The following is a 138,034-nucleotide window of genomic DNA, read 5'->3' as shown; positions in this document are numbered from 1 at the left end:
GGGAAAGAAAATCCAGATCGAGTATACACTCGTCACAAATTTCCGCGACAAAACATGGCAAATTAATACAAAATTCACCCAAAGAAATCGTTGCAGAAACACGAGAAATTATTGGAACTTTTTCTCCCGTAGGATATTTCAAATTACACGAAATAATACGCTCCTGATCGAAAGAAGCAGCCATCTTAGCGCTCACGACCGACACATCCGAGCCCGTGTCAATTCTAAAAACACACAACTTTCCATTAAAATACCCGCTAACGCAACAACGATCACGCGCAACCGCGTTCGCGCCGCCGAGCTTCCGGACAAAAACAGTTTCGTCGCGCGCAAAAACAGGGGTCCGAGCTCCGCCTGTCGAGCTGGCCCCAGTCAACCCGACAAAATTTAATTTCCCGACTTCCCCGCCGCAGGACATTCTGCGCGGAAATGCCCGGTCGCCTCGCACTGCCTTCACTCTTTATTTTTACGTTCTCCTTCCTTAAACGATCCCTTAAAATTTTTCTTTTCTTTTTCCTTTAGTCCAGAAACTTCCTTCCGTTCCGCGCGGAAATTTCCGTTAAACTTTTCCGGAAAACAGCTTTGATTGATAAATTTAAGCGTTTTCGCCCGTTCAATCGCGACTCTTAAAGATGTTATCCCCTCCACTTGAAGGGTACGTTTCACGAATCCGTCTGACAACGCGGCAATAAACTGCGAGCAAGCGATTTTGTCGCGCACTTCATGTGTACATTCAGAATACGCTTTCCGGGAAATTTCCGCTCTAAATCCGCGCTCAACGTCGCGTAATCCTCACCCGGACTCTGCTTCCGATTCGTGAATTGAGTATAAAAATTTTGTGCGAGCTCGCTCTCCCCAAAACGGAGCTCCAATTGCGATTTAAGCTCCACGAAAGAAAGAGAGCCCTCACTCGCGGGGCAGGAGTCCAGCAACGAACGCGCTTTCTCCCGTAAGCAGGAAGCTAAAACCACCGCCTTCTCCGACTCACTCCAACGAATCGCGTTCGCGATGAGCGAAAATTGTGTCAAAAATTCGCGTAATGGGGACGTTCCATCAAAAGTGTCCGGTTTTAATTTAATACAGACAGGCGCCCGCATGTCCCCCCACGCCTCCATACTCGCAGCGCTCTCACGCAACGCGCCCCCCACTTTCCCGGCCGAACGAATATTATCGGAGAGACTTAGCTGGTTCTCCGTCGCTCGGGAAGACTGCAGCCGTCGAAGTGCCTCTACGAACTCCCGCTGCTGCTGCGCCTGCTCCTCTCGCATCCGCCGGAGTTCCTCTAAAAGAAGCAGGAATTCTGGCGCCGCTGCTCCTGAAGGAGACACGGGAGTCTCGACGCGTCTCTCTCCCGTCTCTCGCTCCAAATCCCGTGCGTCCGCTCTGTCTCCTTCCGCAGCGGCAGAAGCGTGGGATCGGGTCACCACAGGGGAACGAGGGATGGACATCTTCGAATTCTCTGTTCTCTCGTTCTTCACTCCGCGCACTTTCTGTCTCTTAAACTCGCGCGCGCTTCACAGGATCCGACGAACGGATCCCGGACGAGCCCCCAAAAATTTAACGTGCGCGCCGCGGAAATGAAAGACACATTTGAACTTAAAAACCAAGCAGCTTTATTAACGCGTCCGACAAAGCTCAAGACCGAGATTAGACTCGGTGTTGACAAACGTTGCCAAAAGCGTGACAATTGACAACGCTCTCGGTAAAATCAATGTATCGATCGGCTTCGGAACAGCTGAGTCGCAGTCGCGGAGTATACCGGGCGACGCTCGTAACAATATTTTATCTATACCTGCCTATTTTAAAAAGTTCTTTTAATGTTCAAAACAGATTCAATTTTGGTCTGTTTTTTTTTAATGGACGTTTTTTGAACGTCCAAGGCGGTAACATGGAACGTTATTAACATATCTTTAAAATGTTTACAGCTCTAATCCGGATGTTTTAAATACATCCACAACGTCCAGTGTATACGTTTTTAGTACGTTTTTAAAACGTCATTGTGCTGTCTGGGGCTGTATAAGTAAAGTGCTAAAATATTTGTTATTGAAAAATATTTTAGTCACAGCATAATTTGTTTTTTATTGACGTTGCATGCTATTCTGTTGAACTCTATCGTATTGCAATCCTGTACTATATGCCAATACTGACCCAATACGGAAAGAATTTTAATAACATACGACTGCCAACTATTGGCCAGACGTTAGAATGTCAGACTATTCTTTATAGGTTATGTTAGTTAGGCAGCCAGTCACTTGCTAGTATTGGCTCAGCATTGGCTGACAAAACCTTGGCTGACAATTGATTGTCGTAGCATTGGCCAAGCATTGGTTGTATTGTAACCTCTATGTAGATTATGTCAGGTCGGCAGCCAGTCAGTATTGATCCAGTACTGTGCGCAAGAATGTCGGGCAATGTATGGGTGTCAACCATCGGCCAAGTATTGGTTTTCGTTGTAAGGAGAAAGTCAGTCTCTTGCTAGTGATGGTCCAGCACTGGCTGGCAGAATCATGGCCGACAATTGGTTGCCCAATCTTGGCCAAACGTTGATTTTATTGTTACATCCGGCAACCTTATATGGGTTAAAACTCGCCATAACTTTTTTGGACTATGTTTTACACAACTTTGGACGATAGATTCTGAAAGAGCATAAAATTTTATGTAAGAAATGATACTTTTAAACTTTTTATAGACCTATAACGTTGCAAATAAAGTCGCTGAAAATTATGTTGAAAATGCGTGTGCTTGGGCGTTAATGGGTTAACATGAGATGGATCCAAAAGAAAAAACGCAATCTAGGCGGGATCCGAACAGGAGCGGGACAGTTTAAGTAATCTAGAACAAAACGGAAACAGGAATAAATCGGTATTCACGACTTACGAATCAATCGAAATTTCTTAATCTAGAGATATCCGTCGGACACGAAATTATGAGTCGGGCTCCAAATCAAAATTCCACGGCGGGAATTAACTTTTGGTAAACGCGATTTACGCGTTTCGGTTTGGTCGCAACGGTTTGGGAAAGACGCGTCGCGATCTGGTAACAACGGTACGGAATATACATGTCGCGGTCTGGTCTGTATAGAAAAATATTGGTTCTGGTCTAGTCGCAATAAGGCGAATAATACGCGTCACCGACGGTCACAACGGTTCAGGAAACATCTCGATGGATGCTTTACAATTACGGTCGAGCGGTCGGAAACATACGCGGTCGACGCAATACTGTAGAGGATAAGTACGCCCATCCTAGTGGTTGTCCGCATTAGCGGACCTAGGTCGGGTACCCCCAACGGAGATGAGGCACGTCCCGTCTCCCGGTGACCAAAGCCTTTGTCGAAAACGCACGTCGTAATATTCCGTTACGGGAGAACACCCCTTTGGCGTGAGGATGCCGAAGACGCTTGGTGGAGAGAAAGAGTATATCCTCATCTCCAAAAGATCAGAGTGCCGAGCACGCCTGGTGAAGCAGAATAGGAGCCGGAGTCTGGACGAGAAAAGGTGCCGTCATAGGATCCCAGATAGCACACGGACGTCCTTAGAACGTCCAGAATGAACTTCGTGGATATCCTGAGGACGTCCTGATTTTATCCCGGGACGTCCTCAGGACATCCTGAGGAATAGCAAACGAGCGCCACTTTTTAGTCCTCAGGACATCCTAAGGACAGTCCACCGGACGTCCTGAGAATACCATAGGATTTCCTCAGGACATCCTCAAAAATAGCAAACAATGACCACTTTTTGTCAGATTTTTTAGATTTTTTAAAGAATTTTTGATAAATTATCGATTTTTTATAAGAATTGAAACGTTTCTCAGAAAAATTTAAAAAATAAAAAATTCCAATTAATTTAAAACATTTTTAAATATTTCTAAGTATTTTAAAAGTTTTTGAGAATAGAAAACAACTTTAACAAAAAATTAAAATTTCAAATTATTTCTACGATAATTTTGTAAGAGGAAGAAGACTATACATGTTTCAGCCAAGCGACAGTCGTACCTGTTAAAGCATGTTTAATCTCTGTACCCGAGAAAACGGTCACCCATCCAAGTGTCAACCATCGCCGACGTTGCTTGACTTCGAAGACCATACTCATCATAAACCTTCGTGATGATCCATGAGTACTTCTTGTTTATGCATATTTGTTATAGATCATTACAATAGATGTTGTCAGAACGATGAAACATATATAGTTGACTTATATTTTTATAAATAAATATTAAGATTTACAGTTTTTTAAAATCATTTTTCCATATGCGCGCGAAATAGCATATGGAATAACTTATTTAAAAAACTGTTTTTGCTCCGTTCGTATAAAATAAAATAAAAAAATTATTTAATGTCATATTTTATAATTTTTTAGTATTGTTAATATGCCACATTGTTTCAATAAGTGTAGACATTCAATCTGACTTTGAAGTCAACATTTTTACACATTTTATTTTGCAATACGTTCTAGAAATACGTACGATATTCAAAGATTTCTCACTTGCTATATTAATTTATCCGTCTTTTTCAAAAATTAATATACGTCCAGGATGTCCCTGAATACTGTTTTAGGATGTCCTGAGGATTGTCTTAGGACGTCCTAAGGACTGTCTTAGGATGTCCTGAGGATTGTTTTAGAATGTCCTAAGGACTGTCGTAGGATGTCCTGAGGACTTTCAGGATATCATATTCTTAGAACATTCTGTACTATCTAAAATGTCTGGTATTTATACAGTTATCATATTTAAGTTTATCTTCAGACATGTTGTAGCTAATGAAACTTTTTATACAATATTTTAAGAATAACGTTTTCAGCTAGAATACATATATCCTCAAGACATTCCAAGGATGTCCTCAAGACATGAGTAAAATTTTAATTTATATTAATACTATTACAGAATCTAACATTCTAAACTTACTTTAGAAGTCTGTTCAAAATCGTGCGAGAGTTCCGCCGACGTTGAACTTTCGTGTGTTTGCGAAACAATAGACACCAATGTGTCGATGCTCGAGCACGCGGGGATCATGCGTACGACAGGCGTCCACGGCAATAAGCAGTGATCGATTGCATGCCAATAGGACGTTTGTCGGTCGAATGATCCTCCGCGGATTCGTTCGGGCCCGTCGTTTTCGGGTTCCCGAGAGGCGCGAGCGACTCGGAGAGCACACAGTTAACTCACGTCCGTCTCCCACTGACGATCGCCTTCCGTTACGAGTCTCTCTTCAACTTTATCGCGAACCTTGCCCCGGGGACAAGCGCGGGAAACTACCGCGATCGCGCACTTGCGCCAAATAAATATCTACGCACTTGCCGGATTAAAGTTTGCGCGCAACGAGACTCTGTCTCAAACATTTTTTGGTCCTTCGAGCCGGATTAAAGTTTGCGCGCAACGAGACTCTGTCTCAAACAAAGTCAAATTTATACATAAAATATTTATATAAAATATTTACAATAATACAACTATTATATCCTGACAAGATCCCAGGACATATTCAGGATAATCCTAAGGACGTCTTATCCTATCTGGGTTAATGACAAAATCATTGCTGTCAACGAAAAAAAATAATTTAACATGCGTTAAATTACATGAAATAATGAGATTTCTAAAACAAAAATTAAAAACGAGAATAAAAGATAAGTTTCTGGATCTACTGTACATTTTGCACTAAAACATATGTTCAGAATCGTCGCTAAAACTTTCATCATTTCCAAGTTTCGTGCGGCATAGGTCTTGTACAAATCGATGGATTATAAATATTTAATTTGAGTTTAATTTCTTACAAAATCAATACAAAGTGGATACATAAAGATGCCAGAATAAGACGGAAGAATGACAGATAAGCGGGAAGAAAAGCATTATCAATCCTGTCCTCCCTTCTCCATAGGTCATCTATTAACCTTCCTTCTTATTTCCTTTATACATTGATGATATGCAAATGATTGTAATTACGTTAGGCTTGATTAAAGTTTGTCGCTAATAAAACTTAAAAAAAATCCATACCTAAATTTATTATACATATTTACTTACCATCGCCTTCCTCTTTTTCTCGTTTTAATTCTTTCTTGTTAGGCTGAATTACCACATCAGAATTATCTTTTATTTCATATTCAATCGGCTGGCATATAGTCTGAATAATCATTTACATTGATAAATATTCCGTTACTTCTTACGAAAAGAAACTACAGCCAATAAAATTACAGTTGTGTAGTTATTATAGTACTCTCTGTAGTTATCACAGAAAGAATCACAGTAATCTGTAATTATTACACTCTGTTGTTACTACAGTGTGCGAAAGGGAGAGGTTCAATGCCGCACAATACAATTGGACACGTTGCAATTGCCCACCGTGCTATTAGACACGAAACATTGCGCACCGTTTAATTGGACACCGTTCGATTGGACGAGTGAGTCCCAGATGCGCACAGTAATAAACGGACACAGCAAGCTGAGTAAAACGGACACAGTAACAAACGGACACAGACCAAACGGACACAGTAATAAACGGACACAGTGCGAAACGGACACAGTACGAAACGAACACAGTAACAAACGAACACAGACCAAATGCGCACAGAGCGAAACGGACACAGTGCGAAACGGACACAGACTAAATGCGTACAGAGCGAAACGGACACAGTGCGAAACGGACACAGACCAAATGCGCACACTGCACATGCGCACGGACCAAATGCATACACGGAAAGTCGCAAACCCATGTGATGCAGTGAATGCTTTGCACGCATACACACACACACACACACACACACACGGGGGGAGTGCAAGGGGGGCCTTCGGCCCCCCTCCCGCACCCACCCCGTCCAAGTCGCTAACCTATGTGGACTTTACTCTGCTTGCAATGTATGTTGCGCCTTGCGGTTCAACAAAATATTTTTGCCGTACCTTGCGGTGCGACAAAAGATTTTTTGGGATTCGTTGCTGCCCAAGGAGTTAGAACTCGCGGAAAGAGGCGGTTTTGTAGGCAGGGTCCTCAAATCACTCACTCACTGATTTTAATTTAAACTGATATAAGATTTATTTCTGTTGTTGTACACTGGTTGCGGTCGGCAAAGGTGCCGCGTCGTGTTACAATAGATTAGATACGACGCGCGACTCGGAGTTAACGCGTCGTCTCGTTGCTCGCTTGAGGCTTGCTAGCGGCTAAGTCCCGAACTCTTAATGCACTTGTACGGGCCGTACGTATCGGCTTGATTTCTAATTACTGATCCCGCTGGCCGCTGTTCGGCAGCGGCTTAAATAATGTCGCGGGTTTAATCGTTAGTGGGGGCATCGGGCCCTCCGCATGATCATATATGGTCATTCTCGCGCGCATCCGGCGCGCGGGAAATATTTGCGAGTTTAGCAACAATTGCCAAAATGCAGGTATGCATTTCCGGTGGCATGATTGTTGCTAAGCTGGCTTCGCTACTTCTTTAAGGTGGCTGGTGCGTTGCCCAGTGCGATGACCGGCCGGCAGCGCACGAGGCATGTGTCACCTGACACCTTGTGATAGCGAGCCTTCCTCGGCGAGCTATCTTATAATTTTAATATTTTATTTCCTTTATTCTATAATATAAATTTATTGGTTGTGAGTGTTTTGCTCACAACATCCCTCCCCCTTTGAAAAAACAAAAACGGAGGTACGAGGTTTTTGTATATTTAATTAAAAACGCGTGCTACTGCTACGCTTTAGAATAGATCTGGGAATTGTATATTCCGAATCTATGTCTAGTGTGACTCGCTTCTCATGGCTGTTTCTTTTTTTCTTTTTTATTACGACAATAGTTATTATTATTGCTAGTATTATTACAATCACTGTTCCGCTGGTAGCCGTTGGATAGATAAAGTGTGGTGACTGAAAAATTGTGTTCGGTTGTTCATTCAATTTTTTGTCCATTTCGATAATTTGTTTGTTTAATTCCTCTAACTTTGAGGAATGTAGGACAATGTTTTGTAATTTTATCGGTTGCACTGCATTTATGTTTAGCTTTGTTTCGTTCTTTAGTATAGAAATATTGTACTGTGGTAAAAATGTTTCTATTTCTGTACTGTGTGATAACTTAGGAGACTTTATTATCGTGTCTTCCGTCATTAATTTGCAGTTGTTCTTCAATGTTATTTTGCCCGTTTTTTCAATCACTTCCTTTATCTGTCCGTGGTCTTTACAGTAAAATGTTACAGTTTGTTTTTCCTGTACGGAATATAGCCATGAGTGCGAGTCGCCTAAGGCTATCCAAAAACTATGGTTAGACGCTATGATTTTAATGTTACAATTTTCGTGATACCTATCGGTTTCTAAAAACGTTTTGACTTCACACACGGAGTGTGGATTAATCCTGTTCGCAGGATAATTTCGCTCGCATAGGTAATCTTTATTTATCTCCATACAATTTTGTAAATCGTTGCGCGGTAAGGTTATATACGTGTGCTGATCCCCGTCTATCGCTATGGTCGAATACCTGATGTCTATTACAGAGAATGTGTTATTATGTTCTGGCACAGGTAGTGCTATCACATTTAAAATTTCGTATTTTGACGTCGATATTAATGGAAAACGCAAAATTGTGTATATATTTACGCTGTCGCAGTATGCGCTTACAAGTGCGAATTGTTCGATAGTTGACCATTCTTCCTGGTTCGCTCTAAATGGAAAGTAGAGTCCTTCCGGGAGTTGAGAGTTCGCATCTTTAAGCAGTTGTATAATATGGTCTATAGGCGTTAGTCTGGGGTGCATTATACCCCTTTTTAATAGGGTGACGTAATCTAAGACGTCCTCCGCATCGCGAGTTAACTCTGACAGTACGGTGCTGATAATTATAAAATTTGACTGTATGTTGTTTGCGCGTTCGCTCTCTAGTAGTTCTAGCTTGAGATTTTTGGTTGCGTTCGCGAGGAGGTACTCGTTATGTTGTACTGTTTTTTCTGTCTCGTCGATGTGTGCTATAGTTGCCTGTATTATTTTTAATTGGTTTTTTACTGCGTGCTGTGATGACTGTTGTGCGTCATGTAGTATTGCGAGTTGTTCGTCAATTGTCTTTTTGTCGTCGGCGTCCATTGTACCGAATAGCGATTTGGCTATTGAGCTTACTCCGTCGATCAGTCCTCGTTTTTGTACTGTCGGCGTCTTATATGTGTCAGTTATTCGCAGGATCAGTCGATTTGTCCTCTGGTATTCTTTTGTGATGACAGCGTTAAAACTGTCGCATATAGCCTTATTCATTACCGCGACGATTCTACATAAGTTGTCAGTTTTTTGTACATATTTTTCAATTTGCGTCAGTCTTTTTGATAAAGACGCGGTGTTTATCTTAATTATTAATTTCCATTGCGATTCTATTGGTCGGAGTCTACCTATCTTCTCATAGTAGATCCCCGGATGATGAGTGAATTTTTCCACTTGATACAGCGTGTCACTTCCTTGAGCTGCTGTTGCCAGGTAGATACATATGAGAAGTCCCCTGCAAGGTGGTTTATTATTACTGCCTTGCATCTTATTAATCAGCAATATTTTATCTCGTCGACGTGCTCTTCTTTAATTGTGCGTGAGAAAAGGTGTAATGTTTATCTATCTCAGCTAATGTTGCCTTTGGGTCGACTGTCTTGGACTGTTCTAAGATCAGTCTTGTCCGAGCTGTCGTGCAGGATATTTTTTTCTTTTTTACGGTTCGCGAAAGAGAAAAGAAAAGAAATAAAATATGCAATTGTTAGTGCCGCCCCCGTCGCCTAATCCGGGGGTCATCGCGTTAGATGATGCGTCTCCGGACGAGGGCGAAATCGTTGGGATCTTTGAGGATCAGGTGGAGGACGCGGCGGAGTATGAGGACTCCGAGGAGGAACAGAGCGATGTGTCCTCCAGTGAGGATGAGGACGATGTCTCCGATTCCGGTAGTGCTCCGTACGCTTTTCTCCTGTCTCCCGGTATGATAGACCGGTTGCTGGAGGATGTCGATGTGTCGGAGTCTGAGGGAGAATGGGAGCGTGACTTTGGTGCTCTTGATCGTTCTCCTGAGCGTATCGACTATCTCGGGGAGGAGGGGGTTGGTGAGGAGTCGGAGGAGTGATAGTGTGAACTTCCTCCCTCCTTTAGTTATTAGTTTTGTAGTTTAGTGTTTGTTTTAAGTATAGTATAGTGCTAGTTCCTCCCCCTCTTTAGTTAGTTCCCCCCCCTTTTTTTGTGTGGGTGCCATTTCATTGCGTGCCGGATGGATTACTCAGGCGGTTTTCAACCTGGTGAGTGTATTTTTATTTATTTATTATTATTTCTACTTCCTGCGTTAGCATGTGTGTATGAATGTGTGTATCTATTATTTTATACTCTCTCTCTCTTGTTTTTATTTTCGCGTTATCCCTCAATAAACGGTTTAATGCGATTTACGTGTACGCGAACTGTCCGTCTTCCCCTTTTTACCGTATAATTAACATGCGAATGTCTTTCGGTAACTGTATAGGGTCCGGTCCATTGCGCGTCTAACTTTTTAGAACGCCCTCGGCGAAGCGTTTCGTCGAAGAGTAGAATTTTATCGCCAATTTTATAATTAGTTTCCTTTACGGATCGATCGTAATAATCTTTCGACTTTTGCTTTTCATCCCTTATATTATCTTTGGCGATACTATTAGTGGCACGTAATTTCTCCCGTAACTCGAGCGCATAGTCATCGTAGCTGTACGTCTTTTTAGGCGGCTTGGCTAGCGCTGTTGGTAATTCGGGGGGATGCCCGTAAATTAATTCGAAGGGAGTATACCCTGTTGCGGTGTGGGGGGTGGTATTAAAGGTGTAGTTAGCATACGGAATCCACTCGTCCCAGTCCGTCTGATCCTTATTAATGAAATGCCTTAGATACTCGGCTAAGGTTCGATGCGATCGTTCTAATACGCCGTTGCTTTCGGGGTGATAGGCCGTTGTCTGTATCTTCTTAATTTTGAGCAGTTTGCAAGTATTCTTAAATACTTCGCTCATAAAATTAGTTCCCTGATCTGTTAAGATGCATTCCGGAATTCCATATTCTAGAACGATTTTCGTTACGAATGCCTTACTTACGGTATTCGCTTCTTGGTTAGGAAGGGGCATAGCCTTACTAAATTTTGTTAGGTGGTCCTGAAATGTCAGCAGGTACCGATTTTCGTTATTTGTTATGGTTAACGGTCCGACGATATCCAGCGCGCACTTTTCAAAGGGTCGGCTTGGTGTATCGGTGATAACTAGCGGTGCTTTAATTCTGCGAGAGAGTTTATTCTTCTGGCAGAGCTCGCATTTCTTTATGTATCTCTCTACGTCGGCTGTTAATCCATGCCAGTTGTGTTTTAGGCGTATTCTTCTTATCGTTCGCTCAATTCCCTGATGTCCTCCTGTCGGGGCATCATGGTATTCATATAGAATTTGTTTCTTTTCTTCTTCAGTATACTCCTGTATACTTTCATTATTTTTTATCGGCGTGCTTAGTTGTGTGTGTACACTGTCTTCTTCGAGCGCGAGGATCTTATCCGAGTCTTCCGTAACGTGAGCCTCCCGCTTCACGTTTCGACTCAGCGCGTCGGCGTTCGCGTTCGCTCGACCGGCCTTGTGTATGATCTCGTAGTCATACTCTTCTAATTTTAATCGCCATCGAATCAGTCGCGATCCGGGGTCATTTACGCTAAATAACCATGTAAGTGGCTTATGGTCTGTCACTATTTTAAATTTTACGCCGTACACTGTGACGTGACAGCCGCAGGCTGCTGTCCGTCACAAGGCCCTGAGGCCCCTTACGCAATAACATCAAGGGCCCTGCGTCCTCCCGCTCGGGAGCGGACGCAAAAGCGTATTCCCTGTACTTTTGTGTGTGTGGCGTCCCACGTGCTGTCCCTATAATTACGTGTTAAGATTTTTGCGAGCGTTATACCGCGGGTGCGGCGGAGATCGGTGGCTGTGAAGATCTCCTTGTAGTTGTCGGACGTCTCGTCTCCACGGAAAATCTTCCCGGGGATTGCAGGGGAACGGACAACGAGGGAGTCAAGGAAGACCCTTTCTAAGCGGGGGTCCGCAGGTAATGCCGCCCTTATCTTGCCTACCGTTTGTGCCATGTAAGAATTCCGATACTGCCGCTGAATCACGCTTTCAGGATCCAGCGACGGCGCGCGAGGCCGACATCCCGACGGGGCGACTGCAGACCCGATACCGCGGGAAGTGCGGCGAAGGAATCACGACAACTCAAGATCCGCCGACGCCCCGGAGGAAATGACGCCCCGATGGCGGAGGATACGCCGGGCGAAGAGAAAAGAGTCGGCCGCGCAAGGAAGCGCCAGGATTCCCGTGCCCGGGGCCCATAAACATCGACCGCCGTGCGTGGATCGATCAGCCGGCGACAGCGTGGGCACCGCGCTCTGCGCGAAAATCGATTTTCGCGAAATCCGCCAATAAGGGCCGGGAACGCCGGAGGCAAGGTGGGGCGCGCCGCCGAGCGGCCCCCGCGAGATCCAGGATTCCTCACTCGTGCTGCGGACGTAGCGATTAACTGTGCGTGTGTGTCCCGAGTTCCCGAGCCGAGTGTAAGGAAGGGCGCAGGGACGAGAGTCATCCCGACCCGGAGGAGGCCAGCCAGGGAGAGGCGAAGTGGTGAGACGAGCGTCAATCACACTGTAAAGCCGCCGATTTCGCGGGTTGGGCGAGCCGCGAGGAAATCGCGCACTTGTCGCAAAATCTCGGCGTGTCTATGAGAATCCCGAGCTCGCGGATCCAACGGAGCATCGTCGTCTCGCCCGATCGCGCCCGTCCGCGTGATTTCGCTACGTGCCGTGTGTTTCATAATCGTTTCGCGTTGCGTGTGCGTCCCGATCCGCAGCCGAGTCAATTGTTGTTGCGTCCGGTCGTCGTGTCGCGGGTTATTCCCGCGCTGTATCTTGTCGCGTCGTAGAAGACTTTGTTCGTCAATGTTGTATAATTTGGTCGATCGCACTGTGACTGCGAGCCCTTCGGGGAGTATATTCGGATAATTATCGACGCGTTCGTCGTATCCCGCCGTACTGGCGAATTATTAGTAATCCTCGCGCTTATCTTCGCGAGAATCGTTCGAACACGGGAGAACACGAGTCCGTCGCATGTCGCGCGGGCTCGGAGTTGCGATCCGTCCCGTTCGCCCTTGGCGAGGTCACCCTGACGGAAGTCGGCGTCCTCCAACGACGCCGAGTCAAGCGTAAGACAAGTCGGAGAGTTCCCGCGTACGCATCATAGCCCGCTCGTTCAACATACCGTTCTCGAAAAATTTGATATCCAGCGGACACCCGCTGATAGCGCGCGCGAGCCACCACCGCTCCGCAGAGTCGTCCATTTCTGTATTTATTACGATCAAATACAATTGTTATTTTTATTTGTTACATCTGTGTCGTACAAGTAATTCTCTCGCCTTCCCGATTCCATCCGCCCGCACCGAACCTCCCCCTCTGCCATTTGAGGGCTGAGCAGCTGGATCTCGGAGCCGCTAACGCCCCGGTCGTCTAGCGTGCGCCCGTCTTTCCCGAGATTCAAGGATAGTAGCATTGTTGCGAGTTGGTGCACACAGAGTGGTACGCTTAACGTACCTGGCGCCCAACTTAGCGTTGCGTCGGGAAATCTCGCGAAGATAGTCGCCCCGACACCCGGGCGGCTCAGGGCCGCGACCAGGGACGGAGGCGAAGTTGGCCGTCGCTCGTGAGCGGCGGTTACAACACATATGGGCGGAAATGCTTGACAGCCCATACGATTGCTAGCAGCTCCTTTTCGGTAGTGCTATAGTTTTGCTCCGCGCGATTTAACACTCGGCTTGCGTAAGCAATAGGACGGTCGCTACCTACCGGTCCCTGTGACAGGACTGCTCCGATAGCATAGTCGGAAGCATCCGTGGTCACGTTGAATTCCTGGGTGAAATCCGGATATTGTAGCACGGGTGCCGTCATCAATTTTTTCTTCAATGTATCGAACGATATCTGCTGTTCGGTAGTCCAGACAAACTTTTCAGTTTTCTTCGTTAGCTTTGTCATTGGCTTAGCAATTTTAGAAAAGTCGCTGATAAATTTTCGATAATAACCTGCAAGTCCGATGAAGGATTGAATATCCTTGACCTTGCGTGGTTCTGGAAAATCTTTGATTGCCTGTAATTTTCCGGGATCGGGTGCTATCCCGTCCTCAGAAATAATATGGCCGAGGTAATTCACCTCTTTTCGAAGGAACTCGCACTTATCGGGTTGTAGCTTCAGATTAGCTTCCCGTAGGCGTAGTAGCACTTCTTCTAAGCGCTTGTTATGTTCCTTTAGACTTGAGCCGTATATGACAATGTCATCTAAATACACGAGGCATCTAAGTCCTTGCATTCCAGTAAGCACAGAATTCATTAGCCTCTGGAATGTGGCTGGCGCATTTTTAAGTCCGAACGGCATCCGATTGTACTCGTAGTGTCCATACGGTGTCGAGAATGCGGTTTTCGGCTTATCATCTCAGCCATGGGTATCTGATGGTACCCCGACGCTAAATCTAGCGTCGTGAAATATTTGGCATTTCCTAACTGGTCTAATATTTCATCAATATTCGGCAGTGGAAATGAGTCGCCAATAGTTAAATCATTCAACTTTCGAAAGTCAATTACTATTCGAAGTCGTGATTTTCCAGTCGAGTCAGCTTTCTTCGGCACAACTAACAAAGGTGCGTTCCACTGGCTCGTACTAGTGCGGATAATGCTATTTTTCAGCATTTCCTTTATTTGTGTACTCACTTCCTCCTTATGTTTGGCGGGGAGGCGATACGGTCGCACGTTCACAGGCGCGGCGTCGGCTCGCGTGCTGATCTCGTGTTTCACCGTCGAGATACACGTCAGAGGTTCTCCGTTTAAATGAAATATATCCTGATATTCGTTGCATATCCGATTGAGTGCCTTTCGTTCCTCAGGATTGAGATGCTGTGTGCGTAATAGTAGTCATATGCGTTCTCCGCGGGAAAGCTTTGTCTCGCAGTCCTTTTCGGAGTTCACGACATAGACTTGTTGCATGACATTTTCTTCGATATCTTCCACGGTAACGATCGGTGTGGTGATTTCCACTGGTTTATCCGTGGTGTTAATTATGCTTATGGGGCACATAAAATTTTTTGGCTCTACCATGCATCTGCCAATATAGATGCCGGGCGAAGTTTCTTTGGCTCGGATTACTCCGGTTTTATTTCGGTTCGTTACTGCACGAACGATGGTTTCGCTACGCGGTTTTAAAATAATTTTATTATATGGTTTAAGTCGCAGGGTGACATCTTCTATAGTCACTGTCTTATTTTTATAGTCGCATGTTACATGCTGTTTGCGCAGGAAATCGAGACCGATTATCCCTTCGTATTCCATAGGGAAATCGTCTCTCACCACGTATATGGCGTGTTTAATTTCTCGCTCGCCTATCTTGATAGTGGCTTGCATCTTTCCTATAGTATGCACTCGGTGGCCAGTTATTCCTACCAATGATACTTCTTCGGGATAAATTCTTGTTTTTCCCTTTAGGTTTTTTACCTTTATTAATGATATCGTTGCGCCTGAATCGAACAACATGTCGATTTTACAAGCGCGTGTTTCTCTGATTGGGAGCGTAATTAGGTCAAGACCGTCGCATCGTGTGCCGTCTCGTCTTACGTGTGTCACTTGATACGCTCGAGCGCGCGTACTCTGTGTGCGGCTCGTCGCTCCTTCTTCCTCGCTACTGTGCTCGGAGTCAGAGTTTCTTTTCTGCGTTATCGCTTTCTTTCTCGCTCCCGTTATCTCGGCGCTTTGCATCTTTCCTTGCGCGTTCGGTACCTTTGCTTTAGGCCGTCCGTGTAGATTCCAACACTCGTTACGAGTGTGTCCGCGTTTTTTGCAATAGTTGCAATGCTTGTCGATTGCATTTATACGTTTGTCTGGTTGCGGCAGGGCGTATCTATTACTGCTCCTGTTATTCCGGCAATCCTTACTGTAATGGCCATACTTGCCGCAATTTCGGCAACGGGCATTGGACTTGTCGTAGTGCCTCGGCGAGTCGGGTGTCCGTCTCGTGTTACTCACAGCGGGACCCTTGATTCTTTCCTCTGCGCTTGCGGCTGCTATCGCGTCCTGTAGCGTAACGTATCCGCGCGATCGGACTACTGCCTTTGTATCTTCGCGTAGCCCTATTTGATAGTTTTCCAATGCTTGCTGCTGCAGCATTTCTAAAATGATGCGCTTATGTTCGGCCGTGTATTGGTGTCGGCCTTCGATCATCGACTCGTACAAGTCTATCGTGAGCTTATCTGTACGCAGTCCGTAGGCTCGAGCGCTTTCTCCTGGCTTTTGCTTCAGGGTATTGAAATCGAGCTGCAAATGTGTTGTGCTTCGCTTACTCGCATAACACGATTCTAATTCCGTTCTTAATTGCACGAAATCGCTTATCCGGCGTGTCTGAAAGTCTAACATGGCGCGTCCCTTCAGTTTAGTACACAATATCGCGCCTAGTAAGGATACTTCATCCGACGGATCGATGTTCTCGATCGCGTAGGTCATGGCACTCAAGAATTCCTGTAATTTACTCGCGTTGCCGTCGAACTCGGGTATCATTCCGCGGGCTTCTTTTAGTGACAATATTCCGCGACCTCTCTGTCGGCGCACGTCGTCGTCCGGGTACTCGAACGCGGTTTCTCGGCTATATCGCGTTTGTCGAGGCGCGTGCGTACCTAGTGTTCGCGAATTTGTTTCTCGCACTTCGTTGACTTCAGTGGTCAGTCTCCGGACCTCGTGCATCATTGCACGTAAGGCTTCCCGTATTTCCTGCACATCGTCTCTTTGCGTGACAGTGCGGGCAAGTCGTGGCGCATTAGCACTTAGTTCTTGGTGCAGGTTCTGTAGTTCCTGTTCTGCACCGGTGATGAATTGTTGAGTCTCTGCTTGTTCGTCGTTATGCATCGCGTCCGTTCGAAAAAAGTCAGCTGGGTCGAAAATGTCGGACTCGTATGACGTAAGTGAGAACTCGCCTCGTGACGAAACGCGACTAGGGGTGCGACTCTCGTACGGTCGTGTCCGTCGTTCTACACGGTGTTGCCGTGTCGCGTTGAATTCGTTTTGAAACAAACTCGCGTCGAGGTTCGCGAATGGGAATTCTCGTTCGCGGACGACGTTTTCCGGTAACTCGCTATCGTACGGATCTAGTTCTCTACGGACTCTATCGCGTGCTTCTATGACGGCTTGTTCGCAGTATTCGATAGCTCGAGTGGCTTGCTCGCTATGCAACCACGAGTCGTTTGCTATAGCAGCGTCATTGTCTTTCGACATTCACGCCTATTCTACGCTTACGATAATCGTTATGTGATTACCGGGGGATCAGCACGTTTTTACTATTAGTAGGGCTTATCGCTTTGCCCTTAGTATTTCGCTTTATACAATATTATTTCGACTTACAGTAACGCTGCGCTTCGCTTCATGTTGTCAGCTGTGTATTGCGGTAGGTCGGTACTCCGGTGTCGCTGATTACGCTGCGTCGAGTGTTGAGCCGTGGCTGAGTTCTGCTCGGCGGGCTCGTCCAGTCAGCTGGTCCTCGAGGTCGTTCAGCTGCTCTCGGCTCGTGACGTCGGTCCCTTGGCCTTGTAGGTAGTTCCTCGTTGGAGTTGTTTGCCTTCCTTCCTGGCAGTTAATCCCACCGCTGCCACCAATTTTGTTGCGCCTTGCGGTTCAACAAAATATTTTTGCCGTACCTTGCGGTGCGACAAAAGATTTTTTGGGATTCGTTGCTGCCCAAGGAGTTAGAACTCGCGGAAAGAGGCGGTTTTGTAGGCAGGGTCCTCAAATCACTCACTCACTGATTTTAATTTAAACTGATATAAGATTTATTTCTGTTGTTGTACACTGGTTGCGGTCGGCAAAGGTGCCGCGTCGTGTTACAATAGATTAGATACGACGCGCGACTCGGAGTTAACGCGTCGTCTCGTTGCTCGCTTGAGGCTTGCTAGCGGCTAAGTCCCGAACTCTTAATGCACTTGTACGGGTCGTACGTATCGGCTTGATTTCTAATTACTGATCCCGCTGGCCGCTGTTCGGCAGCGGCTTAAATAATGTCGCGGGTTTAATCGTTAGTGGGGGCATCGGACCCTCCGCATGACCATATATGGTCATTCCCGCGCGCATCCGGCGCGCGGGAAATATTTGCGAGTTTAGCAACAATTGCCAAAATGCAGGTATGCATTTCCGGTGGCATGATTGTTGCTAAGCTGGCTTCGCTACTTCTTTAAGGTGGCTGGTGCGTTGCCCAGTGCGATGACCGGCCGGCAGCGCACGAGGCATGTGTCACCTGACACCTTGTGATAGCGAGCCTTCCTCGGCGAGCTATCTTATAATTTTAATATTTTATTTCCTTTATTCTATAATATAAATTTATTGGTGAGTGTTTCGCTCACAACATGTACATGGATTGCATTTGGTCCGTGCGCACGTGCAGTGTGCGCATGTGCAGTGTGCGCATTTGGTCCGTGTGCATTTGGTCCGTGCGCACTTGGTCTGTGTCCGTTTCGCTCTGTGCGCATTTGGTCTGTGTCCGTTTGTTACTGTGTCCATTTGTTACTGTGTCCGTTTATTACTGTGTCCGTTTGGTCTGTGTCCATTTGTTACTGTGTCCGTTTCACTCAGCCTGTTGTGTCCGTTTACTGTGCGCATCTGGGACGCTTCCGATTGGACACCGTTTGATTGAACACCGTTCGATTGAACACAGTTCGATTGGACACAATTCGATTGCGCACCGTTCGATTGCGCACCGTTTAGTTGCACACCGTTCAATTGCACACTGTTCAATTGCACACCATTCAATCAAACGCATATTAAATATTCATACATTATGGCTGCGTTTGCAATGTATACATAGGTTAGCGATTTGGACGGGATGGGTGCGGGAGGGGAACCAAAGGCCGCGTGCGTGCGTGCGTGCGTGCGTGCGTGCGTGCGTGCGTGCGTGCGTGCGTGCGTGCGTGCGTGCGTGCGTGCGTGCGTGCGTGCGTGCGTGCGTGCGTGCGTGCGTGTGGGTGTGTGTGTGTGTGTGTGTGTGTGTGTGTGTGTGTGTGTGTGTGTGTGTGTGTGTGTGTGTGTGTGTGTGTGTGTGAAGCATTCACTGCACCACATTGCGACTTAAATGCAATTGAACGGTGCGCAATTGAATGGTGTGCAATTGGACGGTGCGCAATTGAACGGTGCGCAATCGAACGGTGTGCAATTGAACGGTGCGCAATCGAACGGTGCGCAATCGAACGGTGTCCAATCGAACTGTGTCCAAACGAACTGTGTCCAAACGAACTGTGCGCAATTGAACGGTGTGCAATGTTTCGTGTCTAATAGCACGGTGGGCAATTGCAACGTGTCCAATTGTACTGTGCGCAAATAAAGGCCTCTCTGCGTGAAATCCCTGTAATACGGAATACACGTCTAGCCCATAAAGTGTGTAATCCACTACACGTGTAATCCACTACATGTGTAATATACTACACGTGTAATCTACTAAATGTGTAATACACTACTACACGCGCGTAGTGCATTAACGTGTAATGCCACCAGCGATCCATAAAATTTGAGATAGCAAGTCTTATCATATAAATTATTTCCATAAATATTGTTTAAAATTTATTAGATTTTTTGTCTCACTTTTTAATCACATTGAATGTACCGGCCATGAACAATATACAAATTTCATGCACGTAATTTTTAAATAAAAGATTTTTTCCATTATTTTACATTATATATTTTTTTCTGTGTAATTATACTTTACAGATTATTTTCCTGTAATCCCGCTGTGATATTACATGCTTTTATCTTGTAATCTTGGCAATTTATTAAAGACAATATATTACAGACTAGATATTGCAGGCAAGATATTACAAGTTATTTTCCTGTAATCTGAGCGTTTAGTGCGAAAATATTATAAAACATTACAATACTTCAGTCTGTAATATCGTATAATACTTTTATGTAGTTCCTGTAATATAATATTCTGTAATCCGCTGTAGTTTCTTTCCGGAAGGGACAGACCATACGCGAGTAGCTATCATCCTACAAGAATTGTTAACCTCAAAAATATGTATAAATTTTTACATATTTTTATGGAATTATAAAATTTAATTCATGTTTCATGTATAACTGCATAAGTAAATTACCATTATAAAAAAAAGTACACTCGAGAAAATTTTACAGTTGCTACCTGTCTGATTCAGTTGGAACACATGTCAACTCTTCTCTTCAGGAGAGTTGAAGTGTGCTTGTTTTAATTTCAACATACTCGTAAATGGAAAGCAAAGTGTTGTCAATTTGAGATGAGTTTATCATTTGTGACGCTCAGTGTCGCTAAGAGAACAGTGTTCCTTTTTAAAATAGTCGAAGTGTGTCTGTTTCACTTTTAACACACTTGTAAATGGAAAGTGAAGTGTGTCTATTTGAGAGAAGTGTGTCGCCTAAAAGGAAAGCTCCTATAGTAAACTATATTTATATAAATACAAATTTATAGTTTTTTATTGATTTTTATATATGTGAAATAATATGTGGAACATGGAACATATGAAAATATTTGTTTTTGCTCTACTCAAAGAAAAATAAAAATAGATATTACTTATAGTTTTTGAGACGAGGGAGCAGAAAAAGCTAGTTAAAATTATGTCACATGATAAGAACATATAAAAAATTGAGTGTAAATAAGAAAACGCGTAGCGTCGCAGTTCCCTTAAAAAAAGTACATACAAAGGCTGAGTTCCGATTTTACTGCCAGTACTGAAAATCTATAATTGCCGTTACGTATACTAATACAGATTTTTAATACTGGCAGTAATATCGAAACGTAGTCAAAGTTATGATAATCGCAGTTCGGCGATGTAGACAAATTTTTTTGACAGAATGTAGACGTTAATTTTTTTAACAAATCTTAGATATAATCTGGACAAATTGTTACCTTGAAATGTTAAATATTGAAATTCAACTAATTTTCAAAAGTTTTAAATAAAAAGTAGACACCGATTTTCTGGATAAATATTAAACTATATCTGGATGGATACTGTCCAAATATATTAAATAATCCTCGACGCAATATTTTTGCGAAAACTTCTGACAAAGTCTAGACGAACTACTAGACGTTTTGTACTAATTCCGGATTGTATCTAGACGTTTACATGTACAAAATCTGTCTAGTTATTCGAACAAAAATTTGTCCGATATGCATTTAGTACTTGTCTATATTGTCCAACTGTTGTCAAGTTGGCCCGTCAGGGTGCATATGCATATAATGCGATTAATAAATCGGTGAAATTGCCTTACGTTATACATTACGTTCCGATTTCTATATGTATAGAATACGTTATATACGTATTACAGAAATCCTGAAATAATTAACGTTAAATGGCCAGGTATTCCTGTGTACAGAATTATACTTCACCATACGAGTAAAAAAGACGTCAGTGAACCTAGCACCTACACTAAAAAAACTTTGTAAAAAAGATGTGGATGATACAAATACTGGTTATATTAATAAATATGTAATAAATGATACGGGTAATAGCAGTACACGAATAATACGGGTAATAAGATCTCTGGATAATAAGTATTCATCGGGTATTACTCGTTATTTCAAGTGAGCAGATATAATATGCGAATACTCGGATATTATTAATCCTACTTTAAAATCTCATTTGTTTTTATTAAACGCAGAAAATAATTTTTTTAGTAAAATATAATTAAAATTTTGTTGCATATTTAGTAAAATTTTATCAAATTAATGAAATGTTAAGTTCATTGAAATTTCATCAAAATTTTATTAAAAATTTTTACTAGGATGAATAGAACAAAGCTGATATATTTTTTTCAGAAAATTTCTTTATTTATGTTACACAATAATTTAGCAAATTAATTTTTTATTTTACATGGATCTCACGCACTGCAGGGTCAGATTAATAAATGCCGATCTTTGTCTATATCAGATTGTCTTGCCAATACATTGATAGTTTTACAGACCTTCGATTCTTGGACAAACGCTTTGAAGTGCTGTATCGTGAAGTCTGTGATGTCGACAGGCTTTACTGATAAAAAATTGACAATGGAAAAGTTAGGTACCATTTATTGAAATAGATTGAGCGCAAAATTTATTCAATGAGTGAATTGATTACCAACAAGAAGAGTTTGGACGTAATCCGCGATTAGCTGTTTTATTTCAGGATAATCCGCCAGATAATCCGTGTACTGAGCTATATTACAAAACTATTAAAAGAAAAATGTATGTAAAAATATATTTATAAAAATGTATATAAATAATATAAACACCTGAATAAGTCCTTTATACAGAATAAGTGTCCTATACAATAGCTCGTGAAAAAATAGAAGTGAACTTAAAAGTCCTACATTGTTTTATGATATTGATGATACTGCAAAATAATAACCAAGATATTAATTTTTCCAATTATCCCGGTAGCAAGGTGTCGTATAATTCACGTCATTTTTTGGTCATTTTGACGAAGCAGATGTCATAAAATGACGTCTAAATGTCGTAAAACTGACGTACTGTATGTAAATAGTAGCTGGTAGGATGAGGAATGTAAAGGTAGTAAATTTACTACCTTTACATTCCTCATCCCACCAGCTACTATTTACATACAGTACGTCAGTTTCTTAAGAAAGAGTGAGGAAGGCGCTAAGGGAATGGAGGAAGGAAGGGGAAGAAGGGTAAGAGTATAGAAGGAAAAGGGGGAGACATAACAAGTTTTGCGAAGAGAAGAAGGAGAAAAGGGTGGAGAGGTGGCAGAAAGGTAGGTAAGGCGAGAACGGAAGGTCAGGTCTGGAAAATAATTAATAGGGAGAGAGTAAAGAGGAAAGCGGTTAATAAATCGATAGAGATAAAAGAGTGGGATAAGTTTTAGAAGGCTTTTAGAGGGAGTAGATCAAAGAATACGGGCAGATAGGGTTAAGGTTAGAGAGGATGAAGAAGAGATTGAGGAGATAGGAAGAGAGGAATTAAAGGAGATAGTGGAGAATTTGAAGGATGGGAAGACGGGGAGGGGATGAGATCCCGAACGAGGTATGAAAATATGAAGGGGTAGAGGTAGTTAGCTGGTTGTGGGAAATTTGCAATAGGATATGGAAGGGAGAAGGATGGCCATAAGCATGGAAAGGAGGAGGTGGTGATTCCAATTAGAAAGAAAGGGGAGGAAGATAAAGTAGAAGGTTACAGGGAGGTCACGTTAACGCAATCGGCGTATAAGATATATACGGCAGTGCTAGCGAAAAGAAGAACTGGAGGAGAGGGCAATTCTTCCGCCGAGTCAAACTGGATTTAGGAAAGAAATGGGAACGATAGATAATATATACGTGCTCAATTATTTAATTAGTAGGCAAGTAGAGAAGGAAGGGGAAGACTGGTTTTAGTGTTCGTGGATATGAAAGCAACCTTCGATTCGGTGGATAGAGAGATATTGAGAAGGTCGATGAGAGAGAGAAGGATTAGTGAAGAGTTGGTGAGGAGATGTGAGGAAGTATTGAGGCAATCGGTAAGTAGGGTAAGGGTTGAGAGGTGCGAGGGAACTAAATTTTGGACGGAGAAGGGGTTGAGGCAGGGATGTTCGTTAAGTCCATGCTTATTTACAGTGTTGTTGGCGGATATGGATGAGAAGCTAAGTAAGGAGAGGAAGTTGGGAAGGAGTAGAGATAGGAAGTAGAAAAACTTATTCGTTAGCTTACGCGGACGATGTGATGTTACTGGCGAAGGAGGAAGGAATGAAAGGAATGTTAGGAAAGCTAGAAAGGTATCTAGATAAGAAAGGGCTGGAAGGATATACAGGAAAGACGAAGGTAATGAAATGTAGGAAAGGAGGAGGGAGGAAGAGGAAGATAAACTGGAGATGGAAGGGCGAGAAGGTGGAGGAAGTGAATAGTTTCAAATACCTAGAATATATGGTGACGGCGAATGGGAGGCAGGACGCGCACGTGGAGGAAAGAATTAGAAAAGGTGCAGCGATTTTAGGTCAGGTTTGGAGATTAGGAAAAAAGAGGTTTGGGAAGGATTGGGGAAGGAGAATTTGGCTATTCAATAAATTGGTATGGTCGGTCGTGAGCTATAGGGTGGAAATTTGGGGATGGAAGAGGAGAGAGGGAATAGAAAGGTTACAAGAGAGGTACTTGAGATGGGTACGGACACAGACCAAATGTGCACAGAGCGAAACGGACACAGTAACAAACGGACACAGACCAAATGCGCACAGAGCGAAACGGACACAGTGCGAAACGGACACAGACCAAATGCGCACGGACCAAATGCACACGGACCAAATGCACACACTGCACATGCGCACACTGCACGTGCGCACGGATCAAATGCAATCCATGTACATTGCAAGCAGAGTAAAGTCCACATGGGTTAGCGACTTGGACGGACTGGATGCGGGAGGGGGGCCGAAGGCCCCCCTTGCACCCCCCGTGTGTGTGTGTGTGTGTGTGTGTGTGTGTGTGTGTGTGTGTGTGCGTGCAAAGCATTCACTGCATCACATAGGTTTGCGACTTTCCGTGTATGCATTTGGTCCGTGCGCATGTGCAGTGTGCGCATTTGGTCTGTGTCCGTTTTGCTCTGTGCGCATTTGGTTTGTGTCCGTTTCGCACTGTGTCCGTTTCGCTCTGTGCGCATTTGGTCTGTGTCCGTTTGTTACTGTGTCCGTTTCGCACTGTGTCTGTTTGTTACTGTGTCCGTTTTGCACTGTGTCCGTTTATTACTGTGTCCGTTTGTTACTGTGTCCGTTTCACTCAGCTTGCTGTGTCCGTTTATTACTGTGCGCATCTGGGACTCACTCATGTGAGCATGAGGAATGCGAAAAGAAATTGGAAGAGGGAGGGGGGGGGAGAATTAGCAAGAGAATGTTGGGAAGAAATTAAGAAAAGAACAAGGGAAGGTAGAGCAAAGACAGGTTGGGGAGGAAGAGAGGCGGAGATTTTATGAGGAAAGGAACTGGGGAGTAGAGGAAGTAGAGAGAATGAGAGAGGAGTGGAGGTTAAAAGGGGAGGAAATGATAAAGAGAGAGAAGAATAGGCAGAGAAGGGAGAGATGGGAGAAGATTAGTAGCTCGCGGTTCAATAGGTGGTACGGAAGAATTAAAGGTGAGGGTATTCCGGATTACTTAAAGAGAAATTGGGAGGAGGAAAGGTAGCAAAGAGTAACAAAGTTTAGGTTAGGTAGCGGAATGAAGGGAGAGAGATATTGGGAGAATGAGGACGAGAGGCGATGTAGAATTTGTGGATGGGAAGAGGAGACATGGGAGCATATTTGGGAGGAATGCGTAGACTGGGGTGAGGAAAAGGGATGACAGGAGATGGTGGATGAGGTGTTAGGAAAGAAGGGAGAGGGAGAGAGATGGCTGGAGAAGCTAGACAACATGTGGGAGAAGAGGAAGAGTGAGGGGGGAAGAGAAGGCCGGGAGAAGAATGCAAGGAGTGAATGAGGACAAAATATGGTGATTAGAGGAATGAATGGAGGAGCGGCGGAAGCGGAAGTCCAAGAGTGAATGCGGAATGGTTTGGATGAATGGAAGTGTGGTCTCTTTCTTTCTCAGAAAATATAGGCGGAAAAAGCGATATTTATTTATTTTTTGTAAGCGGAGCGGGAGACCGCCTGTATCCCGCAAGGGAAAAGCAATAAAGATGTTATATATATCCCAGACAGCACACAATATTTATAAAATATTTACAAAATAGTTATAATATTTATTTGAATATTTTATAAATATTTTTGTGATCTTACGAGGAAATCTCACGAACCCGGAAATTCTAATTTTAATGAAACTTGGTACAAATATAGAGGGGGTGAATACATGAATTTAGAAATTTTTAGTTGGTGCTTATAAACGGTTTAAAGAGTTGAAACCACCCTTCAAAAATTGAGTTTTTGCCTTTTCTCGATATATTTCGTAAACCAAATATTAAAATATGTTTATATAAAAGTTTTACAGTATAAATACCTCTATTTAACTATGCTATTTATTTTTTCAAAAAAAAAAATTTTTTTTAAAATCCATTTAACTGCGTTCTTTATTTTTCGAAAAAAAAATTTTTTTTTTAATTAAAATAAATTTTCAATAAAATTGACTCTTATGTATATAACATTTATAAAGTATTATATCTTATACTACGTTTTATTTATATCATCTATGTGTATATTATGTATGTTATATATTATCTATGTTATAATACCATACGTTTATATTATCTGCATCCCTATATGTATTAGTTTTTATCTAACAGTTGCGCAATATTAGTCACGTTGTTTTCACACAATGTTTATTCTGTCTACGTCACATATTTCACATTCAAGCTTTATATTCGTCATGTCAGGATATGTATCATATATGAAATGGAAATCACGTATTAATAAAAGTTTGGTATCTTTATTAATAATGTTACGCGTCATTTTCACATCAGTATCAAGTCTAACGTGTGCTTGATTAATACATCAATATCATCTAACGTGTGCTTGATTTTTCTGTTAGATTGTTTTTAATTAAGCGAAGCATAATTTTACACATAAATGTTGCAAATGTTCTTAATATGTTAATTATTTTATTTCAAATTACACATATTCCACCAACGCCTATAAATAAAAAGAAATACAATTACATGATGCGATAAAGGATATTATAACAAATGCAGTGAATGACTTATCATTTGATGTACACACTGATACTGCTTTAGAATTTTAAAATTATTGGGAAGTGGATTTACCTTCATCTGTTACATAGAATATGTAACAGATGAAGAGGAAGAATTTTTAGAAAATGATGATAATTATGAACCTGATAATGAAGATAATTGTGAACCAGAAGACTAAATTTTAAAGAATAGCTATAAAAAAAAAGCCGTCAAATATTGGAAAAGTGGAAAAAAAGGCCGATACTCTCTTTCAGAAGTGTAACGTCGCTTCAGAAAGGTGAAGTCCCTACCACAATTATATCGATAGGAAAATAATCTACAAAGAGGAGGTAATCGTAGAGAAAAATTGTTATATATATCCAAATATGTTTTAAATCATTTTAAAGACGCTAATAACGAACAACGGATTATTCATGACTTAGATTTGCGACGATGGGCGTTAGAAGCGAAAAAACAAATAGATCTTCCTTCATTTAAAGCAGAAGCAACGTGGATATTAAATTTTAAAAGAAAATATGGAATTGTATCCAGGAAAATAACAAAATTTATAAACCGTTCTACAATGAGGGACAAAGAACAATTAGAAGCTGCATGTCAAGAACTTATAAATATTGTAAAATGCTTTATTGGCCTTTTTGAAATAGAAAATACATACAATGCTGAATTGCAACGAAAGTGAATTTAATTTGGAGATTCATTCAGGCAGAACGCTAACCACACTGGGGGGTTAAAACAGTTGAAACTCCAATTCAATCAACGTTAGCATTAACACATAGTTATACAATAATGCCCATAGTTTCTGTAGACGGAAAATTACAATTACCTCTCTATTTGGTTTTGAAAGAAGCTAGTGGAAATTTTGGTCCACGAGTTGAAGAAACCTTGTTCAGGCTTGCAAACATTTATATCGCTGCATCGAAATCGGGTAAATTAACTGAAGAACACTTTCAATCTTGGTTCACAAATGTATTTTTACCCATAAGTGGAAGCTTCAGTGTGCTATTATTAGATTCTTGGACCGGATATTGTCCTACAACCCTTCAAGAATTTATGCCATCTGATAAAGATGTGCGAATTTTAACTATACCAAAAAAGATCACGGGAATGATTCAACGTCTTGATGTTTATGGGTTCAGAATTTGGAAAAACTTTGTAAGAACGTTCAGTGATCGTGCCGTATTATTTAATTACAATATTAAGTTACACTTGAGAAATAACATTATTAAATAACAATTTTTAACAAATATACAACTATCTTCTCCGCGATTTCATAATCTTTTCAAGTACGCCTGGTTCAAAAGTGGATATATCAAGGAACGGTCATCACAATTCCAAAATCCAGTAGAGTTCTGTTTCTCTAAAAAAGACATACAAGATGTACCACGATGTTCCATATGTAACGCTCCGGCAATAATACGTTGTTCTTGGTGCTAGTAATACATTTATGTGCATCATTTCTTTGAGCAACATCATAATTGCAAACATTATAAGAAATAAAAATAATGTAAGTACCAATAAAAATATTTGGAAAAAGATACGAAGATAGATAATTGTCACAAATTATTTAGACAATTAGATATTTGTAACAACTACATTTATGTTACAGAAAAAGCCTTCAAATATATGTAAGGCGTAATACTTCTTATCAGCATGGTGAAAATGTCATCCATAAAATGCATGTGTATATTGTATGTATATGGGAAGAATAATTTGATCTTATGTAATGAAATATAAATACAACATATTTAATCAAATTTGTGTGTTATATTTCGTAAAAAACAGTACAGTTAAAAACTTTCAAGAAATAATTTCTCCGAATATACTAAATGCGCGCGTGATTTTTCACGCAACGTTTTTCAAATTTTTATTATAGTTGATGATGACAAACTAATCTTGTTTACGTCTAGAAAACTTCTGAACGTAGATATAGACGTTTTTTTAGACTTGAAGAGGATTAGTATTAACATACGCTCGCAAATCACAAATACATTTATTATTATATTTACATTCTTTATCATGTTTTTATTACATTTACTTATTTATGCAATTTCAATATGTAATACGCGCCGAGACGTAAACAACATAAGTAGATATAGAATGTATGGACAACGCTTTGAGTCGTGTAACAGTATGGAAATACCGTGTGTGAGTTGTGATGTACCTCATAAAACAAAGGTGCCTTACAAAATATTTTATTAATTACTACTAATAACTAATAATTAAACTTTCAATTTTTATCATTTTTACTATTAATTTACCTTTCTTTTATTCAATTTTTATAATTTTTACTATTAATTTACCATACATTAGCCGTAGCTAAAAGGAGGTATTTATGCTGTAAAACATTTGTATAAAATATTTTTTTATATTTTGTTTAGTTTATGAGATATATCGAGAAAAGGCAAAAACTCTCAATTTTTGAAGGGTGGTTTCAACCTTTTAAACCGTTTATAAGCACCAACTAAAAATTTCTAAATTCATGTATTTACCCTCTCTACATTTATGCCAAGTTTCATTAAAATCAGAATTTTTGAGTTCGCGAGGTTTTCTTGTTAGATTTGACAGATCATAAAGATTTATCATAACTATTATAAAAATATTTAGAAATATTTACAAAATATTACTTATACAAATCTTTATTTTTTATTTATCATAAATATTGTATAAAATATTTAATCTATATTTTAATAATATGTTGAATAAAAAATTTTTTCATCATGTATCTAAAATATGTATAAAATATTTATATAATATTTTGAAAAAAATAAATATTAATAAATATTTATAAATATTTATAAATATTTATCATAAATATTGTATGCTGTCTGGGATAATTCTAAAATATTGATAGTATTAATTATATAAAATATTATATTAATTACACAGGCAGACAAAAAAAAAAGTGGTTGGTCCGGCGGATTAGACTAGTCAATCCTTATGTATTTCGACCCGCTGAATCCAAATCTAAGGTCAGAATTGCAAAGTTAGCTCGCATTTTCTAACCACAAAAAAAATTCTTTTTCAATTACACAGGCACACAAAAAAAAAGTGGTTGGTCCGGCGGACTAGACTAGTCAATCCTTATGTATTTCGATCTGCTGAATCCGAATCTAAGATCAGAATTGCAAAGTTAGCTCGCATTTTCTAACCTCAAAAAAAATTTTTTTTTTAATATTGGTCCGGTGGGCCAGACTAGTCAATCCTTATGTATTTTAACCCGTTGAATCCGAATCCAAGGTCAGAATTACAAAGTTAGCTCGCATTTCCTAACCTAAAAAAAATTTTTTTGAGGTTAAAAAAAAGAGCTAATTCAGCAATTCTGACTTTGGATTTGAATTCAGCGGGTCAAAATACATAACGATAGACTAGTCTGGTCCGCCGGACCAACATTTAAAAAAAATTTTTTTTTTGAGGTTAGGAAAAAATGAGCCAATTCAGCAATTCTGACCTTGGATTTGGATTCAGCGGGTCAAAATACATAAGAATAAACTAGTCTGGTTTGCCGGACCAACATTAAAAAAAAAAAATTTTTTTTTAAGGTTAGGAAATGCAAACTAACTTTGCAATTCTGACCTTAGATTCGGATTCAGCGGGTCAAAATACATAAGGATTCACTAGTCTGGCCCACCGGACCAATATTTAAAAAAAATTTTTTTTTGAGGTTAGAAAATGCGAGCTAACTTTGCAATTCTGACTTTAGATTCGGATTCAGCGGGTCGAAATACATAAGGATTGACTAGTCTAGTCCGCCGGACCAACCACTTTTTTTTTGTGTGACTGTGTTATTAATGATGTTATTTATTAGTCAATCTTTAAATAATTATTAATAGCTTTTGGAAGTTTTTATTTATATATGTTATGTTTTGATTACGTTTATATAAATTAAGAAATAAAAACGTAAAATCAAAAATATTATATTTCTTAACCAAGAAACAGGATCAAATTATGATGTCATAATAACGTTACGGATTGACGGCGAGAAATAGAATCAAAATACTACGTCATAAAGACGTCATTTAATAACGTTAGTATACCCATGGTGAAAGTAACAAGGTGTGCTATTGCGCAGGTATTTCTATTGACCAATAAGAGAGCATGCCAAGATTCCGCCATCTTGTATTATAATTTGAATGGATATTAAACGAAGATTCGAGCAAGAAAAAGTTATTATTATAATAAAAGATTTTTGAATGTAATTATAATTATAGTGTGAATATATTAGAAGACAAAAATACAAACACATAAATACAAATATAACACTGATAAACACAGAGAAACAATATATAATATATCTTTTGAACGAAACAGAAAATATTTATCTTTGCTTTTTTCTATCACATTTATGTTATACAATAAAATATAAAATTACTTTTTATTAGTAAATTTATTCATTTTTCTTTTTTGTTTTATTTTATTATTTTTCGCCGAAATTTTTTTATTTATTATGCGAAGTCTTATATATATTTGTGTTCTAATTAAACATAATAAAACTTCGCGCAGATTATTATATTTTTATCAAATTTTTTTTCGGTTCTTTCTGCGACTGTTTGAAATATCCATGGTTCTTTCTGCAAGAAGGATCCATGGTACGCTTGGAATTCTTCATTCATTACTATTGCCGCTTTAAATAAGTCTGGAGAAGATCTTATAATCTATCCTCTAGAGATGTAGTTAATCCAGTCATTTTCTTGATTAATCAACATCTCAGTAGGATTACCTAATTTTTATGTTTATTTAAAAATAAACACGACGGCATTTTAAACGACAACCTGTCAAATTTAAACGGCAACCTGTCAATCGGTTGCTATGGAAATTATGCAAGATAGCGGAAACTTGGTGCTGCGCAGAACGTGACAAAAATTCGTTCGAGGTAATAGCACACTTTGTTACTTCCATCATGATTATACCGTCATTTAAATGTCACAATCGTACTTTATTCATAAGACGTCATTCGTATCAATATGACCAAAATTTGACGTCAAAATAACTCATGTTTGCTGCCTGGGTATATTAAATTCAAAGAAACAGTTCTCTCTGTGTACTAACAGCAATTTTGAAATATAGTCCAAATATCATAAAACTGACATCATTTCTGATGTCATTTTTGATGTCAGATTCAGTGATTATCTCCTCTAAAATCAAAACAAATAATTTTTAAAATTTTTGGCCACCATATTGAATCCGCCATTTTGAATTTAATTTTTCATAATTTTAATAATTTTGATTTAAAATTCAGATTTAATGACCTCAAAAATCCTAGAATGAATATTTTTGACTATAATCATGAACTTGCAGAATTGGGCAGTCGCGCGACTGCAAATTTTAAAATTGTCCCTGCTTATAAAAATCATATCTCACGAAGTGGTACTTAAGGGCAAATTTTTGAAACGGTTTTGAAAAGAGTAGTGTATCCTACCTAACATTTAAATCCAAATTTGTCTTGTTATCGCTTGTAGCCCGGAAGTTCTGGTCTTTTAAAAATTAGAAAATGATTAAATCATTGTTTTTTTTTACTTCAAATAGATGGTATTTTAATCCAAAATAGTTAAAATTTAATTTATTATTATTTTTTTTAAGTATTAAGTTGTGCTAAAAATTATTTGAAACAATGGTGGATAAATCTTTAATATTTAAAGAGAGAAATTACTAAAGAGAAGAGATTTTTTGATCAATTTCATATACAATTTAGCATAGTTTGAATATAAAATGCAAGAAAAAAAAACTTTGCGTGGAACAAATTGTTTCAAAATTTTTTTTATGTGTTATTAATGTTTGTTGAAGCTTTTAAAGTTTATAAATGTTACGGAATTTTACTTTGATTTTTGACATTTTTGGCCAAAAAACAGATCAAACGTCCCATAATGCCCCGGTGTGTGTGCGTGCGTGTGTGTGTGTGCAAAGCATTCTCTGCACCATATGGGTTTGCGACTGTACGCATTTGGTCCGTGCGCATTTGGTCTGTGCACATTTGGTCTATGCGCATTTGTTCTGTGTCCATTTGTTACTGTGTCCGTTTTACTCAGCCTGCTGTGTCCGTTTATTACTGTGCGCATCTGGGACTCACTCAAAGAAACGAGGTGAATCATTTCCGTGGATGCGCAGTAGTCTAAAGTAATAACCAATCCGCAGTGACCAAGAATACAAAAATCCAATATGACTGCATTCAATGCATGCGAAGTGTTCCTGAGCGTTACTATGCGATAGCCTGATCGTGTTTCTGTACGATAATCAGAGTATTCCTGTGCGATAACCCTTATTGAGCAAAACCAAAACCACAAGCAACGTTAAAAACATACTGTAAGATCTGTAAGTGATTTTATAAAAAATATGGCTGTGTTATTGTATAAGATGTATGTAGCAAAAGAGGTTAAGCGTCTATATATTTCAGAGTGTTCCTGTGCGCGATAGCCTCATAGGTAAAGCCACAGGTGACATAAAAAACATTATAAGACCTATAAGTATACGCAAATAATACGCAATTAATACAGTTTTAATTTCGCGCTTACATTCTTGATCATTTTTTATTGGCTCACTACATGTAACGTACACTGACGTCACGGCATCATACGCAATGGTTCATCTTGTTTCTTTACACTATGATAACACGGCCCACTGTATCAAATATTAGCGCGGTGCAGTGAGAGGGGCGAAGTACAAGCAATGCGCTTTTCCTTCCTCCCTTGACATAGGCAGCTAATACTTGATATAGTGAGCCGTTCTATAACTCATGCGGCTTGAGTGCTACCCCCGGCGCACTTTCATTTATATAATTTAAAAAATTCATATCTCGCTCAAGTAGTAAGCATAAGTCATTTTGATAACAAATTTTAATCATGTTTGTACAAATAACGTCATAATGACCAAAATGCGACCATGACATTTAAATGACGGTACACTGACGTTATTCAATGACGTCTTTATGACGTCCTATTTCTCGCCGTCTTTCCATGACGTTATTATCACGTGATAATTTGTTCCTGCTTCTCGGTAAATATAATAATTAGGATTTTCATTTCTTAATAATTGATTAAACGTAATTAAAACATATATAAACAAAAACTTACAAAAACTATTGATCATTATATAGAGATTGACTAGACAATTGATAATTATTAGTTGTCTAGTCAATCTCTATATAATAATCAACAGTTTTTGGAAGTTTTTGTTTAATTATAATTAATTATAATTAATACAATATAATTAATAATTAATATAATATTTTACTGGTCAACAAAATTAGCGCATACGAAAATTGTGTCAAAATTTTGCATAATTTTAAATAAGTATAACGCCGCGAAAAATCATCGCATTTTCATTTTCCGAAAAGCATTTTAAAGCTCGAACTAAAACATAACATACATATTCTTTACTTTTAGATGAATTTTGGCGATTTCAATTATCTTTTTTTTACGAAACGGCACATAATAAAGCTTGACCCGTCAAAATAAAAATTTTTATGCAACTTTGCTGCATTACACCTGCTGTGGAAAAAATCGAAAAGACTTTTTGTTAGTTGCATCTTATAGCGCGATCTTTTCTCTTTTTTTTGCGTGATTGTTTATCGCTGTGCGATTTTTTTTGACCGAGTTGAGATTTTAAGAAAAAATGGTCTTTTTTATCGCTTATTATTCGTGAATAGATCAGCGTACAGCGCTCCGCAAAAAAACAATGAAAAACTGAAAATTTGCACTTTTAAATATTAATTGATAAGTTACGAAAAGCGCTTAGGAAACAGTAATAAATCAAAGAACGTTAGTGTTTATTATTGGGGAGTAATCGTATAAAACTTTGCTTTAGCAATGTGATTGGATGTTTTTTCACTACAGTACATTGAACTAAATAAAAATCGTAAAATATGCCATTTTTTAGATAATCTTCGAACGCGATTTGTTGTGAAAAAAATCAATCTATGAAAAAATTGTTAGATTGAACGAACTTATTGTAGTGATGATGTGTGAAGGTCGAAACTAATTATGTCATTTATCTTGTCCGGATAGTAATAACTATGTAGTCGTGCTTCCGCACGCCATTCCAACAACAGTTTTCAAATCTCCGCCAAAGTAAAACTTGACGTGCCTAGTCACCACGCGCTAGGGCCCTAGCGCTGCGCGCGTTCTCCTTGCGTGCACGGCCATGCACACCTCATAAGTTCAAAGTAAAAGAGAAGGCTAATCGCTAACTCTGAGGGAGGGCAAATAAATATGGGAGGGAGTTCATCCGGACGAGACAAATGACATAATTAGGATCAAACTTCACAGGTAAGTTTGTTTAATCTAACAATTATGCCTATTGTCTCGTCCAAATGGAAATAACTATGTAGTTGTTTAAAGCTCTGCGATTAGCCGGAAATAAAAACCTTAGAGAATAAAAAAGAAGGAAACTGCATTGCTAGAATTTTCCGGATTCACAGACGGTTTGTAAAAATACACAAATACATGATTTATCCGACCCTCCGTACTGAGAGAAATATTTTAGTTAAATTAACAAGACAGAAGTTACTGTAGCAAATGATTTGCTGATGTAAAACAGCAAATAACTCTGCTGTGAGAACAAATAATTTGTTACCTTTGATTTGCTGTTGTGGCCATTGAATTCTAAGTGAACAAATGTGATTTGTATCTCAGACAATATGTTTCTTAAAATAACAAATGATGAGAAATAATTTACAATAATAACTGTTCCCTCTAAGCTTCCTTTTATTTTGGCAACAAAAAGCTTTTTCTCCGTGCACTTGCGCGGTTGATGAGATCCGGCGTGACCTCCCTGTACGCAACTTGTGAAGTTGAGACGTGACGAGTACTGTGGGCGGAAAAATTCGAGGTATCTTCCACGCTTTTCGAGGGCTCGCTTTATCCAGCAACTCGTTGAGCTGTAACCGCTTTAAGAGGTTTAATTATCGAGAAAAATAAAATGTCACATGAATTAAGGTGCAAAGTACTGATCTTCCACTGACAATACTCTATTAGCCAGAAAATATAAAGGTTTTCGTGCTTCACAAAACGTGAGAATATAAAAGAGAACATAAAAGAGAAAAGTTGAGAACGGCCTAACGTCAAGATCTCATCACATCCAAGATACAGGTTATCCGTTATAGCGATATAAGATATTCTTAGCAGGGAGAGCATTTATATATGCTGACTCGCGATGAGGGCGAGAAAGAGTATTAGCTTCCTGATAAGAACGCTCAACAAGCATGAAACGTAAGGATAAACAGAGGCGAGTTTAGAAATAGCTGGGGTTGCCGGTAACTAACTGATAATTTAGGCGATACGGCCGACTTTATAGTATAGAGGCTTGAGTAAAAAGAGATCTTAGATAGATTTTGAGGCAAACACTCCAGCATCTGAGCCACGGTAGCAGAGTAGAGCGATGTGTTGTGCTGCTTGCAAAAATTTCTCCAGCATCAAAAAAGAAAAGAAAAAAGAGGGAAATATTGTTTAATAGTGGGTTTTGACAGAGAAGCTGAAATATCCTCAAGCGATGTGAGCTTAGATTCAAAAGCTCTCCTAATAATTTCCCGGCTACCAGGGAAAGTGTCTTAAATTCTGGATATCAGTTTCTGAAAGGAAAAGGAAACAGAATCGGGCGCTTTTGAAGTCAAAAATGATTCAAAACGGCTTTGAAACCAGAAGACGTTGAAAATAACGGGAACCAAGGCTGGAAGGATTACTCGGGCGCGATCAACGTCCCCGATGCTCCCTTGCCCCCCAATTTTCGAAGAACTCGTGAAAGCAAAATAAACGGGGGAAATACGTAAGAATTGAACTCTAACCAAAAAAAGTAGATGCATTCCTGTAATTGATTTTGGGTCCGGAAGTCAGGAAACACAGTTTTTGTACTTTCGGACGGGATAAAAAAAGTGAATAAAACTATATTCAGGCCGAAGGACTCGGTTTGCTCTGACAAAGACTATTCTGTATTTGGATCCGGAGATCGAGATTCTGCATTGGCAATAGAATTCTCTAATTAGGAGATATACAAGGCAAAAATAAAATTATTTCTGTCCTTACACCGCTGCCATATTTGCTTCAAAATATCAGAGAGGTAAGAGTATCGATTCGAATTCATTAATGTAAGTTAGATTTCCTCGGCGAACAATCTTCGTAACGATAAATGAGGCCGTAACTAGACCAAATGGTCAGCTGAACTGATAAGTTGTTTGACGCCATTAAAAACATAGAAATTTTCAGTAAATCTGATTGGAAATAACAGATACGAGTCTTCTACATCGAGAATTGCTATTTGCGATCCTGGTAACATGAGGCAAGTAACAGTTAACCAATCTGATTTAAAATGTAAGAGTACAATATATGTATTCAGATCTTTCAGCTTTAAAACAAAACGTTTATCGCCTGACGTCCATAAGCAAAAAAGATAGAAATTGATCTTCCGAGAATTTAACCGCCTCAATAGTCCTTTTGGATCGAAGGTGTTCTATTTCCAGATTGCAGCAAAGCGCGTTCAGAAAAATTAACCTGTAAACAGAGCCTCGATAAGGGAACGAAGCGAATGGAATGCGGTAATCTTGTATTGCATTCAGGACCGTTGGATCTGAAGCGATATTAAGCCGCTGTTCACAAAAGGAACTCAGGTGACCTGGTGATTGTACCTTATTTAGATGCGATGCCGAGAGCGACGTCTGGACTGGAGTGATGATGGTTCTGGTGATGTGAAGTCCCGTCCTGTGAGCCGTGAATGGGAGCTCTCTGATTTTCTGACCTCCTGAGTGTAAGAGATTGAGTGCAACGTCGTTAAGTCTGCTGACTCACAGGCTGCAAAAATTTCTTCCCCAGTAGTGAGGTCGCTTTGACCACTGCCCAACTAGCCTTTCCATAGGATTGAGTTGCCTTCAGGATCAACATAATGTTTACCAACAGTTTGGTGAAGCCTCCTGAAGCACGGGCCCACAGGCCGCTCTCGCCTGCGACTGAGAACACGATTGGAATTTATCGCCTTTAATAACGGAGAGAATCAATTAAGCTCCTCGTTATGCTTGGATGGCGCTAGCCTTGCGAATTCCTCTTTAGTATCGTATTTGGGAAACTGTTGCCCATACTTTCTCAAGAAGATTGTTTCGAGATGTAGATTGAATCGCCTGCAGGATTAGCGGTTACAAGCCGGTGTTGTCTGCAACATCTGGGCTTGGCTAAAAAATTCTTTGGCGTCTTCCTAAGTATTTTGGTCCTGAGCCCTTGAGGCTGCAGTGACAGGAGGAACGGCAAAGGATACTTCCTAGTTAAGGGTCTAAAAGCGCACGAAGAGAAAAAAGGTGGAGAGGAAACAGATTGGTTATGTCCTCTCTTTGTCAGAAAGGTTTCCACGTGCGTGCACACACTGCGAGAGCGGCGGGACACGCGCTCTTCGTCGTCGAACCCGAGAGTGTTCAGTGAGCACGCCTCGGAAAATCGAAACGACCGAGCAAAGACTTCGCCGCTATTCGGAAGTGTCATTACTCCGCCGCTACTCGGAAGTGTCATTATTCCGCCGCTAGTCTTGCCAGTCGGTCGGTGACACAGCTGGGTCAACAAGAGAACATACCTGGTACAAACCCGCAGTCAGCTTGAGCGACCGTCTGCTCCTTTTCTAGATCCACAATGACAGGCAAAGAAGTCGATGCTGGTGTCTCACCCGCGGTCGCAGCCACCTTCATGGCCGTTGCTATCGGTCCACTAATTCGTCTGATAGGAGTGCGGTCGCGGTAGAGGTTATGGTCGGTGCCTCGATGAGCGCTTAACACATGCGTGTTACGTGCATGCGCGTCCGATCGCCGCTGTGAGAGCGGCGAGGCACGCGCCCGTCTGCCGTCTTCGTTATCGTCGACCCCGAGAAAGCCCCAGGGGCATTGCGGAGATCGAGACGAACAAGCGAACGCACGAACAAGCGAAAACTTTGCCGCTACTTGGAGGTGTCGTCACTCTGCCGTCGGTCTTGCAAGCCGATCGGCGACACTCTAAAAGGCTCTCACTTATTCGGGGGATCAATGTGAAGAAGAATCTCTCGCTGAGCTCTAATTAGAAATAGAGAAAAGACCAAAGAAAAGAGGAGGAGGAAGGGAAAACGGATCAGTTATGTCGTTTCTTTGCCAGAAATAATCCAAAGAAACTGGGTCCACGAAAGGACATACCTGGTACAGCACCGCGGTCAGCTTGTGCGACCGTCTGTTTCCCCTCAAGTTGCTTGGCAGATAAAGGCCCCGAGAGTGGAGGCTTTGGCTTCTCTATGCTCTCTAAATCTATCACCGGTCATGCCTTGTGCGATCCTCTAAGACTGTCTCTGGGCGAGAAGATTATATATCTCACCGAGCGTCAAAAACAGCTTTTCGCTAAAACGTTCTGACGAGGAATCCCTCGAAGGTCGGCGATCGGATAAGAAGTAGGAGCCTCGAAAACCGTGCCCTCGCCATCTTTCTCTACGTCCACGATGCGATGCCGGGGAGCCTACCAACAATCTCTCACGAAATCCTCGAGAATATCACGAAAAAACTCGACGTAAGCGTTTTTCGTCCTTCGAGCGACTCGAGGAAGGGCTCCGCTTTTTACTTTTATGCTTTGGCATGGTTCACTAAGAATATTCTCTTTCCCCAGCAAACACCAAATATAAATGCAATATAACGTGGGAGTAACATGTAATGTAACAGATGTTACACTCTATTTATATTATAGTTACGAAACTTTACTACATATATGTGATGTAACAAAGTTATGAAGCTATAATATTACTCCGTTATTTGTATGTTACAATAACCGAACAGTGACGTAACCACAATGTTGCGTGGTTACACAACAATTGTTTTATTTATGTTATATGGATATTATAAAATGTGAATCTTGTGAGACTCTAACCTCAATCGCACAACGTACATCTCGTGCTATTAGGCGCGCTTTCCGCTAGTGGATGCTATAATGACGAAAGAGAGACGTTGTTTTCTTGCAACTTGACTTTAATCAGGTAATCCTTCATGTTTTTTAAGTCAACATTTATTAAAGATTATATAAAAAGGTGTAGAAAATGTTGCTGCATTTAATTAACATATATTATTTTTCTTATGTATAATATACATCATAAATAACTTATTATAATCTTTCCTACATGTTTTGTAGGTTATGTTTAGTCAGCAACATAATAGATTTATAAGTTATAACCGCCTTTATATATTTTTTATTTTTGATACTACATGTTAATTCGATACAACACATGTATTGTGGAATTGACGTACATTGATAATTATACATTTTAGATCCATCATACAATTTCGACAAAATTGTATACGCTGCTTATTCGATGCATTTTTGCACAAAATGAACAAAAAAGTATGGCAGATAAAAGTTCTACTCCATCTTGCGAAGCAATAAATTTATCGTTAAAGTTAAAACTAACAGATATGTATATTATCAAACCTATTATTGACAAAATACATAGCGATATGTTTCCTGTTTTGATCCGCACAACTACATATTTTTATATTTAAATAATGTATTTCTTAAGTAAATTTAAAGATAATTTATTATTTGGGCTGCTAGTTTTACATACATTTCTAGTTACAAAAGTCACCTAGCATATGTGTAAATCATGCAATATATAAAGGCAGTTATAAACTTATTATAAATATAATTTATAAAGACGTATCATATTAAAACTAATTTTATATTACAGGATTCTGCCAATTATTCTTACATCATTCGGACAACTGTTCTTCTTAAAATTTAAAAGAACGTAAAGAATAACTGAAGTTTATAAAAGCTGAAGAAATTTTCACAAGGATTAGAACAGGTAAGAATAAATTATAGCCATTATATGTTTTTAGAATAAAACCCAGCAAATTAGAGATGGGACTAATCAAATGTTCCTTCTCAAGTTCCACTTTTGTGCACATTTCCAGATAATCATATGCACATCCACTGGTCATTCTTAAATTATTCTATAAATAAAAATATCTTATTTTGTCTTTCGTCTCATATATGCCTATTTTGTAGTCTTTCGTCTTATACATGCCTCAATTTACAAACAATTAAGTTAGAGAATCAAAAATATAAATAAAAATTCTGAATGTTATTATTGTGAATGTATGAAGAGAATTGTATTAATTAGAATAAATTACGTATTTAGAATATTCGGATTGGTACGAATGAACTGTCATGCGCATGTACGCATCTCGCTATTTTGCACGCCAGTGCACGCGTCTGCACGCGCAACGCCGCAACATGATGATGTGCGCGAGGTCAGTAGCGAGTCAGTTTTCAGTTTTATGCATAATTTGCAGATTTTATCGTGAAGGGAAATACGGCTGTGCTTAATTTAAAGTTTAGTCTAACACTATGGATTGTATAATCAGATAAGTCTCACAAAATTTTTATTTTTTTGTATGGAGTAGGTATTCTGAGATAAGATGAATACTTTGTGTTATGTTTTATTTTTAGTTATATTAAAAGCAAGAGAGGAAGAAACACTATTTGAGCGTAAAGTAAAAGAGTAGACGAGTAAGGAAAGAAAGATGTAAAAGAGAGATCAACCTCACAGCTTGGAATTTACAGTGTGCCGAACAGAATATGTGGACCTTGAAGGTATCAAATAACATAATTTTACTAAAAAAGTTATAGGATGAAGTGAACAATTTATTTTTTGTGTGAGAAAGTATCTATTACAATCTAACTTGTTCCGAGAAAACCTTTACAAAAGATTTAATAAAGAACAAGCAATTTGATGAGATTATCATATCATTATTATCATATTTATTATTCGAATTTTAAAGAGAAACAGTAAGAAATTTTATTAATACATTATTAAAAAATTGTTGGCTGTTACACCAAAATTCTCTTTCTTGTAAGCTGATGTATGCTATTGATAAAAAATTCACCAAAGTTCATCCCTGTTTTAGCTCAGCGAACCATTATATGTATAGAGAATTGACAGAGCAATTCATATCAAAAGGATTATCTAAAGGTGTACTTCCTAGTTCTTCAAGTATGTTATTTTATGGCATTATCTTATGGCAGGCTAGGTAAGAGAATAATGACAAATGTTATAATTTTATTTTAATATTGTATTGCAACTGTGTGGCTCTTAAAGGTATCGTACAACTATCTTTTTTAGATTACTGAAATAAATAAAAAGCGTGAAATCTGATCTGAAACAATTACAACAAAGTATACAGACTAATATCACTCAACTAACCTGCCTATGATGTGGTCGCAGGCTGTAATATAGGAAATATGTTTATGAACGTCAAGGATCATCTGTAGGTCTTAGTCATTTAGTAACTGTCATGCATTTTGTGTCAGCCAGATATACGCCTCAGAAATATACTGATAAATGCTCTTAGTTTGCTCTTAGTTACATTAAAAACTAAAAAGTAAGTATTTAAATACTCTGTTCCCGAAATAATTTATTCTAATTAATACAATTCTCTTCATACATTCACAATAATAACATTCAGAATTTTTATTTATATTTTTGATTCTCTAACTTAATTGTTTGTAAATTGAAACATGTATAAGACGAAAGACTACAAAATAGGCATATATGAGACGAAAGACAAAATAAGATATTTTTATTTATAGAATAATTTAAGAATGACCAGTGGATGTGCATATGATTATCTGGAAATGTGCACAAAAGTGGAACTTGAGAAGGAACATTTGATTAGTCCCATCTCTAATTTGCTGGGTTTTATTCTAAAAACATATAATGGCTATAATTTATTCTTACCTGTTCTAATCCTTGTGAAAATTTCTTCAGCTTTTATAAACTTCAGTTATTCTTTACGTTCTTTTAAATTTTAAGAAGAACAGTTGTCCGAATGATGTAAGAATAATTGGCAGAATCCTGTAATATAAAATTAGTTTTAATATGATACGTCTTTATAAATTATATTTATAATAAGTTTATAACTGCCTTTATATATTGCATGATTTACACATATGCTAGGTGACTTTTGTAACTAGAAATGTATGTAAAACTAGCAGCCCAAATAATAAATTATCTTTAAATTTACTTAAGAAATACATTATTTAAATATAAAAATATGTAGTTGTGCGGATCAAAACAGGAAACATATCGCTATGTATTTTGTCAATAATAGGTTTACCTGATTAAAGTCAAGTTGCAAGAAAACAACGTCTCTCTTTCGTCATTATAGCATCCACTAGCGGAAAGCGCGCCTAATAGCACGAGATGTACGTTGTGCGATTGAGGTTAGAGTCTCACAAGATTCACATTTTATAATATCCATATAACATAAATAAAACAATTGTTGTGTAACCACGCAACATTGTGGTTACGTCACTGTTCGGTTATTGTAACATACAAATAACGGAGTAATATTATAGCTTCATAACTTTGTTACATCACATATATGTAGTAAAGTTTCGTAACTATAATATAAATAGAGTGTAACATCTGTTACATTACATGTTACTCCCACGTTATATTGCATTTATATTTGGTGTTTGCTGGGTAGTAAAGTAAAATAAAGTAAAATAATGTAAAGTAAAGTGAATAAAAGTAAACGGATAGGTAATGGTAAAAGACAGTGTACAGTTTTGTAGGACATAGGCATAAGAGACGAATAAGAATAAGAATAAGAATACATAGGTGTTCGCGACTCGGCGAAGAGTTCTCTGGTTAACCCCTGAGGATGTTAAGCAGGGTGAGAGGACATTCGTGGAACAGGTGTTAAATAAAATTCACTGCGATTACGTGTCACGTGGACTCATCGTGATGTTCGAGTCGTACCTTATATTTATCACAGATCTTAATTGATACAAATTACACGCGTTTACTGTTTAATGAGCACAAGAATAAATGTCTGAATGCTAATAATGTCTTGATCACTTACACGGAGAGATTATATTAGTCTGTTTTCGGTCGTGATAATAATGCCCGTGAGCCGGTATCACGCGGCGCCGGCATGCGCATAGCGTGGTGAGCGTGAGTCTCTCAATGGTGATGTACCTGAGCGATAATTATAAGTCTCTCTTAACTCGGGACAATTATATAATTTAAGACATATGCAGAGAGATGCAGGAACTAAGTAATTTGATATTTTGTTAATATATGGTTGATATATGTATATTAACTCGCAATGACCTGTCAACACTTTAGCGACGAGAAATAAAAAAACTCGTTTTTAACTACGATAAGTCTTGGAAAATTATCCATTATACAGCAAAGTTTGAAATAAATCCGTTTCCGGAGTGTTAACAGCAGTTGGTGAATTTATTATTTAGTGTATTTAATTTGTATATAATGTTTTCTACCATTGCCAAATCTCATAATCACTCACTGTCAAGATGATATGTAAGTTGTGTTGTTTGCATGACAGCTTTGTTTATATTTCTTACAAATACAAAATTAAATACATATACCTCATTATTATTAAGGAAATGATCAATGCGTTCATCGATTACCAAATCTTGTTTACTACAATCATTTTCGTCGAAAATTTCTGATGTTGAAATTAAATTTCGTTAGTTTTTTTTAAAGTTTAGGACATTTTCTTCATTGATAGTTTTTCTAATACAGTTGGCTGCTTCATCTTTTTGTTGATCATAGGCTCTGCCTACTCTCATGATTCCTGTGACTGATCTCATGTACTTAATTAAAAATTTATCAATTCGTGTTGGTTTGTGATTTTCTAACACATTTTGTTTTACATCGCCAAAATACGTCTCCGATCTTGCACTGATGGCTTTATCTAATGAAGATGAAAAAATATGGCGCATTACATTTGTCCAAGCTGGAAATTGTGTAGACAAATCTGTGAGATTCTTCATAATATCGAGAAAATAATATGAATTCGGTGTCAGATCAAAATTTGGATTTGTATCGTCCTGTTTTACCGATACTTGATTGTTAATTCCCTCAACAAATTTAAGAAGATTTTCGCTTTGAACATCTAAAAATTGTTCATCATTAATTGTTTGACCTGCGTTTTCAAAAGATTTGTCAAATTGCTTAAAATCGTTAAAGTCATGTTTTTGAAGTTTGTTTATTAGTCACTTCCTACTTTCTACACATTGTAAATGTGACTCATCGTAATTAGTCTGACAAACTATGAAAATAGAAAGCAGCATGTTATTAAAGTCTGAAAAATTCTCTATTTTGCTCAACAGCCCTATACATCACATATAAAAATCCTTGATTCGTTTATGTTGTCCCTTGAAACACTTCCATTATGAGACAGATTTGATTAGATGTGCAATGTCAATTCTAATGTAGCAATTTGGTACATCTGATATCTCATTCTTTAATAATTTGAAACAGTTTTCCAAGTATTTTTTGTATGTCATATTATTGAACGCTAAACAGCAAGCATTTTGCAATGCTAATGAACTGTCTGTCGTCACTTCTAGAGGTATGTATGCTTCTCCTATCCAACTTATCCAACAATTCAACCAATACGATATAAAATTTGCGTCGTGTTTCTCAGACAACATTTGGCATACAGGGATAATCTGAGTTCCTATGTGTGTTGTCACAACATACAGGAATATATGCCCTCTTAATACTCTTTTTTTTCCATTATTATGCAATCAAATTATCCTTTTCACGATTGAATTTGTTGCATCAATAGATATAGGCATTTTTAATCTCACTAGATCTTTATACAAATCTATTTGTTCAGAGAGACCAAAAGAAGATATGAAATTTTTCAAAACCTACGTTTCTAATTGACATGTTAAATTCAACATTAGTTTTCAAATTTAAAACTGAATCAAAAAGACTCGTGGATAGTTTTAACTCGAGTTTTTCGTCTTTAGCTTGTTGACGAGCCTTTCGGAGAACATTTGTTATATAAATGGACAGGATCTTTATCACCATAATCCATTAATTCTTTAACGTTTTCACGTCTCCATTGTACAGCATTTTGGTGTTGTAATTGTTCTTTTATTCTTTTCTTTTCAGGACCTGCTAAACAACGTTTAGTCTTGTGAATGAAACCTCTTGTATCTAGTGTGTAAATATGAAAAATTACATTGTCGCTGTCATTTACAGGATATTTTAAACATCTACCAAGTAATTGATTTTTACACTCTTTACAATATCCTCGGATCTTTACGACGAATATACGATTTTTGAATATTTTTGAATACTTTTCCTTCTGAAAAATAATACGTGCAAGGGAGTTCACATTTATTCCAAATTTTTTTAACAAATGCATCAGTCCATCTTGGTTAAAGTCGAAAATAGAAATGACTATCTTTTCTCTTTCTTTTTGCAGTTGAATTTTCAACCATTTTTCTTTCAAAAAAGAGATTAAAATTAATTTTATTTTTACTTTTTTTAAATATTTGTTAAAAATTTCTTTTTCTGAATTAATAGTACTGCTTTCAGCAGTTGTACAGCTTTCATCAATCGTACTTTTTTCATACTGTTTATTATCATTCAAATCAAAAAATGTCTTCAAATTATCTTTTATATCATGTCTATTTTGGGAGATTTATAAATACAATGATATTAGACTTATGCGATTTTTCAAATTTCTACAAATTTCTGCCCAGACCGGATTTACTGAATTTTTAATTGTTCTCTTTGTAAAATCAAAAACCTCAAATTGTTTAACAATTTCAAATATTTTATCATGTGGCACTGCTGGTTTTCTTGGCATAATGGAAATAAAGAAATATTAAATCAAATATAAAAAGCATAATAAAGTTTTTTTACATAGATCCTACAATAATAAAAAAATGTTAAAAATTGTTAAGATATATCTTATACAAAAAACAAAATGTTTAAATTAATCCCTGGTTTTATTACAAATTACAAATTTTTTATAGTAAATATATATAACAACATAAAATGAATAGAAATATATTATGTGTAAGCTATATATGTATAATATAAAATTTTATAAAAAAGTAAAAAAATATATACAAAAGTTAAAAAAATTATATATAATTTTATATAAATTTTATACAATTTAAATATATAAAATAAGTCAAAATTTTGTACAATCATACATAACATAGGGGAAGTGCGCCGGTTGTGGGCACGCTCTAGTTGTGGGCACCCCTACGTAAATTTAGACAGCAAGCATACGCTACTGATCTGAGTACTAAAAAGCGTGTATGTTGACGGTACGCAGTTTTCGTGTTGATACCGAAACGAATACACGCATTTGCGTAATAGCTGTGAGCATAATAAAAATTATTTGCAATAAATAAACAGAAAAGTAATTTTCTACTTTTTTCGAAATGCGATAAATCGGTGTGAATTCTTTCAAAAAGGTAAGTGTTTCATTGTGTTTGCAGTGTTGTTATTGTATTTTGTGATTTCATTTCGTATTCAACCAAAATTTTTGCACCACAAAATTTGTTAGTCTTTTGGAAAAATAGCTGCCATTCCCGGTTATGAGCACCTTCATGTAACCGGTTGTGGGCACCCTTGTTTTTTTTCATTTAATGCATGTATTTGGTTGAGAAACTGCGTAATATCGTTCTTTATGTTGACGTAACGTATTTTATCAGTTTTTATGCATTTTACGCATTTTTAGCCACGTCAACCCTGGAAAAATCATTTGATAAAAAAAAAAGGATTTTAATGCGCTGTTGCAAGCCATTAAGTGTTGCTTAGCGGACAATAAACCTGTCAAAGGGACTGCTAAAGCATATGACATTCCTCGAAGCAGTCTGCAACGCTATGTGAAGACAGTGGCAGCCCAATTTGACGACATTTCATCCGTGGAAGATGGTGTTTTGTTGGAATTCGTCCGTGATTGTAGACCATCAAACATGCAATGAATGCAGTCGTCCGGTGCATTTAAAGTGCGCTGATATGCGTGCCAGCTACTTCACATGCAAGCATTGTGCTTCTGATTTTGAAAATGAAGAAGGCAATGAGTAATGTGAAAACGTGTCATCTTTTTTTGTTCTTTTTGCCAGTGAAGGCTTCTAAATTAAATAAATTTTTATTTTTCCTTTATTTGTGGTAGTTTTCCTTCATATTTTTCCATTTTTAGCGGATTTTTCAAGGGTGCCACAACCGGGTACAAATTTTTTTTTGTCCAAAAATTGTCACTTTATTAAATTTTTAATAAAATTTTTCTAGTTGAAGAAATCAATTTAATTCCTTCACTGACAGTTAGCTAAGGCTTTTAGCTTTCCACTGGTACACATATGTCTGCATAATATGCATTTAGTCAAAAGTTATGAGCTAAAAACAAAACGGTGCCCACACAACGCGCACTTCCTTTACATAATTTATATATTTCAATATAATTTTATATATGCGATTATATGTATATAAATTTTTATACCGAATCAATATAATACTAAAAATGCAGTTTTTACCAAAATTGACTTATTCGCAAAAAAGTATAATTATTTAGAGCATAAGTTCTTCAGGTTTTTCCACAATTTCATGTTAATTTCATATATGTATCCAGGCATAAATGTACAATGTTATTCCCGGATAATCCACAGACAAGCATTCCGTCTGCTGAGTGCAACCGGAAGCCGGAAGTTGTGACTGCGTTGTGAGTGCAATGGAAATCAAGTCACCTAATTTTATTGGCTACACGTTTCTAAAAGTGACAACTTGGACCAAGTTCTAGCATCATGGACACAATTAAGGCTTTAGATAATTTACAAGCTATTAATAAATAAAATATTGGACAATTTATCGATAAAATAAGAATAATACTTATATACACAGACCTAGCAAACGACTAGCAAACGTTTTAACATCAAAATATTCACGAAATTATAAGTAAAAGTTCCAAATAGCGATTGTACTTGTCCAAAATTTAATTTCAAATTTTTGCAAAAAATAATATGCAAATAAAATAAAACACATGCAAAAATTAGCAAACGACTAACAATCGAATAGCGTTTTCAGAATCATTGAAAGTGTTAATATGACAGCTGCTTTTCAACTTGGAAATTATTCTGGCACAAACAAGAATGGCGCATGCTCGTCGAGTCGCCTGAAAGTAACTAGGGCTAAAGTTACTAGATAATTTACAAATTACTAATAAATCAAATATTAAACAATGTATCGATAAAATAAGGATAATACTTATATATACGGACTTAACAAACAACTAGCAAACGTTTTAACATCGAATATTTACAAAATCATGAGTAAAAGTTCCAAATATCAATTTTTCCGAATTTCGACTTGTCCAAATTTTAATTTCGATTTTTTGTGAAAAATAATTATTAGCAAACAAAATAAAAAAACATGCAAAAACTAGCAAACGACTAACAATCAAATAGCGCTTTCCAAATTATTGAAAGTGTTAGATCGACAGCTGGCTTCTACAGGTCGGGATCTTTTTCCTTTATTTTGAGTGGTTCCTTATCGCTGTGCAATTTTTTTTACCAAGTTATTGAGATTTTAAGAAAAAATGATTTTAATTTTCCTCGCTTATTACTCGTGAATAGACGTACAGCGCTCAACAAAAAAACATTAGAAAACTAAAAATTTGCACTTTCGAAAGCTATTATTAATTATGCCTATTGTCTCGTCCGGACGAAAATAATTATGTAGTCGTGCTCCTGCACGTCATTCCGACAACAGATCTCAAAACTCTGCCGAAGCAAAACGTGGCGCGCCTAGCCGCTACGTGCTGAAGCCCTAGCGCTGCGTGCACTCTCTTTGCGTAAACAGTCATGGACACCTCATTGTGTTCTATTCGCTAATTCAGACAACAGTTCTTGTGCGCATGTTTTTTCTATGTTCTTTTTTAGTCTTTTAGATTCTAAATTATTTTCTATTTTATACAAGAAAGGGAATAAAAGAGTATATAATAGAAAAAGGGAGTAAATTTTTTACGCTATTTATTCACAGAAGCTCAAACTTGTCATACGTATTGAATTTTTTCTGGGTAATGTGGTTACGCAAACTTGCACGCTCTGGATTATACATGTATGACCCAAACTGCTTTTACAAGGTGTTTTTTTGAAGTTAAGAAAAAATGAGCTAATTCAGCAATTCTGACCTTGGATTCGGATTCAGCGGGTCAAAATACATAAGAATTGACTAGTCTGGTCCGCCGGACCAACCACTTTTGTTGTGTGTCTGTATAATCAGAGAATGACCAAAATTGACGTCAAAATGAATTGTATTTGCTACCTGAGCAGTTATTATTACAATATTGCAAATAATGTGTGACTTACCGTTCTTATCCATCCTTTCTATCTGAGCTATTGTACACCTTAGAACACTTATCTTTGTGTGTGTGTGTGTGTGTGTGTGTGTGTGTGTGTGTGTGTGTGTGTGTGTGTGTGTGTGTGTGTGTGTGTGTGTGTGTGTGTGTGTGTGTGTGTGTGTGTGTGTGTGTGTGTGTGTGTGTGTGTGTGTGTGTGTAATATATACAGGGCGAATTTTAATGGTTGTCCCAACTTTTTACCATGAGAGATGGAATTACCGACTGAAATTACATACCGATGGGATTACATATGTCGTACATGTGTGTACTACGTTTCGATATTCACTGCCAGTACTGAAAATCTATAGTTTACGTCACATACATTGTAGAATTTCAGTACTGACAGTGAATATCGAAACGCCCCTTACGGAAAAAACACTCTAATTTTGAGAGTTTACACTCAAAATTGAGTGTTAATACTCGATTTTGAGACTTTACTCCCAAATTTAGGTGTATACGCTCAAATCTTGAGTATTTACACTAAAGATTGAGTGTTTATACTCGAACATTAAGTGTGTACACCCAATGATTGAGTGTTTATACCAAAGTTTGGATTTAAATATTGAATATTTGAAAGTATACTCTCAACATTTGGATATGACACTCAATAAATGAGTGTATACTTCCAACATAAAGTGTGAACATTGAAACGTTGGGGATGTACACTCAACATCTATCGGTTGAAAGTATACACTTAATATTGAGTGTGCACTCTCAAACATTGGATTAGAAAATGTTAAATAAAAACAAAAGCAAGAAAAGCAAGTTCAACCGAGATTAAAATTAATCTGCATTGGTAGAAATGGACATAAAACGAATATCTAAAATAAACATTCAATTATAGTGTTCAGCAGGTTTTGAGTATTAATTTGAGTATTACTTTTAACTTGGATGTTTGCCATCTAATTGAGTGTTAATTTCAGTGTTATTCTTAAATTTAGGATTAACATTGAAGTTAATACTCAATTAGATGGCGAACATTCAAGTTGAGAGTAATAACACTCTAATTAAAAGTAAATTAAAGAGCAAACACTCAAGTTGAGTGTTTACCTCTTGTCCCAAATTACACTCAACTTGAGTATTTTTTTAAGTGTCATTTTTAGTGTTTTTTCCGTAAGGGGCAGCCTAAGATTGCAGTCAGTAATCCCATCTCTGCAATAATATCTCGCTCCACAAAGCAAAACGACAATTTTTACTTACAGATTCGTGTTCGACGCACAAAAATACACAATATTGTAAAGTTTCAAGCAAATTGGTGAGGTAGTCCGTCTCCTTCAGTATTACCAAAGAAACATAAAAAAAATAATGTAAAACATAAATAATTATTAATTAACTTTTTAAATATTCTACATTTTTGTGTCTCTTTCAACGTGTACTTTTCCAAGATGCGTACACGTTTATCACCTTCATGTAAATTACGTCGGTAAGTCAAGGCTTCAGCAAGACCGTGCAATTCGTTGACGGGCAGCATTGTCCATCAATAAATCGCAGGGTCTTGTAAGAACCCTGACTTATCGACCTGATTTGCCCGAAGAATGATAATAATAAACGCACACTCACTTTGAAAAGGTGCTCATCAAAAGACGTCAGTGAACCTAGCACCTTCACCACTAAAAAAAAGTTCGGAAATACCGTATAATTTTCTGTTAATTCTCTGCTAATTTTTTGCTTCTACCCGTTCGCAGAAAATTAAGACCAAAAGTGGGGATATTAAGTTTACGTGACGGTAACGCTTCTATTAGTGATCGTCTATTTATCAGCTCTTAAGAGTGAGTTCCAGATGCGCACAGTAATAAACGGACACAGCAAGCTGAGTGAAACGGACACAGTAACAAACGGACACAGACCAAACGGACACAGTAATAAACAGACACAGTGCGAAACGGACACAGTAACAAACGGACACAATGCGAAACGGACACAGACCAAATGCGCACAGAGCGAAACGGACACAGACCAAATGCGCACAGAGTGAAATGGACACAGTGCGAAACGGACACAGACCAAATGCGCACACTGCACATGCGCACAGACCAAATGCATACACGGAAAGTCGCAAACCCATGTGATGCAGTGAATGCTTTGCACGCACACACACACACACACACACACACACACACGGGGGGGTGCAAGGGGGGCCTTCGGCCCCCCTCCCGCATCCACCCCGTCCAAGTCGCTAACCTATGTGGACTTTACTCTGCTTACAATGTACATGGATTGCATTTGGTCCGTGCGCACGTGCAGTGTGCGCATTTGGTCCGTGTGCATTTGGTCCGTGCGCATTTGGTCTGTGTCCGTTTCGCACTGTGTCCGTTTCGCTCTGTGCGCATTTGGTCTGTGTCCATTTGTTACTGTGTCCGTTTCGCTCTGTGCGCATTTGGTCTGTGTCCGTTTGTTACTGTGTCCGTTTGTTACTGTGTCCGTTTATTACTGTGTCCGTTTGGTCTGTGTCCGTTTGTTACTGTGTCCGTTTCACTCAGCCTGCTGTGTCCGTTTATTACTGTGCGCATCTGGGACGCTCCCGCTCTTAAGATATCCAGGTCCCGAATATTTTGCTCAATATTTAACTTGTGCAACTCAATTGTTAATGCGCGCACGCAAAACTACCTTAAAAAAATAAATTGCTGCATCGGGTATGGTATCAAAATAATCGTTTATTTATCTGCTCTTAAAATATCTATCTCCCGAATTTTTTGCTGCAGATTTATTATTTTAAGTAGTTTACTCCTTAATGCACACATTAACAATTAAATTGCTAAAGTTAAATGTTGAACAAAAAATTCGAGACCTGGATATCTCAAGAGCAGATAAATTGATGATCATTTTGATATCATACTCGATGCAGCAATTTATTTTTTTAAAGTAGTTTACTCTTGCGTGCGTCCATTAACAATTGAGTTGCACAAGTTAAATATTAAGCAAAAAATTCGGGACCTGGACATCTTAAGAGCAAATAAGTAGACAATTATTTTGATATCATACTTGATGCTGCAATTCATTTTTTAAAGGTACTTTATTATTGTATTTTTGTGAATTTTAAGCCTTTTTAAAGATATTCTGCAAGTTGAACATTTTAAAATTGTGTATTTTACGAATATTTAATTAAAGAAGTACTTTATAAGTTGTCGTTGCATTATTAGCTTGTTATTGTTAATTATTTTCTGTTGTACCATGGTTCTGAGTACCGGTACTTTGATAACCGTTCAATATTTTTAATATCTTTTTATGGTTTTTTAAAGCAGAAAATGAGCAGAAAGTTCTGGTATATTTGTATTTTTGTTTACGTTTTTTTTATTAGTGGGGATGCTACCATTATGTGAACTTAGCACTCCCACTTTTGGTCTGAATCTCCTGCGAACGGATAAGAGCAAAAAATTCGTTACAGGGGCAGAAAATTAGTAGATAATTAGCAGAAAATTATGCGGTATTTCCAAACTTTATTAGCGGGGAATGCTAGGTTTATTGACCTCATCAAAAGAGATACATTAACAAAAACGTTGAATAATTAAAAAATGTAGTAAATAATTATTTTTTGTGTTATCTTTTTTTAATTAATAAGAATATGGATCATGTTATACATTAAATTTATGTTTATCTGTATAAATGTGTATTTTGTAACATGTGTTTCGAATTATATATTTATCTAGGTAAATATAAACGACAATATAATATGAAAAGGAGAAAACACACGAGGTAATGGGAAAAAATAAATATTTTATTTAATACAGTTAAAATTAAACTTTTATTGAAAATATTAGACATACTGGAATTACCTTTGTTAAAAACCTTTATTAATAATTTTAATGATTCTGAAAAGAATCGTTTGAAAGATATTAAGACCGATTCAATATTCTTCTTGTGCAACTACTTGCTGCAATTAATTTTATATTGAGTCACTAAGATTCTCGAAATATTAAGGCTTATGTTGTAAGTCTTCTCATACGTTTCTCGCGTGCGCAACCAGTTTTTTTATAGTTTTCTCATGGCCATAATCCCATGAATTCGCAATTAAAGTATGAAAGCGCTATTATCTTGAACTAATCGAAATGTCGACATATCTTCTACGGTGTATATTTTTCGAACTCTAGGAAGCAACACGCTCTCCAAAATATCTATGTATTTGTAAACATTTGTAACGAGCCGTCTACCGCTGCCTCCGGAGGCACGAGTAAGTGTCAGGCCGTTATCCCCTACCTTGTGTGGTACCCCTCCTCCGTTCTTCTCTGCCCCTCGCGTCGCCAAGTGGAGGGTATATAAGCCAATATAAGCCCTCCACCGACAACGGGAAGGCAGATCTCCCCGGTCTGTGCAGCGAACAGACCGTTCCTCCTGGCGGACTGAATCAGGCCTCCTAGTGCGTGTATTGAACGCCAAACCTCACCCGCGATCCTAACTTAGCACGCACTGAGTGCCTCCTCAGCCGCGCACTGAGCAACACACCGCCACGTTCCGCAGCCCGACTTCCGGCACGCGCACTGAGCGGCCAGCTCCCGACACCGTCATCAAGGACCCCGTAGTGAGGAGTCACCGGCGCCGCGTATAACCTTCGGGGAAGCGATCACCGGGGCAGTCGATGACACGAACAGCTGATCGCTGCGACAGCTAATCGAGCACGAGCTCCGCACCGCACCGTACCACGTAGCCACGCACCGTCATGACCAATTCAAGCCGCGACCGACTACTTCGGCCAGTACGAACGCCGCGCCGCAGCGCGCAGTCGCGACCGCATCCGCCACGATCGACCGACCGGCGCACACGTCGTGCGCACCGCCGCAACCATTACGAGCGCCGCATTACTGCGAAATACTCCGCGCACACGCGCACCGCGGCACACGTCGCCAGCATCAACCACTGCGTACCTCGCAAGACAAAACGACACACTTGCGTTGTAAATATTAGCGTAGAAACTGTTGTATATATTAGCTAGGGACAATCACATATTACTTTACAATAAACTATCGTTATTAATTATACATAAATCACTGTCTCGTCACTCAACCAGCCCGCCGCCCGAACCTTAAATCCCGCGGCTATCCCTTAGCCAATCATATTCAAAGTTCACGGATTACACATTCATATACGGCGATACTTCGATTAGTTCTCCAGAACAATGTGCACTTATCCATTCTCACATAGCAGAAGTGATACGTCCATTTCGCTCGTGAGGGACTACATATTTGGGATCAAAACAATGATTTTCAGGCTTTCACGTGTAATCGTCGATCATGCGCCAAACAAGATACCTTTAAAAAAAAAATTATAATCAGCATTAAGATCTAGCTACAGACCGTTTAGGCCTTCTCAACTTTATCAACATGTTTAAATATTTATCAGTCTAAGAATTTATTGAAAATACCTTTTCGTCCGTCCATATAGTTTGTTCTCAATCTTCCTGTAAAGCCGTGTTTATTTGATGCAGTGCAAAAGCGAGACTGATAAATGTTTAAACATATCGATAAAGTTGACAAGGCCTAAACGGTCTGCAACTAGATTTTGGTGCTAATTATAATTTTTTTTATAAAAAATATTTTGTTCGGCGCGCATGATCGACGCTTACACATCTGAAGGCCTGAAAATCATCGTTTTGATCCCAAATATGTAGTCCCTTATGAGCGGAGTGGATGTATCACTTCTGCTATGTGGGACTGGATAAGTGCACATTGTCCTCGAGAATTAATCAAAATATCGCCGCATATAAATGCCTACAAATGCATAAATATTTTGGAGAACGCGTTGCTTCCCAGTTTTCGAAAAATATACACCGTAGAAGATATGCTGACATTTCGATTAGTTCAAGATAATAGCGCTATTCATACTTCTCACGTAGTAAAAGAATGATTTGCTCAATATTCAAAAATTGAAGTTCTCGATTGGCTACCTAAATTTCTGGATCTCAATTTAATTGAAAATATTTGAGAAACAATTGCGAATTCGTGGGATTATGGCCATGAAAAAACTAAAAAAAACTGATTGTGCATGCGAGAAATGTACGGGAAAGCTTACGGCATAAGCCTCAATATTTTGAGAATCTTAGCGGCTCGATACAAAATCGATTGCAGCAAGTAGTTGCACGAGAGAAATATTGGACCGATTAATGAATCGGTTTTAATATCTTTTCAGAACCATCAAAATTTTTAACAAAGGTTTACTTCAATACATCTGATATTTTCAATAAAAATTTAATTTTAATTATAATAAATAAAATATTTATTTTTTTCCATTACCTTGTGTGTTTTCCTTTCCATATTATATTGTCGTTTATATTTACCTAAATAAATATCTAATTCGAAACACATGTTACAAAATACATATTTATACAGATAAACATAAATCTATTGTATTGTTACGTCCGGCGGGGTTAGGATCGCGAGAATTATTATTTTTCGTATTTTCTTTACGCTACTCTACTCTGCCGAGCGGAAACAGAGAGAGAGTCGTGAGTTGAAGGAAGATGAGTGTTAGAAATACACCTAAGTAATTTCTCAATTGGTTTATTTTGCTTATTGCTTTGGCCCTATTAGGATTATCCTGCCCGGGAGGCGAGTCCCGGGGCGGAACGGCTTGATGCGCACGATCACGGGCTTGGAGTAGTCCCGCGGTTTTTCCGACGGCGCGCGGCGGTTGCTCGGCTCTGCTGCCGGGCGGAATCGGCGCAGCAGCGTCGGATAGGTCCAGCGGCGAGGGCGATGTGTGAGATAGGGATGCCGTAGGGCCACGGGGAAGCGGCCGTTTGGGGGCTCGGGGGTCGGTCTCCCCGCCCTTAGTTAAGAAATCGAGGAGTCTCTTTAGTTGGACGCGTCATCCACCCCGGCGAGACCTTCCCATCTGTTACGGGGAATGCCATTTCTTCAGTTCTCTTAGTTTAATAAATATTTAGTGTAATAGCGCAGAATAAGAGATTGCGATTTAATTTGTCGGGCGGCGTGTTCGGTCGGTGCTTCACGCGACGATTGTTATTATCCGGAGGACGCTGGATCATTCTAAAGCGTGGATAAGTCTAGGACGGGAGACGAATACCTTGCACCATAGACGTGGATGGAGGCGCCTGGTTTGCAGCGGCACCGATGGTGTCCGCTCCGGTGCTGTTCCTTATGGCAGAACGCATATAGCGCGCAGATAGCCCCACGCCTATGCTAAATTCTTAAGACTTCGTAGGGGCGGTTGACGGGGAAGGACGTACGCTTTGCAGCACTCATCTTCCTGCACCGCTGGCATGGATGTTTCCCGCAGGATGGATAGCGACAGAGAGATGGAGAACCAAAGCGCGTGATCCGCCGTGTACTGCGAGAGAACGCTGAAACGCGCTCTCTCGCCGCGTTCCGTACGGAACTGCAACTCCACGCCGTGATTTATCACTCGCACCGTCTGGGAAGGAAAATAAAAAAAAAAAGGCTCGCACTACCGATTATATTTCACACGTAATTATGCGGCGCGGAGAACAAGACAAAATTAAAAAAAAAAACTTAACTTTAATTACACTGATTTTAATAATAAAAGAAGAGAAAAAAATTTTATGTAAAAAGAGAACTCGCACCTTCACAATTTGCTTTGCTGGTTTCACTCTTATACATTCGCACGCACTACGCTCGGTATGATCGCTCGTCGCGTTCTATAATTATAAAGAAAGAACTAATTAGTAACGTAAGGGAGAAATTTGTCACCTTAAATACGCAGGAAAAATTTCAAAGTCCAAATCTACGAAAGGTTTCTAAGTTCTGAGTCGCGGATAATTTCTAAGTCCAAATTCGCAAAATAATCCAAGTTCAAATTTACGAAAAGATTCTAAGTTCGAATTTATAAGTTCAGATCACGAAATTATTCTAAGTTCAAGTTGCGAAATAAACGAATTATTCTAAGTTCAAATTGGGAAATAAACGAAATATTCTAAGTTCAAACGAGAAGAATCGCGAAATATTATAAGTATAAAAATCAGTACAGAGCACGTCTTACGACCTTTCAGCGCGAGACAAAGTGACAAAATCTCTATTTTCGCCCGAAAATCGCGGCTTATATACCCGCAAGTGAGGACAATTAAGGGTGAAGAGCTCGGAAAGAGGAGTAATAAATCATCTAACGCCTGTCATCTAATTTGATAACTAATTAATTATCGTGTTTGATTTTATGGTCGCCAGATGAAATTTTGCCCTCTTATTCATATTTTTTATTCGCAGGGCGCGAAACTATCGCCCACTCCTTTTAATCGCCCACATTCCTTAATTAAGTTTTTCATAAAGGAGTTGAGGATAGGAGATTCCAGTACCACGGAGGTACAGCGTGCTCCTCTTCGTGTTCGAAATTCATTTACGCTATTTGCTAATTAAATAAGGGTATTCGGCCTCTACCCCGAATGGTTCAGCGCGAGTGCAAATGCACCGGCGCCAGAAAGAGCATAGGTTAAACTCTTTTCCAAGAAGCAATTAATGAATCAAATTAATTAATTAGTTTACGTGATTACTATCAATAATCCAAGGCCGAGGCGCCTCAGAGGGAAACCGACTAGGGGGAGGATCACTCCCCTTTTGGAATTTTTACAATATCTAATGCGGTTTATTCATAATCGGTGTTTTGAAATAACGCATGCGCGCCGCCAGAGCGGGCCGCACGCTCGCAACGCGTGATACACCGAGCCCGACACTGAGAGCGCGTGAATCCGTCAGCGGTCGATTACCGTGGCAACGGTTCGCGGCACAACGCATCATTGCTAATCGTGACGGTCGGCGCGAAAAATAGGCCGGACGTAACAGTATAATAACAGGATCCATATTTTATTAATTAAAAAAAAATAGCACAAAAAATAATTAGTTATTTATTACATTTTTTAATTATTCAACATCAATGCATCTTTTTTGATGTGCACTTTTCCAAAGTGCATGCGCGTTTATTATTACCCTTTACTCTTCGGGTAAATCAGGTCGGTAAGTCGGGACTTCTGCAAGACCCTGCGATACATTGACGGACAGTGGACATACATATACAGGGTGAATTTTAATGGCTGTCCTAACTTTTTACCACGAAAGATGGGATTACCGACTGCAATCTTAGTACACACATGTACGACATTTGCACATACATATGTTGTACATGTGTATACTAAGATTGCAGTCGATAATCCCATCTCTTATGGTAAAAAGTTGGGGCAACCATTAAAATTTATCCTGTATATCTTATAGATTTGCTAACATCAAACGGTATTAAATTGTTAGTCAATTTAGTTTGTAATATTACATATTTCAACAAGAAAAGGTTTTAAAACTGACAAATTTATTGGTGCGCAGTATATGTATACTGGTATATGGTGGTTGTAAATGTAAGTGAATATTTATATTACATGTCTCATTCTCGATGATAGTATCATAGTCACGGTTGGAATGAATATAATTTGCCCACGTTCGAAATGGCCACGCATAAATTTTACCACGTTCGAAATGGCCACGTCCGAAATGGCCACGTTCAGAATGACCACGTTCAAAACGGCTACGTTCGGAATGGCCGCGTTCGGAATGGCCACATGAAATATTGCACGGAGCTCAATTTGCCCACGTTCGGAATGGCCACGTTCGGAACGGCCACGTTCGGAATGGCCACGTTCGAAATGGCCACGTTTGGAATGGCCACGTTCAAAATGGCCACGTTTGTAATGGCCACGTTCGAAACGACCATGTTTGGAATTTTTTTCTTGTTTGCGTGGAAAGTTGCAAACTCATGTGGTGCAGAGAATGTTTTGCGCGTACACACACACGGGAGGTACAAGGGGGGTCTTCGGCCCCCCCTCCCGCACCCACCCCGTCTAACAAGGGAACGGACAGAACTGTCCCTCACCGATTTTAATGAGCTTCGGATATGTTGTAGAACATAAGAAAATATTAGACCCATATTTTTTTTATCTGCGTATCTCGACGTTTAGGGGTTGAAACCACCCCTCGAAAATAACGCATTTTTTCGTTTTTTGCGAATATCTTTGAAAATATAAGGTTTATGAAAAAATGTTTTATACAAAAGTTTTATGGTATTTTATACTCTTTACAATAGTATATTTATATTTTTTTTTAAATTTCAAATTTTTTAATTTATCTCACCCTACCCCTTTTTTTTCAACATTTTAAAAATTTTGTAAGGACAAAAATTAAAGAGCATTAAAAGCCGAATCCACCCATATATAATAACATATGGGTTCCATCATTCTCAATTATTAGCAAAACGAGATAGTAATCTCGCGCTATAGGTACCGCGCTAGAAGTAGTGTTGCGTTATTTCTTTAATCGCGTCACACTCAATAACTGCCTCTTCTGTATATTTTTATATTAAAACATAAACATGGATTAATCTTAATTATATAATACGCAACGTATTACACGATATAAAGCATAAATGCATATATATAACAAAAGTAGCATATATATACGTATGTGCCTACGTACATTTTCATTGTTACAAATGCGAATATAAATTAATATAAAGCAAAATATTTTTTAACATTTAAAACTGCAAATACAATATAACAAAATATATAATATCAAAAGAAAAATATAAAACATAAACTGCAATAACTATTTGCATAATTATATTATTTACACTATATGCACGTAGCACGCTCTGATAATAAAGATAATATAAGTATATAAGTATGTAATTTAATTTAATTTGAAGTTTGAAAATACATATATACGGATGTATATATACATTTTGCATACGACACGGACAAATAACTTCAATATCAGTGTTGATAGAGGGACCGGTTGTTTTCGCGCAAGCGCATCACGTGAGGCTTCAATAAAATATCCATTAGTAATAGGAAGATCTTTGATCGTACATCTTGCACACGACGTATAAATATAGTAACAGTGATAGACGGATCGGTTGTTCTCGCGCAGGCGAGAGGCTTCAATAAAGTACCTATTAGTAATAGGAAGGAGATGTTTGGTCCCCATACAATTTTGCAAAAAATCTTACCAGTATTTATCAAATAAAATACAATATTTATAAATTATTCTATTTAATACGAAAAAATATACATGCGTGTTTAATATGTGAAATGTGTTCACGTTTTTATAAATTTGCAAAAAAATTGTATGGGGATCAAATATCTCCTTCCTATTACTAATAGATGCTTTATTGAAGCCTCACGCCTGCGCGAGAACAACCAATCCGTCTATCACTGTTACTATATTTATACGTTGTCGTGTGCAAGATGTACGATCAAAGATCTCCTTCCTATTACTAATGGATATTTTATTGAAGCCTCACGTGATGTGCTTGCGCGAAAACAACCGGTCCCTCTATCAACACTGATATTAAAGTTATTTGTCCGTGTCGTATGCAAAATGTATATATACATCCGTATAAATGTATTTTCAAACTTCAAATTAAATTAAATTATATACTTATATACTTATATTATCTTTATTATCAGAGCGTGCTACGTGCATATAATGTAAATAATATAATTATGCAAATAGTTATTGCAGTTTATGTTTTATATTTTTCTTTTGATATTATATATTTCGTTATATTTGCAGTTTTAAATATTAAAAAATATTTTGCTTCATATAAATTTATATTCGCATTTGTAACAATGAAAATGTACGTAGGCACATACGTATATATATGCTACTTTTGTTATATATGTATATGCATTTATGCTTTATATCGTGTAATACGTTGCGTATTATATAATTAAGATTAATCTATTTTTATGTTTTAATATAAAAATATACGCAGAAGTGGCAGTTATTGAGTGTGACGCGACTAAAGAAATAACGCAACACTACTTCTAGCGCGGCACCTATAGCGCGAGATTAGTATCTCGTTTTGCTAATAATTGAGAATGATGGAACCCGTATGTTATTATATATGGGTGGATTCGGCTTTTAATGCTCTTTAATTTTTGTCCTTACAAAATTTTTAAAATGTTGAAAAAAAGGGGTGGGGTGAGATAAATTAAAAAATTTGAAATTTAAAAAAAAATATAAATATACTATTGTAAAAAGTATAAAATACCATAAAACTTTCGTATAGAACATTTTTTCATAAACCTTATATTTTCAAAGATATTCGCAAAAAAACGAAAAAATGCGTTATTTTCGAGGGGTGGTTTCAACCTCTAAACGTCGAGATACGCAGATAAAAAAAATATGGGTCTAATATTTTCTTATGTTCTACAACATATCCGAAGCTCATTAAAATCGGTGAAGGACAGTTCTGTCCGTTCCCTTGTAAGTTACTAACCCATGTGCATTGTACTGGAAATTTTGTAAAACATACGTAGCCGTTTCGAACGTGGCCGTTCCGAACATGGCCATTTCAGACGTGGTCGTTTCAAACGTGGGCAAATTGAACTCCGTGCAATATTTCTTGTAGCCATCCCGAACGTGGCCATTTTGAACGTGGCCGTTTCGAACGTGGCCATTCCAAACGTGGCCATTTCGAACGCTCCCCATGGTTGTCATGTCTCACATCACAACGTTTAGCGCATATTAAGTTTTGAATTCGGCGCCCTTCCGTCGTCTAGTTCCTCCTATCTAGTCCTACCTAGCCTCATATTGTTTCGTTGTTCCGAAGCATCGAGTCATTTCTCGCATAGCGCTTGAAAGTGAAGAAAAAGTTTGATTAACTGCAGAAGCAGTTAGATGACTTAACAAAAGTGATAAAGACATTGGAGAATGTGCAAAAAGAACAGATCCCAAATCTACCGACAAAAGAAATGCTAGATATCATAATCGGTAAGAAAAATCACGAATATAGTTGTTTTGCTCAGAATTCTCATCTTTCCACACGAAAGTTGAAAGGTAATACCTGTACGGTCTTACCATAGTCCATACAACTTTTAAAATCGAAAGGTAATACATGGTTGTAAACCGTGGTAAAACCACACGGTTTTTACTACGGCCCACATGACTTTGGAAAGGGTATTATTGTGATTAAGTGCAACAAAAATGATAATATCATAATTGCACAACAAGTGCTACTTAGTAATTCTTCCATTCTTTAATTTTTACATGAGAAAAATAAGGAGGATAGTCCGAATCTGAATACCAAAATGGAAGAATTATTAAAAACTTCTGAGGAAGAAACAACAAAGACTAGTGCTCTGAAGATATTGGGAATAGATCTCAATGATTTTAAATTTAAAGAAGTTAAGTATCACTCAAAGCTAAAGAACACTTGGCTAAAATGGAAAAGCAAAGGTCTTCCAGAAAAGAATAAGAAAGAAATTCTGGAATTATATAATAAAAAAGGAGATTTCTACACCGAATCCCCTAAGTTAAATCTAGAAATAGTGCCACCGCTATCAGAGATCGCAAAAAAGAGAGATCAACACTTTGTGGACACACAGAATTGCGAGAGCACAGCCATAGCCGCTTTATGTGCTGCAGTCTCCATGTTAATAGATCCCCCAGAAGACGAGGATACATTTACAGATTATATAAGCCATGCTTATCAAATTTTAACATGTTTTTCATCAACAGTCAGTGGCAAGAAAATCTTTCATCACACCGCAGTTGAATAAAAGCGTCAAACCAATGGTCGACACGATGTTTTCTGACGAATGGCTTTATGGCAATAATCTCAAAGACAAGGTCAAAGATGTTAAAGAAATCGAAAAGGCTTATGCGAATATAAAGAACCACATATAAAGACACCACAAAAATATATATAACTAAAATTCGGGAACAGTAAACTGGAAATACTTACCTGCGGGATACTGGCAGATGGGTCAACAGCAGAGGCATCGACAAATGAAATTCAAGACACGGTCATACAAGACTTCGCAGAATTCAAGCAAGGCGACACCTCAGACGACGAACCGTCATCGTCGAAGAAATAACTCGGGTAGATAGACCAGCAGCGTCTTTGTTGAAAGTTTGAAAGATCTTACTTTAGACAAGTATATTTTAAGTTATTTGAAGAAATATGAAATTTTACTTATAAAAACGCTTATTCAAAAAATTGCCCCTAAAGAGAAAAGTCTTTCTTTCTCTTAGAGGAAACAGAGAAAATACAAGTAGAAATTAATGGACTCTTAAGAAAAGGTGCTGTAAAGGAATGTAACGAATGTGATGGACAATTTATTTCTTTTTATTTTTTGTTCCAAAACCTGATGGTACTAATCGTTTTATTTTTAATCTTATAGAATTAAATAAATTTATCAAACCTTTACATTTTAGAAGATATTAGATCCGCGTTAAGTTTATTATCGCGAGGGGATTTTATGAGCTCTTTAAACCTTAAAGATACATATTTTCTAGTTCTTATCTACGAATGTCACAGAAAATTTCTAAGATTTATATTCAAAAAGAAAATTTTTCAATTCGTATGCCATCCAAGGAATAGTAATGGTGACATATTTGAATGATTTCTTAAAAGATTTATCCATAAATTTATCCATAAATCAAAAGATATATGTGAGGAAAATGTAAGAAAATCAATTAAGACATTGGAATATTTAGATTCTATTATAAACCATCAAAAGAGTTAATATTATTACATTACTTCTAACCGACCGTAATATGTTAAACATTCAACTCATTGATATGTTTATCAAAAGAGTTTTAGATTTAAAGGCCATTTCTCACTAATTTTCACGGCCATTGACGTTGCTTCCAATAGAAAGGGCTTCCAGATACATGCCGCGTACAGCGTTGCACTGACGTTTCGCAAACGTTGCAGTTCGCATCATCAGGATTAGGAGCTCCGATACTGAGCTCTCTCGGATTGTAACCGTCCTTATATACCCCTTGTCCTGGTAATAGGGATGGCGGTGAGGGGAGAGGGAGTTGTTCGTCTAGTAGTAGCACAGTTTATTGGCCTACTATTGGTCAACTGTTGGCCAACCTTAATACAATATTAGCTTACCATTTGCCAATTAATATGTGCTGTTCGGAAATGTTTTTAATTGATTAAAAAAAACCGGGAGAACAGGTGCCTGACAAAGTAACCTTGAGAAAGAGCTAGTATTGTAGCTTTTTCGTATTGCACGGAGTGTCCAGTCTCCATCTAGTGTTCGGCTAAGACTGATTGAAAAAAGTGGCCGTATTTGGTACACCGTTTATGTTCTTTGATTCGTGTACTACTACTAATACTAATCTTCCTCCCGGTTTCTCCTAAGTACACTTTTCCGCAAGAGCAGGAGATTTTGTATACACCAGGTGATTCTAAGCGTGGTCTCTGATCCTTCGGATCAGAAAGTAACTGGAAAATCTTCCTTTGTGATTTGAAGATTACTTTTATATTGTGTCTACGCAAAATTTTGCTGATGCGTTCCCACATAGAAATTGGCATCCAGTGGATGTCGTCCATTAAACCTCTATAGATCCATAGGACGTCCATGTCCATGGTGGAAGTCAGATGTCCATTGGAGATCCAGTCAACTTTCATGGCTCCATTGGATGTTTACTTCCATGGTGGAAATCAGACGGACGTCCATTAGAGATCCAGTAAACTTCCATGGCTTCATTGAATGTTTACTTCTATAATGGAAGTCAGATGGATGTTCATTAGAGATTCAGTAAACTTTCATGGTTCCATTACATGTTTACTTCCAAGATGGAAGTTAAATAAACGTCCATTAGAGATTCACTAAACTTCCATAGCTCTATGGGATATTTACTTCCATGGTGGCAGTCAGATAAATGATCCATTTTACCTCAATAATAAATTTCTGTCAAACATCTTAAAAGATGTCCATTATACATTACGCGGATAATTAATAGAGACTTGACGTAGCCTCGATGGACGACTGATAAACGTTTCATGGATCATTGCTAGAGGGTTTACGTAGCCTCGATGGACGACTGACGGACGTTTCGTGAATCATTAATAGAGGCTTCACAGAGCCTTGATGGACGACTGACAGATATTTCGTGGAATCGAGACTCCTCTACTAATAATCCACAAAACATTCATCAATCATCCACCGAGGCTCTGTAAAACCTTCACTACCCACCGCTACGTGGCGTGTGTTTTTTGTGAATAAAATGCACTTTTTAGGTGAATAAAAGGAGCTTGTTAAGAGCGCAGAAGGAAATAAGATTTCGTCATTGACATATAGTACAAAACTGATAAACTGTCTGTAAAAAAGATTGATAAAAATGAAAAGGACAAAACAAAAACTTTTATTTAAGAAAAATAATATGTTTAAAAAAATATTTATAAGAAATATAATAATATATTTAATCAAGTAATATTTAGACTTAACACTATTTTAAGTATAAAATATTCTTGAATAAAAGCACTTTTGCATTTTGTTAAGAATACATTTTTTATACGTAATGATCCACAAAACATCCGTCAGATGTCCATCGAGGCTCCATGAAGCCCCCATCAACGATCCACACAACGTCCAGTAGACATCCTTGACGACGTCCAATGGAGATCCAATAGACGTACGCAATGCGGAACTATGGATTTCCAATGGCTCTGAATTGGATATTCAGTGGACGTCCATTGGAGGTTTTGTTTCCATGTGGGTTCTGTCGTACCTTAAAGATACGGAAGAAAAGCTATATTGTTCTCTTCTTTTTCTTTTTCTTTCTCTTCATTCGGCCAGGACAAGGGGTATATAAGGATGGTTACAATCTAAGAAAGCTCAGTATCGGAGCTCCTAGCCCTGATGCAAACTACAACGTTTGCGAAACGTCAGCGCAACGCTGTACCAGGACGCGGCATGTATCCGGAAGCCCTTTCTATTGGAAGCAACATCAAAAGAGTTGTTTAACTGCTAATCAAAAATGTAAATATTTATGATTCATTATTGACTCACAAGAGAATCTCGCGCATATTTTACATTCAAGTTTTATATTCATCATGTCACGGTATGTATCATATATGAAATGGAACTTTATTAATGATGTTACGTGTGATTTTCACATCAATATCAAGTCTAACGTGTGTTTGATCAGTACATCACATCTTGCGAGATATATCGAGAAAACGCAAAAATGTCTCAACTTTGAAGAGTGGTTTCACCCCTTCAAACCGTTTATAAGCACCAACTGAAAATTTCTAAATTCATGTATTTACCCCTTCTACATTTATGCCAAGTTTCATTAAAATCAGAATTTTCGGGTTTGCGAGGTTTTCTTGTCAGTTAAATTTTTCTTAAATTTAACAAATAAAAAGAAAAACAAATAGTAGAGCTAGTAAGTGAGTTTAAAATCGGGAAGGCATATAAAATTAGAAATTTTTCTAAATTTTTAGGTGTCTTAACATCGGCCTGTCCAGCTATGGCTTATGGATTTATTCACTGCAAACGACTAGAAAAACAAAAATTTTTAGCATTGAAATTTAATAGTGGGGATTACGAAGAAAATGTTTTCATGACCAAATCTGTGTTAGAAGATTTTAAATGATGGAAGACAAATTCAGTTATTGAATCAAATTCAGAACAAAATTTTACTACCGAATTTTTTCTCTCTCTTCTTTTACAGGTTGGGGTTGCTGTTGCAATGACTCAAATGTCTTTGGATTTTGGAACAAGCAGGAAAAGAAGAGTCATATTAATTATTTTGAATTATTAGGTGTACAAATAAGTTTTCGCTGTTTTTTTTAATCAAAAATTGGGCATTTATTGTGAAAGAACGGAACCTTATGTTTTATTCGAAGTATTGTCCATCGCCTGCTTGTCTTCTTGCGTTTGGCACGAATCTTGATCCAATAATGCTTCCAATTCCGCATCTTTGTACACTTTCGGCCTTCGGCTACGTTCTTTGTCTTCAATGTTAAATTCACCGTTCTTAAACTTTTGAAACTACTGACGACAACTTCTCTCACTTAAGGCAGCTTCGCCATATGCTTCTACAAGCAATCGATGCGCCTCAACTGCAAATTTCTTCAAATTGAAGAAGTAAATCAAAAGTTTCCGCAAATGACGCTTATTTGGCTCAAAACTCGACATTTTCGCACACAAAAGAATATATTATACTGATAAAAATTCACTAATATTTCAAGGTTATGTTGTTGACAGATGTCCAACTTTACGATAATGGAGTTTTACATCTGACAATTTTAACCATAACTTACTGGTGGCGCCAACTTTTGTCAAACGGCGAAAACTTATTTGTACACCTAATATCAAAAACTTTCCGTTTAAATTCAATATAATTTTTCGTTTCTTGAATTTCATTATGGCACCAATACCGTACATTTATTGAAACGATGGATAGACTTAAACTACAAATTAATTGTTGCCTGAAAAAAAATTTAAACAAAATGTTAAAAGAATAGCTACATAAAAGATATTATATATTCTCAAAGAAACGTATTGGGCTCTTCCAGTAACTCTAGCTTACCTAAAATTGGCCTTCCAAAAATTCATAAACATACACTTAAGAATAATTGTTTCTTCCATAAATATGGCCCTATATCCTTTTGCGAATTACTTGTACAAAATCATTAAAGATAGTTTATCCAGTTACAACAGACATCCCTTACGGAAAAAACACTAAAAATAACACTTAAAAAAATACTCAAGTTGAGTATAATTTGGGACAAGGGGTAAGCACTCAATTCAGTGTAAACATTCAACTTGAGTGTTCGCTTTTTAATTTACTTTTAGACTGTTATTACTCTCAACTTGAATGTTCGCCATCTAATTGAGTGTTAATTTTAATGTTAATCCTAAATTTAAGAATAACACTGAAATTAACACTCAATTAAATGGTAAACATCCAAGTTGAAAGTAATACTCAAATTAATACTCAAAGCCAGCTGAACACTCTAGTTGAATGTTTATTTTAAATATTCGTTTTATGTCCATTTCTACCAATGCAGATTAATTTTAATCTCGGTTAAACTTGCTTTTTTTGCTTTTGTTTTTATTTAATATTTTCTAATCCAATGTTTGAGAGTGCACACTCAATATTAAATGTATACCTTTAACCGATAGATGTTGAGGGTACATCTCCAACGTTTCAGTGTTCACACTTTATGTTGGAAGTATACATTTATTGTGTGTCATATCCAAATGTTGAGAGTATACTTTTAAATATTCAATATTTAAATTCAAACTTTAATATGAACACTCAATCATTGGGTGTACATACTCAATGTTCGAGTATAAACACTCAATCTTTAGTGTAAATACTCAAGATGAGCGTATACATCTAAATTTGGGAGCAAACTCCCAAAATCGAGTATTAACACTTAATTTTGAGTGTAAACTCTTAAAATTAGAGTGTTTTTTCCGTAAGGGATGCAAAGGATAGTTTCAGTTTGTATAACGCTCTTTCTGGTAAAACGATTCCATCGACACACATATTATTAGATGCAACCTTGTTATTTACTAATATTCCTCGGGATCTTGCAATACAAACCCAGCTAGCAAAATGACGCAAACTTTGCGCAAAGTTTGCTGCAAACTCGAGCAAACCTTTGCAACAAAATTACGACAAGGTGTGTCCGCATTAAGCTTAGCTTTTGCTGGCAAGGCTTGTTGTAAATAGTATGACGCATATTTTATGCAAATAACAGGGTAAAATTTACTAGTAAAGCATAACAACAAATTTGCAGCAAGAACAAGGCAAACCTTGCTGTACACAATATGATAGCAAATTTGTGGCAAGAATAGAGTAAACCTTGCTGTACATAGCATGATAGCAAATTTGTGGCAAAAACAAGGCAAACCATGCTATGCACAATATGATAGCAAATTTGTGGCAAGAACAGGACAAATATTGTCGAAATTTAGATCAACAAAAATGATTATTAGACTGAAATATTAGACTGATTAATCCAATATCAAATGTGAATGGTGCAATCGTACTTGGTTCTCTGTTCTCAACGAGCCCCTTTTATTAATCCAGTAGGTAAATCTTTTTCACGAGAAATGCGCCATCTCGAGATAGCTAGTAAAGTCAGAAATAAAGTTTAAAACCCGATAATGCAACCCTGTTATTTGCATAAAATGTGCGTCATACTATTTGCGACAAGCCTTGCCAACAAAAACTAAGCTGTTTATGGACACACCTTGTCGCAATTTTGTTGCGAAAGCATGCTCGGCAAGTTTTATTTTGTTCTTGCTACTAATTTGCTGTTATTCTGTGGTTAACAAGATTTCCTGTTTCTACCATAAATTTATCGTCATGTCGTGTAGCAAGGTTTGCTCTGTTATTTGCTTAAATTTTGCATTTGTCGTGTCGGAACAAATCTTGTAATTTCTATACGTAATATTTATGTACAAGTCTTTCTCTGTTATTTGCAGCATCGTGTGATGAAAACTTTTGCCGTAAATTTGCTCGAAACTTTTAGAAAACAAAGCAACAGACAATTATTTGTCATAAAATTGTTGTTAAAATTGAAACAATCCTTGCTGTAAAGCTTTCACGATATGTGATTTTAATAGGCCTGGCTAGCTGGGAAGTATTGTAAACAAATGGACATATATTGGAAACAACACGTCCATTCCGTTAAACACTACTTTTGTAGATACTACTAATTTTATTTTAACGTCAACTTTTTTCACATTTAACAACAAAATTTATAAGCAAACGTTTAGAACTTCGATGGGATCTCCATTATGCCTTTTTCTCCCATCTTAGCGGATTTGGTATTGCAAGATCTTGAAGAAAATGCGTTAAAAGCGTTGAACATTAAAATTCCAATATATTATCACTATGTCGACATTTTACTAACTATACTGATGACTAAAATTGCAGAAATCAACAACATGTTTAATAGTTTAAAGAGACTTCAATTCACTTTTGAACTAAAGAATAACCGCAGTCTTAGCTTTTTAGATCTTTTGTTGAGAGTTGAAGACAACAAGATAAAAATTGATTTCATATTGATTATAAAAACAAATTTTCAAGGAGATATTTATAGTTTTTTTATCGCATCACTTTCTATGCCATAAAATAGGCATGATTTACAGGTTAGTTGACAGAGCAATCTTGTTGTTGAATCCTTCATTTCAGCAGAAGAATCTCAAAATTGTATAAATATATTACTTGAATATCCTCTAGATCTTGTTTTTAAAGAAATAAATTCAAGATTGAAAAACTTTTCAACAATCATACCTACATTTGAAAGCTAACAAAATAAGAAAAAATATTTTGTACTGCCTTATATCAAGCACATCTCTGAAACCGCAACTAACGTTATTAATAAAAATTTATTCACTGTTGGCTTTCGATGTCTTAATAAATTAAACATGTTTATCCGAGTGCAGAAAGACCAAAGAACTGATATTAATTAGAGAAATAATGTCTACAAAATCTGCTGCATTAAGTGTAATGCTTCGTATATAGGACATTGCAGACCAAAAGGCAGCCCAAAACCAGAATAAAAGAACACGCAAATAACTATAAACTTGAGTTGTGGAGAAATTCTGTAGTGCTTAAACATATTTTAAATAATAATCATAATTTTGATTAGAATAATGTCAGGATCTTAAATTCTGAATCACGCTCATACAAGACTCATTTCAGAGATGATACATATCAAAGAACAAGAAAGTTAACGGTATCAACTTGCAAAAAAATACAGTTTCTCAACAATTCATATTTTTAATTATTTGATATTCTGTCTAAAAAGTGAAAGCGAATAATATGCCTGTTCACACCTCCGTTGATTCTCGAATAGTTCAGACGTTTTAACTCAGTTCCTATAATGGTATTTTACTCTGGTTTGACAACTATAATTTTCGCAAGTATGTTTAATCATTTTATATACTTTAATTTTCTTATATTATATAATATAAATGTTTTTTATGTATTCATTCTTTCTCTTAATACAAGAAAGACAAGTCTAAAAAAAAAATCAGTTGATGACAGAAATAAAATTCAGTATGCTTAAATTGGATTATAATATTACTGAATAACAAAATAACATATATAATAATTGTATTAAAAATAAATTGATATTAAAATAGAATAGAGAAGATAATAGTAATAGAAAACAAAAAATAACTGTGATAGTAAACAAAAATATATATATCAGGTAAAATAAATTTCAAACAGAATCATTGAATAATAAGGTTTAACAGCTCCTTGTTAGCTAAATGATAATCCAAAAAAGTGAGTCCCAAATGCGCACAGTAATAAACAGACACAGCAAGCTGAGTGAAACGGACACAGTAACAAACGGACACAGTAATAAACAGACACAGTGCGAAACGGACACAGTAACAAACGGACACAGTGCGAAACGGACACAGTAACAAACGGAAACAGACCAAATGCGCACAGAGCAAAACGGACACAGTGCGAAACGGACACAGACCAAATGCGCACACTGCACATGCGCACGGACCAAATGCACACACGGAAAGTCGCAAACCCATGTGATGCAGTGAATGCTTTGCACGCACACACACACACACACAAGGGGAGTGCAAGGGGGGCCTTCGGCCCCCCTCCCGCACCCACTCCGTCCAAGTCGCTAACCTATGTAGACTTTACTTTGCTTGCAATGTACATGGATTGCATTTGGTCCGTGCGCACGTGCAGTGTGCGCATGTGCAGTGTGCACATTTGGTCCATGTGCATTTGGTCCGTGCGCATTTGGTCTGTGTCCGTTTCACACTGTGTCCGTTTCGCTCTGTGCGCATTTGGTCTGTATCCGTTTGTTACTGTGTCCGTTTCGCTCCGTGCGCATTTGGTCTGTGTTCGTTTGTTACTGTGTTCGTTTGGTCTGTGTTCGTTTGTTACTGTGTCCGTTTCACTCAGCCTGCTGTGTCCGTTTATTACTGTGCGCATCTATGGGACGCTCCCATCCAAAATCACTAGAATTATATAATTAATTGTAGCTTTACATTATATTGCAGTGTTCTATTGGAGCCACAATGCCATTTTGGGATTACTGGATACATATCAAACTATTCAATCGAATAAAGAAAATGTAAGAAGACAAAGAAACTTTTGGCATAACTTTGCATGAAGAACTACAAATATTGGGCTATAATAGTTGTGGGCTGTTAAGACGTACAAAACCTACTGACTTGTGTTCGCGGAAATCCGCATATTTTATCTTAATTTATTTCCATTTAATTTTTATTTTGTTTGTTTTTAATTTGTGACTAGTCAATTTGACTCATAACTATTTGTGACACGCCGACACGTAAGTTAACTGTTTTACTTTGACTTCACCCACTGTTCGATTCTAGTTTAATTACATTGTCGTTTTTTTTTCTTGTTTTCCGCGAATCTACTTACAGTGCTATGATATGCCTGCACACATCATCATAGCAAGGTCCATGCACGATGTCAAATATAACTAAATTTATTCTCAAAACTCCTATGTAGACTCATTTACATTCTTATATTATTTTATACGCCCACGACTATAGCCTTCTCCCTGACACTGATGTAATTGTTGTAGATCTCACTTGATAAGGACCCGAACCAAGGGTCGAAACGTCGTGTAATTATTATTATTAATTGTTTAATAAACTGGCCAGTCGAGTTGACGTAAAGAGAATTTACTTTATTTATTTATTCACTGGCGAGAGATCTTCCAACTTTTATTATGATTGTTTTCTGCTTATGCTTAGAGAACCCTTAACGTTCAAAGGGTGGTTTCTACTCTTAAACCCGCACCATTCCCACATAGAAATGAAACCTCCAATAGACGTCCATTGAACGTCTGTTATGGAGGTTTGGAACTTCCAGTGGACGTCCATTGGACGTCGTTAAGGACGCTATTGAACGTTGTGTGGATTGTTGGTGGAAGTTTCATATAGCCTCGATTGATGTTTGATGGATGTTTTGTGGATCATTACATATAAAAAAATGTATTCTTAACAAAATTCAAAAGTGCCTTTATTCAAAAATATTTTATACTTAAAATAGCATTAAATATAAGTATTTCTTGATTAAAAATATATTATTATATTTCTTATAAATATTTCTTTAAACATATTATTTTTCTTAAATAAAACTTTTTATATTTTTCTTCTCATTTTTATCAATCTTTTTTACAGATATAGTTTTACTGATATAGTTCAGTCTTGTACTATATGTCGATGACGAAATCTTACTTCTTTCTGCGCTCTGGACGAGTCCCTTTTATTCACCTAGAAAGTGCATTTTATTCAAAAGAAACACACGCCACGTAGTGGTGGGTAATAAAGGTTTCACGGAGCCTCGGTGGATAATTGACGGACGTTTTGTGGATCATTAGTAGAGAAACCTCGATTCCATGAAACGTCCGTCAGTCGTCCATCGAGACTTGGTGAATCCTCTACTAATGATCCACAAAACGTTTGTCAGTCGTCCATCGAGGCTATGTGAAGCCTCTACTAATGATCCACGTAACGTATAATAGACATCTTTTAAGATATTTGCCAGAGATCTATTATAGAGGTAAGATGGATAATCTATCTGACTGCCATTATGGAAGTAAATATCCTATAGAGCTATATGGAAATTCAGTGGATCTCTAATGGATATCAATCTAACTTCCATCATGGAAGTAAACATCCAATGGGCCCATGGAAGTTTACTGGATATCTAATAGACGTCCGTCTGATTTCCACCACATGGACGTTCCATGGATTTGTGGAGGTTTAGTGGACGTTCACTGGACATCCACTGAATGCCAATTTCTATGTGGGTTGCAGAAATAAAAAAATACGTATCGATTATTTTTCAATGTTTTGCAAGTGTATAAAGTTTTATTAAAATCAATGAGTGACACTTCCGTAAGTCTCCTTGTGAAAGTGAAGATAAGCCGTAATTCATTTTGATTGACGTCGATTTTTGAGTAATGTTATTTATAATTTTTTATAAAAGTATTATATACATTATTAATCAGTTCCTGACAAGCTTGTTTCTCTGAATTGTGACTTTCTTTTCTGTTATTTAATAATACTTTGTGAATAACCTATTCATATATCTTCCACATTGACGCCACTGGCTGTCCTTACGGATATTGCACGTGCGCAGAACAACAAACGTCTTTAAACGTCTCACTTCATTAATTAGCATTCTATGTCGCTTACTTTTATGGGAAACGGATTCTGGTAGCAATATAGTAGTATTAATAAAACATATTTAAGAAATATAGCAGTATGATCTATTTGTACTGTGTGTTTCCATCTCAATTCTCCATGCGAAGCGAAATTCATTCCAATGATGTTTACAGTCCAAAACTACGTCAATAAAATTCATCTATTCCACACGTATGTGTGTATGTGTATGAATTTTCGACTTTCCATACAAACCAAGATTAATCTCTTTTCGGCCAAAAATCATATCAATAATTGTTCTGTTTTACATGTAGATGAGTATATTTACATGTATGAGTATATCTCAAAAACTATACAAAATCGCCGGTTAGTTTATAAGCAAAGTTAATTAGTATTTTCATCTGTATAACATATATCAAGGTCAAGATCATTGGAGCTGTGTTATTTTTAATACATAATTTTTCCTTATCAAGCTTAAAAACTTTTGTATATATTTAACGTATGTATATATTTGTATGTATATATTTTATATCAAAACACACTTATTCTCTTCGAGATATTTTAATGTTTCTGTTTTTTTTCCTGCATTCTGTATACATATATAAATGATTTTATTCTATTCTTTGAGAATATTCTTTAAAAACATAATTGATGTTATATATAATTTTCATTAAATATTTTAAGTTATCTGAGCTAAGATAATTAAAGCTTTAAAATGTAAAACAGTGTCTTGAAATTACAAGTTAGCTATTTTACTAAAGTTGTCATTAATTTACATAAATTTTTGACAATGAGATATACTCAGTTTATTTTTCAAGTATCGCAATTTTTCCATCAACGAATTGTTGAGTCTTGCTTCGCCGAAATAACCGTTAATAATTATTGAAAAGTACATTTGCACTATAAATTTGTAGCCTTGAGGGTCATCGATGGACTCTATATGAATGCAAAATTTGCCTATTTGCTTGTCGTTTGCTATAGCAATTTTAAATTCATCTTTCAAGTAGATTTTCAATATTGCTCTGAAGTATAAAGCCGGTTAATTTAAATTTTCTGTGCAAATTAAACGAGAGATGGCACGTTTAATATATCGGAAGTTCTGCTTACCTTAATATTTTTCTTTTTTTGTATAATGTGTTCTGTAAATCATATTGTAGATCTTGATAAAATTTTTCTTAGAATTTGTTATATATAATTTTTCAAAATTTAATTCTTATAAACTAAATTTTATAATAAAAAACATTTTCGGATTTTTTTGTACGAATTGGAATACTTTTTAAAAAAATAATTCGAACAAATATTTAATATTTTTCAGATTTTTCAAAGCTCAAAATAATGTCTTACATACTGAAATAAGAATTTAGACACATCTTTAGACACATTAAATATATTATACAGGTATTGCAACAGCATATTACAGTATATTAAATATTATATCAATACTATACAGTATATTTAATACTATATATGTTATTGATATTTAATATATTATATTGTATTGATATAGTATTTAATATACTGTATTATCAAAACACTTTATTTTCTTTTATTTTGCAGCTTAATTTTTGGTCCTCATCTTTTAAATATTATTTGATCTTTTTATTTAAACTTAGTGAGTCTCATAAATTTTTGTTGCGTCTTTTATTTTTATTTTGTGTTCTTTAATTATACAAGATAATTATATACAAGACAAATATAAGAATTTCGCCGCTTTTATATTGCTGATGCTATGTAGTAAATATTCATTCAATTTCATATAACAGAAAAAGAACTTATCGAAACAAATGTTAAAAAATATTAAAGAGCTAACATTTTTTTTAAGAAATTTTCATGTATGTAAATTCTGATACATTTTAAGGTTTTTTATTATATAATTTCTAAAGAAATATAATTTTTTTTAAAATCTGAAAAATTATATTTTTTTAAATGATTTTAAATTTAAAATATATAAAATAATTTTAAAAAATTTAAAATTATTAGATTATTAAGAAAAATTATTATAAAAAAAGTTTTTATCAGAGTATATTTGTAAAAGATTTTTCTAGTGCAATTTGATATATGTTTATAAAAAAAAATTTAACAAAAATTTTATTCTGCCTTATATCTTTAAAGGTATTATTAAGGTATAAAAATATTAAATAAAAACGTAGATGTTATTTTCTTATTTAATTATTGATATTAATATAACATTTTTATATTTTATATAAATAATAACTTTTAATGGAAGAGTTAATTTTTTTGTTATATACGGTAATAAACAAATTTACCAATACATAATCCAGAGATATATGTGTTAAGCTGAAACTTATTAGGAATTTTTTCTTCCATATTAGTAATATTACACACAGATGTAATGTTTTTTTTAAACATTAAGAATATTTAACTGGATTTAGAAACTAATTACAATAATAATAATAAGTAATAATTAGATAACTATAGCAATCTTTATTCTGAAATCTGAATATGTCGATAAGATCGTCATCTTTTATTTGCAATCATTGACATGTGATTGGCATCAGTATCAAGATTCAAGACTCGAATATCCTGATGAAACGAGCGAATTTACGCACACACATATGCGATTTACCAAGGACTTCTGGCAGCAATCTGCCGAAATTACCTCCAAACGCAAGATTCTATAACCGTTGGAAGCGAAATCTTCAGAAGCTTGTCCTTGTTTCCATTCGATATCCTTTAACGCGTTTAATCTTCCGCAGCCAAGCAGCTATTGCTTTCGAAAAAAAAAAACATTCAAGATCATCTCATCGATGGATGATTCATCCATGTAGTATATTAAGGTATGAGGATTGAGGAAGATAGCTTTGACTCTTAATTCTGTGAGCACAAATGTAACAGAAAAAACATTATTACAGGTTCTACTGGAATGCCATAATGACTGTCATTTATTTATATATTTTTATGACAGTTCCATATATTATATGCTTCTATAGAATTGGAAAAAGCAGCGGTCCTGAATATTGGGATATTGTATATCCAATTTACGTTGTTTGTATTATTGACATGTTCCTAAATTTTATTACCGGATTTGTATCTACGGATGGACGTGAAATTTTTCTTGATATCACTCTAGTAGCACGGTAGTTGTGCCACGATAACGTACAAAGAAGGAAAGAGAGGGAGAGAGAGAGAGAGAGAGAGAGAGAGAGAGAGAGAGAGAGAGAGAGAGAGATTAAATTCATCAACTTTTATTTTTACTGAAAATTTTGCTCATAATTTTACAAATTTTTATACATTTTACATTTTATATTTTCAAATTTGTGTAAAATTAAAAAAAATATATAAGAAATGATCTAATAGAGTAATAAAATTTATATAAAATGTTTTTAAAATTATCTAAGAAGAGAAAAATTTTCACCATATGGACTATTATCTATGTTTTCTTTCTTCTAAATATACAAAGTGAGAACTGTGTACATTTAAACAGACGTTATGTGAAAGGATATTTCTTCGTTGATCTTATCAGTTCAATACCTTATACGTGGATTTATCCAACAAGTATCTTACCACCTGGTCCAAGTTCGAATTCTGCGTTACTTGTCTTTGAATTTTTGCCTGTTTTAAAATTGATTCGTATACCTACAGTACAGCAAAATGTTCAACAGATCAATACAGTAATTAACACACATTATCACATATATATTACATAAATATTAAGTAATAGCTTAAATTTTATAAATAAATATATTTGAATTATTTTTAAATAGAGTTTTGGGATTTCTCAAGTTCAACATCTAATAATATGGCTCATTATTTTGACATTATTAATTTTTCATTGGAGTAGTTGTGTAAGTTACGTCTTTCCCTACATTGTCATGCATATACAAAGGAAAACGATAAAAGTATATGTACAAGTTACTTTATATTAAAATATTGCACAATAAAGATGCACTATTTTCGTATCGTATTTATATAAAAGAATAATTTCAGAACTCAGATGTATATTGCATTTTAACAAAACTTCATGATAAATCTGACTGGAAGGTATATTTAATATTTTTGCATATTGGTGTAAGTAATTTGATTGGCTCCAATTTTGTGGAATTCAAAAACTTTGGTATTTTGGATACAATAATAAGATACATACTCCTCTTTTTGGGAAAAAGCTACATGATTTATCTTATTGGTATTAAATTATTTAGTTTTTCATTATATTAAATTCCTAATATTGTATTTTTACAGCAAAATTTTTTGTTTGTATTAAAATAATGTTAATTCTTTTAAAACATGTTTTGTGTGTGTGTGTGTGTGTGTGTGTGTGTGTGTGTGTGTGTGTGTGTGTGTGCGCGCGCGCGCGCGCGCGCGCGCGCGTGTGTAAATATAATTAAAAGTAAAAATGATGTAAAAAATGGCTTAGCAATAAAGAAGCTCTTGTGATTACAGTCACTTTTCTGAGACTCCTGGAATCATCAGCAAAGCCAAAACTCAAATGCCAACGAATTATGTATGAAGTAAAAGAATATATTCATCAAAAGAAACTTCCGCTATATTTGCAGAACAAGTTGATTTTTTATTACGAGTATCGTTACCAAGATAGTTTTTTTAAGGAGAGTATTATATCTGACACACTTTCAGGTTAGTTAAAAATAAAAAGAATTGAATAAAAGAACTAAATTATTAATTAAACAATTAACGCCCAAGCGGACGCATTTTTAACAAAATTTTCAGCGACTTTATTTGCAACGTTAAAGGTTTATAAAACATTTAGAAAGCATTATTTCTTACGTAAAATTTTACGCTCTTTCAGAATTTATCGTCAAAATTTGTGTAAAATAAAGTTCAAAAAAGTTATGGCGACTTTTAAATAAAAAAAAATCGCAAAAACTGTTCTTTCAATATTCTTTTTTACATCAAAATAGTGTAAAACTCTAACTTTTTTCGCAACTATCGGTGCACGAAATAGTTGTACTTTAAGGATATATTTTTTAGTCAAAATTGTCATTTTCATTTAAAAATTTGGGCTAAATCGTAAAAATTTATGAAATATCGTACTTTTTTTACAATAATTAATAAATTTTGAATAAATAACAGCTTATTATCATTAAAAATAACGGGATTGATATTCGCAGTTCATTTTCAATCAAACACACAATTTTTAACATGGTGATTTTAATATGGCGACCAAAAAATTGCAAAAATCGTCGATTTTTCTACATTTTTTCTAAATTTCTCCATAAATCCTTTGTCGAAAACTGTTTTATGCACAAACCATTATCAATTTATGAATTTATTTATTAGTATATATATATGTATATATCAATGGACATAAATTTATAAAGTTATAAGTAAATTTAAAATAGTAAAATGGTTGATCATTAATCCCAAGCATATATTTTTTTCTTACATGCGTTTTTCATGCACCGAAAAAAATTGTATTCTAAGAACCAAGAGGATATTCTAAAAATAAAAGGAAAAGTCTAAATTTGAGAATAGCTACTTAATTTTATGATTTTAACTTTAACTTTAGAATTTTTCTTTTATTTTTAGAGTATCTCCTTGGTTCCTAGAAGACAATTTTTTTTAGTGTGGAATTTCGTATACATGGATTTTTGAAGTCGCTGAATCCAAATCTAAAGTCAGAATTTAAACATTTTCAAAATTTAAGATGGCAGATATGGTGGACGAAATTAATTAATAATGAGCCAATTTATTTCAATTTAAGTATCTGGGGATTTTTAGGATTTTTATCGTTAATTATAAATCTGAAACCTAAATAAAAAAATTTTTAATGGCGGATCCAATTTTTGGTGGATCAAGTTTTTGAAAAGTGAGCTAATTCATTTCAATTCAAGTATCTGCGAGTTTTGAGGTCGCCGATTATAAATCTGAACTCGAAATAAAAAAATTTAGAATAATGGATCCAATAGGACGACCAAAGTTTTTGAAAAGGAGAACTAATTTGAATTTTGAAGATTTTAATAATGGCTAATTATGAATCCAAAGTAAAAAATTGTAGGTCAAACAAATCGATACTGTAATATTGCAAAGTTATTGCTTTACAATGTTATTTGTATGAAAAAAAGAAAAATAATTTTTTTCTGAATGATACACAAAAAAGTTCGCACATTTTACCAATCTACATTGAAAAAAACCAAAATACCCAAATATCTCGAAAATTCAAAAACATCTTTAATTGTAAATAAATTTGACCACTTTTTAGAAAATTTTCTCGCCATATTGGGTCTGCCATTTTTAATTTCCTAATTTTGATTTTAAATTTGTAATTAGCGATCTCAAAACTTTACAGATATCCATTGATATATACTAATAAATAAATTCATAAACTGATAATAGATCGTGCATAAAACAGTTTTTGAGAAAGGATTCGTAGAGAAGTTTAGAAAAATCGATGATTTTTGCACCTTTTTGGTCGCCATATTGAATCCACCACATAAAAAATTATATATTTAATTGAAAATGAACTGCAAATATTAATCTCATTATTTTCAATGATAAGAAGCTGTTAGTTATCCGAAATATATAAATTATAGTGGAAAAAATACAATTCGTAAATTTTTTTGAATTAGCCACCATTTTTCAAAAAAAATAATTTTGATAGATTTAAAAAATATATATCTTTAACCTTTGGAAGGCCGGAAAACCGATATATCGGCTTGAACTATATATCATTTTCTCATAGATGTAAGACGTATACAAACACTCTAACATACATAGACACATTTATACACACAGACACACTCTTATACACACAAATGTACAGATATATCCAACATACACACACACACACACACACACACACACACACACACACACACACACGCACGCACGCACACATACACATGCGTAGGCAGAAATTATATAAGAGTTTATACAGATCGATTATGCTTCGAACTGGATTGACATTTTTTACAATTCATTATAGTTCCATTTTTATGCAATAGACGTAAAAATTTTGTTTTACTCGCAAGATATTTGTGACCTCAGCTATTTATATAGGAAATGCAATGGAGTTTCTCTTACGGAAAAAACACTAAAAATAACACTAAAAAAAATACTCAAGTTGAGTATAATTTGGGACAAGGGGTAAACACTCAATTCAGTGTAAACACTCAACTTGAGTGTTCGCTCTTTAATTTACTTTTAATTAGAGTGTTATTACTTTCAACTTGAATGTTCGCCATCTAATTGAGTGTTAATTTCAATGTTAATCCTAAATTTAAGAATAACACTGAAATTAACACTCAATTAGATGGCAAACATCCAAGTTGAAAGTAATACTCAAATTAATACTCAAAGCCAGCTGAACACTCTATAGTTGAATGTTTCGGTTAAACTTGCTTTTCTTGCTTTTGTTTTTATTTAACATTTTCTAATCCAATGTTTGAGAGTGCACACTCAATATTAAGTGTATACCTTCAACCGATAGATGTTGAGTGTACATCCACAACGTTTCAATGTTCACACTTTATGTTGGAAGTATACACTCATTTATTGAATGTCATATCCAAATGTTGAGAGTATGCTTTCAAATATTCAGTATTTAAATCCAAACTTTGGTATGAACACTCAATCATTGGGTGTATAACACTCAATGTTCGAGTATAAACATTCAATCTTTAGTTTAAATACTTAAGATTTGAACGTATACACCTAAATTTAGGAGTAAACTCCCAAAATCGAGTATTAACACTCAATTTTGAGTGTAAACTCTCAAAATTAGAGTGTTTTTTCCGTAAGGGTTAGCGGAGACTTCTTCGGGGTTCCAGCTCTGTAGTTGCGATCAAGATCTGTAGATGAACGACGGGAGGGGGAGGAAGGTCGCATGAGCGCCATTTTGGAGTCATAAAGTGTATGTGTAGTGTTTGTTGTACAAGAAGAGTGAGTAGTAGTAAGGGGAAGGTGAAATTGATACATCGTATTGGCCCCGGCCATTTTGTGGCCAAAATGTATAACAATGGATGGGAAGACCTTGGTTGCGATGCATGGCTTTTATATAATTCTAATTAAAACCAAAAAATAAAAAACTATAAAAACAACAAAAAATAAAAAAAGGAGTTACATAAACTTATTATGTCCACGTCGTTAGCTCTGGGTAAATTTATTTGTAATATTTGTAATTTATTTGTATTAAAATACTTATTTAACAGTTCAATATTATATCTGTTATTTCTTGTTAATATGCTTCCTGAAAGTTGTTTTTTACAGGCGCGCAGCAGCGTCACATCGGCGCACAGCAGCCAATAATTTAATACAAAAGGGTGATATTTATAGATTGATCTTGTATTTAAGATTTTCTTAAATTTATAATTAAATAACCTTTGTAGTTAACAAAATTATATCTAAAAACAAACTTAAGACAATCTTAAAGCCATATCAGACTAAAGATTGAGATTGAGACTGAATTGGAATTTGACCATTTAAAGCAAAGTTAACGAATTGGTTTTGTTCCTAATTGGTTACGTTTCAATATAAATCTCTAGTCTGATACAAACTTAATAAAAATTCAAACTATGAATGCCAGTCAAAGAATAAACATCTATTTTTATAGATTGGCGCATATTTCTTTATATCATTATTTTTGTAGAGAAAAAACTTAACACTTTTATTTTGTAGTGTTTATTCTTAATTAGCGTAAAATATTTACATATCATTATTTTTATAGAAAAATTAATTTATGTGTGAATACAATAATTTTGTATTTTTAAATAATTGTCACTTTAATCATCAGAGTTATACTATTTCAGGAATGTATATTACTTAGCATTTGATCAAAAGTTTCTTTATATTCAAGTTTTGGATTTCTAATTTTTTTCGTTATAAAAAAATATCACTTAGATTGAATTTATCAAAAATATTTTTGGATTTTATGATTTTTTTCTTTAAAGGAAAATCACATACTTGGAGCAATTTTTTTACTTATTTAAAAAAGGTAATTTAGTTTGAATATCATGCATTTTGTAGTATTACAGATTATATACCAGTTAGGTTGAATTTGATATGATCAAAAGTATTATCTTGAATTCTGTAATTTTTTTTCTTAAAGAAAAACCACACTTGGCGCGTTTTTTTACCTTTGTTAAAAAGGTAAATTTGTTTTTAATTTTACATTGGTGTTGATGATTAAATAGATGAGGTGTAATGTAGAGTTGTGCATTGGTTAAATGTTGATAATATTGTAAGGATAAAGACCATCCCATACAACACAAAGCTCCGATTAAGCTCCCAGGGAGTTCATTTTGCTGAGCTCCCGAGGAGCTTACAAAATTCGACAAAACAAGCTCCCAGGGAGTTCATTTTGCTGAGCTTCCGAGAAACTTACAAAATTCGACAAAACAAGCTTCCAGAAAGTTCGTTTTATTGAGCTCCCGAGGAGCTTACAAAATTCGACAAAACAAGCTCCCCGGGCGTTCATTTTGCTGAGCTCCCGAGAAGTTCATAAAATTCGTCAAAACAAGCTCCCAGGGAGTTCATTTTGCTGAGCTCCCGGGGAGCTTACAAAATTCGACAAAACAAGCTCCCAAGGAGTTCATTTCGCTGAACTCCCGAGAAATTTACAAAATTCGACAAAACAAGCTCCCAGGGAGTTCATTTTGCTGAGCTCCCGGGGAGCTTACAAAATTCGACAAAACAAGCTCCCAAGGAGTTCATTTTGCTGAATGCCCGAGAAGTTTACAAAATTCGACAAAACAAGCTCCCAGGGAGTTCGTTTTGCTGAGTTTTCAAGAAGTTTACAAAATTTAACAAAACAAACTCCCAGAGATTGAACATATCGGGTAAATTAATGTACTGCATGTATAGTCATATAGCCGCGAGTAGTTCGCAAGATCGCCACTATGCGAAGGCACGGCGCTCCTCCTTCTCGTGAGAAAATTTACTCCAAAAGGCTTATAAAAAAAAACTCACGAAAGAAAGATCACTCACGGCTTACCTAGCAGTTAGTACTTCACTAGCAGCAAAGTGTAGTATATATTGTTTATGTTACACAAAGAGAGTTTGTGGGCCTTCGCAACTCAGAGAGAGCTTCCGAAAATTGAGAAAATATAAAAATAAAATTTTTTCCGGCAGCTCCTATGTCCGCTTTTGAGAACTCCCTGAGAGCTTTATTTAAGCTCGCAGGGAGTTCAGAAATCATGTTTTAAGAACTCCCTGCGAGCTTCAAAATAATTCCCGTGAAGCTTCTATATAAGCTCCCTGATAGCTTCATCTAAGCTCTCAGGGAGCTCCCAAAAGCGGACATAAGAGCTCCCGGGAAGCTTATATAGAAATTTCCCGAGAATTATTTTGAAGCTCGCAGGGAACTCTCAAAACAATTTCTGAACTCCTTGCAAGCTTAGATGAAGCTCTCAGGAAGCTTGTATAAAAGCTGCCCGGGAATTACTTTGAAGCTCAGGGAGCTCTTAAAACATGATTTATAAACTCCCTGCGAGCTCAAATGAAGCTCTCAAGCAGCTCTCAAAAGCGGACATAGCAGCTCCCAGGGAGCTCCGTGCGAATTTTTTGGAAGCTTAAATGAAGCTTATGAAAAATTTTGTGAGCTCCTCGGGAGCTCCCCGTGCTGTATGGGATCTTTTGTCACCAAGATACTAGTAATTATATATGTCACTAATAAACCAAAGAATAAAAATTAGTGTTATTAAAAACATTTATTTAAAGTTTTATTCAAGCTAATTAATAGTTAATATTGATTAACAATTACAGCAACATTTAACAGACTACAATTCTATATCACACAACAGCTTATCTATCTAATCGACACCAGTGTAAAATCTGAGTTATGTTACTCTCTGATGAATTAATTTTATATTGATGTTGATGATTAAATAGATAAAGTGTGATGTAGAGTTGTGCATTGTTTAAATATTGATAACGTTATAAGGATAAAAACGATCTTTTGTCACCAAGGTTCTGGTAATTATATACGTTACTACTAAAATAAAAAATACAAATTAATATTATTAAAAACATTTAAAGTTGTATTCAAGCTAATTAATAGTTGTTAATATTGATTGTCAATTACAGCAACATTTAACTGATCCACAATTCTATATTGCACAATATCTCATCTATCTTATCGACACCAGTGTAAAATATGAGTTATGTTTCTCTCTGATTATTTACTTTAAAATTGATGTTGATCATCAAATAGATGAGGTGTGACGTAGAGTTGTGCATCGGTTAAATATTGATAACGTTATAAGGACAGTATCAAAATATTTTAAGAATTTTCCTGAAATATCTTCAAGACGATAAACAGTCGTATTAATTTTTTTTTAATTTGGCTTTTTTATATTTATTCTAATCTTAAGTTCTCATATTTAAAATAGGCAAAAATTTATCTTAAAATATGTTGTATCTTATTAGTTACAAAATATTTCAAAATAAACTTAAAACGAATGTTCCAGAACTATTCTTTTGTAGACAATACGTAATATTAAATATTTTATTATTCGACAGGAGTAAAAGGATTGTTACGTCCGGCGGGGTTTAGGAAAGCACGGAGCGGGAAAGAAAAAAAATTAAAAAGAAATATAATTTTAATTGTGTATTTTTGGTGATATCAGCTCCATCGTCACGAGAATACAAGTGTCAGGTCTCACGGCCCTCACCGCGATGATTATGGGACCTCGAGGACCTGATTGGGGAAGGGCGCAACAAGCGGGAGACGCGGTCGTCGAACTACTCTCCGACGCTGGTGGACCCGTGGTGACGATGATCTCCTGAGGGGGCGGGGACGGCAAGGCTAGCGGGTTAGCGACAAAGAGCTCCTGAGGCATCGTGAGCGGCTCTGGCGGTGGCCTTAGTAAGGTTGGAGAGGGCGGAGGCAGAAATACGCGGGGGGTCAAATACCCCCGCAGATTCAAATTCGGCTTGGAGCCACTTTAGTTGAATGCCCGCCTTGACCTGCCCATCCTGAGCAAAAGAATGCCATTTCTATAATTGGTATTGAGTCGACGCGTGGCTCGATACGATTTAGGGAAGATGGTTCGGAAGGTTGCCTTTATTAATAAGAGTAATTCGGCCGCTGTAATCGCTTTATAATTACTAACGAGAGTGTGAGAGAGAGAGATAGAGACCACGTCCAGTCCCTCTGAGGGAACGCTAGGAAGCGCTCGTGCAGGGGTGATCGGAGTAACCGCGCCTGGGGGAGGGAACGCGAGCGTCGCGCGTTCCCCGAAACGCAAGAAATCTCTTCTCTCCTCCGGTGACGTAATCGCAAAAAAAAAAAAGGAAAGGTTATCTCAATACAGAGACACGCTCAGATGAAAAGGGAAGTGAGAGAGAGAGAGAGAGAGAGACAGACAGACAGACAGACAAAGCTTTTATTTTCGTTCTAGGGCAAGCCCTCTAAGAACGATTAGATTAGCATACAAAGGTAACAATAGCCGATATAGGAGTACAGTATCTTAGTGCTAGAGGTGAGTAATTCGAGAGGCTTACAGATACTTAGAACTAAACGAGATGAGGAGAAAAAAAGAAAAAAAAATACGAATAAGAATACAAATAAAGATAACTTAAGAATAAAAATAATATAAAAAATATGAAAAATAACAATGAGTAGTTAAAAGAGGACAGAGAAAAAGAAATTATGGTAATACTAAATAAAATAGATACAAGAAAAACGAGTGGGCTAACAATACGATAGAATACGAGTAACGAAATGCGGTGCTGAGGCACGTGCTATAGGCCGAGGAGGGAGCGCAAATCTAGGGCACAGCTGACAGTCGATCCCGAATCAGATGACGGAAAAACTCACGACGGAAGGAGGAAAGAAAATTAGAGGTGCGGATGGCCACCGGAAGGGAGTTCCAGAGAGAAGAAACGTAATAGCAGAAGGACTGTTACTAACGAGAATGTGAGAGATAGAGACCACGTCCAGTCCCTCTGAGGGAGCGCTAGGAAGCGCTCGCGTAATGGTGACCAGCGTGACTGCGCTGTCGAGGAGGGAACGCGGGCGTCGCGAGTTCCTCGATGCGCACGAGAGCTCTCCTCTCCTCCGTATGAATCTCAGAAGGATGAGGAAAGAAAAGAAAAAAAAAGATGTTCCACTCAGAAGTGAGAACGAGATACTCACTTTTTATATATATATAAAAAACAATCACTCCAGAACTAGCACCCTTACAAAAAGTATCACGCTCGCTCGCAACTAAATTTAATATAACAGAAAGAAAATGCAAAGTGATTAGGTGCGGGAATTGCCACCTCGATTCACACAAATAATCTATTTTAGGTTCAAAAGGAACTAAGTTTGAAAACGTGAATTTAATATCACTCCGAAATAATCTAAGTTCAAAGCGTGAATTTATTTTCTCTCGAAAATAGACTAAGTTCAAAATGCGAAATTATCTCAGCAACTCACGACGTACTCTCACGGAATCGAGGAAGCAGAATCCGGATTTCGCCCGAAAATCCCGCCTTATATATGTAAAAGTGAAGATGATCGGGGGTAAAGGGCTATGAACCGCAGGTCATAAATCTTCAAACAGCTGTCATCTAATTTGTTAATTAAATTTTTTCTGACCCCGGTATTGCGCTCGCTAGGTAGGTTTTTATCAGTTTATTCGAATTTTCAACTCTCGCGCGGCGAGTCTGCCGCCGGAATCTTTTAATCGCGCGCATTCCTAATTGCCTTTTTTCCACACGGATTTCGGGATATGTATTCCCGCTGTCACGATGGCGGAACGTGCGTAGCCGTGTGATCTCGATTGATTAGTGCGTTTTTGTGCACTAGGAAGGGCAAAGCGCCCTTTTTATCTTTCGCGCGGCTGGGCGGCACGAGCGCACATGGTACATCGGCAGCTTTACGTTTGCACTTGCAATTGGCTGATCGCCAATTGCAAGTGCAAAGCACTCGCAATTAATCAGTCAATTAGCGCCCTTATTTCAGCTCGGTTTAGGGTGGGTTACCGTTCGGAAGTTTACTTTCTAAGGGAGGATTTCCTCCCTCACGTGATTCCATGATTCGATAATGAGTTTTCTAATTATTAGCAAATTAACAAGTTTTTAGCCACGCTTACGCGACGCGATCACGGGCTATTGCTTTGCCTCGTGATCGCCACGCACAGCGAGGCGCGAGCGCACCGCTGCTGCGCTCGCTGTAACGGGCGGCGAAAATTTCGCCAGGACGTAACAGGATAAACAATACAATATATCAAATAATGTCCTTCAAAATATTATGAGTACTTGATAAGATACTTTAAAATTGATTTAAAACTGGAAATCGGAATACAAAAGTATCTGTTGGGCAGGATACGGAAAGGACGGTGGAAATAATCGCAGTGATGATCACGTTTTAAAATAATATCACGACGACTTTATTGCAACACGACCTGCTCGTTACATTAGAAGACGTGTGTGTGTGTGTTATGCGCGAGAGCGATCGACTTAGAGTCAAGTAGAGTGCACGGAAGGATTGAAAGTGCAGTGTATCGATATTCGCGATTGTCCGCCACACGAAGGATGTTACGTATCTCACGTGCCGCGCAAGTGCTTGAATACTCAACAGTATCTGATTATTATATTTCAAATCTATTTTACTGTATGGATAATATTTACAAACTTTTACAACAAACAAAGAAAACGTTTCAACGCAGGAAAAATCACAGAAATATCTTAAAGATATCTATATATCAGAATATCTGTTGCGTAACAATAGTTACTATCAAGATATTTTAAGTTCAATGTTTCTGAAATATCCACAAGATGATAAAAAGTCATATTAATTTTATCTCAGATATGATATTTAATTTTTAGGTTTATTCTAACTAAATGTTTAATTCTCATATTTAAAATGGGAGCATCCCAGATGCGCACAGTAATAAACGGACACAGCAGGCTGAGTGAAACGGACACAGTAACAAATGGACACAGACCAAACGGACACAGTAACAAACGGACACAGTGCGAAACGGACACAGTAATAAACGGACACAGTAATAAACGGACACAGTGACAAACGGACACAGTAATAAACGGACACAGTAATAAACGGACACAGACCAAATGCGCACACTGCACATGCGCACGGACCAAATGCCATCCATGTACATTGCAAACAGAGTAAAGTCCACATAGGTTAGCGACTTGGACGGGGTGGGTGCGGAAGGGGGGCCGAAGGCCCCCCTTACATTCCCCCGTGTGTGTGTGTGTGTGTGTGTGTGTGTGTGTGTGTGTGTGCGCGCGCGCGCGCGCGCGCGTGCAAAGCATTCACCGCATCACATGAGTTTGCAACTTTCTGTGTGTGCATTTGGTCCGTGCGCATGTGCAGTGTGCGCATTTAGTCTGTGTCCGTTTATTACTGTGTCCGTTTATTACTGTGTCCGTTTGTTACTGTGTCCGTTTGTTACTGTGTCCGTTTATTACTGTGTCCGTTTGTTACTGTGTCCGTTTGTTACTGTGTCCGTTTATTACTGTGTCCGTTTGGTCTGTGTCCGTTTATTACTGTGCGCATCTGGAACTCACTCTTTAAAATAAACTAAAGCTTTTTTTAAGATGTGTTATAATTACTACTCTGTAAAGTATAACATCTACCTCATCAACACCACTGTAAAATCTGAGCTATGTTACTACTGTTTAATTAATTTTACATTGATGTTGATTATTAAAAGAGATAATGTTGAACTGGGTGTGCATCAGTTAAACACTAATAATGTTGTAAAAATAAGGACCGTTCTTTATCACCAAGATACCAACAATTTTATACGTTACTATTAAAGCAAAGAATAAAAAGTAGAATTATTAAAAATATTTATTTAAAGTTTTATTAAAACTAATTAATAGTTGTTAATATTAACTGACAATTACAGCAACATTTAACTGATGAACAATTCTATATCACACATCTCATATATCATCGACACCAGTGTAAAGTTGAATCACAGAGTAACATAGCTCAATTAATTGTTTAATACATTTATAATATGACAATCTGAGAACATTCAATAAAAAATTTGTATGAATAATCATAACTTGGTACGAGTCATCACCTTGTCTTTTCATCTCATGATTTTGTAAGACTTCTTTTTCTTTGCTGCATTACCACACTTACATTAATAAACATAATTTAAAACAATCAGTACCAGAGCTATCGTATACAAGTTTTTTACATTACGCAAAGCATATAAAATTGTGTAAAAGCTTGAGTACCTCATATATGACTGTATTTTCCACTCTTTCCCGTCCCGGCTCTTTCTACTGTCCGCTTTTTTCGTTCTCTCTCTCTACCTTTCTCCCTCGAGATATTACCATTGACACGATTACCAATAATAATAAAGCACAATTCACAAAATTGTCTTGTAACCTCACGTTGTGCGTCATTTACAGCAAATTAATCATAATCTTACGCTGCGCGTCACTTACAGCAAACCACTCATCATATCTCTCGACATTTATCACAACTTATTGTTAGTTAAAATTAAAATTATTGTTAAAAGATACATCAAACGGTATAACAATGCACTACTTCACAATGCTTCACAGAATTGTCATTCATAATATAACCTCAATGTAACTTTACATTGCACATCACACGCAAGCTGACGCGTGGCGCGAGCAAGCCACTGGCGACCCACGTGACTTACACACGGTGCTATAGTAACGATGCGAACGCCACATAGTAGCAGATACGCGAGATGGAATTTCGTCCCTCATGCCGACATCCATAGAGGAGCGTCCCAGATGAGCAGTAATAAACGAACACAACAGGCTGAGTGAAACGGACACAGACCAAATGCGCACAGACCAAATGCGCACAGACCAAATACACACGGACCAAATGCACACGGATCAAATGCGCACGGACCAAATGCGCACAGATCAAACGGACACAATAACCAAAAAACTTACTACATGGGTTGCGACTTTTCGGGCACCTCTACCGACGGAATGGATGCGGGAGAAGGGGCGAAGCCCCCCTTGCACCCCCCGTGTGTGTGCGTGCGTGCGTGCGTGCGTGCGTGCGTGCGTGCGTGTGTGTGTGTGTGTGCGCGTGCGTGAGTGTGTGTGTGTGTGTGCGCCCGCGTGTGTGCAAAGCATTCTGTGCACCACATAAGTTTGCGACTGTGCGCATTTGGTCCGTGTGCATTTGCTCCGTGCGCATTTGGTCTGTGCGCATTTGGTCTGTGCGCATTTGGTCTCTGCACATTTGGTCTGTGTCCGTTTCACTCAGCCTGCTATGTCCGAGTGAGTCCCAGATGCGCACAGTAATAAACGGACACAGTAACAAACGGACACAGTGCGAAACGGACACAGTAACAAACGGACACAGACCAAATGCGCACAGAGCGAAACGGACACAGTGCGAAACGGACACAGACCAAATGCGCACAGAGCGAAACGGACACAGTGCAAAACGGACACAGACCAAATGCGCACACTGCACATGCGCACAGACCAAATGCATACACTGAAAGTCGCAAACCCATGTAATGCAGTGAATGCTTTGCACGCACACACACACACATACACACACGGGGGGGTGCAAGGGGGGCCTTCGGCCCCCCTCCCGCACCCACTCCGTCCAAGTCGCTAACCTATGTGGACTTTACTCTGCTTGCAATGTACATGGATTGCATTTGGCCCGTGCGCACGTGCAGTGTGCGCATGTGCAGTGTGCGCATTTGGTCCGTGTGCATTTGGTCCGTGCGCATTTGGTCTGTGTCCGTAAACAGCTTAGTTTTTGCTGGCAAGGCTTGTCGCAAATAGTATGACGCACATTTTATGCAAATAACAGGATAAAATTTTCTGTTTGCGAAGAGTTGGAAGTTGCGAAGAGTTGGAGTTTTATATTATTTCGATGCAAAAAAACTATTTTTAAAAAAGTTTTTGCAATTTTTAAGTCGCCATAACTTTTTTAAACTTTATTTTACATAAATTCTGACGATGATTTCTGAAAGAGCGTAAAATTTTACGTAAGAAATGATACTTTTAAAATTTTTTGTAGACCTTTATCATTGCAAATAAAGTCGCTGAAAATTATATTAAAAATGCATCTGTTAATTGATTAACTGAAATGTTAGAAAGATAAATAGACAATATATATTTTTTTTAGCTAATGTAAATTTTTTAATGTTCTCTTAGATCATTTGAACCAAGAAATTTTATTCCATAGCAGTCAAAGATTGTTAGATACTGTGATTCTTCATAATTTGCCTCGCAATATCCTCAGTGATTTAATAAGTAATTATTTTTCTTTTTATATTGACAACACAACAAATTGTTGCTGCTACTATCATTACTACTTTTTCACTAATATTGCTATTAATATTATTAATAATAATATTTATAGCTATTGAATTGATGTCACATAAATGTTAAAATAAATGTTGATTTCTTACAAAAAATGTTTACAATTTAGATAAGATAAATAACTTTGAAGAAATTTTTATTGGTTTTTTTATAATTTTTGCCATAAAAATCAAATTTGCGCCAATTTTCATTATTATATTCATAATTAGCGCATCAAAATCATAAAGGGATAAAGTAACAGGAGCGAGTGTAACAGGGTGAGGGGTATTGGCAGCTGACGAAAGGAGGGAGTAGGCCCGAGACCCAACAATCGGGTCCAAAAGTTTGAGTGTAGGATATATGTATATTGGATATTGTGTTTGACGTAATAGGGTATCAAAATAGGGCAACCTCTTGGTAAAATTACATTCAAAATCAGGTTTTTTACCTCACCTCTCACCCTAACACTCTCTTATGTTACTTTATTCCTCCATAGACAAAATACGTAATCGTACATAGTTTCAAAAAAATCGGAGGTCCGACATTTTGAAATTTCACCTTTTAAAAATATTATTTAATAATATTGCTGTCCGAATATTATTAAAATATTAAAAAAACATTTATTAACCCTTTGCAGCATGGTGGTCGATATCGACTACTTATCTTGAAGTCATTTTTTTAATTTTTTGAACACCAAATACTGCATTTTATTATTTTTTCTTGTAATTTAACTTTAGTAAGAGTAGTATTTGGTAGGGTGATATTTTCCTTTATTATTAATTAATTTTGTTATGTAAATAAATAAAATATAAAAAAGAGTGCTTTTTTCACAAAAAATTCATGTCAGAATAAAAGAAAAATCATGAAACCGCGAAAATCAGATATAGGGGTTTTTTAGGTCGCTGATTACAAATTTGCCATCAGATTTCAATGATTCTTTTTCAAAATAGCGAATCCAATATAACGACTCACGATTTTTAGTATTTTTTATTGGTTTTTGAGCTTCGAGTGGTAATGGATGTCGCTTCAGAAATCTGGCTAGTAGGAAAGAGGGGCCGGTTCTAACTACGGGGCTCCGAAGGAGGGTGAGGGGCGTGGGATATTTGTGGGGAGGGGGATGATGTCACGGGGGTATTTGCGGGGACGGGAATGACGTCACGGGGGTGACGTCACGGGTGGTCACGGGAGGGGTCACGTGGGGGATATTGCTTATCAGTATAAACATATCAAAGTAAACACCATGCAAAATGTAACTTGATATAAACATAGATAAAGCGCTATGACTCAAAGCATCGACGTGTTCTATTTTCTTACCGGGTTTATGCACAATTTTAAAGTTGTAAGATTGTAATCGAATAATTCAACGCGAAGTTCTTGGATTTAAATTAGCTTTTTCCACGGCCAATACAACTGCTTGGCAGTCAGTGACTATTGTGAAACGAATCCCATATAAGTAAATACGAAATCTTTCGATGATCTTGACTATAGGGAGCATTTCCAATTTATATGAATGATACCTTGCTTCCGTGTAATTATTCACGTGACTATAATATGCGACTGGTGTTAATTGACCAGAGTCTTGACGCTGCATTAATATGGCCACTGTTGCTATTGCTCTAGCGTCTGTGTGTAATTCAGTTTGCCTATTCGGATCATATAGTTGTAACATCGGGTAAGAAATGAGAGTGTCTTTGAGTTTATTGTAGGATTTTGACAATGATCGTTAAAATTAAAAATAGAATCCTTTTTTAGCAAGAATATAAAGATTTTGAAGTAACGGCAAAATTAGGGATAAATTTCCGAAAGTAATTTACCAGTCCTAGGAAATGTTGAGTTTCATTTACATTTCTTGATTCTGGGAAGTTTTTAATTGCGGCAACATGTCGGTCGCTGAATGTAATTTCTTGGTTGGAAATGACATAACCGAGATATTCTATCTCCTTTTTGAGAAACAAGCATTTTGGGTAATTGACGTCAAAGGAATAGATTTTAAATAATTTTAAACATTTATGAAGAACCTCTAAGTTTTGCTCTTTCGTCTCAGATGGTATTAATATGTCATCAATGTAGATCAAGATTTTACTCTCTCTCTAATTAATGGTTGTAGTATTAAAAGAAGTCTCTTTTGAAATTCAGCAGGTGATTATGAATAACGAAACGGCAATTTTTAAAATTCATATTGCGCGTCGGGAATGGCGAAAGAAAAATACTTACAAGTAAACGGAAGTGTCACTCTCCGATTTTAATGAAACTTTACACATTTGTAGAACTATGAAAAATATTTCACACGTATTTTTTTTTATTGGCCAAGGTTCACTCTGAGGGGTGAAAACTATCCCTTAAAGGTAAAAGCTATATTTGATATATCAGGTAGAATAAGCGGAAAGTTTTAGAAAATAAAATATTTACTGGGTGTCGCTGAAGAAAAATCTTATGTTAAAAGTGTGAAATTCAAAATGGCCGATCCAATATGGCGTCCAGATTCATCAAAATTTTTATTATTTTTCGTGAAAATGAGTAAATTAGAAATTCTTGTAGAATAGGCTTAATATTATTAAGTAATAATATAAAAACAGGCTTCATCAATTTCGGCTCCGGAGACGCAGTGGGGCTCCTTTCCCCCACTCTCAAACGCTAATACTCCCTCTACATCGGTAGAAGACACGTACGTGCTAACAATAAAGCGCTTAACGATACTTTGTGTCTCTGAGCCTAGAGGGGGAAGCATTGCGTCTCCGAAGCCGAAGTTGATGAAGCCTGTCCTAATATTATTACTTAATAATATTAAGCCTATCCTACAAGAATTTCTAATTTACTCATTTTCACGAAAAATAATAATAAAAAAAAATTTTGATAAATCTGGACGCCATATTGGATCGGACATTTTAAATTTTACACTTTTAACATAAAATTTTTCTTCAGCGACACCCAGTAAACATTTTACTTTCTAAAACATTCCACTTATTCTACCTGATATATCAAATATAGCTTTTACCTTTAAGGGGTAATTTTCACCCCTCGAAATGAACCTTGGCCGATAAAAAAAAACGTGTAAAATACTTACAAATGTGTAAAGTTTCATTAAAATCGGAGAGTGACACTTCCGTGTTTACTTGTTAGTGTGATCCGGGTGGATATCAACAGAGTGAAAGCTTTCCTTTAAGTCTAATAACGTAAATACATTCATATTGGCTAATCTCGTTAAACAGCTTTCAATCTGCGGGAAAGGATATTTTTGCTTTTCCACTCTCGAATTTAGTAGGCGTAAATCTATACAAAGCCTTATTTATCCTAAGCGTTTTCTAACAGGTACTATGCATGCATAGGCTTGCTAGATTAAAAATCAGAAAAGCCAAACACAGCTGTTAATTTAGCCGGACATTTTAGCCTAAAACCCGGACAGTATTTTTTTATTTTAAAAAACAGCATTTATTACGTTTGTTTGATATGAAGTGCTAGCACGCGCGCGCACGCACGCACGCACGCACGCACGCACACACACACGCACACACGCACGCACGCACGCACACACACACGCACACACACACACACACGTCTTCGTCTTCCGTACCCAAGAATGAAGGTATCTGTGAAGACAATAGAGTAACAGCCTGTGCTGGTGGTATTGTAGCCAGCATTGGTAGCTGCAGTCCAAATGGGAAGTTCGAAGTGGACGATGGACGTTACCCCCATACTGACATGTCTGTGGGTATGTTGACTTATTTTCGGTATTACTGGCTTTTTGTGATATATTAGAGTAGCTTGATACGTCAGTTCTAACATTCAGCAGCAAAGGATGTGCCATATTCTGTGCCATATTGTAGTTGGCTTCTTAGGAGGATTGGTGCCTGCAAATAAACTGTATTTAGTCTTTGTATAGATATACTTGATTGCGTTGTTAATTAAGCAGTAAGCAAATCCAGTTTTTGTAAAAGGGCTTGTATTTGCCTTTCAAGGTCCTTTTCGTACCGTGATTTTTGCTGAGGAGGGGAACAATCCTTCTCATTTTCCTTTGTTATTCGAATTAGGGTAGAATCCTCTTCATTGTGATCCTCTCCTTTGTCCTTCATTCATCATTGAAGATAAAATTACGGCAGCCTCCTGTCGCCTGTAATATGCTTGAAGGGCGTCGACGCAAGCGAGCTTGCTGTATTCATCTGGCAACCCATATTCCTTAAATTTATCCTTGAGTTGATGCAGGGTGAGGTTTTTTAAAAGTTCCGCTTCCATTTTCTCGCGATCTCGTTGATTCCGAGAGAGATGCGTACAAACACACACGAACACGTTGCCAAGATGGCGGACGAGCGTTAGCACTACGACTGCACGAATGATTGAAAGTAATACCCGTACTTCCGCGTATAAAATAAACACGAAAGAGGGATAACTTTCGTCGGAAAGCCCGGACACGAAAGGGATAACAAAACTGCGCGACTATCACGCGGTCAAAAACTGACTCGAATAAGGGAACCGTGTGTATCCCACTTCTGAATTCTGTAAGGGATGGCTTGGAGGGATTTGAAATAAATGTGAGGACTGTCAGAGTGGCGGGAAAGCAGGGATTTGTAAAGAGGGTACACGGTTATACTCGAGGCAGTATTTTTCGGAAGAACGTTTATTCTACGTCTTAACACTGTTTTGGCTTATTACTAAGTGCTAATGGCGCGTGGCCCCTTCTTCCTCCTCCTGTATGGCGGCGCTAAGAGCGCGTATCATAGCCAATGAGAACGAGAGATCGTCTCATCCAATACGGGATCGCATATAACGGTGGTGTGTTGAACTAGGAATACATGAACGCTTCATGTGATCTAGATGTGAACTGCAAGATATGGTCGGAGTTCTTAGCCAATATCTTACAAAAATAATATATTCACGCAGGGGTGACCGTACCGCACCGTCATTTGGGCATAGCAAACCTACGCGGACCCGAGCTCATTCAATGCGGACAAACACGTACACATAAACATATACACATACACTCATCCATAACTGACCCATCTACATATATACGACACATACACATACACACATCTACATAACATTCAGTGTGGTAAAATCAGCGAAAGTGTACGAGAGAAGGCCCAGTGTTACACGTGCCGTATATCTGAAGAAGATCTGGCACATTAAGCTCTCAAAACAAACAAAAAATAATATATTTTTCATTATAATGCAGACATACCTTGTAGAGATGTGAATATTTCAGATTGACTAAATTGATCAGTCAATCTGTATGTAATATCTCGTGATAAACGGAAATGCATAATAAAGTCTATATTATTATAATTTCGAATAATATTTTCTACATATTTCTGTACTTTTATATGATGTATTCTTTGAATTATTCCAAATATTGAATGAAAAAATCGTAATGGATTAAAATCTAAAATGTAGTAAGCTTAGAATTTTCTAGAACGTTCATTTTGCCAACAATTAATAATTACTTACAATTAGTAACATTACTGTCTTCATCTTCCTCCAAAATTAGTTCCATTAATGGTTGGATTTGAAAAATATTTCTTCATCTGAAGAATCATTTAATAATTCTAAATTATCAACTTCGCAAGCGTGAAGCGCCATTATTAGTTTTGTACTTAAAAGCACCCGTGCTGTTCTTGTCCGTACTACCCAGTTCTAGTGCAGTCCCAGTGTAGCGAAAAAAACGAACCTCTAGTATCATGAACTCGGATGTGGTAGTTGTCCGTTTTGGGTCAATACATGTAAGTAATTTACCCGGGGATGGACGACTTTGTGAGAAAATTAATCTTCACCGAAAAGATAATGAATTCTGTAAGTTCTATAACGAGGGTCAGATTTCTTAATAATTTTGAAATGAGGGAAATCAATTTCAAAGTCTATCTTCTCGAGTTTATAATTTCGATTGAATTTGTCGACTGATTTCTATTTAACGATTTTTGATTGAACCTGATTAATTTGATTAGGAGGATCAATAAGTTTATATTTATTTATTTGAATTAACCCCAAGAAGTTTATCTAATTCAATCATTAATAAAAATGGATCTTGATTTGAACTGAGAGCTTGTTTAATTTGATATTTTAATCTTTTAATTTTAACATGTTTTCCACCTCTCTTTGGCATCTGTAGTAGGAACTAATTTTAAGGTTTTTGTTGCCACACTATTGGCCGAAACAGAGTTCAGGCAAACCGTTGCTACACTAATGTCAGCGACAATACCCGAAGAATCTATCTCTACGCTCTTGGGGGCAACAGAAAATTGTATCTAGAACTCTTGCTACACTATTGGCAGCGACAGAAATTGATTAAGTCTATTTAAGTAAATATTTACAAATTTTAAAACTAATTACTTTTATTAAGATTATATTTCGAATCAACAAACCGAACTAAAATTTAGTTGCTCATAGTAAGTCCGCTAAGGACTGCGATACGAGATCGCTCGAGTTTAAAGGTCACAACAACCCCAGACCAACTGATTAACTGTCGAACTAACCCAAGTTACCATAAGCAAAGAGAGACTTAATAGACTATAGACTGACAAGCGTTTTGATTCCCTCATATTTATATCTAAATACTTATACATTTTTCCCCTACTTAATTTTATTTTCTAGTGGGGGAGGAAGGTTTTGTCTCAGGATGTAACCCTATGCTCGATCGATTCTGTCTCTGATACTGATTCCCCATCTGGTATCATCAGTAACCAGATAAGGAATCAATATTCTTCTATTGTTCATCGCATTCCAACATTCGAACTGAATTTAAAATAATTGTTGCAATTTAAGTTTAGATGTTCCCGCGTACGTTACACTAGCACTTCGCAATGATCCATGAACACTTTATGCTCATGAATACATATTTGTTATAGATCAGTTCAATAGATGTCAGAAACATGAAACGTATAGTTAAATAATATTTATAAATAAATATAAATCTACGGTTTTTTTACTGGTTTTTAGCAATGCGAAATAACATGTGGAATAACTTATAAAAATATGTTTTTGTTCTGTTCTTTTGATAAAGCTAAATTATATCCCAGACAGCACACAATATTTATAAAATATTTACAAAATATTTATAATATTTATTTAAATATTTTATAAATATTTATCCAAATATTTTATAAATATTTTTGTGGTCTTAGATTTGACAGATATCATAAAGATTTATCATAAATATTATAAAAATATTTATGAAATATTTATAAATATTTACAAAATATTACTTGTACAAATCTTTATTTTTTATTTACCATAAATATTGTATAAAATATTATCTGGAGAGGAGGTGAATAGCCAGAGAAGTGAAAGAAGGGAGTGATAAGCCCGATTCATAAGAAGGGAGACAATTACAGAGGTCGAGAATTACAGAGGAGTAACATTGATGAATACAGCGTATAAGATATATGCAATGATTCTGGAACAGAGGATAAGAGCAAAAGCAGAATGTATGAAAATGTTTCCAGAGACACAAGCGGGGGTTAGGAGAAGAAGGAGCTGCATAGACAACATTGTAGCACTAAAATGCGCAGCGGAGAAGAGACTACAGAGGAAGGGAGACAAGCTATACGTTTTCTTCGCAGATTTGAGAGCAGTCTTTGACAGGGTAAATAGAGGGAAGTTATGGCACGCTATGATAAGACGGGGAGTGAGGAGGATCTTGGTGGAGAGAGTGAAGGAAATATATTTACAAGGAGACGAAAAACACAGTCAGGAAGAAGGAAATACGAAGGAGTTTTGAAAAAAAAAGGAGTACGAGAAGAGTGTCCATTAAGCTCGCTTCTCTTCATCCTGTTCACGGCAGACTTAGAGGAATATCTGAGAATAGAACAAATAGGAGAAACAACAATTGGTAGGAAGAGATGGTTTTCGCTCGCATATGCAGATGATGTGGCAATAATAACGAAAACGAGGGAAGAGATGCATACAGCACTAAAAAGGATGGAAAACTATTTGAAGAAGAAAGACGTGGAACTTAATGTGGAAAAGTCGAAAATGCTTGTATTCAAAAGGACGAAAGGAGAAAAATGTGTGGAGATGGAGAGGAAAAGAAATTAAAGAGGTAAGAACATACAAATACTTAGGATGTACATTTCAATGCAACAATAAGGACGAACAACATGTAAAGGACGTAATACGACGAGGGATGGCAGCAATGGCACAAGTATAGAGCATAGGAAAGAGAAAATTTAGAGGAAATATTAAGAGGAGATTGATAATGTTTAACGTAAAATGGTAAAGACTATAGCACTGTATGAAATGGAGGCATGGGATTGGAGTGACTGAGTCGTAAAGAAGTAGAAAGATTACAAGAAAAGTATCTAAAATGGATAATAAAATAGGATTGAATAGGTGCACACTAGCATATATTGTGAGAGAAGAAATGAAGATTGACAAAATAAGAATAGAAATTGGTATGAGAGCAATGAAGCATGAGGAAAAAATGAGAAAAGCGGAACCAGGTTCGATAGAGAGAGATGGGGAAAGAATGGGAACAAACAAACTGGGAAAAGAAAGGAAAGAAGCACTAGAAAGAGGCGGCATAGAAAGATGGGAAGGAGAGGCGAGAAAAGAGAAGGGAGAGGAGGTAATAGAGAAATGGAAAAAGTTGATGGAAGAAAAAGAAAGGGAAGAGAGGATACAAAGAATTAAAAGGTCAAGGTACTTTAAGGACTATGACAAATGGAGGATGGACAAGCCACCTAAGTATATTAAAAAAGGAGGAAAAAAGAGAGAATGACAGAAATAGCTAGATTCAAATACGGAAATAAATTTAGAGCAAATAGATTCTGGGAGGAAGAAGAAAAAAGATTATGCAGGATGTGTAAAGAAAAACTGGAGACGGTGGAACATGTGATTAAAGAATGCAGATGGACAGCAAGAGAAGAGAGAAGAATGGAGAATTATGAAGAACAATAGGAAAGCCGTCCGTCCAAACATAAAAAAGATAATAAGAATAAAAGAAGAAAAGGGAAAGGAAGAAAGATGTAACAAGAAGTAAAGCGTAGAAGCAATGAATTTAAAAATGTATAAATATATGTAATTTAGATAGTGAGAGTTTTGTAAATAGTACCCAGGTAGCAAGCCCACGTCATTTTGACGTCCCAAAATGGTCATATCTGGTCATATGTCGTCAAAATGACCATTTTTTTACATGACCTAAAATTGACGTCATGATGACGTCATTTCGAAGTCATATTTCAGTCATGATCTGATGATTATTTTCCCAGACAGCACATCCAAAATCGGGACATAAAGACGTCATTAAGACGTATTTTAGACACACTCTAAAGCGGTGTCTATACAATGAGATTTAAGGCGTAAAGCATAAGTATATTATATAAGCATATTATATTCAACTTTAAGAGAACTTTTTTAAGAAAACATTTAGATATCTTGGAAATAATTTCAAAATGGTCAAATTAACCAATTGAACGCTTCAAAGTCTTAGTGCTAAATAGATCGCAATTTCTATCAAATTATAAAGGTTATGGAAAAAGTTAAATTTAACAATGAAATTAATAAGTAAATAAGTTAATGCTATTTATTTTTAATATGTTTTGCAAAATTTAATTGCTTTTATAAAAAATAATATAATTGCGACAGTTTATAACATATAGGTATATGTAGACAATAACAAGTACCCATATCGATGATTCAAACTGGCGTAGCAAATAGAGTACAAGGTTTGTAACCCTAAGGTCCCGGGTTCAAAACCTACCACCGGCAAGTAAGAATAAAATAAAATAATATAATTTAAATTTAATTAATTAATAAAAATTTGTCCCAAATTTAGTACGTACTGTTGATAAAAATAATAAAAAAAAATGAAATTTTTTTTTATTTTTTAATCTCTAGTTGCATTTTAAAGATATCCGATTTAAGAAATCTTTTAGATATTATATAGTTTCATGATATCTTTCTGTTCTCAAAAAACGACGCATTGGTTAACATTCTGACATTATATGTTATCTTTTAGAAGTCTCTTTATGTTATCATTTTCAGAAACAGGATATCTTTTAGAGATCTTTTTGACAACATATTGTTCACGTCATTCTATGACGTCAAAATACGGTACATTTCATGACGTCAGGAATTTGTGACATTCGACCGTCATTTTAACATCATAAGGGCGTCATTTCGTGACGTCAAGAATAGTCAGTAAATGACCATTTTGGGACGTCAAAATGACGTGAGCTTGCTACCTGGGTAAAGAATAGGAATAAGTATGAGATGAGACACATGTAGAATCGATGTAAAAACAGAAAGTCTCCCAAAACCCGAGAGGAAGGGTTAAATAAATAAAACTATAACTATACTACTATATTACTACTAAAAATATTTAGTCTATATTTTAATAATATGTTGAATAAAGATTTTTTTCTTCGTGTATATAAAATATGTGTAAAATATTTATATAATATTTTGAAAAAATAAATATTAATAAATATTTATAAATATTTATAAATATTTATCATAAATATTGTGTGCTGTCTGGGATAATTCTAAATATAGAGATTGATGGTGATTAATATAGTCTTTGGATTCAATAGTTTTTTTTATGTTTTTTATATATGTTTATATGCTGGATTATGTTCATACAAATTAATAAAAAATAAACACATAAAATCCAAATCATTATATTTGCTAACCGAGAAGCAGGATCGAATTAATACGTCATAATAACATCACGGAATAACGGCGAAAAATAGGACCAAAATATTACGTCATAAAGACGTCATTAAATAACGTCAATATGTCGTCATTTAAATGTCATGGTCGCATTTTGGTGATAGGACGTCATTCGTACCAATATGACCAAAATTTGACGTCAAAATGACTTGTCTTTGCTACTTGAATATGTACTATATTACAAAAAATACATTAAAATTGGTATACTCATCTATTGTCTTTGTATAAGTGCAGTTATAAACAATATAAAAACAATATTTCCGAACTTCAATTATGGACTTTTTTTATATAGAAAACTTAAAAAATTTTATGCAAATAACCAAACCGCCTAGCAACAATCCTACAATTATTATATTCAGCGCAGATTTTGTTCCGTTTCTTCAACGCCGATAATTTGATGATAATATTGCGCTCGGTTTCTGCTACGAATTTATCATCAAATTGCATTGCATAGACCATAGAGCCTATTAGTTTTGGTTATTAATATAAAAAATGGTAATTGACAAGAACTCCAATAATTTCTAATAATAAAACAAAAGAAAAAGCGGACCGTAAAGAGTCAGTTCTGTTATTTGTGCGGAAGATGAAACCCAAGACAACATTTGCTCAATATGATTTTCTGTAATTAAAGATACTAGAAGATATTTGTCTTGAGTTTTATCTTGCGCACAAATAACGGCGCTGAATCTTTACGGCCTGCTTTTTCTTCTGTTTTGGCTATTACTTTATTGCTTGGGTATCGATCATGTAATTTTTCCTCTAGGGCGAAAACATAAAAAGTGAAAAGTTTCATGTTACTGTCTCTTTTTATTCAACACCAATAGAAAAAGTGTAATTATGTGAAACTTTTCACTTTTCACGTTTCCGCCCTAAGAAAAAATATCGATGAAAGATTACATGATCGATGAATGTCTTATATGTAATCATTTATATTTATTTTAACGCAACGTTAAATGAATATAATACTTAGCATAACGATATTTTTAACTTTTATGTGACTACAGTTTTACTACCTAGGTAGCAAAAGTAGAAGGTACAACGGTGTGCAAGTTTGCAGTGTACAACTTTGCGGTGTACAAATTTTACGTGCCCAATTGCACGGTGTATATTTTTATCGTGTCCAAATTGTAATTTATCCAGAATTTATTTTTCCTGTGTACAAAATTACTGTGTCCAAAATTCCTGTGTCGAAATGAACCGTGTCCATTTGAAACGTGTACATTATTTTGTGTCCATTTGCACCGTGTCCATTTGCACTGTGTCCAATTGTACTGTGTCCAAGTAAAGGCCACTTATATTTTTCGTTACATTTGTGTTCTACAAAATTATTTAATTCTTGCACAATGAATTTATCAACAAATGCTTGCCAAAAACTATTCCTAATAGGATAGATATAGAATGCTTTTTGGCAAGCATTTGTTAATAAAGTCATCGTGCAAGAATTAAAATAATTTTGTAGAATACAAATATAGTGAAAAATAAATGGCGTCTTCATTTAATTCTAATTGTCAGATATTATTCGCGGTATAGTTGTACCTGTCTACTCTTGCTACTTGGGACTATTCTATTAGATGCATTTTTTATTTCTGAATATTATTCGTTTTAAAAAACTACAAGTTTTGATTTCAATGATAAGTTGATTTATCATAGATTCATTGAAGCTGATTATATATCTAAAGGACGACGTAATTTATGAAGCCGGCATTGAAAGTGATTGCATGTATTTTATAGCTAGCGGAACCGTCGCACTGATCACATTCTCCGGTAAAGAAGTGAGTGACAATATTTCATAATACCTACTAAATTAAAAAAGTAAACGGGCTGTAAAGAGTCAGCGTTGTAGTTCTTGAGTGAGAAATTCAATATATATCTCTATACGTGTCACTACAAAGAATTACAATTATACGTAAACGTTTTGGCTTTCAATTTGAGCCATGTTCAGTACAACAAGTTGTAAAAGCATTCAGTATTTTATATTGATTGCGATCCAGAGCTAAATTTAATCAACATAACCGATTCCATAGCCGGATGGAGAAGCTAAATTGTAACAATAATAGCACTTAATTAAAAAACAAGATTAGATCAACATGAAACTGAACTCAGGACCATATAACGTCTTCATTGCAAAAAAGTCAATTAGAAAAATAAAAAACGTAGAGAAAAAACGTGTATGAATCGTGTAGTAATTATATAAAATAATTAAATTAGAATAAAATTAAAACTAAAAAAACAAAAATTTGAAACTTCAAATACTTTAAAAACTTTGTACCAAAGACACAAACATTGTTTATTTGTTATTAATAAAAGATAAACACTTGACATAGTAAATCAATTTAAAGGTCGAGACTATTATCTTGTTTCTTTGTGTATAACATTTCGGATTATTAAACAATTTTTTAAGTTGTTTTCAATATTCAAAATTTTTACTTCCTAATTAAAATTATGATTATAATGGATCCAATGGTCAGTAATCACAGAATGTGAGTTGTGGTATTTTGTCTTATACATTTTTTAAGTTTCTTTATTCTTGCTTTTACTTTTCGACATGTCTGACCCACATGAAAAACATCACAACTTTTATAATTTATTTTATATACAACATTCTTTTTGATACTGTAGGTAGTGAATCTTTTTGTACTTTTATATATCTTCACAATTTGTTTAGACATCCTATATAAAAAAAGACATCTTTAATTTTGTATTTTTTATAAGAAATTAATATATTCTAAATTTCTCAGAATTAGTATGTGTATGTGACATAATGAACCATGGAAATCTTTTTTGTATTCAAAATTGTACTTTTTTTATGTTGTGATTTTTTTCTTTTATTAATTAAATACTCTAGCTTATGCTAATCGTTTCAAAAATAAATATCAAATGATAATTGTTTTACAATAAAATGTTAATAATTAATTTCAAGTTTGTTTCATGCAATTTTAAAAGTAAAAAATATCGGTTTACTCACTCATAACCCAATAATTGTGCCTCTTTTTTGTAAAAGAGAGTGCTAAAATGTAAAATTTAAAAACCTCTCAGAAAAAGTAGGTTTCTGATACCAATTAAATTTAATACAATCATTTATAACGAATATTGTTGTGTCTAAGAAATTAATTTTGTCTTTTCCAATTGATAAAATATATTATATATATTTATAAACTGTAATCTAGAATGAACAGTGTTAAATTTAGTTAAAACATAATGCATAACAGTTGAAGGTGCAGCCATTAAAATATCATGTATATAGCGTGAGTAAAATAAAACCGAAAAATTGAATGTACACTGCCCGACGACAATTCGTTTCTAGTACGGAGTAAGATCGGTATTCATAGTTGGTCTTATATTTAAGATCATCTTAAATAATATCTTAAGATGCCATGAGCCAATCACAAATCCATATTAGCATCTCAAGACAATGCTTGAGACGATCTTGCAATAAGATTCGACTATGAATACTAGCCTATGAGTAAAGATGTACGTGAGTAGAAAAGATCTTCGTGAAACAAAAATGGTCCCGTTTTTAGATCCCTATTGGGAGGATATCCGCTAAAAGGAATGGATAATAATCCATAGTTGCCATTTGCAATAATTAACCTTACCCGATCAGTCCGGCTGTATCTCAGTTCGTTTACCTGTATTTATAATATTGTGAAATGGCATGTTGGATACGTAGATGTACCACAAAAAGTGAAAAAAAGATGCTTCCAAAAAGAAAAATCTTTTTACAGCTTGCACAGGAAAAATGTTAAATAATTGACGTGACAGTGAAGTTGCTGCAAGAGGTACTTTTAATAAAACAAATCGAATCTGTGAGTTGTATTTTTAGAAAGATAACATTATCAAAAAAGATATCTTTCATATGGCAAACAATACAACTATTATGGATTATGGTGCAACGTAAGATATCAAAGTTGAAAGGAGATGCTGTTCTGTTTTTCCACAAGTGGTTGTGTACTGTAATATATTAAATACCATTAATAAGGAGAAATTAAAATAACAGAATAAAGGAACGAGCATAATAAATCAAATAAAGAATACTGTTAATTGTTCCGTTTCCGTGCCACCTTTATGTGAAGCAGAGAATCCTATTTCACACCACAAACAAAATTATCCAGCAAAATAAGTCGCATCTGTAAATTGCAGTTTTCAGAAAGATGACATTATGTCTTCCTTTCTCTCTTTCTCTCTCTCTTTACAAATGATGACCATGGATTCTTTCAGCGGATTCCCTCCTAATTAGGGATCTAAAAACGGGGTCACTTTTGTTATTCAAACGCTATAAAGATCGAATTCCTCTACACTTACTCCGTAGTTTCTAGAGAGTGGCACTCGTTTGCCCACGTCAATATTGGCCACGATTCCGATTGACCACGGGGCAGATTGGCCACGTCAATAATAGCCACGCCAATATTGCTCACACATCAATATTGGCCACGTCAATAATGGCCACGCATAATATTGCCCACGTCAATAATGGCCACTTCGATATTGGTCACGCGTTAATATTACCCACGTCAATAATCGCCACGCGTAATATTGCCCACGTCAATAATGGCCACGTCAATATTGACCACGCGTCAATATTGGCCACGTCAATATTGGCCGCATCAATATTGATCAAACGGACACAATTATTGAAGTTAAGAAACCGGCGTTTATAAGGATCTCATTTAAAGAGATAGGAGTGGAAGAAGTGGAAAGGAGAAGGGAAGAGGAAAACAGTTGATATATGGGTTGGGAAAGGGAAGAAAAGGAAAAGCAAAGGAGAGATAGATGGGAAAAGATAACGAAGTTAAGGTACAATAGATGATATAGGGAAATATTAGGTGCGCAAAAAAGTTCTGGATTTTTTTATGCAAAATTCAACCTTTACTTAAAAATAATCAAAAATATATTAATTAGTGAAATATTCTTCATTTTCATCAATGACTTTTTGCCATCTGTTGAGCAGCTTGCGAATTCTCTGATAATAGAAGCTCACTGGCTACGAAACAATAAAGTCATCAATGCATTATCGTATTTCTTCAATTGTCACGAAGGCCCGTATTCATAGTCGAGACTTATTTCCAAGACCGTCTTAAGACGCCCTCTAATTTCATAGTCAATAAATGAGCAAAGACTTGAGCATAAGCTCAAGTTGTAACTTGTTGAAGATGATCTTATTTCAGAACGCTTTAATATGTTTCATAAACGTATCTTGTTTGACATAAGCATAGACTTAAGATAATCTTATTTGTTATGTATTCATAATCATTTAAAATCGCCTTATTTGACATATATATTGCCAAATAAAATGATCTTCACCAAGTTGTGTCAGAAGGTGACTTAAGCAAAAAGTAGTTTATGTCTTAACTAATAATGGATTTGGAAGATCTTATAAATCTTGACATTCAAAATATGAAAGAAGAGGAAGAGGGGATGCAATTGCGTGCTCCTAAACGGTACATGCGTGATGCAAAAAATCCGTTTAAATTTTATAATGGAACAGAATTTAAACGGAGGTTTCGTTTCTCAAAAGACTCAATTATGTTTGGTATTTTGCCATTAATAGGAGAAGGACTTGCAAAAATTAATAATCGCGGTTTACCAATAACTCCTGTAATGCAATTGCTAGTCTGTTTACGATTTTATGCAACAGCAAGTTTTCAGGTTTGTAATAAAATTATATCATATTTTAATTCAGTTCGCAATTAAAATATTACTACAAGGTTATTTAAAATCTAATTTTGCGGAATTATATGACAATAAACTTAATAAAAAATTAGATTACGGATCCATAACTGATGAAACTTACAAATTAGAAATACATTATGAATTATAATCATAATGATTATTGTTTTTCAGATACATTAAAAGGTAACAAAATAGAAAGTAATAGGTGTAATGCAAACAGCAGGTAATATATATTTATATTACATTTATCATATAAATTAGATGTAAAATTTTAAATAAAACATTTATAAAAAAACAAAATTTATATAACAAAAAAATAAAATAAAATGAACAAAATATATATAATAAAAATAAACATAAAATAATTCTTTATCAGTTTAATATTTTTATTATTTTACAGTCAACCCAATATATCTAATAGTAAATGATATTAAAAATATAAAAAAATTAGATGGACTTAATATGTCCATTAAAGATTTATTAAAAGGAATACAACATCCTAATAAAAGAAAAACAGAAGGAAAATCATCACAAATAAATTAAATTATTTAATGCATCTTTTAAAAATTTAAAAATATAACTATAAATATATTGACTTTAAATTTTAAAATAATAAAATTTAAAGTCAAAACTTATATATGTAAAAAATGATTACAATAAAGTTAGTCACTCGTATGGTTATACTAAAATTTTATTTATAAATATTTTTAATCAACAAATGTGTGTCAATTAATATATAATAAATATATTTCTATTGCAAAAACAAAATAAAAGGATTACATTTAAAAAATTGAAGAATATACCCATACAGCACAAAGCTCCGATTAAGCTCCCAGGGAGTTCATTTTGCTGAGCTCCCGAGAAGCTTACAAAACTTGACAGAACAAGCTCCCAGGGAGTTCGTTTTATTGAGTTTCCGAGAACCTTACAAAATTCGACAAAACAAGCTCCCAGGGAGTTCATTTTGCTGAGCTCCCGGGGAGCTTATAAAATTCGACAAAACAAGCTCCCAAGAAGTTCATTTTGCTGAACTCCCGAGAAGTTTACAAAATTCGACAAAACAAGCTCCCAGGGAGTTCACTTTGCTGAGCTCCCGAGAAGTTTTCAAAATTCGTCAAAACAAGCTCCCAGGGAGTTCACTTTGCTGAGCTCCCGAGAAGTTTACAAAATTCGTCAAAACAAGCTCCCAGGGAGTTCGTTTTGTTGAGTTTCCGAGAAACTTACAAAATTTGACAAAACAAGCTCCCAGGGAGTTCGTTTTGCTGAACTCCCGGGGAGCTTACAAAATTCGACAAAACAAGCTCCCAAGGAGTTCATTTTGCTGAGCTCCCGAGAAGCTTCCAAAATTTGACAGAACAAGCTCCCAGGGAGTTTGTTTTGCTGAACTCCCGAGAAGTTTACAAAATTCGACAAAACAAGCTCCCAGGGAGTTCGTTTTGCTGAGTTTTCAAGAAGTTTACAAAATTTGACAAAACAAAAACTCCCAGAGATTGAACATATCAGGTAAATTAATGTACTGCATGTATAGTCATATAGCCGCGAGTAGTTCGCAAGATCGCCACTAGGCGAAGGCACGGCGCTCCTCCTTCTTGTGAGAACATTTACTCCAAAAGGCTTATAAAAGAAAACCATCACTCACGGCTTACCTAGCAGTTAGTACTTCACTAGCAGCAAAGTGTAATATATATTGTTTTTGTTACACGAAGAGAGTTCGTGGGCCTTCGCAACTCAGAGAGAGCTTCCAAAAATTGAAAAAATATAAAAATAAAATTTTTTCCGGCAGCTCCTATGTCCGCTTTTAAGAACTCCCTGAGAGCTTTATTTAAGCTCGCAGGAAGTTCAGAAATAATGTTTTAAGAACTCCCTGCGAGCTTCAAAATAATTCCCGTGAAGCTTCTATATAAGCTCCCTGATAGCTTCATCTAAGCTCTCAGGGAGCTCCCAAAAACGGACATAAGAGCTTCCGGGAAGCTTATATAGAAATTTCCCGAGAATTATTTTGAAGCTCGCAGGAAACTCTTAAAACAATTTCTGAAATCCTTGCAAGCTTAGAGGGTGACCTCCTTTTGGACACGTAACGATTGGACACCGCTCGATTGGACACGCACGATTGGACACGGCTCGATTGGACACCGCTCGATTGGACACCGCTCGATTGGACACGCACGATTGGACACGCACGATTGGACACGGCTCGATTGGACACCGCACAATTGGACACCACACGATTGGACACCGCACGATTGGACACCGCACGATTGGACACCGCATTATTGGACACCGCATTATTGGACACCGCACGATTGGACACAGCACGATTGGACACCGCATTATTGGACACCGCAGTCTTCTAGTGAATAACATTTATATATCATATGACAGATTATCTAAGCTTAGAAATATCTGGCAGAAAAAAGCTTCGATTTGCCAGAAAAAAAATTGAATTTTAAATATCTATATACGTATTTTTAGGAGCATCTCGTTTTGCGTGGAAAGTTTCAAACCTATGTGGTGCAGAAAATGCTCGCACGCACACACACACACACACACACGGGGGGGTGCAAGGGGGGCCTTCGGCTCCCCCTCCCGCACCCACCCCGTCCAAGTCGCTAACCCATGCAAACTGTATTAGAAATCTGCATACACACACGTAAATGTGTGTGTGTGTCCAATTGTACGGTGTCCAATAATGCGGTGTCCAATCGTGCGGTGTCCAATCGTGCAGTGTCCAATAATGCGGTGTCCAATCGTGCGGTGTCCAATCGTGCGGTGTCCAATCGTGCAGTGTCCAATCGTGCGTGTCCAATCGTGCGTGTCCAATCGAGCGGTGTCCAATCGGGATACTCCCAAGCTTAGATGAAGCTCTCAAGAATCTTGTATAAAAGCTTCCCGGGAATTACTTTGAAGCTCGCAGGCAGCTCTTAAAACATGATTTATAAACTCCCTGTGAGCTCAAATGAAGCTCTCAAGGAGCTCTCAAAAGCGGACATAGCAACTCCATGCGAATTTTTTGGAAGCTTAAATAAAGCTTACGAAAAATTTTGTGAGCTCCTCGGGAGCTCCCCGAGAGCTCCCCGTGCTGTATGGGTATATATTTCAAGATTTTCATTAAAAATTAAAGTTTCAATTATGGAATAAATTTTATGAAATTTTCAAATTAAAAATTATTAAAATTAAATACTTTGGTTATTAATAATTAATATTATTATTTATAATTAGTATTAAAATATGATTGTTATTTAAAATAAATGCTATTTAATGTTTATGTACATTTTTTAAGATAATTCAGTTGCTGTTCCAAAATGTTATATAGTAAGCATTTAATATCCACGAATTAAAAAAACTTAACCGAATATATTAATATTTTTAAAATATATTTTTGAATTATGCTAGCGATTAATTTTTGACTTCTAGATAAAAACGCAAAGAAATGCAAGGGATACTATAAATGCATAAAAATATCTATAATCATGGACTACTGTAACTTAGGAAGATGGTAATCAAACTGCGCCTTAAGAGGATGCTAAACTGCCCATCAAACTTGATTGAGGTCGATAATGCAGAGTCATTATTTATTCTTGTTCGTGAAAAAATTTGCTTTAAAATCGAGTTATATAGCTTATACTTACAAGTAAATGGTGTTTTGCAGTTTGAAATAGAAGGAATAAGACTATATTTGTCAAATTACGATTACAAGCCGTAAAAAAACATATTTATGTAATCAAAAATTTTATTCATTTATGCACTTTTATTATAAAAATATCTTTTTTTTACGGCTTGTAATCGTAATTTGACGATTACAATCTTATTCCTCAATCTATTCCGAACCCGGGAACACCATTTATTTGTACGTATAAGCTATATAACTTGTATTTTGAAGCAAATATTTTTATGAACAAATAAACTTTAAAAAATTTTTTTCATTTTTGGTCTTTATCTAATCGTCCCTGAGTTCACTTGTGTACATACTTTAAAAGTGTAAAAGGATTATCAATTCTGTAAATTCAATTCGAAATTAAATGATTAAACAGAATGTCGGTAAAACACACGGCTTTAGCATCCTCTTAAATCCAAAGGTTCGTATTGGTCGAACTAACAGAAATATTACGGAAATAGCCGATTCGAGAATAAGAATGAACTTAAGTACGTCTTCGCTAAGTCGGACTTAAATCAAATAAGACTTACTTGAGCAACATCTCCCAGGTAGCAAGGTGACGTCTAATTGACGGCATTTTTTGGTCATTTTATGACGAACCAGACGTCATAATGTCGAGATAAAATGACGTCTAAATGTCGTAAAACTGACGTACATTTGTCTCATCTTAACGACGTCATATCAAAAATACGTCATTATTTTCATATTATTGACGTCATTTTCAAGAAGCTAGTATCGTACATTTGACGGTATTTTATTGTTATTTTTATGACAAAACATAGGTTTTTAGATTACAATTAATAAAGACGACATTTTAACGTCATTTTTATGACTATCCCAGGTAGTAAAAGCCGTTATTTTGACGTTTTAGAAAATATTTCGGGTACATGTCCTATATATGCAGTACTTGCATTATGAAAATATCGAAATAACATAATTATAATGTAAAAAAAATCTACGTTGTTTCTCAACAAGCATCACGACCCACCACACCATAGTTACATTTAGAATTGCCTAACTTCCGCGGTTACCCATCCAACTCTGAACCGCCGTCGACGTTGCTTGACTTCGAAGATCGTACACTACCTAGCCCTTTGTGATGATCCATGAACACTTGATGATCATATTTGTTATATTTGTTATAGATCAGTTCAATAGATGCGAGAAACATGAAACTTGTAGTTAACTAATATTTTTATAAATAAATATAAATTTACAGTTTTTTTTCTGATTTTTACATATGCAAAATAACATGTGGAATAACTTATAGAAATATGTTTCTGCTCTGTTCTTTTGATAAAGCTAAATTATACCTCAGACAAAACGCAATATTTACAAAATATTTATAAAATATTTATAATATTTATTTAAATAATTTATAAATATTTATCCAAATATTTTATAAATATTTTTGTGGTCTTAGATTTGACAAATCATAAAGATTTATCATAAATATTATAAAAATATTTATAAATATTTACAAAATATTACTTATACAAATCTTTATCTTTTATTTACCATAAATATTATATAAAATATTTAATCTATATTTTAATATGTTGAATAAAGATTTTTTTCTTCGTATATATAAAATATGTGTAAAATATTTATATAATATTTTGAAAAAATAAATATTAATAAATATTAATAAATATTTATCATAAATATTATGTGCTGCCTGGGATGATTCTAAAATATTGATAGTATTAATTATATAAAATATTATATTAATTTTAATAATGTTGTTTATTAACCAATCTTTAAATAATGATAGTTATAGGTAGCAAGGTGTCGTCCACTAGACCTCAATAATTTGTCATTTGAGGTCAAATCGTCAATTATTACAAAAAATTATAGTTAACGTCAGTAATTAGTCACTAATAAAATCTTATTAATACGTCGTAAAATGATCAATTAACTGACGTTATTAATTAGTCAAGAATATGACGTCGGAAATACGTTGTAGAATGGATAAATGACTGACGTAATTAATAGGTCAAAAAATGACGTTACTATTACGTCTTAATTTGGTAACATGACGTCTGCGACCTTAAATGACGAATTATTGACGTCGTATTAACGTCACCTTGCTACCTGGGCTTCTTCATGAAGATCATCTTATTTCACGACTATGAAATCTACTGTTCTTAAAATGGTCTTGAATAAGACCGACTTGACCAAGATCATCTTAAGTGCTGACTTGAGACTCGACTATGAATACGGGCCGAAGTGTGTATCGGGAGCGTCCCAGATGCACACACTAATAAACAGACACAGCAGGCTGAGTGAAACGGACACAGTAACAAACGGACACAGACCAAACGGACAGAGTGCGAAACGGATATAGACCAAATGCGCATAGACCAAATGCGCACAGACCAAACGGACACAGTAACAAATGCGCACAATGCGAAACGGACACAGTAACAAATGCACACGGACCAAATGCGCACAAACCAAATGCGCACGGACTTACCACATGAGTTGCGACTAGAGTCCGACCGAAATTTCGGTTTCAGTTTCGGTTACGGCTAGTTTCGGCCAAAAATCAAGATTTCGGCTTGGTTTCGGTCGAAATTAAGGGTCTGTTCGCGTCACATGCCCCAACATACTCCTATTCACCCCAACGCACTCCAATACGTTGATTCCGATGACGCCAACCTATTAGAATGCGTTGGAGTGAGTGAGAGCATGTCGGAGCGAACAAACCATAAGAGTAAATGTCGGTGTCAGCCGAAACTGTCGACATCGACGCCAGCGCCGCCAGTGGTTGCGCCATCTCTTATCTCTTACCCGTTTTTATTCGTCAAGTGTCTAATGTGAGTGAAGTGCTTCACGAACATAACATTGCTAGTCTTCAATGCTTGCCAGTTTTCAATAAAATTGTAAGTTCTTTTATTTATTAATTTTCGTAGTATTTTAGATTCATGATTTACATTTCTTTGTCTGTTTCTGTTGCTTCTTTTGTTTTTCTGTTTATGAAATAATATTATTTTAGTATCATCTTGCTTGTGGCATATTTCTTGTCTTTTTTGAGATATATAATAAATTAAATTTCATAAAAAACAAGAAACACATGACAAGAAAAACAATTTACAATAAAATAGTGTGCAAAAAAAGAAGCAAGAGAGAAGGAATATTACAGATTACTATTGTAAGTTTATTAGATAAATTTTAATATAATTTTTATTAAATATAAACATTTCTAAATATAATTTTATTATTTTAGTTATAAGATGCCAAAGAAAAATCCTATATGGGATTACTTCGTCAAATCTGACTCAAATCTATCCAAAGCTCAGTGCAATATATGTAACAAATTATTATCTCTTGGAAGTGATAAAGCCAAAAATCAGACAGTGCATGGCCTAAAACAGCATTTATTAAAATTTCATTCAGAACAACATGGACAGTACTTGAAAAGGTTTGTTTACCTTTTTTATATTTATTATTAAGCATTTATCAATTTATATTTAATCTCAATGAACATGAGATTTAGATTTTATATATGATTATAAATCAATATCATAAATCATTATTAATTCATTTATTAAATTTTTCAAATATTTATATATTTTATTATCAAAAAGATGGCGGATGATGAAGGATGGTTGGGAGAGTGCTCTCGGTATTATAAGCCGGTATTCATAGTCGGATCTTATATTTAAGATCATCTTAAATGTTGTCTTAAGATGCCATCAGCCAATCACAGAACCATATTAGTATCTTAAGACATTGCTTGAGACGATCTTGAAATAAGATTTGACTATGAATACCGGCCATAGAGATGAGAAGGTGGATGGGAGGTGAAGAAGGAGGTGAGAGTGTAGGGAGGAGGAAGAGTAGCTGGGACATTGAAGGGAAGTACGAGACGGAAGGTGGAGAGACAGGAGAGATGGAGAAAGAAATCAGAGCAGGTGATGGTGATGAGACAGCGAGTTTGTGGAAAAGGGGTCAATGCGCAGGAGCGGACGGAAGCAGAAAAGCGGTGGATAAGTGAGAAGAGAGATAGAGAGTGGAGACTGAGAAGAAAGTGTACGGAGGAGTTGGCAGATGGCGCGGCGAGTGGCAAGAGAGAACAGGAGGATCAACAGTTTCGAGCCATCAATATACGAGAAGAGAGGCCGCGATCGGTGGAGGGATCGACATATAAAGAGGATTGGCGAAATGGAAGGAAGGACACGGCGATAGAGATAAGAGGTGGATAGTAAGAAATGTGAACGGTGGTAGCGGGTTTAGGAACGCTTGTGTTTCCAAGCGCGTGGTCCGTCAAGAAAGTGTGGCGTAGCGGAGAGAAATGAAAATGAAAGTGAGAGAGAAAGAGAAGAGTGGCTAATGAGAAAAGAAATACGAAAGATGGAAGAGATAATCAAGGAGCTAAGGGAGATAAGAAAAGGAGCTGGTGGAAATTTGGAGATGGGAGGTGAAAGGAGAGAAGAGGAAGGAGGGAGGAGCGGTCAGAAAGAGAGAAGAGGAGTAAGAAAAGCAACAGAAGGGAAATGGAGAAAGAAGAGAGGCATAAGGTAGAGGGGAAGAGCTGTCAAAAGAAGAGAAGAGGAGTAAGAAAGGCAACAGAAGGGAGATGGAGAGAGAAGAGAGGCATAAGGTAGAGTGGAAGAAAGAGAGGGACAGTGTACACACCGGGACTGTCCCGATTGCGCACATAAGCGATTGGACACGGACTCGATTGCGCATCGACCCGATTGCACACGACCCGATTGCGCACCGACCCGATTGCACACGACCCGATTGCGCACCGACCCAATTGCACACGAACCCGCTTGCACACGGATCCTATTGCCCACCGACCCATTTGCACACGGACCCGATTGCACACGATACGATTCCGCATTGCAGATAGTACATGGGTTAGCGACTTGGACGGGGTGGGTGCGGGAGGGGGGTGAAGCCCCCCTTGCCCCCCCCGTGTGTGTGTGTGTGTGTGTGTGTGTGTGTGTGTGTGTGTGTGTGCATGTGCGTGTGCGTGTGTAGATGAGATGTGGGCGCGTGAGCAGATGACTGGTACACCCTAGCACACGTAAATTAAGATTAGATATAAGATAGGCTAAGATAGTGCGTAACGTATTTTGTAAAGAATTGTAACCCTAAGGAAAGACAAAATAAATAAACTAACTGTAAGGATCTCGTTTTGCGTAGACACACACACAGAGGGGGGAGGTGCAAGAGTGAGTCCCAGATGGGCAAAGTAATAAACGGACACAGTGCGAAACGAACACATTGCGAAATAGACACATTGCGAAACGGGACTGTCCCGATTGCGCACATAAGCGATTGGACACAGTAGTATTTCCATCGGGACACAGTCCCGATTGAACACAGTTCCGATTGAACACGGATTCGATTAGACACGGTTGCACGAGCGAGTCCCAGATGCGCACAGTAATAAACGGATACAGCAAGCTGAGTGAAACGGACACAGTAACAAACGGACACAGACCAAACGACACAGTAATAAACGGACACAGTGCGAAACGGACACAGTAACAAACGAACACAGTGCGAAACGGACACAGTAACAAACGGACACAGACCAAATGCGCACAGAGCAAAACGGACACAGTGCAAAACGAACACAGACCAAATGCGCACAGAGCGAAACGGACACAGTGCGAAACGGACACAGACCAAATGCGCACACTGCACATGCGCACAGACCAAATGCATACACGGAAAGTCGCAAACCCATGTGATGCAATGAATGCTTTGCACGCGCACACACACACACACACACACACACACACACGGGGGGTGCAAGGGGGGCCTTTGGCCCCCCCTCCCGCAACCACCCCGTCCAAGTCGCTAACCTATGTGGACTTTACTCTGCTTGCAATGTACATGGATTGCATTTGGTCCGTGCGCACGTGCAGTGTGCGCATGTGCATTGTGCGCATTTGGTCCGTGTGCATTTGGTCCGTGCGCATTTGGTCTGTGTCGGTTTCGCACTGTGTCCGTTTCGCTCTGTGCGCATTTGGTCTGTGTCCGTTTGTTACTGTGTCCGTTTCGCACTGTGTCCGTTTCGCTCTGTGCGCATTTGGTCTGTGTCCGTTTGTTACTGTGTCCGTTTATTACTGTGTCCGTTTGGTCTGTGTCCGCTTGTTACTGTGTCCGTTTCACTCAGCTTGCTGTGTCCGTTTATTACTGTGCGCATCTGGGACGCTCCCGGTTGCACACCGTACCGATCGGACACAGACTCTATTGACACAACAGCGATCGGACACATAACGTTTCAATTGGACACCGAATCAATTGTACACGGACCCGATTGCACACGAACTCGATTGCTAATCGAGCCAATTGCACACGGACCCGATTGCGCACCGACCTGTTTGCACACGAACCTGATTGCACATGATACGATTCCGCAAATAGTACGTAGGTTAGCGACTTAGACGGGGTGCGTGCAAAAAGGGGGAACGAAGGTCCCCCCTTGCACCCTCCTTCCATGTGTATGTATGTGTGTATATACAAAGCATTCTCTGCACCACATGGGTTTACGACTATAAAATATTTATAAGAAGAAAAAATACTTATGATAAATGTTTTGTACATATTTTTATGTCTGAGTTTGCCAGGTATAAAAAATTATAATAAATATTTACGAAAATATTTAAAATATAAAAAATTTTGAGTTCATATACCATAAATATTTTTTAGTATATTTTAAAAATATATTTTATATTTATATTAGTAATAATAATTTTTGTATCATTTCTAAATGGTTCATGAAAAATAATTCATGAAATATAGTCTTTAAAAAATATTTAAAAAAAATTTGTAAAATACATATTTATGAAAATTTATAATAAATTTTTTGTGCTATTTAGGTTGTTTTTGCATTTTTCTGTGATGCGGAATCATATTGTGCGCAATAGAGTCCGTGTGCAATTGATTCGATGTCCAATTCAAACGTTATGTGTCAGATCACTGTTATGTCTATAGGGTGTCCGATCGGGACGGTGCGCAATTGGGACCGTGTCCATTCAAGTCCGTTTCAAATCGGGACTGTGTCCGATCAGCAGATACTACACTTCTCGCAAAAATTAAAGGAACAAAAAAATGTTCTAAATTTTTTGCCAATTTTCAACAAGCTGTATTTTAGTGAAAAATGGTCGTACAGGAAATAAAAAAACATAGCTTTTGAAGCTTGAAGACTCTAGTTTTAGAATTTTTTGGTTAAAAATTTTTCTGAGCACCGGTAGCCATGCAATTCTTGGATAAAGCACGAAGAAAAAATTTTCAAAATTTTTTACATTTTTTTTTTCGCTCTACGGGCATGAAAAAAATTTTTCGAGCTAAACCAATGCATAGGTCGCATAGCCTGTTCATTCAGCTTCAATTTGCTTTTTTCGGAAGTCAGATACGACTATTTGTCTTCGAGATATCGAATTTTGAATGCAAAAGGACCCTTTTTCACTCAACTGCCGATATCTCTGAAACTACTGGTCGCCTAGCGAGCTGACGAGCGGTTTCGTTTTCTGCAGAAAATTTCCTACAAAAATCTGTCATGGTTGATTGAAAAAAAAATTTTGTCCCACCTGAAACGGTAACGTGAAAAAAGAGCAAAAAAATGCCATTTTCCCCTTTTTTGGTAAATCGACTGTCTTCGACAATATTGGGGCAAAAGCTTAGGTTAGAAGAAAATTTTACAGTCTAATGTACCCCAAAGACCCCCCTAAATTTTTAGATCGATCGGTTCAGCGGTTTCCCCGGACCGATTGATTGAAATTTTGAAAAAATTAAGGGAACAAGACTTTGTTCCTTAAATTTGACCTAATCTTTTTAAAATTCAATAATTTCATTTTTTTTTACTTTTTACTCAATTTTGAGTTTTTTGAAGATCGAGTAACAAAAAAAAATCCAAAAAAATTTTTTCAAAAATTTCGAAAATTTCCAAAAAATTTTTTTTGAAAATTTAAAAAAAAATTTGAAAAAAAATTTCTTTTTTTTCGTTTTTAAGAAAATCAAACTTTCTGACGAAAATTTTGATTGATGATTGATTTACCGCCGGCATTAGCGTTATCCAAAGCATACCACGTGGAGGTTGCACGGTCGGATTTACGCTTCTTTTGTGCTTACACACGTGTGTTAATGATTCTTCGAAAAAAATGAGACCCCGTGGTTCGTCAGCTCCACAGTATTTTGCGACTCCAAACTCATTTTCTAAAGTGTGTGTGTGTGTGTGTGTGTGTGTGTGTGTGTGTGTGTGTGTGTGTGTGTGTAAAGTGTGTGTGTCTCGTGTTCAGTATCGAGTGTCCCCGCCTCTACTCCTAATCACAGCTTGCAATCTTTGTCGCATATTCGAAATGCAATTTCGGATCATCTGTTGAGGGATCTGACGCCAAATTCTTATCAAAGCGTTCTCTAATGCTGCCAAATTATTCAGATTCGGATAATTTTGACGCAATCGGCGGCCCAATATGTCCCAGACGTGCTCTATCGGATTCAGGTCAGGACTCATTGCAGGATGCCTCAACAATGTAATGTTTTTGAATAAAAATTTTTGAAAAAATTTTTTTGGATTTTTTTTTGTTACTCAATCTTCAAAAAACTCAAAATTGAGTAAAAAGTAAAAAAAAATGAAATTATTGAATTTTAAAAAGATTAGGTCAAATTTAAGGAACAAAGTCTTGTTCCCTTAATTTTTTCAAAATTTCAATCAATCGGTCCGGGGAAACCGCTAAACCGATCGATCTAAAAATTTAGGGGGGTCTTTGGGGTACATTAGACTGTAAAATTTTCTTCTAACCTAAGCTTTTGCCCCAATATTGTCGAAGACACAGTCGATTTACCAAAAAAGGGGAAAATGGCATTTTTTGCTCTTTTTTCACGTTACCGTTTCAGGTGGGACAAAATTTTTTTTTCAATCAACCATGACAGATTTTTGTAGGAAATTTTCTGCAGAAAACGAAACCGCTCGTCAGCTCGCTAGGCGACCAGTAGTTTCAGAGATATCGGCAGTTGAGTGAAAAAGGGTCCTTTTGCATTCAAAATTCGATATCTCGAAGACAAATAGTCGTATCTGACTTCCGAAAAAAGCAAATTGAAGCTGAATGAACAGGCTATGCGACCTATGCATTGGTTTAGCTCGAAAAATTTTTTTCATGCCCGTAGAGCGAAAAAAAAATGTAAAAAATTTTGAAAATTTTTTCTTCGTGCTTTATCCAAGAATTGCATGGCTACCGGTGCTCAGAAAAATTTTTAACCAAAAAATTCTAAAACTAGAGTTTTCAAGCTTCAAAAGCTATGTTTTTTTATTTCCTGTACGACCATTTTTCACTAAAATACAGCCTGTTGAAAATTGGCAAAAAATTTAGAAAATTTTTTTGTTCCTTTAATTTTTGCGAGAAGTGTACTTTGTCCGATCGTTTATGTGCGCAATTGGGTCTCACTCGTGGGAAACGGATACAGTGCAAAATAGACACAGTGCGAAACGGACACAGTGTGAAACCCATGTAGTGCAGAGAATGCTTTGCACATACGCACACCCCGTCCAAATCGCTAACGATGTACATCGTGTTGGAAATCTGCAAGTACATATGAACTTCACATTATCTGATTGACACTGCGTCCGTTTTGCATTGTGTTCGTTTCACTCAGCTTGTTGTGTCCGTTTATTACTGTGCACATCTGGGACGCTCCTGGGTGGGCAATATTACGCGTGGCCATTATTCACGTGGGCAATATTGACGCGTGGCCAATACTAACGTGGGCAATATTTGGCGTGTCTATTATTGACGTGGCCAATATTGACGCGTGGCCAATATTGACATGGCCATTATTGACGTAGGCAAAATTATGCGTGGCCATTATTGACGTTGACAATATTGACGCGTAATCAATATTGACGTGACCATTATCGACGTAGGCAGTATTACGCGTGACTATTATTGACGTGTCCAATATTGACGTGTGGGCAATATTGACATGGCCATTATTGACGTGAAATGACCTCCCTTTGGACACGTAACGATTGGACACGCACGATTGGACACGCAAGATTAGACACGGCACGATTGGACACCGTACTATTGGATATGGTACTATTGGACACCGCACAATTGGACACCGCACGATTGGACACCGCATTATTGAACACCGCACGATTGGACACCAAATTATTGGACGCCGCACAGTCTTCTAGTGCTTCTAGTGAAAAACATTAATATTTCATATGACAAATTATTTAACCTTAGAAACATATGGCAGAAAAAGGCGTCGCTCTACCAGAAAAAAATATGAATTTCAAACGTCTATATACGTATTTTTACGAGCATCTTGTTTTGCAAAAATTGCCTTCGGCCCACCACCCACCCCGTCCAAGTCGCTAACCCATGTAAATTACATTGGAAATCTGCAAACACTTGTAAATGTGTGTGTGTGTGTGTGTGTCCAATCGTGCGGTGTCCAATAATGCCGTATCCAATTGTGCGGTGTTCAATCGTGCGATGTCTAATCGTGTAATGTCCAATTGTGCCGTGTCCAATCGTGCGTGACAAATTGTGTGTGTCTAATCGAGCAGTTTCTAATCGTTACGTGTCAAAACGGGATACTCACATTGAGTAGCCTTTACTTGGACATAGTACAATTGGACACAGTGCAAATGGACACAAAATAATGTACACATTTCAAATGGACACGGTTCGTTTCGACACAAGAATTTTGGACACAGTAATTTTGTACACAGAAAAAATAAATTCTGAACAAATTACAATTTGGACAAGATAAAAATGTACAATTGGACACGTAAAATTTGTACACCGCAAAACTGTACACCGCAAATTTGTACACAGCAAACTTGTACACCGCAAATTTGTACACCGCAAACTTGTACACCGCAAAGTTGTACATCGCAAAGTTTGGTGTGAAAAGTCGCAAACTCATGTGGTGCAGAGAATGATTTACACACACACACACATCCCGTCGAAGTCGCTAACTTATGTTGTACATTACAAACAAAGTAAAGTTTATATGTATTAGCAGATTTCCAATACAATATACACGGTGTACAACTTTGCGGTGTACAACTTTGCAATGTACAAATTTTTTGTGTCCAATTGCACGGTGTACATTTTTATCGTGTCCAAATTGTAATTTGTCCAGCATTTATTTTTCCTGTGTACAAAATTATTGTGTCCAAAATTTTAGTGTCGAAATGAATCGTATCCTTTTGCACAGTGTCCAATTGTACTGTGTCCAAGTGAACCACTCCCCTCACATTGACGTGGCCAATCCGCCCCGTAGTCAATCGGGATCATGACCAACATTGACGTAATGAATATTGACATGGACAATCGGAACTGTGGCCAATATTAACGTGGGCAAATAGGCCGGTCCCGTTTCTATGCGAGATAAGGGAAACATAAAAAATAATCATGGTGCCATCAGCGGTAGCGTCCCAAATATGCACAGTGTAAACGAACACCAGGTTACTCCTTTAGTTAAAATTAGGGTAAATTTCTAGAATTTAATTCGATAAATTTGAGATTTACTCGCGTGTGATAAGTTAGTCCCCACACATAAAATTCGATAGTTTTGATAAGTTCCCTTCTCCACTCCTATCTCTTGCCCTTCCATCTCTTTTATCTTTCTTTCCAACTCCTCAATTCTTTGCATTAATTTTTTCCTTTCTTCCTGCCATCTTTTAATCCTTTCTATTTGCTCTTTTCTCATATCTTTTATTCTCTTTTCCAAAACTTTTAACCCTGCTTTTTAATTCCCTCGTCCCCCCTTTTTTGATCCAGCCACATATTTTCCATCATCCTTTCAGTTCCTCTATTCCTCTCATGTTTCTTTCCTCTTTCTTCTCATCTTTCATATCTTCTTCTCTCACTTTCTCTCACTTTCCTCCTACCCTTTCGGAGATCTTTGCTTTTTTTTATTCCTATGAAAAAGGCTTCCCCTTCTCCTTTTTCTTCTTGTCCAATGCCTCTCTTTTTCTTTTCATTAACTCCTCTATACTCCCTGTGCTCCCTATGCTGCTATATCTCTCCCTCTGTTTCATCTCTATCAATTTGACTCCTGGTTCTCTCTCCATGTCGCACCCTCTAGACTCTCCATCTTGTCACTCTCTTCTTTTCTATCTACTTATGCTCTATGCCTAACCGTCACCTGACCGACTGACATACCGACTGGCATACCGACAGATTGACTAACAGTCTAACAGGCCCATTGACAAACTGACAGACTGTCTGACTGACTGAGTGACTGACTCACTGACTGACTGACAGACTGATTGATAGACTGATCGACTGATAAACCGACTTGCAAATTGATAGACTGACTGATTGACTGACTGACTGATAATATAACAGACTGACAGACAGACTAACAGACCAACTGACTTACCGACTGACTGACTGACTGACTGACTGATTAATGGACTGACTGTCTGACAGACCGACCGACTGACTGAATGAATGACTGACCGACATTCTGACTGATAGACTGACAGACTGACTGACTAATTGTCTGGCAGGCGAACGATCCATTTGGACACCGTTTATTCGGACACCGTTCATTTAGACACCGTTTATTGGACATCTTTTATTTGGACAGCGTTCACTTGGACACAGTAAGAAATAACTATATCTAGGACACCTCTATCAGCAAGGTGGATGTGGGAGGGGGACCAAAGCCCCCCTTGCACCCTCCTGCGTGTGTACGCGCGCGCGCGCGTGTGTCCGTTTCTTCTCGTGTCCAACTGAACGGTGTCCAATAAACAGTGTCCAAATAAACTGTCCAAGCGGAATCCTCTCGTCTGGCAGACCGCCAGTCTGTTAGTCTGACAATCAGTAAGTTAGCCTATTAGTCTGTTAAATAGTCAATTTATCAGTCAGTCTATCAGTCAGTCTGTTAGTTTGTCAGTCTATTGTTCCAGTTCGTCAATCAGACCGTCAGTCAGTCAGTCGATCAGTCAATCAGTTGGTCTGTCAGTTAGTTAGTCAGTTACTCAATCAGTCAATCTGGCTAACAGATTGATAGACTGACTGACAGACTAACTGACTGACAGTCTGACTGACTGAGTGACTGACTCATTGACTGATAGACCGACTGATTGACTGACAGACCAACTGACTGACCGACTGACTGGCTGACACACTGTAAAAAATTATTGTAAAATTATAACTATAATAGTGAGTAATTTTGGGACCAATTATAATAGTTATAAATTTTCTCTTGTCTAATTTTGCAGTATACAAGTAAAAATAATTTAATTTGTAATAAATTTGTTTTTAATGTATACACAAGTGTAAAAAACAAATTAAGAAATTATTGCAAAATTTATATACAAAATTACATACATATTAAAATTTACAATTATTATAGTGGGTCTCAAAATTACCCACTATTATAGTTGTAAATTTTACAAAAAATTTTTACAGTGCAGACTAATCGACAGACTGACCGACAGATTGACTAACTGACTGACTGGCCGATAGTCTGACAGACTGACTGACAGACAGACAAACTAACAGACTGACAGATTAACTTACTGACTGTCATACTGACTGACTGACTAATTGACAGACTGACTGACGGTCAGTCATTCGGTCAGTCGGCTTGTCGGTTGCGTGTGTCACGTTAGTCTCCACTCATTAAAATTCGGTAGTTCTGATATGAATTCCCATTTTATTTTGAAAAGGTAAAGAGTTTTCTGTAGTTTAGAAGGATAGTTCTGTTGATTAAGGGTTGGAAGTTCCAAATAGTTCTGACTACATTCTGGATAGTTTTCGATGAGTTTTAATAAAAAGTATTACAAGTGAAAGCGATTGGATCAACGATTTGCAAGGTATTGTCATGTATTAAAACTATGATCGCAAAATTTTTTAAGTCCCGTGATCAAAAAATTTTTTGGAGTTTTGAATAATTCTGGTTACGTTTTTGAGTAGTTTTCGACGAGTTTTGATGAAAACTCCTACAAATCAAAGCGATTGGATGACATAATAAGCAGATGCATGTCATTTTAAACTGATTTTAATTTTGAAATTTCGTCTATAGTCCGTAATTCCTTAATTTCTTAATCTAAATTTTTCTTATTTGTCGAGAACTCTGTTGTCAAGAAATAAGTAAAATAACATGTAACGGTTCACCTTTCCCAGGATTCGGGAGAAGGGGGGAAACCAACTTGCGCAGACCAATATCAGATTAACAGTCCTTTATTACAATGCTTATCCTATCTTACATAGTCCTTAGGCTACCTTATGTGCTACTTATTCTATGCGTGTATATACAGTAATGTACAGCTTAACCTAATGTCGTCGGCTCGGACGGGAGCGCGCTAGTGCGCAGCACCTTGAACGCGGTCGCGAACCGTGTTCGCCGGCAAGAACCGGGCAGCAGAACGGCCAGGTGGTCTGCTCCGTCGGCGGATACAAGGAGAGCCGAATGCCGGCAAGAACCGGGCGGCAGAACGGCCAGGTGGCCTGCTCCGTCGGCGGATACAAGGATGGCCAAATGCCGGCGAGAACCAGGCGGCAGAACGGCCAGGTGGCCTGCTCTGTTGGCACAATGAGGATAGCCGAATGCCGGCAAGAACCGGGCGGCAGAACGGCCAGGTGGCCTGCTCCGTCGGCGGACACAAGGATAGTCGAATGCCGGCGAGAACCGGGCGTCAGAGTGGTCCGGAGACCTACTCAGTCGACAGGACGGGACTGGTGGTCGATCCCGATCGAGCTCGGCTTTTATACCCGTCGGGGCGATCCCCACGCGCTCCCAGCAGCGTGGTGGGATCGGTTCCCGACGGGGGATACTAGACTTTCGGGAGGGGCGTCCGTAGACGCCGAGTCCCGTGGTGGGGCGGATGGTCGGCCCGGGACTTAGTGACGAATTGTCACAAACAATAGAAACATCTCAGAACTATTGTATTTTAAAATCGAATTTTTAACTATTTTTAATTTTTTTTAATTAATCAAAATTTTTTATGCTTTAGAAACGCAAAATAATGGTATTGAGCTATTCAAAACCATTCAATCTCAAATTTCGATAAGAAGTTAACATCTTTTCTTAAATTTTAATTTTCAAACGTTAATCAACAGAACTCTTTTTCTAAACTACAGAGAACTCTTTATCTCTTCAAAATAAAACGGGAACTCATATCAGATCTATCAAATTTTAATGTGTGGAGGCTAACTTAACACATGCAACTCACTTCTATCGGCAACAGTTGATTGGACATAATTTATCGACCTAATTATTAATTACTGCAAAACAGTTGCTAGAATGAGAGAAGTCTGCGTCCTCCTTACCGCGCGAGAAGGTGCCTAGGAACAAATCGTTGTTGGGCAGTATACTCAGCACTCTTTCTTTCAAATCCTGTTTGCTTTTAATTAATTATTAATATATTTTAAAGATATATCATCTTGAAGATGGTGATCATTTTGGCGAGACTGGCTTAATCTATTCAAATCAACGCAGAGAGGAATCAGTTATCGCCTTAGAAGTGTGCGAGCTGCTCCTCTTGCATCGTCGTGACTTTAAACGCTTTTTTACTGCAAATTTGGAATTTTATAACAATTTGGTTAATATTGCGCAAGAACGTTCAAGAAAAATCAAAAAGTTGGAAGAATAAAATTTATGTAAAGCAACCAAACTATAGTTTTATTCTCTCACTACACAATTTAATTGCAAGACAATTGTATTGATCAGTAAATAAAACTTGATTTTTTCAAAAAGAACTTTTTTAAAAACAAATATGTTAAACAATTCGGCACCATAAACGATATTAAACATTGAGACCTTTTACTAATCTAAAGCATTAAAAAATCGTTAATAAGCTTTGCTCATTTATTAAAGCTTATAAAGATACCTTTTTTAATTTATCTGTTACATCCTAACGGCCCAAATAGAATATGTTTCTTTAGGGACACAATTTTAGCCAATTTTCCCTTTCTATGGGGAACCTCGCCAGTCGGAATGGGGAGAAGTGGCGGCAATAAAGAAAAACTTTTATGAAGAAAAGAAAATAGAATAATATTTATCTACTTTTCACTTAGCTTTAATAATATTATTGCGCGCAACCGTGGGGAAAGGAAAACTCTTTTAACGCTATCAAATCACAACGATTCTGTACAACCGCGTGATTGGTCGCGTTCTCGCCTTTCGGACCTGTCGATAAGCGAGATAGTTTGTCGCGTATATTGGTAGGAAACTCTCGATTCAGCACGTGGGTAAAAAAATACACTCAGGTTAGGGCGAACCCAAGGAGGAAAATCCGAGTCCGCAAGTGCGAGTAAGGTAAAAACCCCCTTTGAAGAAGGTTTTTTAAGATTATTTTTTATTAAGATTAATCACAAGAGTACAAGGTTAGGAAGGTGCGAGTAATTTCAAAGGAAAATCGTACGTCTCGATAATCGCTTTCACAGCGACGCAAATTGGAAACCTGGCTCCCGCGGACCGGCTGCAGCCGTGGTCGCGCGCGTAGAATCCAAGGGCCGCTCGAGATTCCACTCAACCGGCTTACGTGCGGTTGCGTAGATCGAATGGCTCGAGAGAGTGCATATAAAAGAATCGAGGCGACTCGATTATATCTACGTATCACTCAAAGGAAACTTCTAGAATCTCGCTAAGCTCAAAAGCGATTAGACTAACTAACTATAGATGGTCCGGGAAGGAACTGAGGCGCATGCCCGGCCGGTACACGTGCCTCCTCTCGCCTCCCCACCGCTCAGCGTCACCGCCGGCGGTACCCAATAAAAATCGATTGCATGACAACCGATCTCGTCCGCACGGCGCGTCGCGCGGGAGATTCGGATGAACAATGAATGTCGCGTGTCGAATACGAACTCGTCTGTGTTCCGACAGAACAGACTCTATTCGCCAAAGATTACAGAGGTACAACGCGACACGTCTTGACCGGCGCGCGATCCACTTTCAATTTGTTGTTTATTCCCGTTTCCCGGCTTTTGACAGCTGACCGCCGCTGCCATTCGATATCACCGATTGGACAATTGATTCGCGGTCGAGGAGTATACCGGGCAGCGCATGTAACACTGCCTCCCTCCTCTTCAAGATTGTCGTCTCGACAATCCAAAAGACAGTTTGTCGCGCTCTTCAAAAAAGGTGCCCAGGACAATTTCTTGCCCTCCCCGTACTGCTGTAACGAGTTACCGGGCCACGTCCACCCTCGTAAGCCTTTTTCTAATTGAATCCTCTCGAGCGTCCTTCCCCAAAAACCTGGCCAGGCTTCTACGCGGAGATTGCCGCGCCCGACTCCAGTTTCCCACTGCTTCTTTTTTTCATCTTGAGCGTTGAGCGCTTCTGTCTTCTTTCTTCGGGATCAGGGAAGGAATTAACTTCCGTAGACCTAACCCAACATAAGATAACCCAGACCTAACATAACAAATTGTGAGGACTCACATCACCCTCACGGTGTGATTATCACACGTGCGTGCAATCATATTGTCCTCACGACGATCCGGATGTGATGGCAACACGTGTGTGTGCGTGGAAGATGGCACTATGCAGTCATGCATGAGAAGGTTGTGACGTGACAGCCGCAGGCTGCTGTCCGTCACAAGGGCCTCATTGGCCCTTACGCGTTAACATCACGCGGGTCCTGCGTCCTCCCGCTCGGGAGCGGATGCAAAAGCGTGTTGTCTCGTGTTTTTGTGTGTGTGACGTCCCGTGTGTTGTCCGCGTACTAATCGTTAAGATTTTTGCGAGCGCTGCATCGCGAGTGCGACGGAAATCGGTGACCGCAGCGATCGATCTTGTAATTTTTTGACGTCTCGTCTCGATGGAGAACATTCCCGGAGGTCACCAAGTGAGCGGACACCGAGGGAATAATGGAGACCCTTTTCGAGCGGGGGTCCGCTGGTAATACCATCCTTATCTTGCCTACAAATCGTGTCGTTCGAGAATTCCGGTACTGCCGCTGACTCACGCTTTCAGGATCTAGCGAAGGCGCAAGACCGGCGCCCCGACGGGGCGACATCAAATCCGATCCCGCACGATTCCGGCGGAGATCGCGATAGCTTGCCATCAGTAAACGCCCTAGTCGAGAAGAAAATAACGTCCCGGTGACAAAAGATGCGCCCGACAAGGGGAAAGGAATCTGCCGCAGAGGAAGGCGCCAAAAATTCTCGTGCACGGGGCCCTTATCGATCACCGCGCTTGGATCAATCAGCCAGCGACACCGCGCTCTGCGCGAAAATCGATTTCGGAAAACCGGCTAATAAGAGCCCGGAGTATCGGAGGCGAGGTGGAGCGCGTCGTCGGGCGGGATCCGGGATTCCTCACTCGAGCTGTGGACGTTGTATTGTCTTGTGTGTGCGATCCGGATCCCGAGCTGAGATATCAAGTAAGAAGACGCAGGAGCCGGAAACCTCCCGATCCGGACGAGGCCGAGACGAAGAAGCCGGCTTGGTGAGACGAGCATCGCAAATTGTAAAGCCACCGATTTTGCGGTTGGACGATTCACGATAGAGTCACAAATTTATTACGATCTTGTAGTCATTAGATTAGAGTCGCGAATTTATTACGCTCTTGTAGTATTGGATTAGAGTTACGAATTCGTTACGATCTTGTGGTCATTGGACTGGAGTCACGAATTTATTGGAGTATCGTTGTTTCGCCCGATCGGGCCCGCCCGCGTGAGTTCGCTCCGTGCTGTTCATTTCGTATTGCAATTACGTTGCGTATGCGTCCCGATCCGCAGCCGAGTCAATTGTAATTTCGTCCTGTAGTGTCGCGAGTTATTAACCGCGCTGTAGATTGTCGCATTTGTAATGTATTGTTAGTAAAATTGGATTCAATCTGTCGCATCGGCACCGCGAATCTCTGTCAATTGCGCTTTCGTCTAATTTCATATTCTTGTCTTATACCGCCTCGTTGGCGAGCTCAGAATAATTATCGCGCATATTACTCGCGAGATCTTGTAACGTGTGGAAGAGCACGAGTCCGTCGTGTGTAGCGCGGGCTCGGAGTTACTATTCGTCCCGTTCGCCTTTGGCGAAGCCGTTATCCTATCGGGAGTTCGGCGTCCACCAGCGACGCATGATAAAGCGTAGACAAGTCGGAGAATTCCCGCGTACGCAAAATAATCCGTCCGTTAATTATCTCGTTTCCGCGACATTTGATTTCAAGCGGTCGTCAGCTTGCAACGCGCGTGAGTCACCATTGCCGCCCAATAGAGCCGTCTAATTCTGTATTACTTACTGTCAAATATATTTGTTAATTTTATTGTTAAATTTACGTTGTGTCAATAGTTCTCTCGCCTTCCCGATTCCATCCGTCCGCGCCGAACCTCCCCCTCTACGATTTTAGGGCTGAGTAGCTGGCTATCGGAGCCGCTAACGCCCCGGTCATCTACGAGGCTTATTTTTTTCGCGACTTACAAGGGAACCTCGCGAACTCGAAAATTCTGATTTTAATGAAACTTGGCATAAATGTAGAGGGGGTAAATACATGAATTTAGAAATTTATCGTAGCTGCCCATAAACGGTTTAAAGGGGTGAAACCACCCTTCAAAGATTGGGACATTTTTCGTTTTCTCGATATATCTCGTAAACTAAACAAAATATTAAAAAATGTTTTATACAAAAGTTTTACAATAAAAGTACTTCTATCTAACTACAGTAATTAAATTTTAAAAAAATTTTTTTTAAACAATTGTTTTTTAATTAAAAAAAAATTTTTTTTTTAATTTTATTAATGTAGTTAGATAGAGATATTGTTGCCATAAAACTTTTGTATAAAACATTTTTTGATATCTCCAATACTTTTCGAGATATATTGGAAAAAGCAAAAATCTGCTCTACGCTATGCACTGAAAAAAGCATGAGAGAATGCGATAGCACCGCGACGGAGAGCGTTAAAAAATATTTTAAAGAAATTTTTTAATAAGGTTTATTTATGATATTGAATATAATATAAGATACTAAAAATATAATAAAATAAAGTAATATAAAATAATATTTTGTATAATATAATAATATGTAATAATATAATATAATAATGTCGCACGTGAATGCATGCTGATGTGAGTGAGAGAGAAAGAGTAAATAATATTAATATAATATAGTAATATAATAATATAATATAATATAAAATATTTATATCCAGACTTCTTGGTCCGGATCCATTAGCGGTGACATGCCAGAGAGTCGACGCAGATCGACGACATCTGCCAATCCAAATCGGCCATATAATTTGTCAATTAAGGCATTATTTCGCTCTCTGTCGATCTTGCAAAAGTATCGCATCCAAAATCTTTTTCTTATATTGATAAATCCATGTATGTGGATGTTATAAAGATATATATCCATGTCTAGATACAAAATTAACATATTTTAGTGTGGCATTATACATTGAACAACAATATACTTTAAATCAGGGTAATGAAAATGCAAATTAAAAAATAATGCATTACTTATTAATTTTTTAATAAGTAATTATTTCTTTATTCATTAATTATTAAAACAATAATGCGTAATAAAAAAACTCGCATTAATTATTTCAAAAGTAATGCGTAATAAAAAAAATCGCATTACTTATTACAAAAGTAATGCGTAATGAAAAAAATCGCATTACTTATTTCAAAAGTAATGCGTAATGAAAAATATCGCATTACTTATTTCAAAAGTAATGCGCAATGAAAAATATCGCATTACTTATTTCCAGTGTTGTAATAGATCATTAAATAAATAATCTAGATCAGATCAAGATCTTTATCAAAATATTAAATCTAGATCAGATCACAGATCATTTTTCATACATTTGATCTAGATCATAGATTACATTAATTTTGATCTAGATCGAAGATCGTTTCTTTTTTTTACTTGACAATTTGGTAGGAGTAGAAATCGAAGTTTTTTAAGCTTCTTTAATAGGCTTTTAGGAATATCCCAAAAATCTTCTTTAATGGATCCGGACAAAGAAGTCTGGATATAAATATTTTATATTATATTATATTATTATATTACTATATTATATTAATATTATTTACTCTTTCTCTCTCACTCACATCAGCATGCATTCACGTGCGACATTATTATATTATATTATTACATATTATTATATTATACAAAATATTATTTTATATTACTTTATTTTATTATATTTTTAGTATCTTATATTATATTCAATATCATAAATAAACCTTAATAAAAAATTTCTTTAAAATATTTTTTAACGCTCTCCGTCGCGGTGCTATCGCATTCTCTCATGCTTTTTTCAGTGCATAGCGTAGAGCAGATTTTTGCTTTTTCCGATATATCTCGAAAAGTATTGGTGATATCAAAAAGTGTTTTATACAAAAGTTTTATGGTAACAATATCTCTATCTAACTACATTAATAAAATTAAAAAAAAAATTTTTTTTCAAAAATTAAAAAACAATTGTTTAAAAAAAATTTTTTTTTAATTTAATTACTGTAGTTAGATAGAAGTACTTTTATTGTAAAACTTTTGTATAAAACATTTTTTAATATTTTGTTTAGTTTACGAGATATATCGAGAAAACGAAAAATGTCTCAATCTTTGAAGGGTGGTTTCACCCCTTTAAACCGTTTATGGGCAGCTACAATAAATTTCTAAATTCATGTATTTACCCCCTCTACATTTATGCCAAGTTTCATTAAAATCAGAATTTTCGAGTTCGCGAGGTTCCCTTGTTAGTTAATTTGAGAGCAGTCTCCCGCAAATTACGAGAAGAGTGGTACACATAACGTACCTGGCGCCCAATCGAATATTTGTGTAGAAAACCTTGCTAGAAACGGTCGCCCCGACACCCGGGCGGCTCGGGGCCGCGACCAAGAACGGAGGCGAAGTTAGCCGTCGCTCGCGAGCACGGTTACAAGGTATATGAGTGATCGATCGAAAAAAGATTTCACTGTACGATTGTACTTCCTTATGTATGATTGTATTTATCACAGTACAAATGAAAACATTATTCGTACGGACTCATGTCATCCGCACAGTGTGATATTCACACGTGTATGCAACAACGCAATCACGTTGTGTTTATTACATGACGGGGTAGAAAATGGCACTGAACAGCCATATATAATCGATATATAGGGCTTGCTTTTATATAAAGTTTATATACATATATATACATACATATAATATATATATAAACTTTATATAAAAGCAATTTAGCCAACGATATATATATATATTTTAATAATATTAATAAATCGTTGGTTAAATTAGAAAACCTCATAATTCCATCGGACGTCCGATGAAGTTCTAAGATTTTCTAATTTAGCTGACAATATTTATATTTAAATATTTATTACATTCATATTTAGTTATTTATATTATACATACATACGCGCGCGCGCGTGTGTGCGTGCGTGCGTGCATGCGTTCGTGTGTGTGTGTAAAATGAACATTTTGAACACTTTTGAGATTTTCATAATTTTTTCCTCTATTATGCATTTTAATTTTATAAAATTACATTTGATTAATAATTTTCATTGTAATTAAATTTTAATTTGTTTTCTTAGTTTTAGAATATTCATATTTCAATTATTGAGTCAGTATATACGTGTCATCGCTTTGAAAATTTTTTACAGTTTACAGTCGAAAAAGAACATTGCTAAATTGACAAAAAATTAGAAAAAAAATAAGTTCCCTTTGACTATTGCAAAAAATTTTCAAAGCGACACATATTGCGTGTAAATAATTGAAACATATTTATCCTAAAATTAGAGAGAACTAATTAAAATAAAATTAAAATTAAAATTATTCATAAAATGTAATTAGAATAAAAATACAAAAAAGAATAAAAATAATAAAAAATTTCAAAAATGTTCAAAATTAATATTTAGCTGGTGTGTAAAATCTCAATAAAATAAAAAATGCAAACATTTTCAAAATGGTCATAATGTTAAAAGTTTCTTAAATTTTGATATTTTCAGAAAATTTATAAAATGTGTAAATTTGTAAAGCTTTCAAGAAATATTGAACTTTGTTAATTTTGACATTTTTTTACATTTTACAATCTTTTAATTTTATATACATATAAAATAATCTAAGTTTAAAAAGATTAATATTTTTCACATTTTCAATAATTAACTTTATAATTTCTTGAAATTATTTCGTTTATCTGTATTTACAATAAAAGAACGGTCGGGGCTGTTCCTCACCGATTTTGTTGGCCTTGAATATGTTGTAGAGCATCAAAAAAGAAAAAATATCTTTTATCAGCTTATCGCCTATAAAAAACGTATTTTTTCATTTTTAATAAATATCTTCTAAAATATGAGGTATATAAAAAAATGTTTTATACAAAAGTTTCATAGTATTTTATACCCTTTGCAATGATGTATTCAATTTTTTTTTAAATGTCAAATTTTTATTTTTGTTTTTTTTTCTAGGGGTTAAAACAACCCCTAAAACTCGAGATAAGCCGATAAAAAAATACAGGTCTCTGAACTTTTTTGACGCTTTACAACATATCCAATGCCCATCAAAGTCGGCAAGGGATAGCCCCGACCGTTCCGTTGTTAGTTAAGTACCTGTAAATAAGTATTATATTTATCTTTATTTTGTATTTCTTTTTCGTTCTTAACACAAAGTAATATATATTCAATATATAATTTAATTTAATTTAATACATAGTAGAAAAATAATTTGATTTTTAACTCAGCTATTTCCCGTTTCGTCTTAAGAATGTATCGAACTGAAGTTCAACATGGTACAAAGTTGCTAAAAATTTGTGAAATTGTTCTTTTAGTTTCCCTGATATACTGCAAAAAATTGAAAACGCATCCACTAAACGGTTGCTGAGTTATAACTATTTTAATTTTCACTGATTTTACATGGTATCCTTTTCTATCTTATGGAAAAGGACGATCTTAACGGATGAAACACCTAAAAAAATGTTGAAGAAATAGTACCAGTGTTTTTAATTTTTTTGTACATCCAGTATATGAATAGATGAAAATATCTGCCAAGTTTCAATTGTCTTCACACCGTTTTAAAAAAATAAAATATAATTTGAGATAACTGTGCATTTTCACTGTTGAAAGTTTAAACTCATAAGTGAAAAAAATTGCAAATACGTAAAAAATACCTTTGTAAGAGTAAAAATAAGATCCCAACTATCATTCAAGTTTCTTACATCTAGATTTACTATGCGTTAGGCATAGATATTTAAGTATTTCAAATTTCATGCACTTTTGTCTAAGATTGTATGTCCGATACACCCTTAATAAAGATACCATTGGATTAAAATATCGTTCACATTATTTTTATTTTCTAATAAGTCTGTAAGAATATATTACATTAGATGAATATTTAGGACAAAATAACACAATGATTAAATTTTACGATCTCTCTCTCTCTCTCTTTCGCTCGCTCGTTCGAAAAATGTTTATTATTTTTATTATTTCATTATTTAAAACTCAAAGCTCATATTGCTCGCACGCGTGAGTGCCGCATGTATGCGAGCGATATGAGTCTCAGTTAGAACACTCACATGAGGCTCCTATCACCCGCACGCGTGCGGCACTCACGTGTGCGAGCAATATGAGTCTCAAAGGAGAACGCATCTACATGGTGCTGTGCACCCAAGCAGCATTTTGACTTCCGCTCAACGTTAAGATAAACACACTTAACGTTGGTATCCAACGTTTTCGCTACGTCGTTTAAACCCTCTTTTGCACTAATTTGGGGAATCAACCCTTACGGAAAAAACACTCTAATTTTGAGAGTTTACACTCAAAATTGAGTGTTAATACTCGATTTTGGGAGTTTACTCCGAAATTTAGGTGTATACGCTCAAATCTTGAGTATTTACACTAAAGATTGAGTGTTTATACTCTAACATTGAGTGTGTACACCCAATGATTGAGTGTTCATACTAAAGTTTGGATTTAAATACTGAATATTTCAAAGTATACTCTCAACATTTGGATATAACACACAATAAATGAGTATATACTTCCAACATAAAGTGTGAACACTGAAACGTTGGGGATGTACACTCAACATCTATCGGTTGAAGGTATACACTTAATATTGAGTGTGCATTTTCAAACATTGGATTAGAAGATATTAAATAAAAACAAAGCAAAAAAAGCAAGTTCAACCAAGATTAAAATTAATCTGCATTGGTAAAAATGGACATAAAACGAATATCTAAAATAAATATTCAACTAGAGTGTTCAGCTGGCTTTGAGTATTAATTTGAGTATTACTTTCAACTTGGATGTTTGCCATCTA

The 138,034-nt window shown here is 36.7% G+C and overlaps 1 protein-coding gene and 2 long non-coding RNA genes across 6 annotated transcripts; 2 read left to right on the top strand and 1 right to left on the bottom strand.

Moving 5' to 3' along the window:
* The first annotated feature begins 39,194 nt into the window (after positions 1-39,194).
* Positions 39,195-41,798, top strand: LOC118645663. 4 transcript variants are annotated; one of them, XR_004963356.1, is made up of 4 exons: positions 39,195-39,557; positions 40,263-41,170; positions 41,485-41,570; positions 41,700-41,718. It is a non-coding gene; the product is annotated as an uncharacterized LOC118645663 (long non-coding RNA). The 4 variants fall into 4 exon arrangements; XR_004963353.1 differs by having other exon boundaries at positions 41,485-41,798; XR_004963354.1 differs by having other exon boundaries at positions 40,263-41,607; positions 41,700-41,794.
* LOC118645664 lies at positions 41,787-42,854 on the bottom strand. The gene is made up of 3 exons (XR_004963357.1): positions 42,694-42,854; positions 42,315-42,431; positions 41,787-41,802 (listed from the first exon to the last, which is right to left on the bottom strand). It is a non-coding gene; the product is annotated as an uncharacterized LOC118645664 (long non-coding RNA).
* A 34,207-nt stretch (positions 42,855-77,061) lies between these two features.
* Positions 77,062-132,212, top strand: LOC105828650 (potassium/sodium hyperpolarization-activated cyclic nucleotide-gated channel 1-like). The gene is made up of 9 exons (XM_036287050.1): positions 77,062-77,457; positions 77,533-77,757; positions 78,105-78,291; positions 78,385-78,525; positions 78,608-78,803; positions 79,061-79,252; positions 92,714-92,812; positions 105,170-105,291; positions 128,215-132,212. The coding sequence occupies exons 1-9, from the start codon at positions 77,207-77,209 to the stop codon at positions 128,431-128,433; spliced, it is 1,632 nt and encodes a 543-aa protein (XP_036142943.1). The 5' UTR covers positions 77,062-77,206; the 3' UTR covers positions 128,434-132,212.
* Positions 132,213-138,034: the final 5,822 nt, after the last annotated feature.

The sequence above is a fragment of the Monomorium pharaonis genome, chromosome 5 (assembly GCF_013373865.1).
Source record: "Monomorium pharaonis isolate MP-MQ-018 chromosome 5, ASM1337386v2, whole genome shotgun sequence".
Lineage (NCBI taxonomy): Eukaryota > Metazoa > Arthropoda > Insecta > Hymenoptera > Formicidae > Monomorium > Monomorium pharaonis.
This window is presented reverse-complemented; position numbering and strand designations above follow the sequence as displayed.

Coding starts and splice junctions, on each gene's coding strand:
- LOC105828650 (XM_036287050.1), top strand. CDS start 77,207: ATGAAACGAGCGAATTTACGCACACACATATGCGATTTACCAAGGACT. Junction 77,458..77,532: donor CATCCATGTAGTATATTAAG/GTATGAGGATTG, acceptor ACATTATTACAG/GTTCTACTGGAATGCCATAA. Junction 77,758..78,104: donor GATATCACTCTAGTAGCACG/GTAGTTGTGCCA, acceptor ACATTTAAACAG/ACGTTATGTGAAAGGATATT.